The sequence below is a fragment of the Netta rufina genome, assembly GCF_964035555.1.
Source record: "Netta rufina genome assembly, chromosome: 8".
NCBI classification, from domain to species: domain Eukaryota; kingdom Metazoa; phylum Chordata; class Aves; order Anseriformes; family Anatidae; genus Netta; species Netta rufina.
The window spans coordinates 44,084-188,262 of NC_140131.1; the positions used below are offsets into that span (position 1 = coordinate 44,084).

The window sequence follows — 144,179 nt, forward strand, 5'->3', positions numbered from 1 at the left end:
GACTAGAAATGAACACTTGAGAAACAATACAGGTTCATCAATTGACATCAGTAAAAAATGATAGATGTCAAAAACCAAGCACTTACAGGTACTACGTGATGCTCACTAATTTAAAACACTTCCATGTAAAATAAAACTTACCTGTCCCGCATGTGACTCAGAACCCGGTCTACAGCCAAATCCTCCATCAAAGTTCATACAGGACAAAACAAATTCTACTGCTTTCCCCACGTCAATAGTATCCAGTTTTCCCTGCAAGTCACAAAGCCGACTAATACATTGTATGTTCAGCCAGGCTGATCAACAGAAACTTCAGCTATACACCAATAATAAAACATTGTACTTGTTCATGTGATGATTTAGGACTTACCAGAAGTGCAAGAGTTGCTGCAGCACAGAAGGAGAACCTTGTATCTATTTCTCCTAAAATACAGAAGTTCAGAATGACATTTTTATGACTAACAACAGTACTTTTAAAATCACCATGGAAAATATGGAACAAATATGCAAACAGCAACACAGATCGACCAAAATGTCCCCATACTCTTTCCTTTTACAACCCTTGATTATTTCCTCAATTTACAAAGTGCATGTTACAAGTCAAATGATCTGTTCACTGCACAGAACAGCAAACAAATTCTCTGTTGCCCTACTGGATAATGGCAGAGCAATGAACTCAAAAAGAAAAAAGACAACTCTTGATTTGCCTTCTACATTTCATGCTCTCTGATCCTTATGTAGGCATCATTTTTGTTATTAGATCAAAAGTGACTAGAACTTCAAATTTTCTTTAACATACTTACACCTGGAAGTAAAACCAAAAAGTCACACCTATTGCTGAGAAAGTCTGTAATAATATATCTCTCCTAAAACACACAGTGGAAAATTAGTATTTTAAGTCACTACTTAAAACGTAATCCAGGCACAAACGTTTAACAAATGCCCTTTTTGTTGTTGTCAAACTGGTACGGGAGTTTCTTAAATCTACAAACTAGTAAAATGAATCCACACTGTTCTGTACTACATCAGGTATCACACTTCTTCAGTTGTAACTGCATTTTCTGAACAAACCCACTGTGCATTCCACAAATTTGATTCAGTACTTTAACCAGAAGGAGGCAGCAAACTACAATAGGTTTTAACACAGAGCCTAACAGCTAAGTTTACAGTAGCACAGATATACTACTGTGATATTAGCTGATGAATTTTACTAGAACAGTAACAAATGATATGCAACCTATTATTACAACTTAAGCTTTCCACAGGAATAAGTATTTTTAAAGCAATTAAATGATTATGCTACAGCTTAAAAGTTACCAGCTTTGTTCATAAGTAACTTATGTGCAGAAACAAGAAAAGGAGGCTTTTTTCATCATTCTTATGTGGTGAAAAATGTACGACAGATAAAGGTCATAAGTGAGTTATGAAATAGCAGGCATAAAATATTCCTTAGGGAACGGTGTATCCGATGTATGAAAGTACTGTCAGTTAGAAGTGCCCAAATGTTTTCTACTTTAACAGCTGGAAAAAAAAAATATATATATATATTTTTTAATATGAATGAAACTCAAGTGTAGAATCCTTCAGAAATGAATAAAACAAGACTTCATTCTTCACAAAACCTCCTCTTTCATAACTCAGGAAATAAGTGTTCAAGCAAAAACATCATCCAAGATCACTTAAGTTCATAGACTTACACATGTCAACCTAGCTGCTTAATTTTAAAGATCTAAAAATTACCCCATTTATCTCCAGCAAATGATCCATCTTCTTTTTGCAGGTTCTGTATATATTCAACAATTTTATTTACATCAACGACATGGAGACTATCATATAAGATAAGAATCTGGAAAGAAAGCCACAGTAAAAATCAAAGAGAAGCAAAGGTTTGTCGAACGTGTTTATTAAAAACAGTTTCTGGACTTGTAACAGACTTAAACTAACTGATTATAAATAATATTTGCTAAGATTTATTAAAATTAGATTTGATGCTCTGCAGTTCATCTATCACTAGCAAAAAACTTCTGAAATTAAAATATAGACAATTCAAGCTGAACTCCATGCTTTGTAACTTTCTAGCTTCCAGCTCACCCTTTTGAAGCATAACCAGGTTTATTTGTTTTTGTTAGCGTTATGTAAGACAACAGATTTATTTGATTATAGGTGAAATGTGTGATGGGATAACACCTTAGACTTCTAAGCATGCAGTTTGTGCAACGCTGCTATTCATACATATGCAATTTAAACAGCCAGTAATATCACTTACAGCCAAAGCCTGCTAGCAGAGATTAATTTCTAATAGTTAGCTTGGTTTTGTTGTCTTTTTTTTTTTTTTAAAAAAAAAAAGTCCTACATTCAAATTTTAAATGTAATAGCAAATTGTAACAAATCAATAAAAAATATGAACAATATGAAGAGACAAACTGCACAATTAATATATTCTGGAGGAAAAATAAAGTTCATACTAGGAAATACAAAGATCTCTGCGCTAGCATTGATTTGAGCCAGTAAACCACACCATTTTGAGCAGAAAAAACACAAAACACTATGTAACTCCATCAGAAAATCTAATACCCTAGCATGCTCCCTGAAAACGAAATCTGAACACATTACCACTCATTGTGATCAAAGGAAGACATGGTGTGACCCTTTAAATATTCTGGATGTATAGATAGCACTAAACGGTGTTTATGAACTGAGAATATGCATGCTCATTGCAACATGCTGGTTATGCGTAAAAATTTCAAACCAGGCATTTGTAATTTTCAACTCTTCATGTCAAGAGGTGCATTATTATCAAAATACCTCCTAGTAATATCAGGTATTAATCTAAGAACTATACTTCTCTAACACAAACATAAACAACCTCAAAATGTACCCCCTTCTCCATATATCTTCACAGAACCGTAAAATATCCTGAGTTGGAAGGGACCCGTAAGGATCATCAAGTCCAACTCCTGGCACCACACAGGTCTACCCAAAAATTCAGACCATATGACTGAGCACAGTACAAACACTTCTTAAACTCCGACAGGCTTGGTGCCATGACTACATCCCTTGGTAGGCTGTTCCAGTGTACGACAACCCTCAGTGAAGAGCCTCTTCCTGATACCCAGCCTGAAACTCCTCTGTCACAGCTTGACACCATTCCCTTGGGTCCTATCACTGGTGACTAGAGAATAGATTAGCACCTGCCCCTCCACTCCCCCTCGTGAGGAAGCTGTAGACCTCAATGAGGTCTCCCCTCAGCCTCCTCTTTTCCAGGAGGAACAGGCCAAGTGACCTCAGCCACTCCTCATAGATCTTCCCCTCCAGGCCCTTCACCATCTTAGTAGCAGCCCTATTAGCCTTATCTTATTAGGCTTTGTGAAAGGAATTTGATCGGAGAGTTTGGAAAAGCTCAAAGGCCGTAGCCTAAAGAAACTCTAGTTTCCTGGGTCTCAGAGTAATTCTAGAGCTAAAGTGGTGATAAACATCAACTTTAGATCAGATAATACATGCCAACAATCATCACTGACCCAAGAACACGTTTTTCTGTCCTACCTATGGGTTTCAAATCAAACACCATAGAACCCAAAACATTTTCTTCTTAAAACAGGATGTTTTAATAATGTAAACCAGGTAAATAGTGTTAACTTACTTGTAACACTATATAAATATCTCTTCACTGAGACTAGACTAGAGGTATACTGCACAAGCAAACCAGCAATTGTTTACAAGCGTTTGCATCTCTACATACTATTTCCGCTGCAGCTTACATAAGAAGGAAAAAAGACTAGATGGTGAGAAATTAAATCTACAATGGAGACTGCTATGGTGAAAAAAGATTGACAATATTTTTTTTCCTCAAGGAAGGGGCACGCATCAAATACAACGTGTAGCGGACTGCTATGACATTTTAGCTATACAGAAAAAAAGCAGATTTGAAGAACACAGGGAGAACTAGCTACTATAACATGTCATTTGCATAGTACTAAAATGTAAACACGCTAGTTATACACCTTTATGTAAAACACATTTGTGTAATATTACCTAATTATGTTGTAATATGTAGCAACTGTACGTATTATACATGTATATGTATGTATACACGCAACAGTAAGAGACACTTTTGAGCATGTATATATATATATAAATAATTACTCTGGCCATACACATCTTTCACACCTCAATATACTCTATTGAGAGCTTATAAAATCCAAAATTAATTAAAACTTATAGCTAAGAAATATTTCAAGATGACTGTTACAAAATTTTTCAAGAATGCAAAGTCACCAGTAAATGAACATTACCATCACAACTTCATCAAATCTGACAATTTTTAAAGAAGTGACACAGCTAAATCCTAAAATTTTGTTCATTATACTTTTTTAAAATAAGGTACTGAAATAGTTTTTGCCATTAATATCAAATAGCACCTGGCTCCTAAATCTGCCATCATTAAAATTATTAATTACAAATAGTTGTTTCTACAGTTACCCTGTTACTTTTACCTGGACAGCACTCAGGGTATACAGAAGATGAGGATCGTGACCTATGCTGGCGCTTATTCCACCACATTCATGTTGACAAGATTTGATGAAATCCAGAATTTCTTCTTTGTTCATTCGGTGCAGCTGTCCCATGAGATCCATGGCTGTCAGCCCCCAGTAAACACCACTCATCCTCAAATACTCCGACATACAGTACTCCTAAGAAGTGCTTTATTTTAGTTCTTAATCAGATAAGTACATCATCAAAATAGGAAATGAAATGAAAGTACATTTAACATTTACAGTTTATAATAGGCTAAATATTTTCCATCCCATAAAAAACTTCGTATGTAGCAAGCCCCCATACTCCATATATTAGGTATGTTTGTGCATATACTTCATTCTCCTCCTTCCCTAGATTTTCTAGTTTATGGCCATCAAGCTAAATGCCAAGTTAAAACACATCCAAGTAGTAAGCCACCAGTTCACTTCAGATCATGCATTATTCTCTTGGCATCCATGCTACCACTCAAGTCACCACCCAACAAGTCTCAAAAATAATAAATCTATCATTTAATGAAACTCCCTGACAAGTGCCACTACCTGAACCTTCACTAGAAATTGACTTTTTACCTAAACATTGGTTACATCACCTATACTACCTGTCAGCATTACTTTTTTCGTGCAGTTTTTTTTAGGTGGCATGTATAACTACAGGAACGACATTAAGGTATTCTGTGGACAATAAAGATAGTTGTAATTTTTCTTTCTCCCAAACATATGCAGTTATTGACATTTTTCACCAAATGGAATCCAATTCCCGTGGGTTGCATCCAATGACTGACACCTACAGAAGTGATGCTAGTTGAAGTGTTCATCAAGCCCAGTCAGCACAAAGCCGTGTTGTACTAAGACTCAGTACACTGTCCTACGAAGCAGACACATGCAAATATACATATACTCCTTGTGCATTCTAAAGGAAAAAGGAGCAACAAGTAGTACACTTCCAAGGTCTCAGAGTAATTCTAGAGCTAAATCAATAATCTTCACATTTATGCTCAGATAATACATGCCAAAACTCATCACAGACCTGGGAAAATCAATAAAGTGTTTTTCCTCTTACACTTTGGATCGCAGGGCAATAAACAATTGGCACGTGAATACACATTTAATCCATACTCAAAACGAGTAAATAAGGGTGATTACTACTGTTAATAAAACCACAACTGTGCTAAAACAAATTGGTACCTACATAATCATCTTTCTTTGTCCCATACGAAGCTATGTAGTCTGCATGTTTCTCCCAAAGTAATGTGCTCGGGGCATCAGGTTTTATTACAACATCCTTCTGCGGTGTCCCCTTTAGAAAGTACCAACAAAGGGTCAGTTGTATGGCCAGTTCAAGACATTATAGCATCTCTTGACGTTTAGGTATAGCTTAGTCAATTGGTAGCAGAAAGAAATACTTCCTGGTGTACTTTGAGCATGGGGTTGATCCCATCTCACTACTGTCACTTCTCCATCCAGCTAAATCCTTCCTAGAGGAAGGGGGCTAACAGGTTTTTTTAAATAACGCTAAGAAAAGCCGTTAGTTTACCAGCGATAAACTCAACGCGCAAAACGAGCCCTTCACCACGCGCCGGAAGGGCGCCGCGCCCCTAAGGCGATTCCCAGGCCCGACGCAGGCTCCGAGAGCCCTCAGCGCCGGGCCGCCGCTCGGGGCAGCCCTGCCGCGCTCGGCGCCGGGCCATCACCGGGCCCGCCTCGGGCGGGCGCCAGGCGCGCTCCCGGCCCGCGACACCCCCGGACTCGGAGCGGTGAGCGCCAACGGCGCCGGCCCCGAGGCCCGCAAGGCCGCTCGCCCGCGCCGGCCCCGCGGTAATGCCGAGCAGAGGCGCTGCCAGAAAGCCGCGCGCGCCACCCCAAGGGCGCCACCACCCTCGACGCGGGCTCGCTCGCCGCCGCGCCGCGCCCGACACCCACCATGCTCGCTGTCCGCGCCGGAAAGGGCGCTGCACTGCGGGGCGGGGCATCAAGTATGGCCCGGCGAGGCCCCCCTGTAGCTGCCCGCGAGCTGCCGCCCGGGCCGCGCGCCAACGGCCCCGCGCGCCCGGGCCGAGGCCGCGCCAGGGGTACGGCAGGGCGCCGCCGCTTTGGGGCCGGGCGCGCGGAGACCCTCAGCTGCCCGAGCCTAGCGCGGCCGCTCCCGGCGGGGCGGCGGCCGTTCCAGTCCCCGCGGTGGGCGGGCAGGGCCGCGGCGAGGACCCGCGGGCGGGGCGGGGCGGGGTGGGGTGGGGCGGTTGCCTGGTGCCGGTGCCGAGGCCGGTGCCGAGGCCGGCTCTCGCTACGGTCGGCTGAGGCAGCCGGATTTGGCGTCTGAGCGGTGGCGTTCGGGCTCGCTGCAGCCAAAGGTTATCTTGAAGTCAACGCTGGGCGTAAATCTGCAGCGTGGTAATTCCAACCGCGCACTTTCTTGCGTCGAGGTAAACACAGCAAGTGTTTAGAAATAACTTCGGTTTCCGTCTGGCACCTCGGTTCTACGGAAAAGCAAATGCGAGAATTGGGTTACCACAGGACAGGTATAGGAAACGTTCATTCATTCAAAAAACAAACGAACAAACAAACCTTTGCTTCATAATTAAAACTGATATGACCATGCTGTTAATTACAACTGCACCAAAAGAGGAGTGGGCAGCAGTCTGAGGGAGGTGATTGTCCCCTCTACTCTTATGTTGATTTAGATTAGATTTAGATTACAGGTTAAGAGGAAATTCTTCCCTTAGAGGGTGGTGAGGCACTGGCACAGGTTGCCCAGAGAGGTTGTGGATACCCCATCCCTGGAGGTGTTCAAGACCAAATTGGATGAGGCCCTGAGCAACCTGATCTACTAGGTGGCATCCCTTCCTATGGCAGGGGGGTTGGAATTACATGATCTTTAAGGTTCCTTCCCACCTGAGCCATTCTATGTTTGATTTGAAGGCACGTGTGGGAGACAAAACCATATCGGGCTGCAACAGCATTTTGAGACCATCCAAGAAAAATTATGTATAATGCTTAACCAGGATGCTACATTGTTAATCTTCCTGTGGTAAATAGGATGCTGATTTATAATGCTTAAAAATTATTTAAGGAATTAATTTCCCAGGAAGCCTACCTGAGAAATAAGCAATGCAAAACTCATACCTGTGGACAACAATTGTATCGTGTAGCACTAAATTCAGGTAACGGATGAAAGACCACACTGAAGCAAGAACATTTTGGTGAGAAATTGCAAATGAATTGACAGAACTGTTGGGGTTTCAAGGCACTTCTGGAGATCATCTAGTGCAGCCCTTATGCTTGCTTAAGCAGGGTCACCTAGAGCAGGACCACGTCCAGTTGAGTTTTGAGTATTTCCGCAGGTGGAGATTCCACAACACTTCTGCGCAACTTTCTGCCAGTGTTTAACCACCCTCACTGTTTAATAATGTTTTCTTCTGTAACATTTACAAATACAGTTTAATTCCCATTTGAGTTGAAATTCTGCTTATACAAACCTTGTATTTCTCTTAAACTCCTACATCTCCACTTGAAAGGGAAATAAAAAGTATTAATTTTTGGTGAGTGAATTAGGATGGTTTTCCAGGTACTATTTACTATTTCCTTACTGAATGTGTCTGATTAAATATTCCTTGACTTTCTACAGATGTTACTGTTTCTTTACAAACCAAAATGGGCTAAGCTGTGAGTAGACATTAAAAAAAAAAAAAAAAAAAAAAAAAAAAAACGTTTAGACAGAATCACAGAATTACTAGGTTGGAAGAGACCTCAAGATCATCAAGTCCAACCTCTGACCTAATGCTAACAATCCCCACTAAACCATATCCCTAAGCTCTACATCTAAACGTCTTTTGAAGACTTCCAGGGATGGTGACTCCACCACTTCCCTGGGCAGCCCATTCCAATGTCTAACAACCCTTTCGGTAAAGAAGTTCTTCCTAAGATCCAACCTAAAACTCCCCTGGCGCAACTTGAGCCCATTCCCCCTCGTCCTGTCACCAGGCACGTGGGAGAACAGACCAACCCCCACCTTGCTACAGCCTCCTTTAAGGTACCTGTAGAGAGCGATAAGGTCGCCCCTGAGCCTCCTCTTCTCCAGGCTGAACAAGCCCAGCTCCCTCAGCCGCTCCTCGTAGGACTTGTTCTCCAGGCCCCTCACCAGCTTTGTCACCCTTCTCTGGACTCTCTAGCACCTCCATGTCCTTCTTGTAGCGAGGGGCCCAAAACTGAACACAGCACTCGAGGTGCGGCCTCACCAGAGCCGAGTACAGGGGGACGATCACCTCCCTAGCCCTGCTGGTCACACTGTTTCTTACGCAAGCCAGGATGCTGTTGGCCTTCTTGGCCACCTGAGCACACTGCTGGCTCATATTCAGCCGACTATCAACCATCACTCCCAGGTCCTTCTCTGCCTGGCAGCTCTCCAACCACTCATCTCCCAGCCTGTAGCTCTGCTTGGGGTTATTGCACCCCAGGTGGAGGACCCGGCACTTGGCCTTGTTGAACTTCATGCAGTTGACCTCAGCCCATCGGTGCAGCCTATCCAGATCCTCCTGCAGAGCTTTCCTACCCTCGAGCAGATCGACACACGCACCTAACTTGGTGTCATAAACACCAAGGAACATTTAGAAACATGTGTTTAGGAAAGAAACATTTAGAAACATGTGTTTAGGAACATTCTACAACGTAGCAGTTATACTTGCATGCGTTATTGGTTCCTCTGTCATTCTTCGTAAGTGTTTTTTCTGCTGCTGCTCATTTCCTGCAGTGATTACTTGTATTTGCTGAAATAAAATATGTAGACCATTAATTCATCTTTTTTTAAGTGCACAGACTGTAGCTTAAAGGAGGTGAGAAAAAGTTGAACTTTCTCCTAGGGAATTTGCTTCAATAGCAGTTTGAACTCTTGTTCATCCATAAGCTAACTCTTCCCATAATAAGGCACACTTCAAATCTGCTACAGCCAAGACCACCTACAGTGGGAATATTTCATTTACTAAAATGGGTTTAAAGTGAAACATATCAGTGATTTACTCAGAAATTATGAAAAACACATTTCCCCATAACCTTTTGATTGTGCTCTTTGTTTAATAAGACATTCGCATGCAAACTTTTTAAATAAAGTTTTCTGACAATAGTAACAGATAATTTCAAGATTCCACAGTTCCACAGCTACTGTGAGATTAATATGGGACAAGTTGCACAAAATGGTAAAAATGTACCACTTTAATTTTTTTGACTACTTGTAAGAATTTTCGTAAGAGTCCTTTGGAAGAAATAGTTACAAAGTCTCCTTCTGCAGTTCTTTGCACCAGCCTCATTTTTCCTACACTGAATAACTTTGTATTATCAGTAAATACTATCACTTCACTGTTGACCTCCTTTTCCAGATTATTTGTAGATATTCCAAATAGCAAAGACCAAAAAGAAAAGCCATGCTGCTCACTTTTCCCTACAAAACCTGATGATTTTTCAAATTCACTTTGGAAGTTCAAGCATTTTCTATCAACCAAGCATCCCTTGTTCACACATTCATTCGCTGCCTCAGCAAACTCCAATTATTTTATGAGGTATGACTTCCTTTGACAGAAACCCTTCTCTAGCACATCCACATCACATTTATCTGTGTCCAATATTTCTGTGCTTCATACTTGCACTTAATTTGTGTGGTTTATCAGGCTTACTAGTACATATTTTTTCCAGATCTCTCTTGGAGGCCCTTTAAAGCAATGGTGTCCAACTTGCCCCTTGTAAGTTTTCATTTAATAACCAAATGATTCTGCACTGCAGTAGTCCAGCTATTTCACCCTTAAGTTTCCCTAGAATTTGTGGCTGAATAAATGTGATCTTCACAATTGCTCCTTTTGTCTCTTTGCTCCTTAACCTTGTTAATTTAATTTTTCATAGAAGATAAAAGACTCTGATGAGTCTTGAAAAAAAGACTCCTACAGACAGTTCCCCATTTTCTTTTTCAGATAATATAAATGCAAAATAGAGAATCATTTAACATTTTTTCATGGTTACTCATACATTTAAGCACTGCCAAAGTACTGCTGTAGTGTGCCTAATCTAAACAGGAAAACTGTCCTTGAATAAACTCTTAAATTGCTCCAGTCTGTGTCAGAGACTAGATCAAAATATGACCTGCAATTTCTCTGCCTAATCAGTTGACGCAGCACATGACGGGAACATTAGGCAGCTGTAATCATGGTAGAAAATCTGCTTATAAATTGGTAAATCACAATGATTTAGCAATCATCCTGATTACATCCACACCTACTAACATTTGTACGTGTTAACTTTCCTAATGATTAAATTTGGATTGTTAGTATGCAACCATTTTATGTAGAATCCGTAATTACCCATGTAAATCTTATCTAATGCCTTTTGTTTGTTTTATTTTACAGATTAAAGAGAATGTTTACTTACCACAGATTTCTGGTGTGTATGAATTCATAAGACCAAGTTCACAAGCCCATTTTATGAGTGGGAGAGGATACTGAAGTAGGAAAAATTACCTTCCAGTTCAGCACAGTTAACATTTTAAATTTTATTCAGATTAAGATAAAAATGTATTTTCCCTGTACTGTATGATAGATTCATCTCTCCAGTTTTGTCGCATTGTGCAGCAACAGGAATAGTGTCCTCCACAACAATTTTATTATGAGCAGCAGCTTGAAACTCTTTCTGCTTGTAAGTTCTATTAAATTAAAAAAAAAAAAAAAAAAAAAAAAAAAACGGTCAAAATTCCATATTATCTTTAATTTTGCCAGTTGCCAGACGATGAGAAAAGAGAAAAGCCTCAGTTCCTTCCAGGGCAATTCCAGGGCAATCCAAACCACCACTTCCGGGACCAAAAAACAAACAAACAAACAAACAAACAAAAAATTCAAGTTGGTTACAAAGTCAAGAGGCTATAATGCATCTCAACATAGGGAAAAAAAGGATTTTCAGAAAATCCTAAAAACATCTGTAAAGTTAAAAGAAGAAATGCAGGAAGACCACTGCTAGGCATAGAAGGAGAAGCTATGACATAACTGAACGCTAAACTGCTAAGTGATTTTGTTAATAGTTCAGGACTGCGTTTTCCAGTAGGCAACACATTATTCATTTGGAGTTTTCATGAACCACAGCCATTGAAAAATGGTATCTTGCTTTACTCGAGTTGTGTCACTACTATCACTGTTACACGGAAGACGACAAAACAAGAAACAAGAAAGACCTTGTTGCTTCAGAATTTTATACCTTATATAGAAAAAGACAAGATGATGTTGAAAAAAAACAGACAGATAATTGTATTCACTTTTTTTTTTCTTTTTTTTTTTTAAGGAACAGCCCTTGATACAGTCAAACATAGCTTTGTCATCAGATATTTTTGTCTAAACTAGAAAAAGTACTGATTTCAAAATAGTGCTAAAGGTGATATGTCTATGTGAAAGATGCTGTCAACTTTACAATAGAGAACATACATCTGTTGTTTTTTCCTGCCAGAGTCGTATGCAAGGTTAACACTGAAGGTTACTCTGAAAAAAATCATCACTCCCCCCACAAATAGAAATATGAATTGGACAGGTGGGACTCATACTTGGAGTGGCACAAGTGACCAAGTGACAAAGGATCAGTTTTTAACATGTAAGATTTGGGTGACGATCTATTATTCTGTCAACTTTCCCATTGTTTGACTCAGTGGGACATTTAGATTCAATGACAAGTTTACTAGTGACACTCAAATGCAACTACCACAGCATTTCCTTGGTTTAGTACATAAGCTCTGTCACAATCAGAAATGTGACCATTAAAGTGACAAGATCACCACTGGAATAACCTCCTGTCCGGAAAAAGGGCATGACAGAACATGCAAGTGAAGCAATCACTTGCATGTCATACATGCAAGTGAAGCAATCTTTATTACCTTAATGTCAAAAGAACTACTGAAGTTGTTCACAAAGCTGTACATCACAGAAAAAGATAGGACAATAAAGTAAGGTCACTAACCTTGATTCTCCATCACATAACTCAGGACAAAAAAAATAAGAGTTGTCAAAAACAGTTTGTTGCTGGGGTAATATGTCAGGAAGCTGGACTTGAAATACCAATCTCCTATGGTACGCATTAACTGTCTGTGGGCTTCCCCTTCCTAAAGCATTTTGTTTGATCTGTGAAACACTCAACTGTCTTGAGATGGAGCTTTATTCCATAAATGACACTGTCATGGAAACACTTTTGACATTTAGGCTGTGTCACCCTGGGGCTAGGCCACACTTGTTGATGGTGAGCTCTGGGTGAGGACCCTTCAACTTTTACCTAATTCACAAATGACTCTGGAAATGAGGAAACCAGAAAAAAAGGCCAGCGTAGAAACTAAACAAGGTACTACCTGAGTTTTGAATCATTTTTACTTTCTAGTTTGAAACTAGGAGGTTACTGGTGGTTCAGTAACTTCTCTGTATAAGCAGTATTTTTACTCTATAGGGGAATGTCAGTACTTCAGAAAAGCAACTTTTATATACCGCACATATAAAAGAATAGCATAGGTAGAACAGCTAAGCACGTTTAAAGAAATGCATTGTATAAAATGTTCTAACTGTAAACCCTGACAATTTGAAGCTGTCTCCGCCATGTAAGTGGGAAGCAGAGGGTACCAGACCTACACATATTTTTCTAAACACTTCACAGCATGCCTTTTGGTGCACGGAGAGTCTCAGGGCTGTGCAACAACTCAGCTAAAGAATAAAGCATGGGAGACCATGAAGGCTGTAAACAGATGGATCAAAATGCAGAGGCAGGAAAAACAGAACTGAGCGCGGATTTCCTCACGGCCAGGAGTGGGCAGTGACGGCCGGCAGCGAGACGGTCGAGGAGGGAGCGTGGCTCTGCCCTTGGCCCCGCCGAAGGCGCTCCTGTCCCACGGCCCCTCGCCCTCCAGCGCCGCCGCGGCGTGCGGCCCTTCCCAGCCAGCAGCGCCCGGTCCCGTCTCGCCCTCCCTGGGACCCGCATCCCGTGGCCGCCCGGCCCGGCCCGGCCCAGACCGACCGCTCTCCCGAGCGGCTCTGAACGCCGGCATCCCGGGAAGAGTGGCCGAGCGGCCGGGGAAGCTCCCGGCGATGCCTGGCGGGGCGGGACTCTCGGAGAGCGGGTGCCAGCGCCGCGCCGGCCGAGACCCGGGTGCGGAAGGTCCGCGGGCTCGGGGCCGGAGCCGGGGCCGGGGCCGCCTCGCCGCGGTGCTCCCCTCGGCAAGCCCGCAGTGTCCCCGCCTGGAGCGTCGGGTGGGGGCTTGCAGGCTGTTGGCGGTCCGGGCCGCGGCGGAGGTCGGCGGGGAGAGGGAGGCGAGGGCGCAGCGGTTTGTACGCGCCCGGCCGTGGTCGCTGAGGCCCTCCTGCCAGCTGTGGCGTTTACCTACGGTATGGCGTGTTCCATCGCCTTCCAACGCCTGCGAAGTGCGGTGGCCTGATGGCGAGAGAGAGCCCATTTGCTCTCTGTATACCGAGTCTCCTGGGCTGTTTCCAGCCACCTACATCTTAGCCCTGTTACCAGAAAAGTCCTTGTGGCCGATTTATAGTATTTTTGCCCCTCAGGGACCCATAACTTTATATTTTAGATATGTACCAGACACTTGGGCATGACTGGGACTGGGGCATGGGTTTTGCTCAGCCTCAGCTCCTGTCTGTCACAATTTTCAGTTCTGTGCACAAACCACAGCATGTACCTGGGACTGGTCTCATTCCAATAACTTACCGACTCCTTATTAAAGAAGAACAAAGTCTACTGGCTTAGCTAGGCTTTTAAAACTTGAGTTTAGTACAAACATGAACTTTAACACATTTGAGATGTGGTAGTGATGTGTATATCATGTTGATAGCCATGTAAAATGTGTTTATGAATGCTGTCAGTTCTGGCTGTATGTTGAAACAAAAGCACTGATTTTGTAAATTAACTGCAATGTATAAAATACAGTCTTTTGAACATTATTGCTTCACTGCAATAAATCAATGTTACCTAGGGTTTTATTAAAATAATGCTTTCAAGAGAGAAGTAGCTTCTTTGATGTCTCTGTGAATGACCTTGTTTGGAATATATATATATAAATTTAATTACTCTAATATAAGACACTTCTCTGGGAGCTGTATTTTGGATAATGCTTTATTTTGCAAAACAGCTCAAAGTAAGGTGACCCAAATATTTTTAGCACTGTTATTGTCTTGGTATGTTTGATTCTTGACGTCTTGTCTTGTTACTGACAGTTACAACTTTTGAATTGGTACTTATTACAGTAAAATCACTTCAGTAGGAAGCAAGCCGTGTAAGAGTGTTTTGTTTGTTTGTTTGTTTGTTTGTTTGTTTTCATGGATATCAACTAATGAAACAGGGGGTGGTTGCAATGTTGCATAGCATTTATCCTGGCACAATTCCAGGTCTTTACTGGATGGAGTCGTGTCAGTAGTGTCAACTTAGTGCACAGACTACTGATTTTTCATTCCAATATCAGTGGATTTTTTCCCTGTACTTTAAGGGTAATTGAGGAAATGTCATAGGCATAATTTTTAACTTTTTGCTACCTGGGTGCTTCATAAATATTTGTTATGTACTTCCTGTTTTAAATCTAGTTTAAAGTACACTGTACCATTGGATTGTGTGTCTATGGGGCTTTTAAATACCTGTGTTCTGTGCTCCTTTTTGTATATAGGGTTCTGTTCCATACGTCATGTTTCTGACTGTGGTGTGTAGAATTAAATACCAAACAATACACTTTCTATTCATATATTGCATATATGTTATTTATATGGTTTCTGTATTCCATTAACTTGGTATGCCGTAGATGGTTTATCATTACAACAGCCCCGTGGTATAAGGAAACATATTCAACCGATTTTAAAAAACAATAATTTTGGTAAACAGCACGTCTTTTACTATGGGTATTCTAAATAAAATTACACACAAAACAAAATTCTAAAGGTGGGTAGATGGCTTCAGAATCTATATTAAAAACTAATGTCATAGGAAATATATACTGTCATAGGTGTTAAGCAACTCTGGCTGCCTGAGTCAGGTACCTGAACACCTGTAAGGATGTTACACTAAATGTATTTACTAGCTGCAGGATGGTATTTAAATTCTATAGTGCTCAGAATTGAGACATTATTTCTAGGTGCCTTCTAGATTAGGATCCACAACCCTTCATTAAGTAAATAATGTTGTCTGCACTGAGGTTAAAAGACAGCTTGGAATGGGGTTGAAAACATTCCTAAGTCTGAGAGACTGACTAAATCAGTACACTGAAGGAATGTTTACATTAGGATCATAGAATAGCAGAACGGTTTGTGTTGGAAGGGACCTTAAAGACCATCTGGTTCTAACCCCCCTGCCATGGAACCTCCCACTAGATCAGGTTGGATGGGGTTTTTGCACAGCCTGGTCTTGAATACTTCTAGGGATGGGGCATCCACAGCTTCTCTGGGTGACCTCTTCCAGTGCCTCACCACCTTCATGGTGAGGAATTTCTTTTTATATTTAACTGAACCTACTTTTTTTTTTTTTTTTTTTTTAAGTTGAAAACCATTACCCCTTGTCCTGTCACTACCATCCCTGATAGTCTCTCCTCATCATTTCTGTAGGCCCCCTTTAAATGCTGAACGGCTGCTATAAGGTCTACTTGGAGCTTTCTCTTTAGGCTAAATAACCTCAACATTCTCAGCCTTTCTTCACAGGAGATTCGTTCTGCATTAGGAGTCTCCTTTGTTAGGAAATAATGTGGACTAATGCTTTTGGATTTATAGGGTAAAATAGTGAGATTCAAGTCCTACTAAGCATTTGGGAGGGTTTTTGCTTTGGGCTGCACTGAATACCCCCTAGGGAGGGTCTGGAGCTCATCAAATGCACTCCTGGAGCATGTCCAGCTAGTTTAATCCAAAGTTCAGTTAATGTGCTTTGAAATGTCTTTGTGAACCGCGAACTAGGGGAGTTCGCCCGGCCGCTCAGCACGGGCCGCCCGGACAGCTCCGCCGGGGGCCGCGGGCGGGAGGCGCTTCCCCCGGCCGCTCCGGGGCCGGCGAGGCCAAGGCCGAGGCAGGAGCGGCTTCAGAACGGCCCAGTTCCTACCAGCGGCAAAACCTCCAGGCTACGGGCACGGGCCAGGAAAGGGGGAGCCTTCTCCGCCTTGACTGCGGCACGGGCGCCTGCCGCGCCCGCCGCAGCCGAGCGGAGCCGATCCTGCTGCTGCTGCCCGTCACGTTCCGCGGGGCAGAGCGCTCCTCCCGGCAGCGCCAGGCGGCGAGGGAGAGCTCGCGGGCCTCGGCAGGGACAGCGCCCGCTGCCACCGGCTGCCCGAGTCGCCGCCGGGGCCGGGCGCAGGCGGGGCTGGCGAGGGGCGGCGGGCAGGCAGCCGGCTGCGGGCCGTCCTGCGGCCCCCACGCCTGCCCTCGGCGCCCCCCCTCCGCCCGCCGCCCCCACCACGGCTCGGGCACCGCCCCCGCGGGCTCGGCGCAGGCGTCGGCCGTGGAGCCGGCGGGACGGGTGGGCCGGCGCGGGGCGCGGGCGGAGCGGGAGGCTGCCCGGCCGCTGCCTCCTCTCATGCCTTCACGGCAACAAAGAGCGCGCTGAGCGGCGGACGCAGGCGCCGGGCTGCCGGTTGCGCTGCCAGCGCGGAGGGCGCCGGGAGACGATGGCGAGGAAGGGGGAAGCCTCCGCGCCTCCCTACGGTAAGCGCCCGGGCACGGGGGAGAGACGGAGCGGGCGCTCGTGCGAAGAGAGCCGGATCCCGTGCCACCCTCCGGCCTATTTACGGAGCGGATCCATCGTGCAGCCAGCGGCGAGAGTTGGTTTCCCTGGGCAGATGCTGGGGACGTGCGTGGGGGTCATGCGGGCCCCGGGCAGCCGGAGCCCCCGAAGGCGCCGGTGCAGCTCTCTGCCGGCGCTGCGGCTCGCCCGGCTGGAAGAAGGCGGGACGGCTGGGCTCGGGGAGGGGAGCCGGCGGGCGCAGAGATGGGGGCGGGCAGGGCGAGAACCTCCTCCTCCCCTTCCTGCAGCAGAGCAGGTGCTGTGCGGCCGCTTTGTCCGCGCCCACCGGAGAAGGCCGTCCTGGGAAGGAGGAGGCTGCAGCTCACGCCCTGCCGAGGGCCCGCGGGCAGGCCGGCGGGCGGCAGGTGCGGCGCTCTCGGAAGGGCCCGGCCGGTGGGCGCGCGGCGCCCGGCTCGTGGGAGCGGGGGCCGCGGGCCCTGGTGGGCCGTGGTACCGGGACCTGGCGGCGGGAGCCCGTTGCGCTGGTGGCCCCGGTAGGGCGGGTTCCGGTGTTTTGGGCTGGGGACTGGGAGCGCTGCGGCCGTAGCAGAGGTACCCGGACTAAGCAAGCTCCGTGCCCTCAGTGGATCCTGCCAGCCCGCGCGTAGGAGAAGGTCACCGGGGGCAGAACTTCATCGCAGTGCTTGAGCCGTGCTCTAATTGCTCTTTGGAAGCTAATGCGTTTGCCACAGAGGAGGCTGGTTTTGCAAAGCTTCTTAGCCTGTTTGAAAGCGTCGCTACAAAACCGATTTCCTTTTGCAAATATACGTGAGATTTTGATAGCCAAAAAAAAAAAAAAAAAATCTGCAGAATGTGCAAACCCCCTTAGAAACAAGGCTTGTTTTCTGTGGGTCCCAAAGGCTGACTGTAATTGCCTGCAGTATAAAAGTGGGCAACAATGGCTTGATAAAACAGTCTTTGCCTTGATATCACCGGCATGTTGTGTGGCATGTGTACTACTCGGAAAACTCAATTTTATAGTTCATCTCTGTGGTCTGAACTGCGATCTGGCTAAAAAGGAATATTCATAGTTTGGCTTCCTCATTCTTTGGACCTGATGGACAAAGCTGGTTAGTTTTACAAATTTAGTAAAATATGTTGTATGCAAAATAAAAATCTTGATCCCTCTCAATAGTAGACTCTACTATAATGGTGGTGATTTTGTTGATTATCAAACTGTCCAAAATAGGGAAAAAAAAGGAAAAAAATAAAAGAAAAAAAATCTTTATGTAATTAAAGTGATCCAGAAAGAAATTAGAATATTTCTAACCAATCTGGTGGTCTTCTGTGATGGAGTTGAGTGCATCAGTTGACAAGGGAAGACTGACTGATCTCACCTACACGGAATTCTGTAAGGCCTTTGACATGGTCCTACATGACGTCCTGGTCTCACATGACATCCTGGTCTACAAATTGGAGAGAGATGGATTTGATGGGTGGACCATTCAGTGGATAAGGAATTGGCTTGAAGGTCATACCCAGAGGGTGGTGGTCAATGATGCTATGTCCAGGTGGAAGCTGGTGACGAGTGATGTCCCTCAGGGGTCCATCCTGGGACCAGTACTGGCTAATATGCTTACCAACAACATAGGCAATGGGGTTGAGTGCACCCTCAGCAAGTTTGCAGATGACACTAGACTAATTGGTACAGTCAATATAACAGAAGGAAGGGAAGCCATCCAAAGGGACCTGGATGAGCTCGGGAAGTGGGCCTAAGTGAGCCTAGTGAGGTTCAACAAGGCTAAGTGCAGGGTGCTGCACCCGGATCAGGGCAATCCCAGACATGAGTACAGACTGGGAGTAGAACTCATTGAGAGCAGCCCTGAAGAGAAAGACTTGGGGGTTCTGATGGACAATAAGCTTGACATGAGCCAGCAGTGCATGCTTGCAGCCCAGAAGGCCAACTGCATCCTGGGCTTCAGCATCAGAGGAGTGGGCAGCAGTCTGAGGGAGGTGATTGTCCCCTCTACTCTTATGTTGCGAGGCCTCACTTGGAGTGCTGCATCCAGGTCTGGGGCCTCCAGCACAAGAAAGATGTGGAGCTGCTAGAATGGGGCCGGAGGAGGGCCGCAAAGATGATCAGAGGGCTGGAGCCCCTCTCCTATGAAGAAGGGCTGAGAGAGCTGGGGCTGTTCAGTCTGGGGAAGAGAAGGCCCTGGGCAAGAAGAGAAGGCATGTTATTGCAACTTTTCATTCCCTGAAGGGGTCTTATAAAAAATACGGAGAGCAACTTTTTAGTCAGTCAGATAATGACAGGACAAGAGGGAATGGTTTTAAACTAAAAGAGGGGAGATTTAGATTACAGGTTAGGAGGAAATTCTTCCCTTAGAGGGTGGTGAGGCACTGGCACAGGTTGCCCAGAGAGGTTGTGGATACCCCATCCCTGGAGGTGTTCAAGACCAAATTGGATGAGGCCCTGAGCAACCTGATCTACTAGGTGGCATCCCTTCCTATGGCAGGGGGGTTGGAATTACGTGGTCTTTTAATGTCCCTTTTAACCCGAGCTGTTCTATGATTTAGCTAATGTACTTCTTAAATATCTGCACACTTAGAGCCTCCCTATGAGGAACTACTTTCCTATAATTTCTCTTACCAGTGCAACCAATACTTGAGTCTATAATTGGAATTACTAGTTGTTGCTGTGAAGTGATCATGTCAAGGTTTTTTTTTTTTTTTTTTTTCACTAAAAAAAATATTTAATTTCCCTATTGAGGAAGGTCCTTCTGTTTCTCTTGGAAGACCTTTTCATGACCTAAGAAAATTTCTATCAAGATACGTTATTTGTGGTGGGTTGGCCTGCATTTTTAATTTCTTAATTTTATCCAACTACACATATATAGTTTGTGGGTAGGAGGACATCTTCAGTCTAAGGAGAATGGGCTATACTGTGGGACCTTTCGGCTGTGATACTGCTACAGATAGTCTCCTTATCCCCTTCTGGTAAATTGTCATATATCATTATATGCAATTCATTTCACCTTCTGGTGTTCAAATATCATATTAATGGGTGACGTTCATATTAAAGCTGAAAACTGATTCAAAGCTTCATTCAGATTTCAACTTGATCTAGTGGGAGGTGTTCCTGCCCATGGCAGAAGGTTGGAATTTGATAAGCTTTAATGTCCCTTTTAATCCAAAACATTCTGTGATTCTATGTCTCTAAGATTTTTATATACCCAGCAGTGCTAGAAGTAGGTGAAACTCAGATCCAGATGATTCAAACCTTTAATTCTCTGATATAAATTTGGACCACTTCATCTAGGCTTTGCAGTGCGTGTTTTAGGTCCTTTTTCTGTTGTTATGGGGTCTCCAGTGCTAAGCCTTTGTCCCATCTCTTGTCATGCCATGCCAAAATTCTGTATTACTGTACTGTCTTGTGTCTCTACTTCTCAAGGCCTCTGCTGTCATACCAGGCCTTTATTTCTTTGCACTACATCGTTACGTATTGGGGGCCTACAAGAAAGCTGGAGAGGGACTCTTTTATCAGGGAGTGTATTGATAGGACAAGAAGTAACGTTTTTAAACTAAAAGAGGGTAGATATAGATTAGATATGAGGAAGACATTATTTCCTATGGGGGTGGTGAGACACTGGAACAAGCTATCCAGAGAAGCTGTGGAAGCCCTATCACTGGAAGTGCTCAGGGCCAGGTTGGATGGGGCTTTGAGCATCCTGGTCTGGTGGGAGGTGTCCTTGCCCATGACAGGGGGGTTGGAACTAGATGATCTTTCAGGTCCCTTCCAACACGAACCATTCTGTGCTTGTTAGAGTCATAAATATCTCGTTCTGCACAGAGGAGTTAGTTTTTGTTATTATCTGTATAAAGCCCTGGCTGTCTCATACAACGATAAGAAAAAATAAAACAAATTAGCCATCAGAAGAAAAAATGCTGTTGCAGTTAAATCAAGTGAAAGCAAACCAGAAGGTGATTAAGTTCTAACAAAACAAGCCACACATTCATTCTTCTGTCTCAAGCCTTGCAAACTAGCATTGCCAGTGCTGTATTACAAGACTATAATCTGTGATTTGATATGAACGTAGAACCTTCTTTTCATCCACTTACATGTAAATTGAAAAGATAGTGTGATAGTGCTTTTACTCTTATCACTGGATTTGCCTACGTGGGAAAGTGGAGGGGAAAGAGAAAGTAAGGCACCTGTGGAATAATTAATAGTAAACTTTAACATCCTGTATTGATACACTCATTCTGAAGTAAGATGTTACTCCAAACCTGTATAACAGTATGTAGAATAAGAGCACACTCAAGTGGCCAGTCTAAAATAGTTATTACATTTCAATTCACATCCTGTGTTACTCTGAATTAATTTACCTAATTAGACTAGGGTTGTGAGATACTGTATGAAATGTTTCAGTTTTGTAGAATACAATAAAACATGACAGAGCAATGAATGACATGTTAGAGTAGCAAAAGGTACCTTCAGTATAACTAAAATAGCAAAAGGTTATCTATCTTCAATGTAATGTGAACAAACCTCCAAGATTAGGAGGGTTCAGTAGGGAAAACTGCTTGTTGTGAAACTACAGGTGACAGTAAAAATTGAGTAGTCTGAAAGTAAGGAGAGATCTTCTGCAATGAACTTCCAGTTTTAATACAGCTATTCTGTAGAGGGAAACTTGTGTCAGCTTATACTAGAGATCTCCTAAATACTCACTTTTTTGTGTGTGTTTTCAAGAAATAAATTTAAGGACATTTAGAAACAATATTTATCACCAGCTTTGAAAAATAAAAATAAACCTATTTTCAAGATATGGCTAAGGGCTACCTTTGATATATTTTCCTGAGAATTTACCATTTTCTGTCTTCCTTGTTTTAATTTTTGGGTTGTCAATTTTTTGGGATAGGAAAGCTCTTGTGTTACACAAGTGTTCTGTTGCATAAGAACTATTGGAAACAAAATGATAAACAATGTTGTCAAAATAAATGATAAAATCAACTGACAACTCCTAAAAAAGGGTCACTATGCTGTTGTATGCACAGTCATCTAATATCCAGATGTCAGCATTTAGTAATAACTCTGAATTTGTATAGAACTACATTGTTCTTACAGTATTATCTGAGAAAGGTTAGACTTGGAGGAAGTCTTGTTCTAGCTTCCAAAAGATAAAAACAATCTTACTGCTTAAAATGTAACTTTTTGTGTGTGTGTGTGTGTGTGTGTGTGTGTGTGTATCAAAAAGCAAGCCTATATTTTAGTGACGGAAAAAATGAAACTTCTACATGTATAAACTACGTGCTCATGAAATATTCCAGTTAATATGACAGTTTTTTACATGCTGGTACTTCTTAGGAGCAGTTAGAAGGAAAGACCCTTTTCTTGTCTGCTTATCTACATAACTTAGTCCAGGAAAAGAATGATAGCTGCAACAAGTTTATTTTCAGATATGAATCTGAATTTGTACAAATTTAATGTGCATAACCTTTTGAAGTTCTTCTTTACTAGTCCACTTCTCAGGGTTTTCCTGTTTTTTCCAGTTTCCATTAGTTAATTGATCTGATTTCATTCATGTCAGACAACTGGATATGTTCTGTGTCACTGGAAGACATACCTGGTGGTAGGCACTGGATTTTGGCAGCTGAATGTCACGGGTTATTCTGTAGACCCTGCAGTGAATCCCTACTAGGTAAATGATTATCACTTGGATGTGAAAATGTTTTTTTTTTTACCGTGTATTTGCTCCTGAAGTGCAAAAGTACATAACATTCGTGGTTGCTTAACTGTATTTACTATTGTTTTTCCTGTTGCTCTAGTGCCTGGCTCAGAGGCAGTCAGATTTACAAAATCTGCCTCTGTGAGTATATAATGACGTTTTTCCATAGCATCTGGAGGTTGTGACAAGGATAGACTATGTTTGTATCAGCTTAATGCATTAATACAGAGCCATCTAGCAGGATAACATAAATTGGCTTAGAACTATTAAAGCACTTAAACATAAGATCCTGTGTATGACATTAGGAACAAGGTGTATGATGACAAACATCTCTGCATTGTTTAATACAATGAAGATAAACACGTGCCCAAATTTGTTAACTGTTTCTTTTACAGTGACAGCTAAGCAAGACATAATGGCTGTGCATTGTACAAGTACATTGCACTTAAGCTTGGACAACAAGGTTTTTGCATTTACTCTTTTCCTGCTGAACTTATGCTGGTTCATTAGGGACTTTGAAGATGTTTCAGTCACGGGTAGAGGAAACAGATGACAATTACAATAGCCCTTCAAAGTTCCTTACGACTTTATTTTCTCTGATCACTTACCTGGGAGGTGGTCCAGTCTGAGCAAATTTGAGAGCCAGAACCTCTGATGAAAGACAGCATTTATGTGGGATGCTTCTATCCGTGCTACCTTCTTCAGTGTCTGTAGAAGCTCCTGGTCAGGACACAGAAGACTGCATTTAGCACTGCTGCAATATTCATTGCTTAAAAATTCATCCCTTATTGCCTCTTGGATGGAGAAGATTAGTAGACAAGACGGGAGATCTAGTCCACAGTACTAGATGGACTGTGCTGACGTTAATGAACAAATGGGATATCATTCAGGGTGGTATCATACAGAGTGCATAAACTCTATGAGGATAGCGGGAAAGCAGTAACAAGCATAATAAATAATTACTGGGAAAAAAAAAATATGTTTATTATAAAACAAGGATTTACTTTTGTTAGGATGATAGGAAATAAGTGCCTGGCAGCCATTAGAGTTACATGCATGTCTTAGATATTTAAGTCATCTTAGGCAACAAATCCTCAAATTAACTGAGTGTAATTTCAAACCAAAGACCTCTGCAACTTAAACTTTCTTAATGCTTTTGCTTTATTTTTTTTTTCAATATGGTTCAGTCTGAATTTGTTCATACCAAGCTTTTATGATCTTGGAATTTTATAAAGGTACAAATACATATATAAATAAATAAGGTATAAAAATAGAAGTATGGTTATAAACATATGTCTTTATGCCTGTTATTCTGAATAATAGAACTGCAATCCTTACAAAACATCAGATATGGTTTTTTCATACCACATTAAGCTGCTATGGCACTCTACAGCAGCTGGACTGCTGCAAGCATCCACAAACAAAGGCAGCCAGGAGAAATTCTCCCTGGATACTCCAATACAGCTTGCTGCTGATGTAGAAATTCACTTCTGTTCCCATACAAATTCTAAGGAGTTCTTGTGGGCAAGGATGGGATGCTACTTACTGTCATTAGCAACTCAGGGGAGGCCACACTGCAATATTTGGTCATCTCCAACCTTGATCCACATAAGTGAAGTCATCCTTTCTGTCCTAGATTGTGCTGAAGAAAGCTACAACAAGTAACTGTACTCTTTGAGTATACTCTGAGCAGTTACTGTAAAGTCAGAGCTGTTTTGAATGTACTAAAACCTGAAACCATGCCTTTGAAAACCTCAGGCAGTTGCCAGGACATGGAAGTTTGGCCTGAAGAAGTCATCTCCCTGAAAATGACCGATGACTAAAGCTCTCAAAAGATGTTCAGTGGGTTACTTCTCTAGCAGAAGGTACCAAGCTTGTATCTATTTCTTAAACCAGGAGCTAGATAATACTGTTAAAGTATATGGTTTGGTATGTGACTCTGACATAGTAAAGGTGGAAATGTGTTTATGCCTTAGGAGCATGTGTCTCCAGAAAGAGGAGCTCTAGCAGATGAGCTGGCCAAAATTCTCCTTGTCTCTTCTGCATAGCATGTAATATATAGAAGAAAGCAAGTATCTTTTTCAGGTTAACACCTTCCTTCTGGGCCAATTGCACACAGAGCATCTAGACTTGTACAAGCTGATGTGCCATGAAATCTGGTAGCTGAATTAGTGTTCTTCATAATCATTATACTTTGACATAAGTGAATATGCTAAATAATAGCTCTGGTACTTATTATTTAATATGTTTTGTACTGGGTGTTACAGTAAAATTATTATTTTTTTATCACTTGTATTTTTCTATGAGAGAATTTCTTGGATGTGATCTGAATGTTAAAAAGCAGCTGACTAACAGTGTGGAAAAATACACTGTTTATTTTTAGACTTTTTTCCCCAGCAGAATGATAAATAGTTTCATTGCCATTGCTTTGCTGTAGCATACAAAAGGCAACGAGCTGTGTCTGTGAATACCCCTCTCTGTTGGTTTCAGTACAATGCAATATCTGTGCTAGCATCTAAACAACTGCTATAAACAGTAAAATGATAAAAGTGCTATCTCCCTGTGAGCAATACTCTTGAACTGTAGTAATATTTATCCCCCATTAGCAATTTGAAGGTTTGATGGGAATTTGTGAGATAATAAAATGTTTAGATATATACATTTATATATATGTATTCAGGAAAATATGTAGGTAATATATACATATGTATATGTCCTTGCTAACATTTTTCTGGCATCTATCCAGGTTCATGGGAATTGAGAACTAAACTGAGACAAAACATCAATACAGAATTAATAAAGCCACAAATACAGTGTGATTTGAAAAACAAGTAAAGTAATACGCATATACATTGCATTTCTGTTTATGTAGTTCAGGCCAAGTAGACGCTTGCTAATTTATTCTGATAGGCTCTTCACAAATGATAACAGGAATGTAAGACTAGTCTAACGTCTTTCCACAAGCTTGAGGCTAGCCACCGTATTAGAACGCCAAACTGAGGGAGAACGTCCATCTCAGCATCTGTCCTGGAGCTTATTTGTAGAGAGTAAAAAAAAAACAGCTACTGAAAACTGTTGGCTTTTTCTTCTTATCCCCTTGCATTGAAAGATTTCCTTTTCAACAAGTAGAATCAAAAAATATGTAGGTAGTGAAGTGGTGCTTTGGGATACTGAAAAACAAAACAGAAAGCTAAATCAATGAAAGTTACTTAAGAACAAACACAATTCTGCAACAAATGAACCTCTAACTGGGCATAGCAAACAAACAAATAAAACCGGTAGAATTCTGGGCCAGGAGTTATCACTGAAGCTGTGTAGTATACCTGGAAACGTGCCTTTGCATGTGGAAGGAAATAAACCATGCAGCTGCCAAGAGGCCCAAACTTCCAATTCACTACAGCTTTTAGGGCTTTAGGGCTCAACACAGATTTACCAACACTGTAAAAACTCTGTTCCCATATAGATTGAAAAAGAGAAATAGTTTAGAAAATAGGTGCTTCATCTTATGATTCTGATTCTGATAAAGAGACTAGGAAAATGTAAGCTAACACCTTATTCTCATAGCTATTTTTGTCTCCAAAAACAATTGTCAAGCTTTTTCTAATCTGTACATTACCATCTGGACTTCGGCTATTTTCTTGTGGTTTAGGAAAATAATAATATATATTAATTATAATAAATATTAATAATTTAATACTATTTAATAATAGATTATTTGATTACTAATGGTTAATACGAATACTAATGGTTAATACAACTCATTGATAATAAATATTACTACATAAGTGCTAATAAATATTAACATTAAATAATAGATGATAGTATATATCTATTTAACAATCAGATTATCTTTCCCAACTAGATATGTTACACTTTCAGATACTTCTCACATGTTTTAGAAAAAACAGAACTTAAAACTGAATCAACCAGTTTTTGCTATCATCTAGGAAATTGAGAAATTCAAAAGAGAAGAATTTGAGTTGAAGATAATAGTAAAACAAAAAAGTAAAGATCATACAGTAACTCAATAATACAACATTGTTGTAGAAAGGAAAGGGTACCCTTCTGTTCCTAAAAATAAAGAACTCGGGAAGGTTACTCCACAAAGCCTGATAATATAAATTGTGAAAACAGTGTATTCTTCCAAAAAATAAGGATATCTTCCCACAAAAAATTCCCGTTTCTTCAACAGAAACTTTCATTTTCCTTTAAAAAGATTTAAAATGTTCTGCTGCAGAATTAGAGATAGCAATACATATATATGTCAGTGCATCAAATGTTTCTTCTTTAGGTGATGCATCTGTGAAGAAAGAGTTTGACTAAAGACAGATATATATATTTTTTTTCCAATTTATGAGTGAGCTGTTAGTAATGATCTGTAACCTGATCATAATTGTTCTTTGTTTATATGAGATGCTGTCTCTTTAAATATTATATACTCATTATACAACTGTGTTGCAAATAGGAATGAAATTAAAGCTGTAGACCCAAACCATTGAAACATTTTCATGTGTGAATATAGTGGTTTATATATGTTTGTGTGGCAGAACTGAGACCATTGCTGTTACTGTACTAATATTATGCATATAGTAATGTTAGATTATCATAATAACATCTAGCACTATATCAGATTTTCTTTACACTAGGACAAGATTCCAGTGAATTTAGATTTGTCTTTGGTCAGTGCTTCAAACTGTGTATGTGCTGCTTAAAAGTTTGCACAATTAAAAGTAGCACTTTTAAAATTTGACACTTCTGAAAAGAATATTATTTCAGGCAAAATTAAGAATGCAGACTTGTGTTAATGTACAACATGCTGTAGATAAATGACTTCCCTGTGCTTCTCATTATAGATTTAACAAATAGAGCTCATGGTATTGCTGTATTGCACTACACAGTAATATGACGTTTTCTTTTGCAAATAATGATGAATAAGTATTAAATATATTTTATCATAGATAATCATTAAATACCACCAAATTATCATTACTTCGCATAACTTCTCTCGGAGGAAGAACTGTTTCTTGGTTTTGTTGTTGCCACTTCCCAGGTGCAGGACCCAGCACTTGTTCTTGTTAAACTTCATGCGGTTGGTGATTGCCCAGCTCTCCAATCTGTCCAGATCTTTCTGCAATGCCTTTCCACCCTCAAAAGAGTCAACAGCTCCTCCCAGTTTAATATCATCAGCAAATTTGTGCAAAACACCTAGACCTACATCCAAATAATTTATAAAAACAACAGTACAGTACAATTTCAACAGTACACATCTGACCTAGAGCAAAATAAACATGAGTGCAAGACTAGGAATTCGATGTTTCCTTTTGTGTTACATTTGCATTGTATGTCACCATCAGAACTCTAATTTTTTAAAAGGTAACTGTTGGTGACCTCACTATAATTATATTTAGAATACAAGATTTCTACCAGTATGAATTTGTACTTGACATCCAGCTATGAGTTCTCTGTAATGTACAATTTTCCCTGCAGTGAAAACTGCCATTTACTTTTGGCAGAACTTTGCTAGTGATAAACGTTAACAGCAAGTTGTTGGAGGTGATATTATTCATTTGCAGGTAGAAAGCACATTGCAGCAGATTTTCTATAGAGCTGAAACCTATTTGCACATCTTTTCCAAATCTTCTGTTGAATTTTAAATCTATAAACATGTTGGCTGGGAGAAAATCTTCCTGTAAAAGCACTAAGTATGACTAATGTTGCCATGGACTATCACGTTGGTTAGCATGTTAGGTTGACCTTGGCTAGCCATCAGGTGCCCTCCACACGGATCTCTCACTCTCCCTCCTCCACAGGACAGGGAGAAAATACCATGAAACATCTTGTGGGTTGAGATAAGGACAAGGAGATCACTCACCAAATACAAACACAGACAAAACAGACTCAGTGTGGAAAAGATTAGTTTATTGACAATAAATAACAGTAAAGCAGTGAGAACTGAAAGAAAACTAAAACCTCCTTTCTCTCTATCCTCATCCTTCAGTTTCCTCTCCCTGAGCTGTGCAGGGGAATGGGAGGTGCAGTCAGTCCATAACACTTTGTCATCTGCTGCACCTTCATCATCAGTCTCTGCCCCTGCTTCACATGGGGTCCCTCCCATGAGATGCCATCCTCCCCAAACTGATCTTGCGTGGGCTTCCAACAGGCAGCAATTCTTCAAGAATTCTTCAAGAATTCTTCAGAATTCTTCAAGAAATTCTTCAAGAATTGCTCCAATATGGGTACGTACCATGGGGTCCATCCATCAGGAGCAAACTGCTTCAACCCAGATCCCCCATGGGTGGCAGCTCCCCCCAGATCCCTTGCTCCTGTGTGAGCTCCTCTCTGTGGGCTGCAGTGTGAAAATCTGCTCCACTGTGGTGCCCATGGGCTGCAGGGGGACAGCCTGCTCCACCATAGGCCTCTCCATAGGCTGCAGGGAAACTTCAGCTTGGGAGCACCTGGAGCACCTCCTGCCCTCCTTCTGCAGTGACCTTGGTGTCGCTGACCCTGCGGACACAAGGCTGTTTCTCAGTCCTCTCTTCCAGCTCCTGTTATGCAGCAGTTTTACCCCATTCTTAAGTCTTCCGTCCCAGAGGCACAACCAGCATTGCTCATTTGCTTGGCTTTGGTCAGCAGTGGGTCCCTCTGGGACTTCTCTAACATGGGGCAACTTCTGGACTTCTCACAGAGGCCACCCTTGCAGCCCCCCCTTGCTACCAAAACTTTGCCACATAAACCCAATACAGTTATAGAAAATATCAGGAACCATTTAATAGACAAGGGAAGCCTCTTGTTTTCATTCAGTTTGCTTTTAGTAAGTTGTATGTTGCTCAAGACATAAAACTTGTAGACTGTATAAGGAGAAGCTCATACTTCAGGAATATAATAAGACCATTTTTCCAGTCACTTTCTTAAACAACTAATGCACTCATAATAATTGTAAATGCAACTGTATGGATACAGCCAGTATCTCCTGACAAAGTATCAGAGGTATCAAATGTCTCAATACCTAACGTTCAGAACTCTTTTTGGTTCGATTTGTTTATTTCTGGTGATGGACTGTGAAAAACAATTGCACTAGTTCAAACACTGGACATATGAGTAGGGTGGAATGTGAACTATGGGTTTTGCTTGAATTCTGTAGTGAGTAGGAAGTTTTCAAAGGGAAAAAAATCCAGACAAAGAAGTGAAGAAAGTACCTTTTTTTTTTTTTGTTCCCTCTTGAATCTGAATACTGGCTTTTATTCTTAATGTGAAAACACAGAATTGTTTTGCTGTTCCAACAGAAACTGGGTAATGACTAAAGTAGGGATTAGCAGGGTAGGGAACAAAATCATAGTGAGAGAGACAGAGACTATATCTTGATGTAAAATAATTGACAAACAGGACTGATAAGTATTGACTTCCATACTTGATAACCATTGCTATCAAACAATATCAGACAATTTATTTTGTCTGTTAGTAAGAAGAAATTGTTGTGGTTTAGGTAACATTTTTTTTCTTCAAACAAGTTCATTATTACGTTTCTTAAAGCATTCATGGTATTTGTATTATCATCTTAAACTTCATTTTGCTGATACCTGCTCATTATCTACATGGTTCTGTCAAGAAATCAAGTGGGTCTTATTCTATTTCTTTGTAGGCATTCAGGAATTATTTAATTAGCCTTTTCTCTGAAAATCAAAGCCAAGTAATAATGCATTATAACTACTAAGTACTCATCTGTACTATTTTCTAGGGTTATAGTTTTATTCATTTGGGTTCAGTTGATGGGAATGTACTCTTCAGTTAGAGAGTACTTGAGTGCGTCTATTTTCTTTAGCAGGAATTAATAGTTAAGATTAAGTCATGTTATAGCTTGTCAAGAATTTACAGAATTGCTATGCTTTAGATTCACTATTTTAGTCCATAGATGGATTTTGGAATAGCTTGTTCCATTTCTCAGCTGTCAAAATGAAGACAGTCATTGAAGAAAGTCATTGACAAATGAAGAAAGTCATTGACAGTCAATGAAGACAGTCAACCAACAGATTGGTTGCCAGGAAGCAGGATGGGAGTGTTATGTTCTCAGTATTAAGATACAGATTGTATAGCAACTGATTATTGAGTCTGGTCATCTGTAAATGGGTCCTGAAATGTTCATTGTTGAAGAGAAACACATTTACACAAAAACTGAAGTGAAAGACTACCGCATTACTACTACATTAACACCAGTGAAATCAAATATTCAAAAGATAGAAAGTACCGGAGTTAAGGTTTCCTTCGTATTCCAAAAGTATCACCCTAATACATATGCACAGTTATATAGTCTTTCATTACATGATTGCATGCTGTCTGTTGAGCATGCGAAATACAGTATTTTCCTTCTAAAGGTTTGGGGATGTTCTGGGATACAAACAGATGTATCCTTGACATAATACTTATTTCCTGGAAATTTTAAACTTCAATGATGATGAGTGCTACAGATTTACAAAGAAAATACATTTCAATGTGAATAAAATGATATTTTTTTCAGATCTTTCTTGGAAATGTTTGGATAGTTTAGCTAGAGATTTTCCTGAAAGTCTTGGTGGGAGGAACCAAACTGGCATACCAAATTCTAACTGGTCAAGCTGAAAATGTTTAAAATATGTTTAAAATGGTAAGTAACTGGAAGCCAGAGCCTATAGTGAGAACTAGGGAATGACAAGGTCGAGTCCCTTTGGGTTAGGATCGGCAGGGCCAACAAGGCTAGCGTCCTGGTCAGGGTCTGTTATAGACCGCTGAACCAGGATGAGGAGATGGATGAGGAGTTCTACAGGCAGCTGACAAAAGTTGCGAAATCTTCAGCGCTTGTTCTCGTGGGGGACTTCAACTTCCCTGACATATCCTGGAAGCACAACACAGCCCAGAGAAAGCAGTTTAGGAGGTTTCTGGAGAGCGTGGAAGATAGCTTCCTGACGCAGCTGGTTAGTGAACCTACCAGGGGTGGCGCCCCGCTAGACCTTCTCTTCACAAACAGAGAAGGACTGGTGGAGGATGTGATTGTCGGGAGCTGTCTTGGGCAGAGTGACCATGAAATGGTGGAGTTCTCTATTCTTGGCGAGGCCAGGAAGGGGACCAGTAAAACCGCTGTATTGGATTTCCGGAGGGCTGACTTTGTGCTGCTGAGGACACTGGTTGGTAGAGTCCCTTGGGAGGCGGTTCTGAAGGGCAGAGGAGTCCAGGAAGGCTGGGCGCTCTTCGAGACGGAAATCTTAATGGCGCAGGAACTCTCTGTCCCCACGTACCCAAAGATGAGCTGGTGGGGAAGAAGACCAGCCTGGCTGAACAGAGAATTGTGGCTTGAGCTTAGGAGAAAAAAGAGGGTTTATAATCTTTGGAAAAGTGGGCAGGCCACTAGGGAGGACTATAAGGATGTTGCGAGGCTGTGCAGGGACAAAATTAGAAAGGCCAAACCTCATCTGGAGCTCAATCTGGCTACTGCCATTAAAGATAACAAAAAATGTTTTTCTAAATAAATCAACACAAAAAGGAGGACTAGGGAGAATCTCCATCCTTTACTGGATGCGGGGGAAACTTAGTTACAAGAGATGAGGAAAAGGTGGAGGTGCTTAATGCCTTCTTCGCCTCAGTCTTTAGCAGCAATACCGGTTGTTCTCTGGATACCCAGTACCCTGAGCTGGTGGAAGGGGATGGGGAGCAGGATGTGGCCCTCACTATCCACAAAGAAATGGTTGGTGACCTGGTACGGCACTTGGATGTGCACAAGTCGATGGGGCCAGATGGGATCCACCCAAGGGTACTGAGAGAACTGGCAGAGGAGCTGGCCAAGCCACTTACCATCATTTATCAACAGTCCTGGCAATTGGGGGAGGTCCCAGTTGACTGGCGGCTAGCAAACATGACGCCCATCTACAAGAAGGGCCGGAGGACTGACCTGGGAAACTACAGGCCTGTCAGTTGGACCTCAGTGCCAGGGAAGCTCATGGAGCAGATTATCTTGAGAGTCATCACGCAGCACTTGCAGGGCAAGCAGCTGATCAGGCCCAGTCAGCATGGGTTTATGAAAGGCAGGTCCTGCTTGACGAACCTGATCTCCTTCTATGACAAAGTGACGTGCTGGGTGGTTGAGGGAAAGGCTGTGGATGTGGTCTACCTTGACTTCAGCAAGGCTTTTGACACCGTTTCCCACAGCATTCTCCTCAAGAAACTGGCTGCTCTTGCCTTGGACTGGCGCACGCTTCATTGGGTTAGAAACTGGCTGGATAGCCGGGCCCAAAGAGTCGTGGTAAATGGAGTCAAATCCAGTTGGAGGCCAGTCACTAGTGGTGTTCCCCAGGGCTCGGTGCTGGGGCCGGTCCTCTTTAATGTCTTCATCGATGATCTGGACAAGGGCATTGAGTGCACCCTCAGTGGGTTTGCAGATGACACCAAGCTATGCACGTGTGTCGATCTGCTCGAGGGTAGGAAGGCTCTGCAGGAGGATCTGGATAGGCTGCACCGATGGGCTGAGGTCAATTGCATGAAGTTCAACAAGGCCAAGTGCCGGGTCCTCCACCTGGGGTGCAATAACCCCAAGCAGAGCTACAGGCTGGGAGATGAGTGGTTGGAGAGCTGCCAGGCAGAGAAGGACCTGGGAGTGATGGTTGATAGTCGGCTGAATATGAGCCAGCAGTGTGCTCAGGTGGCCAAGAAGGCCAACAGCATCCTGGCTTGCATAAGAAACAGTGTGACCAGCAGGGCTAGGGAGGTGATCGTCCCCCTGTACTCGGCTCTGGTGAGGCCGCACCTCGAGTGCTGTGTTCAGTTTTGGGCCCCTCACTACAAGAAGGACATCGAGGTGCTTGAGCGGGTCCAGAGAAGGGCGACGAAGCTGGTGAGGGGCCTGGAGAACAAGTCCTACGAGGAGCGGCTGAGGGAGCTGGGCTTGTTCAGCCTGGAGAAGAGGAGGCTCAGGGGCGACCTTATCGCTCTCTACAGGTACCTCAAAGGAGGCTGTAGCGAGGTGGGGGTTGGCCTGTTCTCCCACGTGCCTGGTGACAGGACAAGGGGGAATGGGCTCAAGTTGCGCCAGGGCAGTTTTAGGTTGGATCTTAGGAAGAACTTCTTTACCAAAAGGGTTATCATAGAATCATAGAATCATAGAATATCCTGAGTTGGAAGGGACCCTTAAGGATCATCAAGTCCAACTCTTGACACCGCACAGGTCTACCCAAAAGTTCAGACCATGTGACTAAGTGCACAGTCCAATCTCTTCTTAAATTCAGACAGGCTCGGTGCAGTGACCACTTCCCTGGGGAGCCTGTTCCAGTGTGCAACCACCCTCTCTGTGAAGAACCCCCTCCTGATGTCAAGCCTAAATTTCCCCTGCCTCAGCTTAACCCCGTTCCCGCGGGTCCTGTCAGACATTGGAATGGGCTGCCCAGGGAAGTGGTGGAGTCACCATCCCTGGAAGTCTTTAAAAGACGTTTAGATGTAGAGCTTAGGGATATGGTTTAGTAGGGACTGTTAGTGTTAGGTCAGAGGTTGGACTTGATGATCTTGAGGTCTCTTCTAACTTAGAAATTCTGTGATTCTGTGATTCTGTAACTATATTAACCATATTTTTGTCTTTTCACAATGTGTAATGGCACATAAATGACCTCTAAGTCATCAAACACAGTGGTTTGAAATTAGGGAATTTATAATGGTGAGAGTGTTCTGATGCTAATTAGCTCTAGTGTGAACGCTTACACTGGAGGTCAGCTGTTCTGAGTTTTGTCATCTGTTAATGGAAAACACTACAGATTGTGAAATGGCTGATGAATCTACCAACTTTCCATTGTCTCACAAGAGATGAATGTGTATTACTTGAGTAATCTTCTGTGTAGATAATGCTCTTCTGATTCAGACTTGTAGAATCCCATGTGACCAATCAACAGACCCCAACAGTTGAAGACGTTTCAGAGAAGATGGGCAAGAGTGAACTCAGGGAAGAACAAAAAGAATGAGCATAACTTGTCACTAGAAAAGCTGATCTTGCCTCAACAAAGAGGACTCTGGGGTAACCTTTGTTTTTGATATACAGTGGGTCACAGAGTTGTTTAAGTGGTCTTTTCTGAGATAAATCATAGACAGTAATATCTTTCTGAGCTAGCCAGACCAGCATGCAACGTGGGAAAATGTATATGTGTCTCAGCCCATTATCAAGTATAAAAACTGACCACCCAACAAAAAGAGATTTGAAGAAACCATCATGCTGACTGCTCCTGATGATTTTCTTGTTCTTCATGTGTCTGGGAATGTTTTCCAAGATTAGCTACTCCAGCCACTTTTTTTTTTTTTTTTATACATGAACTATCAGTTTCATCCTTAGTTTTCTTCCTAAATTCGACACATGCATTTTCACACAGTTCTTACTGAATTCAATATGATACGAAGTTAGAATTGTCCCTTTTAATATTATGGTACCTCTGCTGTAGTACTTTTTCATATTGCTTTTAAAAAAGTCTGTATTATTGCATTTTTCTTATCAGTTTATTAGATTACAGAGAATATTATAAATAATTTTGCTGAGTTTCTGTTCTACCATGGTTATGGTTCTTAACACAGCTTCATGGAGGAACAAAATGATGGCATGTAGAATCAATCATTTTTTCTTTTAAGCTCTTCAGGGCATGGATTCTGCTTGCATATCTATTTTTGCAATCATAGAATAGTTTGGGTTGGAAAGGACCTAAAAGATTATCTAGTTCCAACTCACCTGCCATGGGCAGGGATACTTTCCACTAGACCAGATTGCTCAAAGCCTCATCCAACCTGGCCTTGAACACTTCCAGGGATGGGGTACCCACAGCTTCTCTGGGCAACCTGTCCCAGTGCCTCAAGCACCTCCAGTGTGATCTCTATCAAATGTCGAACACTGCTTTTGAAATGATCATTTTAGCTATTAAAAATCTTTATTAGTTTTCACATGTTGAATTATACATAGATATATGAATAACCATCATTTAGTTTATTCTAACTTGTGTTCCCACGAAGGCTTTTCTTGGTTCTATATCTGTCTTTCTGACTGCACCAGTTGATGCTCAGTGGTGGGCTCTCCAAACTAGTTTTTAGGCCACTGTTTTTCTCCTTGAAGTCTTTTTCCCTAAGATCGATGACATCATGAACCATTTTTACTCAGTGGACGCCAAAATACGGAACGCAACTTTTTAGACCCAGATTAACTTTTGAGTAGAGTTTCACTTATGCTATGAAAAAACTGTCATTGATATCAGTGAACTTCAGACTTCTTTTCTTCCCATTTTCTCCTCTGTAGTGCAAATTAAAATTGCAGTAATAAATAATAAATGCCTGAATATCTCAAGTAGGCCAGTTTGCCACTATGATGTTCAAAAAAAGGTAGATCAACCAGAAATCTGTAAGTATCTGCTTTGTATCAGTAAAATAGTGACAGGACCACTGTACTCTTGTAGGTAGTTGATAAATTTGGAATCGTTTGTCAAGCACTCAAAGAGTCAAATAAAGGTTATAGAAATTTCATATGAAAATTAGAAGGTCAGTATGGATTTAAGATATCATGGTAAATCAGGTTTGAGACTCTGACAAAAGTCATGAATTTGGAATAACAGGTAATTGTATGCTAAAAGGAAAGCGTATACTTAAATTAAACCCATTCCTAAATGCTTTCTTGAGTTCAGCTATAATTAAGAGGATAGAAGAAATATTTCCTCAGATGGAATATGAATATCACAGTATAACTATTATGAGTTGCACTTACATTTACACTGAGAGGCCTGATCAAGTTTAAGTAGGTAACATTAATTCTAACATTTATTAACCTTTTAGATCTTTTAGCATTAACTGTGTGTATTTTCAGGGGCTGCTGTAGCCTTTAGCTTACATGGTTTGTGCTATTGATGCATGTCTACCCATGTAATGTATAAATATTAACCAAAAAAAGATATTTTTTTTGTTAGTAGTAATTCTTATTTTATCTGTCGCTCCAGATACAACCAGATGGACATATTGGAGTCAGCCATTTCTTAGAACCTGAGGCATCTGACTGAGGCAACAAGTGACAAGTGACTATTATTTAACATGTCTTTTTTACTTTGATAAATGACTGACCTTCTTAAAGGAGAGTTGTGTTTTACAATAAAGTTTCTATCAGGAATGTGCCCAGGGACTTCAGATCTAGACTAGAGATCACTGGCATTGTAAGTTCACATAAAGGAGATTTTGCTAAATTCTAAGTTTAATACCTGTAAAAAAACCCTAAGCTATATTAAAGCAAATATCTAATTTCAGCATTATTTTATGTGTCTTTATTAGCTGGATGTGAATGAACATAAATGATAGAGAAAAAAAAAAAAAGAGAAAAAGAAATCAGGTACAAATACAATAGTAAAGGATTATAGTTGCCATAGAATATGTGCTATCTTGAGCTACTTTACAGTATTACAACAGATTTTTTCTTTGTTTCTCTTTATTTGTTGTAGTTGTAACTGAAATAGTGTTTGACTACATGTGGGTTTTGGAAATAGAAAACAAATTCTGCAATACTATAGTCCCGGTGGAAAAAAAAAAAAAAAAAAAAAAAGGAAAAAAAAAGAGAATTTTGTGGAGTATGTATTCATTTTCTTTAAAAACAAGCCAAACCCCTAGAATATATTTTGGGGGCAGTAATTTACCTGGGAACTGGATAGAAGTATGAACTTCTTCCAGTTACCTTCAGAGTTACTTTCCCGATCAAATGGTTCCAGAATCAGGCCCCAGATACTGTATATTTCCCCTAACACAATGGCAATGAGAAGTTTGCATCATAATGATTTCTGAAGCAAATCTGTTCAGTGAAACACAAAGGATGTAGGAGTATGTCTATGTATTTCTGTCATCATCAGCCCATAAAGTGTATCCATTAATCTCCAGACTTGCTTACATGGCTGCCATACATCACCTGAGTTGCTATTATTCATGCTTGCATGCACCTGTTTCCTCATTTCCTGGAACAGCTCTGTGAGGCCTTGCAGTGAAAGTTGAGCCAGCTGCTAACCAAACCTGTTTGTTTTGAGGTACTTCTCACTCTGATCAAACCTGGCTGTTACTTCCCATGGACCTGCAAGAACACTACCATTAGCACAAGGAAAGAGATCTGGAGCGGGGTGGCTAGGGTGCAAGACCAACCTCTTGAGTCCTGCTTCTTAAGTCAATTATCTCTCAACCTGTTCTTAAGTCAGTTATGTCTCAGATCAGAAACTGAGCCTCTCCCAGCAAACATATGTATATGATTGCTGTCTTAACAGAACAGTCCTTTCTGGTAGAAAGGAAGTGTTTTGTCTGCTAGCTAAGTGTAGGTTATGCAAGTGTTGCCATGTATCATGCGATGATACATGGATACATGTCACCTTGGAGTGTTAAAATCTTGCATATCAGAATCACAGTGAAGAAAATCTCTCCAATTACATTATTTAATTGTTAATAATTAACAAAAATTACTTAACTATGCATATGTGTATGCACACAGACACATGGAAACAAAATAGGTAAAATACAATCATTATAAAATTGCTAGTAGTAGTTTTTGTTGTTTTTGTTTTTCTTTGCAGATTTGGAATATTTAGTGAGAGCTAAGAATAAATTTTAATTAATGTATTTCACATATATAGTATAGATATAGTAGTATCTTTCTCTTTGATTACTTTTTTTTTTTTTTTTTTAAGAGATTAGTGGATAAATAGAATACTAATGAAAAAAGTTTGCTATAATTACATACTGTAAAATCTTCCCTTCACACACTGACATTTTAGCGATGCAATACCTTTTGTTACTCTCAACCAGAGGATTATCAAAATTAATGCTACAGTGTGGTGGTCAGCATAGAAGGCAAATTCAGATTGCAGGCTATGAAATTTATGTTGGTGTGCAGTTCCCTCAAGATCTCAAGAGGTACAAAGCTATTCTGTAAGCTCAATTCTAATTTAATCATGGTAGTTAGAGGCCATGGAAAGAGTGCTAGGACCTGCCCTTTCTGCAAGTAAATATGTCTTCACAGCACTTTGTAAGTGTACCAGTGGGAAAGACAAAGTATAATTCTTCATTGCACCAGTAATAGAGTTACTGGCCACAGAAGCCTACCTTACTTCTATAAACTTTAATGTAGTGAAGTGTGTTAGAAGCATCTTCATTGCTGAATATTAGCTGTGTGATGATCAGAACCAGCATTTATGTTTGACATACTGCCCAGCTTTTGGATCCTTCTCTTCTTAAGATGTTACTAAAGCCCATGCTACCATTCCTGTAACAGAAATGGACCTTGGGTTGGGTTAGCATTGAAGAACCTTTCTTTTGAACAGCATGTTGTTTAGATGGTACAACGTATTGTAGAAATGGTACTGCATGACTTATCTTGTCTAATCACATTTTCACTAATTCTACATACCTTATGGTTGATCCACGTGTAATAAATAATTCTTAATATTGGATTTTACTTCTTTAATCATTCCAGTCTAGACTGAGCATTCAGGACTGATTTATTTATGCCACTGTGTCCATGAATTTACATTCAGATGTTTTCATTCTAAACTGGTATGCCAATAGCATGAGAAAACAGAATCATAGAATCATTTAGGCTGGAGAAGACCCTTAAAATCATAAAATCCAGCCATCACCTGTCATTACCAAATCCACCACTAAACTCCATCCCTAAGTGCTACATCTACATGTCTTTTAAATACCTTTAGGGATGGCAACTCCACCACTGCCCTGGGTGGCCCATTCCAATGCCCAACCACCCTTTCTGTGAAGAAATTCTTCCTGACATCCAATCTAAACCTCCCTTGGGGCAAGTTGAGGCCTTTTTCTTGTGTCCTATCCTTTGTCATCTGAGAAAAGACTCTGACACCCACCTCACTACAACCTCCTACCAAGTTGTAGATAGCGATGTGGTCCCCCCTCAGCCTCCTTTTCTCAAGACTAAGTAATCCTAGTTGCCTCTGCTGATCCTAATATGTCTTGTTTTCTAGTCCATTCATCAGCTTCATTGTACCTAATATACCTAATACCTACATGTACTTAATTGCCTCATTGAATCCATTAAAACCAGTTATAATAAATTGAGTTTTGTATATTTTGCTGTTGAAACTGAAGGTGGAATGTGAGCTAGCTCTAGGTGCTTTATAAAGTAACTTGACACCTGTATCTGGAGAGGGAGATTATTTTTATAAGGACTTCTATCAAAATGCACAGCACTCTGTGTAGAGGGTTGGGGGTACATCTCTGCAGCATGTGATTGCAAGTCAGCCTATGTTCGGGTTAAAGACTCACCAATTGGTACTTCAGTAGACTAGCTAACATGCAGTTTTTCAGACTTTATCCTCTTACATTCAAAATCATTCAAATACTTTTCCACTCATTATTCAAATCATAATTATTATTTATTGTAGCACCTAATAATTAGTTGTATGGAGACATTATTTTCCGCTTCGTTGTAACTATCTCATTAATCATGTATGTTGGAAATACTGAGAAATTACGTTTAAGAAAGAAAACCTTTAACTAATATTGTTTTACTTTAATAATTTTTAGTCTTATTACCTAGGAATAGAAGCTGGCTCAATGGATGCAGACCAACTTGGCATAATTTATGCATTTAAGGGTCTACAGGGACAGAAAAATCAGTAGTTACAATTGCTGCCTTTTGTCTAAGAACACATTTGGCTTTGTTTAAACTCAAGCTTTTGATTCCAGAAGAATTTTTATAAAGACAAAATAGAGAAAATAGTGGAAGTCTGTTCTTTATTAATAAGCAGAAAAAACTTGGAACAAAGGGTCACTTTTGACCATTTCTGAGCAACTGCAAGTGATTATTTGCTCAAATAAATTCTTAAATTGAATCTGCCTGTGTTATCATTTTGTGAATGCCTTCACTGTTCCAGATACATAGAGCCATTGTTAGCACTGTTAAGACTACAGAACACATCCTACAGTAAATGACAGTAGTGTCAGAGATGAAGGCAAAAACAATGAAAATGTGGCTTTCCATTAAAATACTGGATCTAATTAACATAATCTTACAAACTCCACTTGTAACTACATATCTAATGGTTCAAAAACAACTATGGAGAGCTGGTGTTCTGTTCATTATACCAGACATTGTGCTGTCTGTAGATTTTGTTCAGAAAGGCAGACATTCATGATCGTCTTAAGTACAGTGTTATACAAATTTCAACAAAAGCAACAATAGCCATGAGACACCAAATCTCTATTTGAATATTTTTGTATATAATTATTTATTATTTAAAAAAAAAAAAAGAGAAAAGAGTACTGCTACAAGGTGTGTATATCTGTATAGAGAATAGAAAGGGAATTAGCACATGTCTAATGATAAGACTTTTTAATCTTATCAGTGAGTCATTCATTTTCTGGACAAATCTATTTTTGCCTAACATGGTAATTGGTCTAAAGCATAACCAGTTATTTTTGTGAACAGGAAATTATAGTCATTATCAAAGGTCAAAATGCACTGAAGTGCTAATTATTAAGTGGATTAGATTTTGTTAGTCCTAAAAGTGTATTGTGGAGCAGTATTACAAGTCTAATCTCTCCTTAACAATAAATTACAACTTGCTCTAGAGCTGAAGGTTGTTTTGGGGTCTTGGTTGTAATTGTGAACTCATCAGTAACTAAACATGCTCAACAGACACATTCCCAGAGGACTGCTGAAATGAAAGAGCAGTACACGTTTGTGTAAGGCCAGGAATAGAGTCACAAAGACATAAGGAGCAAGAAAAGGAAAAAAATGAAAAAAAGAAAAAAAAAGAGAGGTTAGCTGGCTTGAAAATTGGGACTTATGAAAACTTTCTTTCAAGACACACTTAAAATCTAAAACGTTAGAACCTTATCTTACAGCTTTTGTCTTCTGAGAGCTGGATATGTAATTATGACTGAAAAATGAAACAACAGTTACATTTCTGAATTATGGAACAAAATCACAGAATCACAGAATCACAGAATTTCTAGGTTGGAAGAGACCTCAAGATCATCAAGCCCAACCTCTGACCTAACACTAACAGTCCCTACTAAACCATATCCCTAAGCTCTACATCTAAACGTCTTTTAAAGACTTCCAGGGATGGTGACTCCACCACTTCCCTGGGCAGCCCATTCCAATGTCTGACAGGACCCGCGGGAACGGGGTTAAGCTGAGGCAGGGGAAATTTAGGCTTGACATCAGGAGGGGGTTCTTCACAGAGAGGGTGGTTGCACACTGGAACAGGCTCCCCAGGGAAGTGGTCACTGCACCGAGCCTGTCTGAATTTAAGAAGAGATTGGACTGTGCACTTAGTCACATGGTCTGAACTTTTGGGTAGACCTGTGCGGTGTCAAGAGTTGGACTTGATGATCCTTAAGGGTCCCTTCCAACTCAGGATATTCTATGATTCTATGATTCTATGATAACCCTTTCGGTAAAGAAGTTCTTCCTAAGATCCAACCTAAAACTGCCCTGGCGCAACTTGAGCCCATTCCCCCTTGTCCTGTCACCAGGCACGTGGGAGAACAGGCCAACCCCCACCTCGCTACAGCCTCCTTTGAGGTACCTGTAGAGAGCGATAAGGTCGCCCCTGAGCCTCCTCTTCTCCAGGCTGAACAAGCCCAGCTCCCTCAGCCGCTCCTCGTAGGACTTGTTCTCCAGGCCCCTCACCAGCTTCGTCGCCCTTCTCTGGACCCGCTCAAGCACCTCGATGTCCTTCTTGTAGTGAGGGGCCCAAAACTGAACACAGCACTCGAGGTGCGGCCTCACCAGAGCCGAGTACAGGGGGACGATCACCTCCCTAGCCCTGCTGGTCACACTGTTTCTTATGCAAGCCAGGATGCTGTTGGCCTTCTTGGCCACCTGAGCACACTGCTGGCTCATATTCAGCCGACTATCAACCATCACTCCCAGGTCCTTCTCTGCCTGGCAGCTCTCCAACCACTCATCTCCCAGCCTGTAGCTCTGCTTGGGGTTATTGCACCCCAGGTGGAGGACCCGGCACTTGGCCTTGTTGAACTTCATGCAATTGACCTCAGCCCATCGGTGCAGCCTATCCAGATCCTCCTGCAGAGCCTTCCTACCCTCGAGCAGATCGACACACGTGCATAGCTTGGTGTCATCTGCAAACCCACTGAGGGTGCACTCAATGCCCTCGTCCAGATCATCGATGAAGATATTAAAGAGGACATGAGATAAAATGAGACATGAATGATTTTTATTTATTTTTTTTAATGTGTTGCGCATTTTAACAACATTCATGATGTCTAATTTTCACAAAATGTTAGTTCACTGGACAAATACAGCTAGCCAAAAACAGGCAAGTGTTGGCTATTAGTTTATATCACTACTATTAGAAATGGCTGGTTATACAGAGGAGGACAGATCATCAAAACTATGCATTACTGTTTAGGCTCTGATTAGTGCAATTTCAGAATGGCTTTTGTGAATTAGACACTAGTTTATTCAGAAGGTTGTAGGTCTGACTGTATTCTTGCAAATTTAGCGAATGTGTTTTATACAAATGAAATAGTGGCAGATAGATGATGTACACATGGTCCAAAATAATCTAGCTTTTGTTTCCTTCATCTGACATTTTTCTATCTGAAATTGTATTTCCTTTCCCAGTAGAAACAGTAAAGTGGGGTAATTATTAAGGTAAAATATATAACGTAGATATTAATGTAATGTAATTATTATTAAGTAAAGGCTGTTGTAATATCCTCCTTCTGAGGTTATGAAAGCTATTTTCATGTAATTAAAGCGTTATTTTAAAGATGAATAGAAAAAGCCTCAGCTGGTATAGCATTTTACATCATAAGGTAAACTAGAAAAGGTTGTAATGATATGTAATGTTATAGTGCATTTAGGGCTAGAGAATCAGCTATGAGAAAAAAATCAGTCTAGTGTCTGTCTACCCGGATCAACTGGAATGAAGTAGCCTGGAAGCTGAAACCTCTGTTGTTTTCTGATCCTTGGTAGAAAGCATTTGATTCTTATTTCTAAACTTTTTTTTTTTTTTTTTTTCCAGTTAAAGCATCATTAAAGGCTTTATGTTTTAGATGCAGTGTTACTAAAACACGAGAGAGCATTTCAAGGCCAAATACCCTTCCTAGCTTGCTTAATTAATAAACATGTTGATAAAAGGAGATATTTACTGAAACAGTAACATAAAACAAAACGGTATGATATCAGCTTGCATTTTTCTACAGTTAAACCAGTCTTCTGTGCCCAATCTCACTTGGACAAAATGTCTTACAGAGTCACGGAATAGTTGAGGTTGGAAGGGACCTCTGGAGATTGTCTAGCTCAACTCCACTGCTTAAAGCTTGAACAGGTTACTCAGGGCTGTCCACAGCCAGCTTTTGAGCATCCACAAATTTCACAACTTCTCTGAGCAACCTGTTCCAGTGTTCAGTCACTGTAACAATAAAAAGGTTTTTCTTATGTTTCTTGTGTCTATGTTTGTGTTCATTGTCTCTTGTCCTTTTATTGGAACCACTGAGAAGAGTTTGTCTCTGTTTTCTTTACTCCTTCCCATCAAGCAATAAGATACCCTCTGAGCCTTTCCTTTTCAAGGCTAAACAGTATGACTTCTCTCAGCCCTTGCAACTGCTCTATCCTGTTTTGTGACGTAGTTAAATTTTGACTTCAGTGAGAACTTCGTTCACATACAGATTATGAAGTTAGGTCTGAGGTGAGCACGGAATGTGCTGAAGTACTCTTCACACACACTTGACTCGATTTTGGGAACATAATGATAGCTGTCTTTGCTTGGAAATTCCACGGAACTTGTAGCTGCAGTAGTTTCAGGACAAGAATGAAGAATGGAAGTTAGGAGGCAAAAGAACAAAGTTTCATCTCTACAGAAGAATTTGGGGGAACAGCTAAAAAGCACATTGAAATACAAACATTAATTAAGTCCTGGAGGTGATCCAAACTGCCTGCAAACACTTCCGATGTTTAGAGATATATTGTAAACCCCCAACCTGCTATCACTGTTCTCGATGGCCTGGCAGTATTGCAGATTAGTGATCAATTAAGTTATAGTATATTAAACGCCTAAATTTTCAAGCCTACTTTCTGTGGGTAGTAACATGACGACTGGCATATTTCAAAACCTGCCCAGTATCCCATGGTGTCATTCATATCAGAAGAATGTGAGATATGGACCTTTGAAATGTGATCACATCAGGCTAGTCAAATGGGCAACATGTCAATTGTACAAGTGCTACCTCAGGGAAAATGTTGTCATATTCATGGATGAACTGATGTACTAGGTATACGATGTGTTGTCATTCAGTCTGTCTTGTGGCTATGAACTGGAGAACATCATACTTCTTTAGATATTTGACTAATTAGGACAATGCTATAACATTGTTTGAAGTTTTGCATTTTTTATGCCTAACATATTTCTTGATTTTGTTCCTACACTGGAAAAACTACACTGTCTGCATTCCCCGTTGGGCTGTCACTGACCTTAGGACTCCCAGGTGATTCTGTCCATGGTATGTATACATATAGTGCTTAGGGCCTGGGCTGCTTGGGAAGCAAAGGAGACTGTATGATGGGTAAAACTGGCACAGTAGTATGGCCCTTAAACAATTGTCTTTCATTCCCTCACCACCCCTCCAACTTCCCTCTTTTCCTCTCTTTTATCATGGCCTTCAGTAGGTGATACTTGTTTTGTGAGCAGTGCTGAATGCCCTCAGCTCCACTGTAGTCAGTGGCAGTCACTTTTTGAAACTTAGACTGAATCTGGGTGGAGAATTGTTACTTCTGGTGTTTGCATGTGAAGACTTGCATCCTTGCAACTGTATAAAGAAAAGGACACGTAGGTGATGAGGTGGTCTGTTTATCTCCCCATCTGCCACCTCCTCTTCCCTCTGCACCCCTCAATTTTTCATGAGTCATGAACTGGTATCTGCAAGATTTTACAAAGTAGTACTGGATTCAAGTATCATTTGGCTTTCAACACTGCCTAGTTAATGAATACACCCTGCATGATTCTTGCCTCCCTAAGCAGTCCCTAAAACACGCAGTGGTGACTGTCCATGGACAAATGGCTGGGGTGTAGTGGTCAGGAGTGATAAAAATGAAATTCCAAAATACAAAATTAAAAAAAAAAAAAAAAAAAAAAAAAAAGATGTAGTGGAAAGCTGATGGACAACTATAGGAGGAAAGGAGCATGGGAATCTGGAAATGAAGTGCAAGAACTGTGTGGGAGTGGTTAGAAAATGTAGGAGACATTTCAACTAATGTCATTTGTTCTGCTGTTGAACCACAACTTTTTTTTTTTCCTTATGTGTTAATCTTTCTGAAAATTCCAGAGAGGGAATGAATTTATGCTAGTCTAATGCAGTAGCAAATGTATAGCACAGTGAAGAGTCATTCCCTTCGCTGTAGCTTATTTAAGAATGTATTGGACTGTACATTAATAAAAATTTGCCTGTTCTGGTTTTTATTGCTCATTTCTGCAGTTCTGATTTTGTAAGTTGAAAAAAAAAATGTTAAAAACATTTTGCTTAGAAATCTGGATGAGTTACTGTTGTCATATGGTAGAGGAAATGTTTTTTCATTACTGTTAATAGTTTTCCCCTTACATTATTACTATCAGTGCAAGCCAAGCCACCAGTTAGATCTTTCTGAAGCTTTGTATTTTGAGAATTTCTAGTAAGAAGAATGATGAGTACTTTTGGCATCTACCATGAAAAAAATTACTGCTGTGTAATGGCTTTATAAGATTTTTTGTTGTTGTTGATGCTAAAACATTAAAAGGAAGGGGAAATATTTTTTTCTCTCTGAAAGAAATAACTTACTGTTTTGACTGTGTGTTAAGTATCAGGTATTGGAGTAGGGGAAGGATTCTTGGGTTCTCATAGCACTATGAGCTACCTGAATGTATACGTAATTGCATTTTCTGACACAGTGACACTTGCAGCTGTGTAGAGTGCTTTTCCCACTTAAGGGAATGTCTTCCATCCCACTGTTCTGCAGCGTGGGACTCAAGTTAGAACTCTTGCATCCTGAGTGGGAGGAGTGCGTTTGTACAGTAGGAGACAGACACCATCATCTCTTTTGGCATTTGCGTACTTAGGGAAAGAATGCCTTGTTTGTCTATGATAGAAACGCCAGCAAAAGAGTCGCTGTGGATTTTGCTCAGAAATACCCAATACCCCTATGGAGGATTGAGCTGAAAATGTGCTTATTTATTCAGGGTTTTTCTGTTAGCTAGTTGGTCATTGTGTGCTTCAGTATGCTGGATACCTCTGCCTTGTTCTCAGACCTCTGTTTCAAATTAGATGGCGTGACACCGAGCTGTGGATTCCACTGCTAGAGCCCGGAGTCCCTGAATTTAATGACCTAATATTGGCATTTCTTATTATTTTACACCCTCCCCCACCCCCTCAGCTTCTCCTTGTACCATTTTGTTCAACCTAAATAAATGTTTCATATGTGAAGGCAATTTTTTAACTTATTTTCAGATTTCTACTACATTGATTTATAATACTCAAGCTACTAGCGTTCATATGCGTCTGTGGCTATATGAAGAAACAAGCAAGGGGTCTCTCCTGTTGTTCAGGGTCTCCAACAAAAAGACAGATGCATAATCTACCCTACCATGTAAGATAGGATCAAGACATTAAAACTCTAGTACAATTATTTAATGCAGTGATATTGCTAACTCACATTTCATTGTGTGGCATCCTTTCACCAGGACTTTTCCGTGATTTTTAATTATTTGAACATATCTATTTACTCCACTAGGGGGAAGCAACACGCACAAGTAGAGCCCAACAGCTTTCTAAAAAAATACTCTTAAAAAGCCGTGCTTATTCTAGCCACATGCACATGTAATTGTTGACCAACGCCAAGGAAGAAACCTGAAGATACTAATAGTTATTTAAACAGGAGTAGCATTTTATCAGAGTTGAGTAATATATTACTGGCAAACTGACATGTTAGTATTTAGCAGTGTCTGTTGTCTGTTCAGGGCCTTCTGTTACTGTATTATAATGTTATAATGAGATTAACTGAAGTAGCCTTTGACAGAGGTGCAAATGAGTAGGAGAACAGTAGAACCACAGAGCTGTAGTCATTTGCTTTTTTTTGCTCCCTGCTCTCTCTCCCCCTTGTGTTTGTTTGTTTGTTTGTTTTTTTGTTTTGGCATTTCCCTAACAGCAAAGTAGCAGGAAGCCTAGCCTTGGGAGGTAGTTCAGCATGAGAATACAACCCATGGTTAATATTTTAGAAAAGATCAATTACATCCTTACCATACTCTGTTACTGATACTGGTTATGCTAAATATCTCATTTGGTAAACATTAGAACATTGCTGTGATGTTTTATAATAGCAAAATTGGCTGTCTGCATATCACATGCATATTTTGTGAACTATAATATAAGATCATTAGATTTTGTCAATGTGTAGTATGTGGTTGAAAAAATTTATGTTTGCTATTTCAGCATGTAGTCCATTCCTGATTTGTAAAATTAATATAGGAATGAGTATATAACAGTATGCATTTCACTTTATAGAATTTACAATTGGTGTTTTAATCATATTTCACAGAAAGTGGAAATTTCGCACTGGTCAGGATCACCACATTGGGATTCTGCTTGCTTGTAACTAAAAGAAGAGCTGGCTAGCTCATTAAGAAAAAAGGTTTTGGTTTTACATAGTGAATATAATGCCTTGTATTTCATTTTAGTATATACGCATTACAGTATCTAAAACAACAATGCTAAGACTTTCTAGCTCTAACTCATCTGTTCTACACTCCTGTGCTATGCAGAAATATGAAATGTATATTCCATTAAGAAAATAATTCAGTGAATGATGACACCTTCTACAGATATGGTTGACAACAATGAATATGCAGCAAACAGTTTATATTTTAGACTAAGATGTGGCAGAGTAAATCTTTTTTTTTAAATCTCCTTGCATGACTTGTACTTTGGGGGAGCTAGTCATGTGTATAGAGGAGGAAAGATTGGGTCAGCTGTGAAATGTAAGGAGTATTTTCTGTTACAACAGCACAGGCTCCAAAAGCACAATAATTGATGGCAGTGTGATACCTTATCCTTGGTTAGCAAATCATCGGCATATTGCACAGAAAGCTGAATATGGTGCTTGCAGAAGTAACATTCAGACATTTTATTCCATGCCACGTTTCAGTTCTCTCTGAGATCTACCAATGTAACAGTTTGAAAACACTGATTTAAAACATGCAGTTTAATTATAGCTGCCTAGCCAAAAGTTAAAGTGTACTGTTAAGAGCATTATCCAAATGCCTGTTGAACACTGATAGGCATGGAATATCAACCATATCTCTAGGAAGCCTGTTCCGGTGTCTGAGCACCCTCATGGTAAAGAAATTTTCGTAATGCCCAGTCTGAACCTCCGCATTGCATTTTGTGCTGTTCCCATGCATCCTGCCATCAGTTTCCAGAGAACAGAGTTCAGCACCTCCCTCTCCACTCCCCTCAGGGAGCTGCAGAGAGTAATGAAGCTGCCTTTTGGCCTTCTTTTCTCCAGAGTAGACAAGGCAAGTGTCCTCAAGGCAAGTCTGTCATCATAGGACATGCTTTTCTGCCCTGTGACCAGCTCTGTTTCCCTCTGCTGGATGGTTTCAAGGACCTTGGCATCCTTTTTATGTTGCTGAGCCCAGAACTGCATGCAGTATTCAAGGTGAGGCCACACTAATGCTAAATGTAGCAGGAGAATCACTTCTTGACCAGCTGGCAGTGCTGTGTTTAATGCACCACAAAATGCAGTTTGCACTCCTGGCTGCCAGTGCACACTGCTGGCTCATGTTGTTGAACCAGTATTGGTTCACAACCAAAATGTTGCTAGAAGAGGTAGCTGCAAAATGCCCCAATGCTAATAGATGTAGAATAAGGTAGAATTAGTTTCTGTGAAATTTCTGAAGTTTCATCAGTGAAAAAGAAATGTATTAATATGAATTATCTTTGTTATGAGATGCATAGGGCTGCAATCTATACACAAATGCCTGATGTCTACCCATAAAGGCAAAAATACAGCAGAGACACCTAATCACTCTCTCTGTTTCTCATTTGCATTTGCTGTGGTATTAATTACCATAGCTAGTATACTTCTCAAACTGATAGAAATAGAAACCTCGTCCATTGATGGCTGAAATTGACATTCACTATAGAAATACTTGCAGTCAAATAATGGGCTATGATTATCCGACAGACAAAAAAAGTTCGAGCAGGAAGAAAAAAAAAAAAAAAAAAAAAGAGAGATTTTAGCTGTTACAAAAAGTCAAAATCCGAAAATTTATTTATGTGACATTTTATAAGTGGTGTCCAAGTGCAGACACTTCCCTTTCTATGTACATAGTGTAGGATAATAAGAGCTAGTAAGAGTCATTCCTCTTTAATCACACTATCAGACTGGCTTGAAGTAGGTGGGCAAGGCACTGAGTCATATCTTTCTACTTAAGGAAATGCCTCCCTCCTTTGTGAATTTCCATTGTGATCGGAGAACTCTGTGACAATCAGCTTTACTTTAAATTGTATTTAAATAGTATTTTTGTGTATTTGTGCTTGCTGGGGAGAACGTGCCACCAACACAGGAGAACACAGTTAATATCTCACACAGACAACCTGCTAAAGTGATCATGAATGGGGATGAAGAAAACTACTATGGAAAACATGGTAATTTATGTGCTTTCTTAGAAAACAATTCATAAGGGCCTGATCTAAATCTCATTTAATTCAACTGGGTTATTTCTATAAACTTTAATAGACTGGGATACAGCCCCAAATGTTTGTTTTTATAACTTCCTCAATTATTAGCAATATCCTTATTTTTTCCAGCATAACATTTGAAAGTTTATTTAAATTGCAGATCAAAGGTAGACAGCATATATTTGCCAATTTTTATTTAAGACAGGTAATTATTAGTCTTTTTTTAATTATTAAATTAATGCAGTGATAAACTGCAATGTTTAATTCAATTTGCTGTTTGGAGTCAGAATTGGTAGATCAAATATCCTGTGAAATATTTATATTAATGGCATTATAATTCAAAATGCAAAAGTATCCTATTAAGCAGCCCTGAAATAGATCTGCCTCGTCTGCGAAGACTATAATCTCAGTTTTTAATACTAGCAAAAAAATTACAGTAGTTATGCCACATCACTGCTTTCTTTCCTTACACCTTCCAAACTCCTGAAGCTTGGAATTTGCTTTCTAAATGTGATCTTTGGGCTTTTATAGTTAAGGAAGTGATTTACTTTTACCAGGAGATACCTATTAATAACATAAAATAAATGTTATTTTATTATCTTATGTTATTATTATTATTATATTATGTTATGTAATTTTAAAATAAGATAAAATAATTTATCCCACCCCCTGAAGAATCTTCTCCATTTTTAAAAGAACGATATTAAAAAAAAAAAAAAAGTAAGGGATTTGATTCCTAATTTGGAAAAAATGAGAATGAAGCAAACAACATATTGATTTATTTATTATTATTATTTTGCATGAAAGTATATTCCCAGTTTCTATGTTTAAATCCAAGATTTAAAGTTTCTGCATTTAAATCCCAGTTCCTGCACCTGGGGCACAACAACCTCTAGCAGTGCTACAGAATGGGAGATGAGTGGTTAGAAAGCTGCCTGGGAGAGAAGGACCTGGGAGTATTGGTTGATAGTCAGCTGAATATGAGCCAGCAGTGTGCTCAGGTGGCCAAGAAGGCCAACAGCATCCTGGCTTGTATAAGAAACAGTGTGACCAGCAGGGCTAGGGAAGTGATCGTCCCCCTGTACTCGGCTCTGGTGAGGCCGTACCTCGAGTACTGTGTTCAGTTTTGGGCCCCTCGCTACAAGAAGGACATCAAGGTGCTTGAGAGTCCAGAGAAGGGCGACAAAGCTGGTGAAGGGTCTGGAGAACAACTCTCATGAGGAGCAGGTGAAGGAGCTGGGGTTGTTCAGCCTGGAAGAGGCTCAGGGGTGACCTTATGACTCTATGTATTTACCTTAAAGGAGGCTGTAGTGAGGTGGGGGTTGGTCTATTCTTCCACGTGCCTGGTAACAGGTCGAGTGGGAATGGGCTAAAGTTGTGCCAGGGCAGGTTTAGAGGGCAGGTTTAGGTTGGATATTAGGAAGAACTTCTTTACTGAAAGGGTTGTTAGACACTGGAATGGGCTGCCCAGGGAAGTGGTTGAGTCACCATCCCTGGAGGTCTTTAAAAGACATTTAGATGTAGAGCTTAGTGATATGGTTTAGTGGAGGACTGGTTAGTGTTAGGTCAGAGGTTGGACTCGGTGATTTTGAAGGTCTCTTCCAACCTAGATGATTCTGTGATTCTGCTTATGTTTTGGTAAGGAATATTCCAGTGATGTTACAGACTACTTTGGTCAGTGAATTTTAATGTACTTGAGAATTTGCGTATAGTTACTCTTTCCTGTGTAAACTGCCACATTCTTTAATGGATTTATGTCAAGAGTTGCATTACAGAGGGGCACAGTTTAAGTATCATTGCACAGCAATGTGCCATGATAAACATAGTGACTTCTGACAATGAAAAACAGTTCTTGGAAGAAGTTTGCCTTGCTGCAATAATTATACTGCTGTTAGTGAATAATACTATGTTACAGCATCCCTCTGCTTTCTTGATGGACAAGAAAGTTTCCATTTGAATCACAGCTCATTATCAGGAATGCTTTGTCTGTTTTTATTTTCTTGCCTATGAATTAGAGATACTAGTTTTTATTGTATCAGTATTGTGAAGTTCACCTACACTTGAATATGTTCCACAAATATATACATCTTTTGACATGGATTTTCTTGTTTCCGTTTCAGAATCAGGTATGATATAAATAACAAAACTTGAACTAGTTACAATGTTAGACACTCTGTTAGTAATGATTTTATTACAGTGAGAAGGACACTGGAATAAACATGTATCTTGCCCAACTTGTTATGTTATAAAACCATTCTATTTAATGGAGACATTCTGGAAAATCAGGAGATTGATTTGTCAACAGGCTTTCAACAGCACCGACTGACTGGAGAAACATCTATAAGCAAAATAAAAGTATGGGTTTCCCCGCTGAAAGCCTATCATATTTTTAAAATCTAGCTTGTTCCAATGCCAAGAGGATCAGGTATCTATCTGAAAAGTAAATAATATGTAACACATTAGAAAAGATGAAGTACGTTCAAATAGATTTGTGATGTGCTAGGTCTTGGCTGGCTGTAATCATAATTACAGCAATGTGGGGCTGGATGTATCTCAAGAGATCCATTTGGCCATCTTCGTGCTGACACATGGTACATTTTGCTATTCTGTTCCCAATGGGTGTTTGTCTAATCTGTTCTTAAAGCTTATGGTGAGGAAAATCAGAAGTATGCTTGAAAACCTATTCCAGTATTTAACTGCCTGTGTGCTCTGAAAGGTTTCTTAATGCCTAATCTAAACCATCTTTGCTATAAATGAAGTTGTTTCCTCCTCTTTCTCTGATAGAGGAAGCTGAAAATAAATGATCACTGTAATTTTTATACAGTATTTGAGGACCATTGTTTTGTCCTCTCTCCCTTAATCACAGTCATTGAAGTTTACATTCATTTACTTCTTTTTGTAAACTTCTTAGTATCTTGCTTTTCAGTCAGTCCTTCTACTCTTTCCAGTTTGTTTGTATCTTTTGAAATTCTAGTGCCGTGTTCTAGATACAGTTTTTCAGCTGAGGTCTTACATGTCCCAAGCAGAAGGAACAATGACTTCACCAGTCATGATCACCCTTCTTCAATCAGTTGTGCAATTTTTTTTTACAAAGGCATTGCTTTACTGACTCATTCTCTCTTTGTAGTCTGCCATAATTGTTTAGGGTTGTTCTTATTGATGTTGTTAAAGGCAATTATTCTATATGGATTTGTAACCTGAGTTTGTCTTTATAACTTCCTTCGGTTTATGAAAATCACACTGAATTGTTAAAATGTTTATCAAAATAATTTTGATTCTGTCTCCGGAAGCATTTTAACACTTGTCACCTGCACGATTTCTAAGTGTTCATTCTATTTTTTTTTGTTGTTGTTCAAATTGTTACGGAAATTATAATAGCCCTGGAAAACAGGTTGCTCCAGTAGTGAGGTTGTGCTAGCTACTGACACTCAAGAGTGAGATTTTGGAGTCAGTGAATGGTTTGGTAAGTGTTTGCCCTCAAAAGCAAACAGATTGTAAGAAAGAATTATTGGGAATGAACTGAGATCAAATGAGAAAAATCATTATATATTTTATAAATAACAGCCAATGTGTACTGTGAATATCCTGTGCAGTTCTGGTCTTTCCTTTTCCAGTGATATATAGTAGCACTGAAAAAGGTCCAGAAAAAGAATATCAACATGACCAAAAGTGTGGAACAACTTATGTATGAGAAACAGCTAAACAGACTAGGACTCTTGACTCTGGAGGACAGATTAATAAAGAGGAATATAGTAAGAACCTGTAAAATTATCAGTAGCATACTATGCTACAGGTATGAGCTGACTGATGGCAAGCTTAAAACAAACAAAAGGAGATAGTACTTCAATATTTCATTAATCTGTAATAGGGCATTGCAGATTCTGAAAGTGTGTGTGAGTTAAAGAGATTTATGAGATAAAAAGAAATTCACCAACAACTACTAAATACAAAGTCTGTTCAGAGTCTTTGGTTCAGAAAAGTGCTGAGTTGCAAATCTCTATAATCTTAGAGAGAATTTTAGGGAAATACCACTGTTAGTCTTGATTTTGCATTTCTCCTCAGGTGTTCACTATGGCCCCTTGAAAAATACAGGTCATAGGTTTGATGGAACTTGTGATCTGGTGTTGGTGTTCTTACAGGTTAAACTTGGGTCCTATATGAGCTATGTACAAAGGCTCACTTCAGTATGCCTTATGCCTAGAATTTATCAGTAGGAAGTATTATAACAGATTCTGAATTGTTCTGTAGAGAAGTTATTTTTTATATGCTTAATTTGTAGAAAACGTTATATGAATAGATTCTTGAAAATACAGGCTTTGGCCCAGCATAAGCTATTGTGTGGAACATTTGCTTTCTGGAGCGTGGTGGATTTCCATTGTCACTGAGTAACAGAATAACTTAAATCATCCACTCTCCAGCATTTCTGTCATACTTGGCTCCTCCAAAGTTTTAGCTTTCCCAATCTCTTTGTTAAAATGTATTTGTTTTAGAAGCTTGGTGAGGTGGAGCTGAACAGCTCAGATAAAGAGCAAATAGAATTGCAAGATCTGCTTTGTTTGTTGTGCTGGTCTGCCAGTATTTTGATAAGGTTTTCTGATATAAACCAAGAACAAAGTCTAGAGTTAGTAAGTAAATTTTGCTTCTAATAAGTTTCTGAATTCTTCTCTAATTGAACAAAAACAAGTATTTTGTTGGTGGACTAGGAAAAGTTTAGGCTGGTAACAACACCCTTTAACACTAATTGTATTCTGAAGAAGAGATCCTTAAGTAGGCAGCGAGACGGTACTAAGCCATTTGTATTGTAGCAATGATATCCTAATGAAGAAGTGATTTTTCACTGCACATAATTTGGTTTGGTAAATCCTTATAATTATTGAACTTCAAAATACCCTGGAAGTCTGAATAGCTTTAAAATCATGGTCTTTTAAATGAGGTAGAATCATAGAATCATTAAGTTTGGAAAAGACGTCCAAGGTCATCTAGCCCAGCTGTCCCCCTGCTACCAATGTCACCCACTAGACCATGTCCCTAAGCACCACGTCCAACCTTTCCTTGAACACCCGCAGGGACAGCAACTCCACCACCTCCCTGGGCAACCTCTTCCAATGCCTAACCACTCTTTCTGAGAAGAAATTTCTCTTAATTTCTAACCTGAACCTCCCCTAGAGTGATTTGAGGCCATACCCTCTTATCCTATCGCTAGTTATCTGCGAGAAGAGGACGACCCCCAGGTCCCCACAACTTCCTTTCAGTAGCCAATGTACAGCAAATGTTTTTGAAACTAGAACATTGCTAGTAATTAAAAACTAAAACGGCAGATGGTGTTACTCCATGCAGGGCAATTTTTTCATCTCTCAGGATCTGTGAGTAAAGACAACCAAGTAATCTGCTTAAACTCCAACCCACAACAAAAGAAGGAACTTGAAAAGGAAAATTTAAACTCTGCCATAAATTTTTGTTATTATTTCAGAAGTGAAATCACACTGTAAGCCTTTGTATTCAAGTCCACATTTGAAACACAGATTGGAGCTAGTATTTTGTAGTTTCTCAGTAAGGTTTGCTTATTTGTAGAGAGGATCAATTGGAACTATGCTAACCGGGATAGCCATCCATAGAAATTTATCACAATTGATTCCTTTCATCTGTAAACTCAGGCTAGATGCTACCACCTGTTTCTAGGAAGGTCCTGACTTGACCGTCTTGTCAAATATGACCTTCTGAGGTTCATACAAAGCAACAAACATATTCAGGAACGTATGCGTTTCTTCCCCAGGATGTTCAACACCAAGAGCTTGTAGCAAACAAATGTTATTTGTTGAAGCTACTGAATGTAATATTTCTTGATCAAAATAGCAGTACAGAATACAATACGTTATAGTAATGTTGGGAAGTGTCCTGTTTTCAGCTAGGATAGAGTTAATTTTCCTCCTAGTAGCTGGTAGGGTGGTGTGTTTTGGCTTAGGAGAAGAGTGCTGATAACATGCTGATATTTTAATTGTTGCAGAGCAGTGCTTACACCAAGCCAAGGACATTTCAGCTTCTCACTCTGTCCTGCCAGCAGGCAGGCTGGGGGTGCAGCAGGAGCTGGGAGGGGACAGACCCAGGACAGCTGACCCAAACTGACCAAAGGGGTATTCCATCCCATCTGATGTCATGCTAAAAAATATATAGGGGTGGCTAGCCAGGACTGGGGGGCTGGCTGCTCAGGCATAGACTGGGCATTGGTCAGCAGGTGGTGAGCAACTACATTGTGCATCGCTCGTTTCGTACACATTATTAGTAGTAGTACTATTATCATTATTATTATTATTATTTTTCTATCTTAATAAACTGTCCCTGTCTCAACCCACAGGCTTCATTTTCCTGTTTCTCTCCCCCATCCCAGAGAGGGGGGAGGGAGGGTGAGCAAACGGCTGTGTAGTGCTTAGTTGCCGGCTGGGTTAAACCACAACAGCAAGATGCTGGACAACAAAAAATCTGATCCATCTTCCTGTATTACTTATAACCACAGAATCATTGAGGTGATTGGGAGGTCTCTAGTCTGACATCCTGCTCAGAGCAGAGTCAGCACTGAATTTCTGCAATCTCCAGCCTGATTCTTGTCATCTGGTAAGCCCAATGCAACAAGGGCAAACCTGTGATGCTGGTATCTAAAATAAAGTCCCGTAACCAAAGAAGTAGGAAGTAAGAATAACTGCAAAAGTGGAAATATAATGCAGAATCATAGAAGAATATAATGCAGAATCATAGAAGAGACATTTAAGATCATCTAGTTCTTAAGTACAGAAGTGACTCCAGACTGTCATTAGATTTTTAGAGAAAAATCAGAAGGGCGTAGCCTGCAGCTCCAGAGAGGTAGGTTCATTTACTTGCTGCCAAACACACTTTGTGTGCAGCTGTGAGATACAACTGTTGTCTCTCAAATATCAGCAATTTTATATTGTGAACTCTTTGCATAGGTGTAGTGATAGGATGTACATTGGAAATAATTATGTGGTAAATGAGAGGCCCTCATTTTTTTATGCCAGAAGAAAATAAGCTTTGATCTTCTCTACCAAAATTAGGTAATCATATTGGTGAATTACTGATAATGCTGACATGAAATTATTTTAACAGAATTGAGTAAATAGGAATATATAGAAGACGTTCTTCAAAGACTGCTATTAACTCCCCCCTCTATGTAAGTTTTATTTTTAATAAGGACATGCTTTTATGTTGTTTTATTTTAAATGCAGGTGAACCAAGGAAATTTGACCCAAAGTTCAGAGGACCTATTCATAACAGGTAAATATCTTAAGTCATTCTTTTTTCATTCAGTTGGGTTTGTGGTGAACAGAGCATAAACATTTAATTTACAAAACTTGTGAAATTGATTCTGCAGTTCTTTTTAATCCAGAAGACTATCCTTACCACACTTAAGCAATATTATATGTATGCTTTTAGTTCTTTCAACCTAAATGCCAATTCTGTATGCTTTGTGTTGTCTAGTACCTGCTGTCTTAACTTGAGCTGATGTAAGCAGAACTGTTAGTTATCAAATACTACTAAGCCTGCAGGAACTGGTGGCGCAATCTGTATCTGTGCAGTCTGTGGTGTTGTTATATTCTGTGGTCCCTTGGCTGGATAATGCAGTCTGTCTTGTTTCCATATAGTATGGGACTGGAAACCAGACATACTCTATTCTTCAGTTTGCAGCTGGTTTTCCTGCACAGAGGGATGAAACTCTGTGATCATATGCCAGGACAGATTAACATTTTTACTGTTATTGTATTCTGATCTAGTGAAAGGTGTCCCTGCCAATGTCACAGGGGTTGGAACTAGATGATTTTTAGAGGTCCCAAACCATTGACATTTTCTGCAATTTCAGAGATATATATGTGGTATTCTACCATTTCATCACTTTCTACCATTCCAAAGCAGCTTTTAAAAAACAAAATCACATAAAACCGTCCCATAACTGATATGCCACATTTATTCAGTGCCTATCATAAATTCCCCGGTGAGATGATATTACTGGAAACGCTACAAAATAGGTCAGTTCCCTATACAGTGAGGGTATGACCTCATTGTACAGTAGACCATAAGGCAGTGATTCCTAAATTGGTACATACTAAGCTTACATTGCAACGAGGTGCATCTGGGTTTAGATTCAACATATTGTTTTTGCAAGACACTCAAAAGACTTACCTGACTGTGTAGGGTCATCAGTGCAGAACTGTGCAGTAGACATGTAGCACTGTAGACATACCCTTTAAGTAGTTTGTCTTTTTAAGACAATGAATGTTTGTTTGTTTTTTTTTAATTTCTTTTTTTTTTTCCAGTTACTGAGATGAAGTGATTAACAAATGACAATCTTTTGAGCAAATAAGGATTAGCTAATTCCTGTGAACAAAATGCCTTCTCAGAATATATTCCTAAGAGTTCAACAGGAGAAAAGTAGGATTTTGCCCTGAATTTGCTCCTGACTTTGGGACTTCCCACTTTTCTGTAGGAGGAGAGAAACTGATGTCATTTAACCCTGGCAGGCAGATAAACACCACACAGCTGTTCAGTCACTCCTCCAGTGGTATGGGGGAGAGCAGTGGAAAGGTATGAGTGCAAGAACTCATAGTTTAAGATAAAGACAGTTTACTAAGTAATGCAGAAGTCGTGCACACAAGCAAAGCAAAACAAGGAATTCAATCACTACTTATCAGCAGACAAGTGTTCAGCCAATTCCAGGAAAGCAGGGCTCATCATCTGTAGCGGTTTCTTGGAAAGACAAATGCAACCACTATGAACGTCCCCTCCTTCTCTTTCTTTCCTGCCAGCTTCTATTGCTGAGCACAGTGTCATATAGTATAGGATATCCCTCTGGTCACTTGGGATTGCCAATCACAGAATCATAGAATCATTAATGTTGGAAAAGACCTTCAAGATAATCTGGTTCAACCGTGACCTTACTACCAATGTCACCCACTAAACCATGTCCCTAACTGCCATGTCCAACCTTTCCTTGAACACCTCCAGGGGTCGTTATGCCACTACTTCCCTGGGCAACCCATTCCAATGCCTGACTACTCTTTCTGAAAATGTCTCATGTTTTCTAACCTAAACCTTCCCTGGCACAACTTGAGGCCATTCCTTCTAGTCCTATCACGAGTTACCTGTGAGAAGAGGCTGACCCCCAGCTGGAGATGTATTCCTTCCTCACACCAGATCTATGATCAGTTTAACTGAAATCATATGAGACAGAAAAGATTTGTGAAAGCAATAGCTGGCATCACAAAAATATCTAGCACAACATGTTTGAAGTCTAACCTGTCTTTAATTCATCAAAGGCAGAAATTTACTCCAAACCAACTTGCGCTGCCCCCAGGGGTTCGCTGGTAGGAACTGAATATGTTTGCCACCTCTCAGTTTCTGAATGTACGAATACTTGCCTCATTTCACAGCCCTAAAATAGTCTCTCTCTCTCTCCCCTTCCCTTCTATCCCACCACTTCACTCACTGAAAGTGAGCTGCTTGAGTGTTAAAAGGGACTAAAGATTTGCATATTGTATCTAGTAAAATAAGTAATTACTTTTTATGAGCAACAATTAGTCTGTATGACTAATGAGTCTCTATGTTTCAAAATTCTCTGAAGCTACCCAATAAAGTATTTATTTATTTATTTATTTATTTCAGTATTTAGTTAACAGTGATACTTGGCCACAGGGAGTTTTACTAGGACCTATACAGGAGTTTGTGTCGTACAAAGAACAGAAAATCCTGTCTTTTGGTAAAGTGTTTATGGGTACTTACTCATTGTGGGGTATACAAAACTATAAAGTAAGATTAGCACAAGTAGATGTAATCTTTAATTGTATTTAGTTATCATAAAATGAGACCTCTGAGAATTACACTAGAAGAGGCTCCTGAGATTATAGGAGTTGTAATTGAAGTATTTATGGTGGCATATTTCTCCTTAGACATATTTTATTAAATCTTGTATCTCTTATAAACTGCTCTGATGCCAAGCTTCAACACAGTGTCTGAACAGACTTGGACAATGAACAGCATTTCTGTCTTTAAGTAATTGTCCTTCATTAGATTACTGTCATACTAACCTTGAATCTGTACCAGCTTTGCCTCACTAAAAATTTATTTCAGTGATTTGTTAAAACTGTATCTCTCTAAAGAAACGAACAGGAGTTTTCATTCCTTTTCCACACCTGAAAACACTTTTCAAGATCTCCAGTTGTTTAAAAGTTCATCTTCTTTATGCTAAAGAATAACGGTTGTTCATAAAAGGAAACGTAGACTGGAAAATGGAAAGAACCATAGCCACTAAAAATTACTGTTTGTCATTGGAGTTTGCATTCTGAGATTTCTTACTTGCAGTCTTCAGCTCTCATCCACTTGGCTCCTTACGTAGACTCTCAAGCAGAACTAAATATTGCTCAGTTTATGAAGACACTCTTTAACATGAAGAACACATTAGACTTCCTGAAGTGATTATTGCTCACTCTTATATCAAGAAAAAAAAAACAAGATACAGCTTTGATCAGGTCAGAACAGAAGCAGCTTATTGCTACAGCTGTAGGAGAGAGTAGAGAGCAACACTGAAGTCTTCTGCCTATGCGAACTCTGCCCAGGCAAGGCAGCTACAGATTTTACGTACCTTTAGGTTATACAACCTGCTCTTGACCAAAACTGTGTCAGATAAACAGAATATTGTAAGTAACAGTGATTGAAATACTTCAGATGAGTAAGGTCAAGACAGTACATCCTTCTACAAATAATTTACTCCTTTGTTAATGAAATTGTGCTGACTGGTGAGACCATTAGTTGCAAATATTTTTTAGCTAGTGAGGCCTGCAAAGACCTATGAAGCATGTGCTGCCACACGTCTTCAGAAGTAAAAACTTGTGAAGTTAGCTTGTGAAAGAGAAAATTGGTCACTGTAACTGGAGACCTCAAAATTTGTTGTCTCTGTAAATGCATACTTGCCCTTCTCCTACCTGCTTAAGTGTTCATGTTTCATATAAATTACATCTCTAGAATGACTCTGATCAGGGTCAGATGCTGGAAAAAAATGATTGTAGTGATCCATATCTCCACTCCTCTGCCTGAATGAGCTTGATATGTAGACCAAAAAATTAAAAACAGCAATTGAATTGAATGCTGACTTCTCAGTTTTCAGACTGGAGAATGTGTTTTTTAGCTTGTCTGCAAATAGAGGTATGGCACTCCAAAAGATGTTATCTATTTATTTATCTATCTATCTATTTATTTATTTATTTATTGTAGAGAATGTTTTGGTTGCACTAAATGAGGTCAAACAACCAAGTCAGAAAAGTCAGAAATTTGTGCAGAGATCAGGGTAGGTAGTTAGATACTGGCTTTTTTTTTTTCCACTTTTTTGTTATTTTCCCAATCATAACCTATTTATAATGCAGGTAAGCTGTGCTGGATCATCATCTCAACATATTGTTTATAATACCTGATACCAGAATTGATCTCACGTTTTCAATGTTTTAACATACCATTTGTTTTAAGAACGTTTAAGCCTGTTCTTCCATATGTTTTTATTTCTGTCTACAATTCAAAAGACATATATATTTATTTGATGGTCTTGCAGTGAAAGCAGGACCTTACACCTCACATGTGATTTTGTGAGTAAGACTTCAGAAAATAGTAAGTGCAGATGCAAACATACTTATGTAGTATATTACGATGTGAGAATACCCTATGGCACTCATTGTTTTCAAAGGGTCGTATTAGACACCTTATTTTTTAAAAAGTGTTCCCTTCTGTCCCTAGGCATTGTACAGACATTATTTGCTGTGTAATCTTCATAGTCGTCATTCTGGGTTACATTGCATTAGGAATTGTGGGTAAGTAAAAACAGGTATAGTATGTAGTAGTGCTTTCTCATACCCAGGAGAAGCAGCTTTGTGAACATCAGTACTTTTAACTGACATGTCCCTTTTGCTTATATCTACATAAAGCATTCAGTTCAATAAGTAATACCTTGCTTAGAAGCAAATCATGAATTTACATTAGAAGCAAATCATGAATTAACACTCAGTGTCTGTTGTAATTAGGGAGACACTCAAATCCACATATTTATGATAAAAAATTAAAAATGAAGTATATTCAAGAAAAATGACATTGATAATTTTGGTAACATAAAGTAACTGTGGTGGAAAAAGCCTTTCATTTGTCATTAAGCTGAAAGCAAAAGATAGAGATAAACACTTTAGTTTTCAGAGGCTTTTTGTTCTGCAGATTACCAAAAGAACCTATACGAGCAGTGAATGGGGAAGTAAAAGAGGTAACTTCATTTACTATGAGATCCAGAGTTGTTTGCATATTAAGATATTCATTAGTAATACCCATTTTATTTTGTGTGAGAGAATTGTATAAATGCCTGTATGTGAAAACACAAATAATATTGTGAAAGTGTACTTGCTGTGTGTCTGCATGCTTTGCTGAACTCTAATTTATTTCAAAATAAGAGGTCATCTTCAGTACAACTCATTAGTCATGAATTGAGCCTTATGTCTTATTACAGAAACAATAAAAAGTACATTTCTGTATTTTCTTGTGTGAAGACCCTTCTGGATTCCTATTAAATTTACCTTGAGGAATAAGCAATAAATAAATGTAGCTTTATCACACAGCTGCTGTGACTGAAAATCTGAATCCAATTTTGCTCTCAACGTTGTATATAGCACATAGGTTTTAGCTGTATGCACATCTGTTTAACAATGGAGTAGAATTTGTTTAGGTATATGTTTCAAGAAGAGTTAAATGTAGTCTAAGTAAAAGGTAGTTAAATCTCCTTGAAAGATGAAACATGATAATTTTTGATACTGGTCTTTCTTGGTCCTGCTTCAATGATGGCTGCTGTTAAATGACTTTACTGAATAGAAATATTTATTCCAGGATTTACTCTTTGTTTCATTCTGTTAATTTCACAGATGAGCTAATAGTGCCAATTTAACAATGTAATTTTATTTCCTATGGGACTGGCTTAACACTACATACATATTTCTGAGACCTTGGGTTTATCTGGGTGATATTTTACAGAAGTTAGCGTCTTAATTGATGATGATTTTGATTCAGAAAGATATACATAAAAGGCAACAAATAAGTTCTATTGGAAACGAGCCTCATGTTCCAAAGGACAGATTAATTTGAAGTAATTGCTTTTGTTGTATTGCTCAAAAGGATGTTTATACAACTTCAATGTATTCAGCATGGATTTACAAATTCTGCATCATGTGTGCCACTACCTGCTTCAAAGCATTACTAAATTGCTTGTGTTAAAAATCTGTTAGAACAATTTCTCAATTTTCAGGTTAGGTTCTGCACACATTAAAACATTAAAAAATACATTTAAGAGAAGCAAATTAATAATGTGAAAGACTGCTCTTTTGAAAGTACACAGTAGAGGGAATGAAGCAGATAGTATAAACAGATTTGTGGTTATTTTTTAAGTATCAAAAGATGCCACTGTTCTAATCACGTTTTTTCCTTGACAGGGAGCTTTCCATCCTTTACAACCAACAACATAGCCCTAGAGCACAGAAAAAGAGGAGTACACCTGATAGACATTCAGATTGACAGGCAATAGGTATTTTTGATACTGTCCATGTGTGTTGGCTCCACATCAGTAAAAGCGCTGACATAACTGCAAACCTCCTGACAACGAAATGGTGCTATCATAGAATGTCATGCTGCTGCTCTGGGGGTTGGCTCAACTGTGTAATATGGTTCAGCTGTTCTTTAATTTTCTTTTTTCATCTCATTTTTGTTTGTGCCAGCACTCAGACCACAGCCTTATGACTATTAGAATGTGCTCAGAAAAAAAATCTGAATGAGTGGATTCTGTTTTATTTAGTGCTTGATAGTGGGTCACCAATAGTACAGCAAAACACACAAAACATGCTGCTCTGTCAAACTAGTTCTTATAATAGCCTTCTTCCCTCAGTCAGAATTGTTGAATTAGATACTTATTCTGCACTGCTTATGCCAGAAAAAAAAAATTGTGTATTTATGACATGGATTTTTTTCACTCAGTTTGCAAAAAAAAGTGGCAGAGAAATGTTTATTAATCTTGATGTTTAAGGCCTGGCACAGCCAGTGAAAGAAGCACATATTTTCTCTTCTGGTCATCTCCCTTCTCCTTCTGCTGCTGAGTTAATCAAATGCTAAATGTTTATGTTGTAAAGCGGACTAATTCTTTTTTGTTTCACTTTGGAATTTAGCTGAGAAGCGTCTTCCTCTGTTGACCCAGCAGCTGATTCCAGTGGTGGAATTTCATAAAGAAAAGTGTGCTCAATCTATCTTTTAAATCAAATTAGTTTAGATATTGTTTTAGTAAAAACATGACTGAATCCTCAGGCATACAGGACAGCTACTGCCAAGCAAGAGAAGTTTTAGAGAATTTGGTAATGGCAAAGCAGGAACAGTCTGTACAGAAATTCTATTGAGAAGTGAGTAGTATGCTCCATCATTTATATTCTACTATTTTCTATTAGTAATTGAGAAATACACTGAAAACGATGAGTGATGAAACCTGAGACCAAGGATTGACACAAACCCTGTGAAAAAGAGACTTTTGAAAGATTTCAGCAGAGCTTCTGTTACAACTGAAGAGTGAGAGGATGATACACTGCCCTGCTAATTTAATGAGCAGAGTTTTATTCCTGATGGCTATATTAGTCCATTGAAACAGACTGAAGGAAGTAAGCCTGAATCACATTGACCTTTCTGATGGAAAGATCCTTAGGAAAAGATTGCTGTGTACATAAGCAATACACTGAGACACCAAACAATTACTTTACATTGCTTATCTCCTTTTTCCCAAGTTTGTCTGAGGAATTAAAAATAATTCCAGGTTTAAAATGCTACCTTAGTAAGGGGTATTATTGGCTGTAGCAGCTACTTCCAAATTATATGTACAAAGGATCTTTAAGTCTTGCTACTAAATTCTCATCAGTACTTTGGAACTGGCATGGTGGGGTATATCTCCACTGGTTCCTGTTTCATAAAGTGTCAAATAAAATAATAATTTAAAACACTAATTTTTAGCCTAGGAAAACACTGATGTAGAAGAGTCATTTAACATCATACAAATAAGGCCTGAAAGGCTTTTCAGATCTGTATAGGAGCTTGATTCATTTGAGCTCAGATTTTTAAGTTTATGAAAAGTAAGGTCTTACTAAAGTATAAGGAAACACTACTTATTGTCTGAATCACAATGGAAGAAAGTGTACATGGCATAACTAACAGACAACAGTGCAATCACCAGAGAGCTATGTGATGTCATGCATACATATGTGTAATTGAGTTTTCAGTTGCCTACAGGTGAGAGCTGATAGTTCATGTCTCCTGAATGTTCCCATTAGCTAGTGTTAATGAAATAAGTAAGTGGGGTTTAACAAAGAAAAAAAATAAATGGGGTTTAACACCAGTGAAGCACTTCAGCTTTCTGTGAGCATCAGAATACCACAGTTAATCTGAAATGCGATCAGTCTGGAAGTTCAGAAGTTGGTTGTTACCAGGCAACAAATTTTAAAATTCCAGAACACAAGCAAAATGAGATATGTTAAAATAAACTAGGGGATTTATTTTGGTAATTTAAAACCATACAAGGTGAAAAGTAACATTACAGATTCTCTTTTGGTGGACGTTATTATAACTATTTGCAAAAGTCAAAAAAACTATGTTGCGTATCTGTTCCAAACATTCCGTTAGATTTGTAATTTGCTGCTCTGAGATCTTGTATAGGTTCTGTCTCTACTGCACATATAATAATTGTTATAATAAGCACTATTATTCTCACCAAAGTGACCTTGAGGAAAATGACAGTTTCACAGTTGGCTAAATTTAATGCCACAAAGTGGAGAGAAAATGGTGTAATTACAGAGAAGCAAATTCAAGGTAGTATACATAGGTCAAAACCTAAAGTTTGGCTTCTGGCATTCAGTAATGTATTGCACAAGAGAGGGAAAGCTGGGACTGAAAACTTCGTAATAACTGCAATCTTTTACACATAATACAGACACAAGGAAATGGTTGTTAAGAGGATTTTTTTAGTGTTCTCTAGCAACCTGATTTTAGTGTGTTAGCTCAGGGTACTGATAAGGAATTATATTCTGGAACTATAGTTTACTTTCAGATGATGCTTTAGAAAAATGAAATTTCTGTGACTTAAAGGCAGATCAGCAATTGGTAGTCAGTAGTTCAAAGACTAGTCATTGGCTAGTCATTAAGGAAGCTTTTTTTGTTTTGTTCTGTTTTTATTTATTTATTTTTTCGCTAGGAAATCTACAAATCAATACTCTTCAGAGGCAATCAACAAAAATTAAAATGATACATGAGAGGTGACATTTTCATGCTAGTAAATTTCAACTACTATCAAGTTATTGCTATACACTTTACTGTAATGTTAAAAGATATATGTGTATTTGCAGCTTGGGTGCATGGTGATCCTAGGAAAGTGATTTATCCAACTGACAGCTATGGGCAGTTCTGTGGTCAAAAAGACACCTTCAATGAGTGAGTACTAAATCCAAATACCTATCTTTATGACTTATGCACTACGAACAAAAAGTGAGGTTTCAAATCCTCTCTGTGCAATTGGTTCTTGTGCAAAGCTGAAGAGACAACTACACTTGATTTCCTCTTATTGTATTTATTCCAAATAAAATTCATAAATAGATTAATCCTTCGGTGCAAATCTAGACACGAGTTATTACTGCAGTGCAGTTGTTCTCATTCAAAGAATATTTTTGGTAAAGTATAATTATAGCTGATTGCATCACTGATTGCATTGAAAGTGACTAGCTGGCTCAGCTTCTGGCTGTGAAGTTTAGGATATTTAATAACCATTTGAGAAATTCTTCTGTCCACATTTGGATAAATGTAGTCCTTAAAGCATTGTAGCCAGGTTCTCAGTTTCTCTCAATAAGCTCCAAATACCATAAAAGAACATATGGTAAAGGTCTTGTTTTCTGCTACTGCTTATCTGGGGATAGTGGAGAGCAGAATGTGTGGTCAGGCAGCTGTAGCCATACCTTTCTTGGAGATACCAGCCAAACAGCTCTGTTTAATTGTCTCAATTTCCTAATCTCTTAGCTTTGAAATTACAAGAATTAAATTTATTAGTTAATATCAACAGAGTATTTCTGCATGAAAACAGCTGCTCAGGAAAGAAGGATATCACATTATTGTTTCCTCTGAAAATCTAAAACTTTTTTATGAAACAAAATTTAAGAGTTTTGTTTCTTTTTTAAAAAAAGAGGCTGATGAAGGGACTGCTCAAAGGCTAATGCAAAAGTGGGGGGAGCAGTAGAGAGGAAGTGGAAGCAGGAGAGAGAAGAAGAGCTAGTACTTTGTATCCTCTCAAGCTCTTTTTAGAGAGGAAACACAAATGCTAGGGACTGTAAGAGGACAAGACCTGTTGCACTCTCTGACTAAGATTCTTTCTAACAGTTGTTGGCGAGTGACCAGAAGAGTCCTCTTCCTCTATGAAGAGAAAGAACTAGGAGCAAAAGTGTTCCCCTTCTTCTGTTCTTTGCTCTGTCTTTGCCCCCTCTCTGGTCCATGGGAAGCAGCAGCAGCTAAATAGGTTTGGTGGTCTGGGGCATACAGCACCCATGCACTGTGTGTGATATATAGCCAGATTTAATTCTGATTACCCATTCTCATTGCCTCTTTCTTTTTGTTATTCAAGTCTTCAATTATTTCTTACACCATGATTTCCAGTCTGTATTTTATTTGCCACATGGAGGAGTTCTTTATAAAAAATTAAGCCAAAAGTTACACAATATAATTTACTAGAAAAGGAGGAGTGTTATGACAATATTAGTATTAGGGCCTGCCAGGAGGCTCCTCTGAACAAGTCCCTCTGGTTCCCAAAAGTGGAGGTGTGGGATGTGCTTATCAGTCCTTTATGGATACCATAAGAAGTGAGAAAGACTAACCCATAACTATGGTTTTCCAAAGTCCCTGCAGGCTTAATCTGTGATCTCTGAATTGCGAAGTGATGACAGTCTCTGTGATTTGAATTTTTTGCTTGGAACAAGCATCCCCAGCAATCTCACTGAGCAGTAGAAAAGAGGAGCCGATAAGCCAACACTCACAGTTTGTGAAAAAAGAAAAAAAAGGAAAAAAAAAAGAAAAAAAGAGCCGAACTCTAATGAATTCCATGTATTCAAGTTAATTCTACTTTGTATAGAATCTTTGTGTGGAACTTTATCATTAGAGTATCTTTTAGGCCTCTTCATACTCCACTGTAAACCATCCATTAATCTTCATGGAATCTGTAAGCTTGTTTTGCCTTCTACAGAGCATAGTGTAAACATGGAATACAATAGTGTTTCACTGTAATGGACACAGACCTAGTTTTCAGTGGCTGTTTCCTTTTGTTACCTATATGCTTAATCTTTGTTTTCTGCCGGTAATATCAGCAAGTGGGCTAACACATCTGAAAAAAAAAAAAAAAAAAAAAAAGATTTCATTAATGGCTTAGAGAAGTTTACAGACTGTAAATACTCACAAGAAACTATCGGAGAAAAATGACATTTCAGTCCAAAATTTTATTATTTTGATTTGAAGAAACATAAACTAGTGAATTGTATTTGCTAATGTGCATGTTTTGTTAAACAGCACATAATAGAACACACTGCACTAAAAACAAGTTACGCATCTAAAATGTCAGGCAGTTGACCTAATCTCAGTTTTAAAAGGAGCTTGAATGTATGATTGCTATATGTACAAAACTTGCTATATAATGGCTTTGTAGACATAACCATATTCAGCAGCTCGCTGTATATGTCCTAGAATGGGGATTACCCCAAAAGCACTTCATTATTAATATATCCATCCTATTCCCAGGGCAGAGCTCTTTCTCTGTTGCATTGCCTTGGTTTGCATCAGTGGTGGCTCAGACAGTGTTGTATTGTGTTTTCTTGCACATCACAGGCTACAGGGGAGTATATGCATTACTAGCCAGACCACTTATCCTCAGGGTACTCATCCTCCCGACCTGGAAGTCTGGGAGCATAAGAAGCAGAAGCCCCCTGCAAAGTTCAGGTGGAAACAGTTAGAGACATGGACTGTCACAAGTCCATGGGACCAGATGGGATCCACCCAAGGGAGACGAGGAAGTTGGTGGATATGATTGCTGGGCTGCTTTACATCATCTATCAGTGATCTTGGTCATCCGGAGAGGTCCTGGATGACTGGAGACTTGCTAATGTGACGCCCATCTATAAGAAGGGTCATCAGGAGGACCCAGGGAACTACAGGCCTGTCAGCCTGACCTTGGAGCCAGAAAAGGTGACAGAACAGGTCATCTTGAATGCAATCATGCAATGTATGCGGGAACACTGAGGGATCAGGCCCAGCCAGGATGGGTTCATGAAAGGCAAGTCCTTTGAGTACTGTGTTCAGTTTTGGGCCTCTCACTACAAGAAAGACATCGAGGCCCTGTGGAGTCACCAGTTTTCAATAAATCCAAACTGAGGTGACAGCTACCTCAAGGCCTCAGTTTCCAGAAATTGTCAAGTGTGGGGATTGTGGGGTGCAAAACCTTCAGGCTGTCCTTTATATCAAAAAAAAGGTTTATGAGCATTGTTTTGAGATTCTACAATCATTCCGTTTCCTGGCTATCTGCTTTCAGTATCCAACCATAAAAGCTTTTGATTGATTTTGGTGCCACCTTCTGCTCAGCAAAGTAATCAACTTTCACAATGTAATGTTTTTAATATGCAGTTTCATTGATTTTGGTGCCACCTTCTGCTCAGCAATATAATCAGCTTTTACAATGTAACATTTCTAATATGCAGTACATACACAATATATTCAGTACAAGCAAAGGAACCACAGAGTTTTGCAGAGGTGTTTTACCAAACAGTCTTTCCCTTTTTAGAGGCAGAACTGCAGACACCTTCTAACTCTTATAGTACCTAGGGTTGTTTCAGCTTAAACTCCTGACTGTGGAAAAACTGTTCAAAATTAAAATTCTTTATTAAAAAAAGATTCTGGTTTAAAAGAACATTCAGTATCTGTTTGGGATTTGTCTTTTGTCTTGTGTTTGCAATATGTGCATTCTGAATAAAGGAATTAAAATACTAATTTATGCTATAAATTTTGGTGTGGTAGTATGTGTAAGCACCCATATTTATAAAATTAATTATCTTGTATTCTCTTTATAGGAACAAGACCATTCTGTTTTACTTTAACATTCTGAAATGTGCCAGCCCAGTAGTGTTAATAAACCTACAGTGCCCTACAACACAGGTGAGTGAAATACAGAGCTAAGATATTTTCCCTGCCTCTTAGTCATGGTGCTTAGGAACTAGACATACATTTGTATGGATTTTAAAATTGCTTTTCATGTTCTGTGAAACAGTATATGATTGTTTTACAGATGACATGTATAGCATACAGTATCTGTCACCTGTGATGGTCAGAAGAAAATAAATAGGAATGTACAAGATTGGCTATTTTGGATCAGCATTGAATAAAAGTCTGTCTAGCTGGATAAAGTGACTTGTTATTCATAAATTTATCACAGGCAGCTGTTCAGTAGTAGTAAGTGTATGCAAAAAATAATTTTGATTAACATCAAGGATTTTCCAAACTGGATGTGTACAAGAAAATGTACATATCCCCAGTGAGAGCAGTTTCTGGGTATAGTTAGATCTTATGGTGCTTTCAAAATTGAAAAAAGATTATTTTTGGCTAATGCCACAGTACTCTGTTAACTGTGCTGCAAATTACTGTGAAGCTGTGAAATAATCCCTGTCACTGACCTCATGTGGGTTAAAATTGTTCTTCTGATCTTTTTAAAATTAGACGATTTTATTGACCTGTTTTGCTGAGCAATTGAAGGGTCCAGAGGGCAAGATGTATGAGGAACAGCAGAAATTACTTGGATTGTTCATCCTGGAGAAGAAAAGACTTAGGAGAGGCCTCATGGCAGCCTGCAGCTCTCTCACAAGGCGAGCAGAGAGACAGGCATTGATCTCTGCTCTCTGGTGACGTGCGATAGGACCCGAGGGGACAGTCTGGAGCTGGGACATGGGAGGGTCAGGCTGGGTGGTAGGAGACGGTTCTTTACTAAGAAGGTGGTCAGGTACTGAAACAGGCTTGCTGGGGAAGTGGTCATGGCACTGAGCCTGCCAGTTCAAGAAGCGTTTGGTCAGTGCTCTCAGAAATGTGCTCTGATTTTTTGGGTGGTTCTTTGGGGACTCAGGATTTGGTCTGGGTGATCCTTGTGGGTGCCTTCCAACTTGGGATATTCTGTGATTCTATGTTTCAATAATTCAATTGTACAAACAGTTATATCGGTTCATTTTGGAAAGCAACAAATTATGTCGTGGGATTAAGTTGGGAGTTAGGAGCAGGACTGCTCTGATCCACCCTTGCTGCCAAAGTAATTGTAGCGTATAAATGAACTAGGTGATAGAATTTGGTCTCAGTCAGCTTGACAACATTCAGAGAAATCCAGTGCTACTTTGGATGAGAGCTGTTAGATAGTAACCAATTTACATATGGTAATTATCTTTTTATTTCACTGTCGTTTTGAAGTGGTTAAATTCCAGCTTGTCCTTACTCCTGATCCTAGTCCTTGCTAGATCTTTCTGGCCCATCAGTTAGTGTGACTGTATGGACTATTTAAAACAGCTGAAGAGATGGGTATCTCCAGGAAGGGAGAGCAAGAACCCTCTTAACACTATTCAGGTGCTGACAGAGTGGAAATTTTATCATCATCAAATTTGTTTCAGGATTCCCCACCTACCCACAATCAGACACCAGCATTATTACCCTGCAGCCTTTGGACTCTTCTGTTACTGGAACAATTCAGGCTGTCTAGAAATACTGAGTCATTATGTGGGAATTGGCTAGTACTGTGGTCAAGTTGTTGGTGGTTGTGAGTCAAGAAAGGTGGAATACTTCTTGAAACGGAGTTTGGGGGAGGGAAGATAGTTACTATGTTTATTTTCAGACATATATCTCCAAAGCTGAGAATGTTCTTGATTGCTGTTTGGTGCTGCAGAGGTTTAATACCCTGGTATTTTGCGAAAATGCTGAAGAAACTTTTCTTTGATAATACCTCTTCTGAACTGCAGAGATCTTTCATTCCTGTCCCTTTCTCATCAAATAGTTCAGGATAAAAACAAACAAACAAAAACAAACAAACAAACAAAACAAACAAGAACTGACATGGGAAGAGCTTCAGTTCTAGAGTAAGACTGGATTTACAAACTGTTATTACAGTTCACTGGACCCACAAACAACATATTTCATTGCCTGTTTCATAGGTGGGAAACTGAGATTATGGTAAAGTGTATACTCATAGTCACCTGTTGGCCCAACAAGGAAAAAGCTCTTCTTTCTTTGCTCCTTGCCTTCTGGGTAGTCCACAGGACCATAGTACTCATCAAGAAAGATCCTCTTACAGCATCTAGCCTCTAGCCTGTTCCAAGGATTAGCCTGTTAATCTAAGGATTAACCCAAGATCTTTTCCCAATATTCCTTTAGATGAACTGTATGTGGCAGAATGCCCTTGAGGTGAAATATAACTGCAAACGGCATCTCTCTGGTACTTGGGTAGCAAAGCTTTGCAAAGGGTGTTTGGACAGCACAGCTTTGGAAACAGAGAACAGCCTTCTGGAAAAGGCTGAAATTTCCTAAGAAGATGGACTTCAAACTGGCTTACAGCAATAAGCAACACTGAAGAGGTCAGCATAGCTGTACACTTGCATGATTCTAGTGACCAGGAAAGCCTTTAGAGCCTGTGTTCTAGGGCAGCTGCTTCTCCATTACCTAATCAGAATCTCTTGAGTGGATACATTCATCAAACCCCAGCCTTCCCTAAGTTTCGCATATAAATCCTATTTATACTGGCTGTACCTGCTGCACTGTGAATTTCATTCCTGAAATGTTAACCTCACTTGCTTTGTAATTAGAGATTTGTCATTAGTCAGTCATAAAATGTTACCTTTATTTGAGTGATACACACCTAATTGAATGTTATCTGTGGAGATGTATTAGACTGAAGAAATTGTGTAGAAGGGTAGTTTAGTTTCAGCTGCATGAGACCTTTTTTTTTTTTAAAAAAAAAAAAAAAAAAAAAGTGAAGTTCTTCTTATAAATGTAATGGAAAGAAATGCCATTTATCCTGTGAAAATAGCTGCTGCACCACCTGGCTCATATAACCAATTATTATAGAAGGTCTAAAAAAGGTTATGAAGATGCTGAGGGGCCTAGAGAACAAGACAGATGAGGAGCAGCTGTGGTCCCTTGGTTGGCTCAGCCTAGAGGGGAGGAGGCTGAGGGGAGGCCTCATGCAGAGGGGCAGGTACTGATCTCTGTTCTCTGGTTACAGTGACAGGAGCCAAGGGAACAGCAAGGAACTGTGACAGGGGAGGGTCAGGCTAGGTGTTAGGAAAAGGTTCTTTACTGAGGGGGTGGTTTGGGTGCTGGAACAGGCTCCCCAGGGCAGTGGTCACAACACTGAGCCTGGTGAAGTTCAAGAAGCATTTGGACAATGCTGTCACACAGGGTCTGATTTTGGGGTGCTCCTGTATGGAGCCAGGAGTTGGATTCAGTGATCCTTGTGGGTCCCTTCCAACTCAGAATATTCTGATTCAATGATTCTATATATGCTACTACTGATGGCAGCAGAGGAGGGCCCCCAATTTTTTCCTTGTGCTCAAACAGAAATTTTGTTTTGATTAGACTTAAAGCTCTGTGTATGTACCAGAATGTGTAGAACCTAAGAAGATATGGAGAGCAGCTTGATATGCCAGATATGAGGAGAGACTTTGAAATGTATTCTATCAAACAGTTTTAGAATTATTCATCTGGAGATTCAAAAGCAAAACTCGTGTGCCTTCCTATATACTACAGTATTGCTTCAGACAATTGCATAAAACTGTGCACTTTTATAGGTGACCTTTTTCTTTCTTTTTAATTACATTGACTTTTATTACCTTTCTCTGCTCCCAGTGCATCTTTACTCATTTTTTTTTCTTTTCTTGTAGCTTTGTGTCTCAAAGTGCCCAGACAGGTTTGCAACCTATATTGATGTTCAGGCTTCCTACAGATATAAACCAGATCAGTGGAATTACTTTAAGCAGTTCTGCAAACCTGGTTTTAACAATCCTCGCAAGGTGTGTATGTATACAAAGGTGATGGAATACATTTTTTTCTTCAAGCAATATGTAATACACATGATTTTACTGGGCTACATCAGAGCTTTGAATTATTTATGTTTCACCATATAAGGAGTTGTCCTGTATATATGGTTTGATACTGATTTAATCAAGGCTTAAGTATTGTATGCATACGAAATTCCCCACTCTTTCAGTGAATACTGTTTGCTTGCAAGAATATTTGCAGCTACCTGTGTAGGTGCAGTACTGTGGCAAGGAAGTCTCCAGTAGTTAGGTACTCCACAGCAGTAGAGAATATGTCTCAGCCGAGTTCTTAAGGCTGCTACATCATCTACAGCTGCATAGTCAATATTTTTTAGCTAGGAAAATTTAATCTATCCTTCATATAACTGATTTTGCACTGAAGCGTATTGCAGTATTTCTTCTGTCTTTAAAAAAACCTTGTGAATCAACAAAATTGTGTTAGCTTTTTACTCTACTTTAAGAGAAAAAGTGAAGAGGAGGCAAGGAACAACTGCCCAGTCACCTCAGACCTAGATAAAGATACAAAATGAGCAGGTCTTTTCTTTTTTTTTGTCACCAGAAAAGGCAAGGAAAATAGTCTTTTCCCAAATCACACTGACAGTTTAGATTTTCACATCATGAATGTGTATTGCAGCTCCACCAGTCAAGTTCAGGGAGGAAGCTACAAAACCCAGTTTGGGACATTTTCTCAGACTGGGTGAGAAATGAAAAGCATTTAGTTATTCTGTTATGTATTCAGCATTCCTATTTTTCCTCTTTTAGTCTGTTGCTCAAGTTCTACGTGATGAAGATTGTCCTTCGATGATCATTCCAAGCAGGCCTTGTGAGTGGTTCTACTTCTTACACACATCTTAGCAGAGTATTAGCGTTCACATTAAAGCACAACTCTGATCTGAAAAGTAGTCTGTGGCAAGCTCCCTAAGAGCTGTCTGTTATCTGATAGCGACTACATGTATTATTCAATCTTAAACAGCTTGAAAGTATAAAGATTTTTATTTTTTTTTCTAACTGCTGTCTGTGAACATTCAGCATGTGATCAGGTCAAGATGAGCTCTTTTTTGTTCATGAATCGTCACTAATAGAAAAAGATTTACAGTTCAAATTGTGTCTTTTAAAATATGTGAGCAAGCAACCCCACTGGCATCAAGAAAGTATCATGAATGTAAGAAGGATCATATGGCCAGCTATTAAAGTTCAAATGATACTTGAGCACAATTACAATGCGGCACAATTATTTGTTATGATGCTGGCTCTGCATGGCATACAGATCAGTAACGGAGGAGCCAAAAGGTGTTTTGGTCACTCTGGTCAGCAGGTATTTCTGAGTAGATAACCACAGATCTCAGAGTAGATCTCAGCTACAGAAGTGTAATATCAAGAGTATCTGCCACTGACCCAGAAACTCATGCAAATAAGAAATTGCTGTTTATTTTTCCATGCTTTAAAGTAGGCATCATGTAAATTGGGGGCAGGTTATCAACAAGAGGAAACATGGATTCTCTTTAATAAAAATAAGAATTTTTATTGAAACTGATGTGCTCACCCAAAAGGCAGAAAATTAATTTGCAAAGCTATTAGCTTCTTTTAGATGACAATAGGGGGCAAACATTACAGGAGAGGCATGTTACTTAATTATATCCTCACAATAATTGGTAGAATAGATAGTCTAGACTGAATATTGAACTCTGGCATCAGTTTATATTAGAACTAAATAAAGAAAGCACAGAATTCTTATATAAAGTTCAAGTTCAGCTGTGTAGGAGGAGTGACCCGCTCTTCCTTTCAAAAATGAAAACCAGGACTTCTTGCACCAAAGACCAAGGCACATAAAGAAAGTATGTAGCCATCTCTCCTTTTCTCTCTTTTACAATCACCACCTAGTTTGTCTTTTCTATTTTCTCCTCTCCAAGGATATCTAGTGATAATATCTGGTACAGCAGGTCATCTGGCATATGAAGCACTGATGCTTGCTGCTATGTCTTGGTTTGGGTGCTAGTACCATTTGTGACCAGTTATGCTGAGTCTGTCCCCAGGGGCTGGTTTGATTATTGCTGTGTAAATGACATATTTGAGAAGCGGCAGTTTTTGTAAGCTGCCTAGATACTGGCAAAGAGAAAGTTCTGTATTTATTACAAATTCTTAAAGTGCTACAGATATTGTTACTGTTATTTAGTAGCACATAGCATTGCCGGTTGAAAGTTATGCTCCCATCATACCTGAACTTATACAAACATAGGACAAAAAGCCCCAGAGCATAAAAACATTATCTTGAATATAATGGTTCTTCTAATATTTGTCAAATGCAATGTGTCAATAGATCATGAAGTGTAAAACAATTGACTATGAATCTGAAATGATTTAAATATGTTAGAATTTGTTGCAAAAAACAGGTGATGAAAGTGGAGCTCATCATGAAATGTAATGTGCATCCTTTGCTTTGATATTCTGAATAGTTCTTAAGAGATGCTTCCCAGACTTTTCAACAAAGAATGGCGTGCTAACTGTGGCAAATCAGACTACGTTCAGAGATGGAAGAGGGAAAACAAGAAATGTAACTGATCTCAGGGAAGCTGCAAAGTAGGTTTTACTGTTCTTTACGTCTAATTTGCTGCATTATAAGATTGTAAAATAATTTAGGAATTGAAAAAATAATTGGAATCTGTTGTAGCAAATGGCTGAAGGTAACCTGGCAAGATCTACTAGTAAATGGTCTCTATGCCTGGGCACCTGCATAGTTCTAGTAAGGGAAACCATCATTGTGTTATAAAAAATGAGCAGGGAGCTAAAAGTTTTAGTTTGATTGTCTCAAAGTGATTGGTTTTCAGTTTTTAAGTCATTTTTCTTGTTTTTCCTAACAAAAATTAGTGTTAAAGAAAGCTAAAGAAGGCATAAAATTAAACCCTCTTTGTCTTGGCTATTCCTTCCAATGATGGTTTTTACTATGGGCATTTCACCTCTTAAGGGTGCCCCCAGTTTTTAATAATATGTCTAATGGTCAAAAAGTGATGTACTGGTAACACCTCCCTTGCAGATGGAAAGCTAGCACTTCCAATCCTGGGTATTAACCAGGATGAGAAAAAAATACCGAACAGCTGAACTTTTCCAGCTTCTGTGAGTCCTCATCCTGTCTGAAGAACAGGGGTACCTCTTCATGCCTCTCAATCCAAAACTGCCAAACTCTAGCACCTTACCAACCCTGATAACACCCACACCTGTAAAGTTCCCTTCTTCTGGCATGTACAACCACGTTGTCTAGTCTTACCAAATCTTTAATTTCCTTTTAGGAAAACATGAATGTGGCTAAGCACTTTGTGAGATAGGAAAACAATTCCATAAATTCAACCTTTATCTTCACTGCACTCTTTTCTGCTTCTCTGCTATTAGCAGTCCTGGAGTCACAACTGTGTGGCTTGTAGCACACTGCAGATCTTAGTAATACATGATTTTCTTGTGACATAATAAGCAATTATGGTGATAAAGTTGGTGATAATCAGCACTCATAGAGCTTTTCTAGTAAAGCTCTATCAGGAACAGTATAGACTTTTTAATGCATTTTTTTTTATTTATTGAGGATTCTTAACTTCAGAAGAATTTTCTTTGGCATGATTCTGATTGATGTTGGCGTAGTTAGAGAAATGAAGCAGGAGAATAGTAATATGATCTTACTAGCAATATTTCAAATTCTTTCACTGGGCCTATTTGTTGTTAAAATAAATTCTGCTTTTTTACCCAAAACAACCTTTTTTTTGGTTTATCTTTTCTCAGCGGCATCAATAATGTCTTGGATGCACGATCAGTTGGAATGAAAATTTTTGAAGACTATGCCATTTCTTGGTATTGGATACTAATGTAAGTTTTTAATGGGAATTTGTAATTCTTCCAAACACCCTTTGGACTGTACAGGAAATGAAAAAATATGGATCATGTATGTGTTTGTTACCAATCCTACTTTTAAACTCAAGGAGCAACTGTAACTTCCTGTCATCACATGATGGTAATGTTATGATTTCATACATGAGGTAAGAATAGCACAGCATATATACATAGAATGTCAATTGATGTGGAGTAGGTTTTAATATCCTATGAGGAAAAGTGGGAGGTGGTATGTTGCAGGACCCATCTGTGTGGTAACTCCAAAACTGAAACTCTTACAGACTTTCAAACCAATTTGAAGTGTCTAAGTGTCATTGGCATTTATATAAAACACAATTTCTAAATTCATACTGCCAATTCAATGTATAGTTAAATCTATTATAAATCTGCTAGCCCCAATTAAGTGGGCAAAGCAATGTCAAGAACAAGAAGTATGGAATAAAATTAACTTTGTCTTGCAATTAATACTCACTAATCACCAATCAATAAAAATACAGCACTGAAACAGAAGTAGTGGTGAGCTACTTCTACTACTTCAAGCTTCAGTTTAAGGCAAACTGTCTGTTGAGGACAGTTGTTACCATGCTCTCAGTTTTGGTGTTACTAGGACTCATGTATATCTAAAGAGATTTAAGCAGGGTACTGTCAGTACTTGCACAGGTAGCCTACTGCTTTCAAGAATAGAACCATAAGCTCCAAAACTACAACTTGTTTTGAGGAACATGTTCTGAGTTTTAAACAAGCCATTCGCCACAAGCCATTTCACACTAGGGAGACTTTAGGGGCAAGGATGTAACGCTAGCTTACAAAGACTTAAAATATAAGGTGATTTCTTGTCCCTCTGCCCATCTGGCTTAGTTGGCCCCAAACATCTCAGCGTTTTTGACTCTATGATCAGGCTGTCCCACATCCTGTCTTTGGTAACTGGCTAATAATACTGGGAACATTCAGAAGGGAAGTTATCAAACACAGGCAAGAGATTTTAAATTTTTATGAGTATGTACTCAATACAAAATTCTGATACAACACCTACAAAAATTCTGAAAAATTAAATGTTCTCTAAATCATCTAAGCTGGATTTTTGTTGAAGGGGAATTACTATTCACATTGCTTTAGAATGCCTCACCTAAAAGTAAAAAGACTTTTTACAGTTGTTTTTTCCTTTTTGACTTGCCTTCTGGGAGTGTAATGAGAATAAATATTTCCCTAGTGCAGACTTGAGAAAAAGAAAACAGTCTGTAGATATGTTTCATAGGGGTTCCATTAATAGATCATATAAGTCAGCTCTTACAAGTTTCTTTTTATGCATCACAATATCCTGATCATTCCCTGTTGTGATGGGTAAGTAGTCACTGTTTTTCTTCCTAACCTTAATTATCTTTGTTTAGGAAAGCTCCTAGAATGTCACTTTATTAAAAGTGTTCCTTTCCAAGTAGGGATTTTTAATGGAAGACAAAAAACAGTAACGTCCTCCCACACAGGTAGTCCTCTACTTCAACTTTCTATGCTGTAGACTACACCATGTCCTGAAAAAGGCAGTGAGTTGTTCAGCTGGTGTAAATGACTAAAAAGTCATTTTTGGTGCTAGTCCCATTCAGCTGAGCTGAGAACCTAGTGTATACAAACATTTTTGGCTGTGCCCTGTGAGATCATCATATCTAAGCTACTGGTTTCTAATAGCAGATGATATCCAAGAGGATGTATTTCATAACAAAGATTTTGAAATACAGTTTTAAAAATCATTCTCATGTGACACAAAGTGACCTTCACTTGGAGTAACAGGCATGGAAGAAAGGGAAGATTCTCACACTTTTTCCCCCCATGTTTCTGTCTCCTATCTCTCCAGTGGGTTGTTCATTGCAATGATTGTGAGTCTGCTCTTCCTTGTGCTGTTGAGGTTCACAGCTGGGGTTCTCTTCTGGATTTTCATCTTTGGTGTGATTGGAATTATAGGTTATGGTAGGTATAATCTTCTAGTTTCTGAGGCTATTTTTCCTTATTGCTTAAATCTGAACAAGGAAAATCAGTAATTATATCAATTAAATGGTACAACTGAGATAAATAATGCTCAGTTTTGGACACAGTTTAGTGAGAAATGCTTAAATGACAGTGAAACGTAGTAAGAATTCATCTGTGCTGACACTTAGCACCAGATATAGTAACCTGAATTATTTACCTATGGTATGCTTAATGTATATGCATTTGCACTGATATTTCTTTTTGTACATGTGATTTTATAATTGACTAATTTCTTGGTAATGCATTTTTGATTTTTGTTTACTGACATGTTGAGGACATAATACTTGGCTTGTAAAAATATTTTTAAAACTAATTTTAAATATTAAATATATATATATTTAAAAACTTGTCTTTGCGCTCTTCAGAAGCACACTTTTTGTGTTAATTGCTTCTTAAAAGGCATCTGGCATTGTTACTGGGAGTATGATCATCTCAAAGGCATACCTGGATCTGACCTCACTGTTTACGATATCGGATTCCAGACAGACTTCAGAGTGTACCTACAATTGAGGCAAACATGGCTAGCATTTAGTAAGTGCCCTTTAAAACCTGTATCAATTAATGGATATTCAGGAGAATCAATCACTGTCTTTTTGCAGTGTTTGCCTTGTTAAAACTCCTTCAAACATGTCATTCAGACAGGTAAGAATTCTTTTTTTTGTATTGTGCAAAATACCTGGTTTTAGAAAGGATAGTAGTGTATTTGGAAAGGGAAATACTGCAATCACACTGGTGATGGCAGTGAATAATGATTCTGGGAGAGACACAGAAATTAGATTAATAACTATGCACATCTTTGTGGAACTCCTTATGATCAGATCACTGCTTTTTTTTGGAGGCTGCACTTAGACTGTGGAACGACCCTTCACAAATTTCATCATCTTTATTTTCAAGAGTGCTTCATTGCCTTCTCTTACAGGGTCATACACATCTGTTTTTAAAATAAAATTCTACTGGAAGAAGAAAGCGTGCACATTCCTCCCCAGGAAAGGAGGGGCAGAAGAGAGAACAAATATGTGGCAAATATTAATTGCACTGCAGTTACTACTCTATTAGAAGGCACATGAACAGTATAACTGGGATGGTGAATGGGACATAGCCTAGATAAAAACTGTTATCTGAATTAATAGAACAGTATATTGCTTAAATCTCCTTTCTTTGCTTTGTGTTTTTGTTGGATCATTGAGCTTGCGAGACATTTTCCTATGTACTGTTGAGGCAAATCTTTTTAGTATTCTATCTCTAGAGGGCCTTTTGACTGTATTATGTTTTTCCTTGTAAGTCTCCAGTCTCTTCTGCTTCCTGATTCTTAGCAGCCAATGTGTAGTTTATCTAGAGGTCAGTGTCACTTTCAGACATAAACTGAGGTACTCAGGAACTGTCCAAATGATTTGTCCAAAATCACCCAGCAAACCAGTTAAATATCCTTGATGAAAATATAAGTCCTCTCAGTCCTAGTCTAGAACTCATCATGTTTCATTTTTTCACAAGGGAAGAAATCACACTAACTTGACTGAAATGAAATGAGACCAACTTTAAAGAAAACTCATTATGTTTTCCTTCATGAGGAACTTCATCAAAATAGGTGCTAAAGTGCATGTTACAAAAACTTTGTTCAGAACAAAATCTGTGGCTCTGAGCATCACAGTGGTTACTTGCCACCTACAGTTCTGATGGCCAGGAATGCTGATAATATTTGTAATCATGTTTTAAGAGTATCTGTGTATATCTCTGTCTGGGAGATATAAAATTTTTCGGGGAGATAAAAAAAAAAAAATGCATGAGAGAAACACACTCTTCATGAGAGTTAACTCATCATCTCCTTTTTATTTTATTTACTGTATTTAGACACTACAAATTAGCTGCAGTTAAGTATTAACATGGAAAATGCTTGTTTATGAAAAATATGGTTTGTTATGGGTAAGCTGTATTTAAGGGCAAATGGTACGGTCATATTTCCGTGCATGATTATCTTTGCCTGAGAATGCTATCTTCCATTTTTCATCTAAAATTACAAATGCTGATGTCAGGGTCTTATACATTCTAATTCCCTGCATGTAGAATTGCCCTACACTGGCACTTACAAAATTGTGAAATAGAATTGAAGATTTGCAGCTGCAGTGAATGAGAGGGAGAACTGCTGTAGCAGAGCATCTAGTGGAGTTCATGAGCAATAGTGTAAAATGCAAGGCAGGAAAAAAAGCAATTTACAATTCTTGATAAATTATTATTTTTTTTTATTTACAGTGATAATACTTTGTGTTGTTGAGGTCATAATAATACTGATGCTGATCTTCCTAAGGAATAGGATTCGGATTGCTATTGCACTGTTGAAGGAAGGTAGTAGGTATGTTTGTCTGATCTTAAAATACTTTTAACTTTATTAAACGATCTCTAGGGTATATTCTTCCTGAGTTTCATCTTGCACTACAAAGAGCAGAAAGCTGAGAGTAAAAGCACAACACTGGGTATGTTGAGAACATTAGGCAGTATGTGGAATGCTGGTTCTCTCTTAAAGAGGTTGTATTTGTAAGAGTTTTCTGTTTTGCAATAAGAAATTTCTTAGCTCTCAGTTTCATGCCTTAAGAGCACATATACAGCTAGTGGTACCATGTATCCTGAGTGCAAACAGGTGTATCAGCTGAAATGTTAAATGCAGTACATTATAATAGGAGGAGCCTGGGGACCTATTGCTGCCAACTTCGCTCTGTAACTGGACTGTCTCCAAAATGACATACAGGTGGTGGAGTTTTGGTGCTTTTTTTTTTTTTTTTTTTCAGTGATTTTTATTTAGAAAAGACTGTCTTCTTCTGTCTCCAATCCATAGAACCAGAAAACCACAGAATATCCTGAGTTAGAAGGGACCCACAAGGATCACTGAGTCCAGCTCTTGGCTTCACACAGTGCAGACATGCATAAATCTGCAGAGAGAAAAGGAGGCTTCCATTACCAGACATTGCAAAACAGCTCAGTCCAAGATACTTCTTTTCAGCTCTGAGCAAATAGGAAATCAGAGCATGTTTTTTTTTGTTGTTGTTGGTTTTTTTTGTTTTTTTTTTTGTTGTTGTTGTTTTTTTAACCTGAAGGCTTAGGAGACCTCTTCATTTTATTTTTCCTGAAATCATTACAGACTTTGCAGTAGTTCCTATGTTATACAGTGCCAATCATAGAATTGAGGAGGGACCCTCAAGGATCATCAAGTCCAATTCCTGGGTCCCCAAAGGACCTCCCTAAATAAATAAATAAATACACACATAAATAAATAAATCAGTTCAGATCGTGTGTCTGAGAGCATTGTCCAAACTCTTTTTGAACTCCGTCAGGCTTGGCACTGTGACCACTTCCCTGGGGATATGCTTAGTTATTCTTAAAACTAGGTTTGTAACAAAGGGAAAAAGGACTTGAAAGATCAGGCCCTTGAATTTCATTTCAAATAGGCAAAGGTCTGATTGGCAACTACTGAAAGCATCTTCCTTAGCAGTAGAGCTCTGTCGTTAGAGTACATTGACTTAACTCTGAGTTTACCTATGTGCACTTGCTTACAATTTTCTGCCATCTCCCTTGGCACTGTGGTCTTCAGGAATCAGGATCTGGGATTTTTATGACAGGATTAACAAATACTGAATTTCTGTATGCAGTCAGATATTGATTTCTTATGCTACTATGCAATTAGGGCATAGCAGTTAAACTGGACAGCACTAAACTATGTACTTTAATTCTTGTTCATTAAAACCTGGGAACACTTTCAATACCCTGCAACATTTTTGGTTTGTAGTCTTGACAGGTAGGAGGATTTCAGAAATTTTATAAACTTCCTGCTGAGAAGTAGTAACATTCTATAGTTTTTCAGCAGCATAGAATGGTCACTTGAAGATGATATTTTTATACTCGTGAATACAGATGAGGTGAAACAGGCCTTACAGAGGGATCTTGACTAATTAGAGGGCTGAACAATCACCATCAGTATGAAGTTTAACAAGAGCAAGTGCGGGATTCTGCACCTGAGAGGGGGCAACCCTGGCTGTATGTACAGACTGGGGGACAAGAGGTTGGATAACAGCCCCAGGGAAAGGGATGTGGGGGTTCTGGTTGATGTCAAGTTGAATATGAGTCAGCAGTGCACACTGGCAGCCAAAAGAGTCGAGTGTATCCTGGGCTGCATTATGCACAGTTGAGCTAGCTGGTTAAGGGGAGTGCTTGTCCTGCTCTACTCAGCATTGGTGCAGCCCTCACCTTGAATACTGTATACAGTTTTGTGCACCACGATTTAAGAAGGACATAAGATGTTATGAGAGAACATCCCAAGGAGGGCTACAAAGATGGTGAAGGGTCTAGTGGGCAAGGTGTGAGGAGCAGCTGAGGCCCCTGGTGTGTTCATCCCAGAGCAGAGCAGGCTGAGCAGAGGCCTCGTTGTGACCTGCTGTTCCCTCATGAGGGGAGTGGAAAAACGGGCACTGAGCTCTGCTCTCTGGGGACGGCGACAGGACCTGAGGGAACAGCGTGGAGCTTGGACAGGGGAGGGTCAGGGTAGGTGTTAGGAAAAGATTCTTCACTGAGAGGGCGGTTAGGCACTGGAACAGGCTCCCCAGGGACCCCTTGGTCATGGCAGCGAGCCTGGTGAAGTTCAAGAAGTGTTTGGACAATGCTCTCAGACACAGGGTCTGATATTTGGGTGTTCCTGTATGGAGCCAGGAGTTGGACTCAATGATCTTTGTGGGTCTCTTCAACTCAGGATATTCTGTGATTCTAAGAAACACTATTTAATTACTGTAAGCCTAAGAGACCATGCTCTGTATTCAGGAAGATGAAAAATAAGTTGCTAATGACTGGAAATCAAGTTATGTTTCTCAATACTGTTTAACTATTCTTTTAAAAATGTTGCAATTATAATACAAATAATTGACTCGAAATCCAAAGTTAGAAACAATTAACAGTCAGTTTGCTGGAGTAACAGCCTGTGGTTTTAGTAGCAGCAAACAGGCCTATTAAAAGCTGAACACTGCTAATATGTTGTGATTATTTCTCAGAAAGCATAAAAGCTATGTCCTCCTTTGTGACTCTTAATGTACTTTTACATGCATAGACTAGGATGGAATTTGACATGTTCAGGATCTTAACATCTTGATTGCATGTGACAGTTCCCTTGTATTCCCCACATTCACTCACCCCCTACATTTACTTACAAGTTTAGCAGCAGAAGCTGAATAAGTTTGTCTCCTTTTGTATTTTGGAAACTGCTTCTTATAAAGCAAATGGCATCAGAAGTACCACAAGTTATAAGAGGAAAAACCGTGAGCAATAGTAAGAGATGAAAAAGCTTGTGATAAGCTTATGGGGTCACTGGAAAGAAAACTTAGACAAGTGGGAAGAGGTACGTGAGTGTAAAGGTAACCAACCTGTAAGCTTCAGTGAACAAAAAACATGCACTCCACCATCACATCCAGTGAGATACCAAGCTAAAGGTATTAGCCTGTGAGACACCATGGTACCCAGAGGAACAGTCCCTGGTGGAGTAGCAATTAGTATGCTTAAGTTCCTGCTCACTATTTACATTCTAGCCACAAAAAGTACTAGTAGACTGTTGCCCTCTAAAACATCAGACGATGTACAGAGGGGTTCCTTAAGCTGTAAACACTGCAAGGCTTATTATTCTTTCTGATTTCCAACAGCCAAACACCAGCACCACTCATTTATGGCACATACAAGAATGGTGTTTTTACCCTGCTGAGCAGCTGAACTCCACCACATCCACTTCCTCACTCCCTCTCCTCAGAGAAAAAAGGGGAGAAAATGTGATGGGAAGGGCTCAAGGGTTGAGATAAGGACAGGGAGATCACTCACCAATTATTTTCACAGGAAAAAGATTAAGCATAGGGAGATTAATATAATTTTTTGCCTATCACTACTGGACTAGAACAGTAAGAAACTAAAAGCAAACTAAAAACACCTTCCCCTCCATCCACCCTCTTCTACCTCTTTCCCCTGAACAACACAGGGGAACAGGGACTACAGTCAATCCCTAATGTTTCATCTCTGCCACTCCTTCACAGTCACTCTCTGCCCCAGCTCCAGCATAGGGTCCCTCCCATGGGATGCCATCCTTCCCAAACTGATCCTGTGTGGCTTTTCACAGATAGCAGCTCTTCAAGAACTGCGCCAATATGGGTCTGTACCACAGGGTTCATCCATCAAGAACTAACTGTTTCAACATGGGTGGCAGCTCCTGTCAGAGTATGGGCTCATGTATGGGCTCCTCTGCACAGGCTGCAGCTCCAGCCCAGAGCCTGCTCCTGCAGGGGCTCTCCATGGGCTGCAGCCTTCTTGAGGCCACATCCACCTGCTCCGCCATGGGCTCCTCCATGGACTGCTGCGTGGAGATCTGCTCCATGTGGGACCCATGGGCTGCAGGTGAACAGCTTGCTCCACCAAGGACCTCTCCACAGGCCACAGGGGAACTTCTGCTCAGGTGCCTGAGCACTTCCTTCCTCTCCTTCTTCACTGACCTTGGTGTCTGCAGGGCTGTTGCTCAGTCCTTGCTTTCCCAGCTGCAATTGCTCAGCAGTTTTTTCCTTTCTTAAATATGCTCTCACAGAGGTGCAATCAACGTTGCTTATTGGCTCAACTCTGGTCAGCGGCAGGTCCCTTTTGGTGCATAACATCGGGCAGCTTCTGGACTCTTCTCACAGAGGCCATGCCTGCAGCCCTCCTGCTACCAAGCCCTTACCACGTAAACTCAGCATGAGGAAAGTCACAGTCATGGGAAGGTGTCGGAATGTCCTGGAATTCTGAAGAGAAGTTCAGTGCTTTTACCCAAACTAAATAATACTTAAGACAGGAAAGGAACAATGGGAACAATATCCCAAAATACAAAGCAGTAAGGGGTAATTTCAGGCTATGTAGGGGCTGAAGGGAGAGCATAGGATCTGATCAGAGTGGGACATGGAAATAAAGGATAATGTCTGCAGCAATCGGCAAGCAGATGTGATTGAAATGGGTTTATGACCAGGAAAGAGCAGGATCTGTGAAGCAGTAATGGAGGAGGAGAAAGTAGAAGACAGGCTCAAACATGGCAAATAAGTGAAGTCATCTGTACTGCTGCCAATAGAGTGGTAGAAATATCGAAGTGAAGATATATGAAGGCAGTACCTGCAGTGTTTTGAGATCCCAGCACTAGATTATGCTACCATTATCAACAAGTAGTTCAAAGTAAAAAGGATGATGTTAGAAGCTGATAAAAAGCTTTTTTTTTGCTTATCTTGTTATAGCTTACGTGACGTTTTCTTTCTTTCATAGGGCTATTGGCTATATAATGTCTACATTGTTCTACCCAATTGTCACCTTCATACTCATTGCAATTTGCATTTCCTACTGGGCTGTGACAGCTGTGTATCCTTCTGTCTGTATACATCTCTGGAGAACAGTCTTCTGCTCTGCAAGAAAAAAATCATTCTCTGTGATATCACCTTAACCAAACCCATGTCAACAGGGCTATTTGGTCACTTAGCACGTGCTCCACTGATGCAGGATTGTTCCTCACTGCACATTTGGGACTGATGTACAAATCAGACAGTAGACTTAATTTCATTAAAAAGAACTGGACTAAAATTCTTGCCAAGGCATAGAGGATCATGCAAGGCCTTAGTACACTACATAAGGTGTATGTAGTGTACTACAGGTGAAAAAAAGGTGAAAAAAAGCCCTCAGCAAAGAGGAAATATGGCCATTAATGTGCTGCGTGCTCTATAGGCCCAATGTTAATGGTCTCTTAGCTGGGGAGGCTGCTGGTGTTTTTTGTTCAGAAAAGTATAGGAAAGGAATGAGAATATATAATGCATTTAGTCCTCTCTAAACTGCAGAACAGCAATAACTGTTTGCTCCTGGAACAGCAAGGGTTTGGCAAGAAATCAGAGAGGGAGAAAATTGCTTTTTTAAAACATTTTTTTTCTTCTTTCACGTGCTAAGAATGCCAGATTTTGCTGTTCAGGACAATGTTAATTTATTCTTCTGCTCTGTGTCTACTTCCACAAAAGTATGAACCATCAAAGACACACTGTATAATCTGCCTTACCATAAGTAGGTGTGCAAGAGAGATTAACACAACCTTCAAGGTTATTCTCCTTGCCCATTCTGGCCAGGAATTATCATAGTTCAGGATTGGAGTTTGCCTTAGTTCTCTGAGTAATGAGAATATTGCATCATACCTGTCAGCCCTTCATGTACATATCTGCACAGCAAAAGCAATTTTTCTGTTATCTGCACATATTCTTTAGAGCTAGTGGTTCCCCACTTCAGAGTCTTAAGTTGCTCAAAGCCTACAGTTGTGTGATTCCTCCTTAAAACATTTAATTAAGGTTTTTAGCTACATCAGGAGAACCTGTGTATAAAGTAATGGCTAATCAAACACTGTGCAAGTATGCAAACCTGACTTGTGACCCAGAGGTAAGTGTAACTAATATTTACTTTTATTTATTTATTTATTATTTATAATAAATGTTATACTAATTGCATTTCTTAATTCCTATTAGATGCAATGCTAGTAGAAAACATGCTTATTTTAAATAATGTTTCCTCATGTTAAATCTGCAAATAGTTCTTCAGGTTAACACTTCTTTGTTCAAAGCAATTTACAGATATAAACTATTTTTTCTTCTAAACTGTCTCATGAGACAGGTAGGTATTAATAGTTTACAGGGTGAGGGAGGGAGACACAGAAAAACAGATTTTTTTGATAGGTGTTCTCAAATTTGCGAGGCTTCTATTTCATTGTCCTTTGTTCATTTTAATTCAAATGTGGTAATTTACCAAGATGCAGATTTTCAAATGAATAGTATATATATTTTTTAAGCTGAACAGGTTTTCCTTAATGAAACTGAAGCATATTAGGGCCACAAAGATGATCCTAGGGCTGGAACACCTCTTCTATGTAGAAAGACTGAGAGAGCTGGGTGTGTTCAGCATGGAGAAGTGAAGGGTCCAGGCACACCTTTTTGTGACCGTTCAGTACTTAAAGGGGTCTTAGGAAGAGGGTGGAGAAGAACTCTTTACTTGGGTAGATAATGATAGGACAAGGGGGAATGGTCTTAAACTAAAAGAGAATAGATACAGATTAGACATTTGGAGGAAATTCTTCACTGTAAGGGTAGTGAGGCACTGGCACAGGTTGCCAAGAGAAGTTGTGGATGCCCCATCCTTGGAGGTGTTCAATGCCAGGTTGGATGAGACCTTGGCCAACCCGATATAGTGGGTGGCATACCTGCCTATGGCAGGGGAGGCTGGAGTTAGATGATCTTTAAGATCCTTTCCAACCCAAGCCATTCTGTGATTCTATGCTGCTATATTCTATGATTCTATATTTGTCTTAAAAGTAGATTTCTGAAATTCATGTTCCATTTTTGTTGGTTTCAGACGTGGTGAACAGGTCTGTTTGCTAACTCCTTAGTTTAAAGTTAAGCACCTGAATAAGACATTAATATAACCCCCTAAATATGTAAACAGGTTGCATACTGTTGGAGTGCAGTGTTGAATAAGCTAATGAAACATCAAACAGAATTATGTGATTTTTATTAAGTCACTAAATTTCAGAGACTTTCTACATGGAATTTGTTGCTTATCATTCTGGTTTCTGTTTTTCTTTCCATACAGACTTTTAACACAACCAACGTTACCAAATTATGTCCAGGTGCTCAGTGTACTTTTGCATTTTATGGAGGAGAAAGTCTGTATCATAAGTACATCTTCATCTTTCAGTTAGCTAATGCCTTTGTTTTTCTCTGGCTGGTAAACTTTGCAATTGCACTGGGTCAGTGTACCCTTGCTGGTGCCTTTGCCTCTTATTACTGGGCCTCTCGAAAACCAGCTGATATTCCACTGTGGCCACTCTTCTCTTCCTTTGGACGGGCAATAAGGTAAGACCATGAAGCTGGATGTAATCCTTGTTATGTGTTCAACAAGTGCTGTTTTTACAATTTGGTAAGCCAAATGGAGAATATCAAATGAAAATGTTTAGTCAGGAAAATGTAATTTCTAGGGGAATACCAAATCCATTAGCCCAGTAGAGGCAAGGCAGCTGCAGCTTGATGTCCCTCAGTTCAACCAGTTACAAGGCAGAGCAGGTATTCCCAGTAGGTGCAGACACCCAGACACATGTATACAACAAATATATACACAGCTGACCATGCAAATCAGCAGACTTGCACACAGAGCACTTGCACAAGCAGCACTAGCCCCAGTAACTTCATCCTGTTCCCTTCTGATCAGGACTCCTGACTGTTGAGGATGATGGTCTGTTAGTATATGTAATTCCCACTAATGGACTTCTATCCAATTGTATATATATATATATATAATATAAGGTGCATATACCACCAGTAGCCTGGCTCAGACACTTGAGCTATCCAGTAGCTGGCTCCTGGATCCCCTAATTCCCAAGTTGCTGGCAGCTGTCTATGTGACCCTGAGGCCCATGGCCCCACTCCAGTTGCTGTTACAGACTCCATCCTTCACGGACAGACACAAAGATACACAGACACAGAAACACACACACCCCTCTCTGTAACCCCCAGACATTATGGTCTCTCTGGAAGTTGTCTGGGACTCCTGGTTCCTCCTGTAGTCAGCCTCTCCAGGTGACTTTCTCTTAGAGACAGACACACAAACAGGTCTCAGTTAACATGCAGACCCAATGGTCTCTCCAGCAGTTGACCAGGACCCTCAGGTACCTTTGGCAGCCAACTCCTCCTGTGGTCTCACCTTTAGAGAGACACAAACATACTTAGCTCCCAAGCTACTTAAGCTACTCACTTGCTAATCAACCTTAATATCCACTAGCAATCACACTCACATACTATTACTTGCTTCAGGTGCTGGCATCACAGCTCCACTGGCCCTCTGATGTGTGGTCTGTGTCAAGCTGCTTGCACTTAAAAATCCATCCCCACACACATCCACACAGAAAAGAGTCCCTCACCCATGAAAACAGAAATGCGATTTAATAAGGTGGGTCAGACTGTGCTGATCAGGTGCAGTGCATGGCCACAGAAGGTGTACTAATGTGTAGCTGTTTACATGCAACATTTTATCCCCTTATTCCTCATTTTTTCCCACATTTATTCCTCCTCAAATTACAATGATTCCCCTCTTAACCTGCCTTTGATTCCTCCCCTAAATATCCCATAGTAAGTCTTGTGCTATCCCAAAATCTTCTAATTCTCTTCCCCTGTATCCCATAATTTGTCCAATATCCCTAGTCATTAACACTGCCCAGTCCAAAAAGTGCTCAAAGAATTCAATTCCATTGATTCATCTTGATGGTTTTCACATCTCGGCCATGGGGCTGATGGCTCTTCTGGGACAGGCCGTCTTTTGAGTGCATCGTTTGGGTTCCCCCACCTGACATTGTGCCCCTGTGCTTGTGGAGATGAGCCTTTCATGGGACAGTCCATCTCCTGTGATTGGCATGGGAGGAGCAAGGCAGTGCATTATTCAGGCTGCACACTCCACTATTTTTGCTGTGCTCCCCCCTCTCCATGCCCTAACCTAATGGTCATTAGAGGCCAGCAGGACCAGGGAGGATCATCCCCCTGTACTCTGCCCTGGTGAGACCACATCTCAAGTACTGTGTTCAGTTTTGGGCCCCTCACTACACGAAGGACATCAAGACCCTGGAATGTGTCCAGATAAGGGCTATGAAGCTGGTGAAGGGCCTGGGACACAAGTCTTATGAGGAGTACCTGAGGGAACTGGAGTTGTTTAGTTTGGAGAAGAAGAGGCTCAGGGGTGACATTATTGCTTTCTACAATTCCCTGAAAAAAAGTTGTGGGGAGCTGGGGATCAGCCTCTTCTCGCAGGTAACTAGTGATAGGACTGGAGGGAATGGCCTCAAGGTGCACTAAGGGAGGTTTAGGTTGGAAATTAGGAGACATTTCTCCTCAGAAAGAGTAGTCGGGCAAGAGTAGTTGGAATGCGTTGCCCAGGGAGGTGGTGGAGTCACTGTCCCTGGGGGGGTGTTCAAGGAAAGGTTGGACATGGTGCTTAGGGAAATGGTTTAGTGGGTGACATTGGTAGTAGGGTGATGGTTGGACCAGACGATCTTGAAGGTCTTTTCCAACCTTAATGATTCTATGATTATTAAACATTTGGTGCTTCCTGTCAACCTAAAGAAGGATGGCCTGATTCATGAAGTGCCTAGTTTACTAATAGCAATTAAGGAATAAACACTTTTAAAACATAGGTATAAGATTTACATAGTCATAATAATCTTTTGATACGTAAAGCCTATCTTGACATTATGAGATAATTGATTCACAATCTACCTTATAATTAGGCTCCTATAGTTATCTGCCATGGATACTCTGTCCAGTCTAGGATTGACTTTATTCTAGAATAGTTTATTTTCCAAAACTGCTCAAAGGGATTGAGTAAAAGTGAACAAATTGTAGTGATCTAAGTTGCACCACATGCTCTAAGCAACCTGAGATAAAGGAGTCATTACTACTTTGGCAGAGGAGTTGGACCCGATGATCTCTGGAGGTCCCTTCCAATCCCTACAATTCCGTGATTTTGTGATTACAGCTTAGCACAGGCTTTGTACTTACCTTTTCAGCTGATAGCTTGTGATGGTAGGGAATGTTTAGCAATGTCATTGTGATTAAGACATAAAGTATAACTAGAGGCAACTGCCGTGATGTCCTGGTTTCAGTTAGAACAGAATTAATTTTCTTCCTAGTAGCTGGTGGAATGCTGTGTTTTGGCTTAAGATGAGAAGAGTGCTGATAACACCCCGATGTTTTAATTGTTGCAGAGCAGTGCTTATACTAAACCAAGGACATCTCAGCTTCTTGCTCTGTCCTGCCAACAGGCAGGCTGGGGGTGCAGGAAGAGCTGGGAGGGGACAGACCCAGGACAGGTGACCCAAACTAGCCAAAGGGGTATTCCATACCATCTGACGTCATGCTAAACAATATATAGGGGTGGCTAGCTGGGGGAGGGGGCCGGACTGCTCGGGGTTAGGCTGGGCATCGGTCAGCAGGTGGTGAGCAATTGCATTGTGCATCACTTGTTTGTACATATTATTATTAGTAGTACTATTATCATCATTGTATTACTATTATTATTATTATTGTTATTATTATTTTCCTGTCTTATTAAACTGTCTTTATCTTAATTCACGGGCTTCACTTTCCATTTCTCTCCCCCGTCCCAGAGAGGGAGGGGGGAGGGTGAGCGAACGGCTGCGTGGTGTTTAGCTGCCAGCCGGGTTAAGCCACGACACGTGAATACAAGCCATTAAATAGCATTTAATTTGTTTCAGATACCATACAGGTTCACTGGCATTTGGAGCCTTAATTCTTGCAGTTGTCCAGCTTATTAGAGTAATACTGGAATACCTGGATCACAAACTGAAAGGTGAGATTTATGAATCTGCTCTAGCTTATTAAGAACTCCTTTTGTAAATGATTTCATGACTTTACCAAGATGTTATCTGAGCAATTAAAAGAGATAAATTCCACATTAGCACTAGCCATTTTAGTTCAATTCAAAATCAATGAATGTGTGCTGATTTACTCAAATTGAGTAAATTGGGAGTTTAATGCAGAATTCATTCAGGACATGAATATGACCTAACTGAAAGCTAGTGAGCTAAACAGGTTAGGAAAGAGAGTCCATAGAAGAAAGAAAATATTAGAACATAGAAGAAAAGAAATATTTCTGGTTTTGCCATAATGTAAGAATTTCTTCTGAATAGATTTCTTTGTTCTGAAGGCTGTTTGTGAATTCTATGATGTACTCTCTCCTTTTTTCAGGTACACAGAACTCCTTCACTAGATTTCTACTCTGCTGCCTCAAATGCTGTTTCTGGTGTTTGGAAAAATTCTTAAAATTTATAAACAGAAATGCCTACATCATGGTATGTGTTGTCTTTGCATGTGGTCTCCCCTGTCTGGGATGGCAGAATAACCTAGTTACTTCTAGTTGTTCAACAGCCAGCAGTACTAGAATATGCTGAATAAATAATGGCATTTATAGGCGTTTTCAGGAAATGCATGTGGTACTACCATGAAAAAGTAAGATTTTTTTTCCTTCTTCTAAGCTCAGCCTTTTCTTGACTGTCTTTTTCCATACTCCATACCTCACAAAGTAAGTGGAAAAGGATGGCATAACTGGTTAACATCCTCTCTGAATCAGTGGGTGAAATCCTGATTTCAACAAGAATGTTATCTTGTTTTTTATTGGATGTTGGACACTTCTTTGTGGTGGCAGGATTTGAATAAGGAAGTCAGAAGGCACGTGGTATCTGTATTTGCTCCTGGAAGTCAAAAGCACAAATTCTACTAGCAGCAGCAGTGATGTTACTCTGAAATAACCCTTGTTATTTCAGATTCCTGAAGACAAATTCCAGATTTTCACCTAAATAGACATACACAGATTTAACCCTAGGATGTTCTGACCTGAAACAATTTAAGTGATTGAAAATGACAGTCACAGATGTTATCTCAAAGGAAGTGGCAGTAATGAATCTATTATAAACCACTGTTCTAATAAAAGATATTTCAAATTAATGCTGTCTTGAAGAAGAAGTATTCTTTTTGAGTATCTTTTTTACAGTCGGCAAACTGACTGTACTAGAACCAGAAGAAGTTTTCTAGAATATCTTACCCTTGTGGACACTATTCCAGAAAGGAAAAATGTTTTTGTTCCTGTATAGCTTTAGCTGCTGTGCTTTATGCTGATGTAAATCTACTGACTTTGATACTGGTGTTGCTGATTTATTCTCAAGAACAGAGTCAGGTTTAAGTCAATATCTAAATGGGTCAACTCACTTTTGCTCTACAAGCACCTGTTCCTTTCCGCTGGCTATAAATCTTACATGGGTAACTAGCTAAGTGAGAAGAATCACTCAGCAAGTAGCATTTTTACTCTGCTTGGAAAACTAAGTACTGAATCTGCTGCCTGCAAGATCACAAGGGGTAGCATGCTCACAAACAGGTGATTTGGAGGGAAAAGATGGATGATACTCTGTTGCAGCTTGATGGGAAGCATCGATAGATAGCAGGTGATTGGGGGATTGTTCCTTTATGTTCATCTGAGTGTTCCATGGCCACAGATTAAAAAGAAGTATGCATTACATGTAACATGATTCTTAAATACAAAGAGGTATTCTGATTATTTAAAACACTTAACAACTACTATTGTTTTGCAGATTGCCATATATGGTAAAAACTTCTGCACCTCAGCAAAGGAGGCATTCTTTCTGCTCATGCGAAATGTGGTGAGGTAAGGGGCCATCTCTCAGTCCTTGGAAATGTCAGGATTCTCTGTATTGCATGCTGAAGACACAGCCTACTTCCTCTCCCAACCCTACTCCAATTATTAATGTAAGCTGGTTCTGTCCCATGACACGACCATCACTTCTAAAAGCCAGTGTGTAAGAGCAAGCTCTCTGGCACAGTAACCTTTACAAAGTTGATCTAATACAGCAGTTTTGTTTTGATTGCTTGTTTAAAATCCTAAGCACCCAATAGATTGTAATAGTGTCTCCAAGGAACTAATGGAGTCGCTGAGAGGAGATCTATGGGTATACAGCAATGCAATACTCATAATCTGTTGTTTGTGTTTCTTGAGTGTTTGTCCACTTGCTTTCTCTCAAAAAGGAAAACTGAAAGATCAAAGTCTATAGATTGTTCCAGAAAGCCTGGGGTGTTAAAATGTGGCAAGAAAGAAGAGGGACTCAAAAACAGTGTATTTAACATAACCAGATCTTCCCTGATGCTGGGAACTCCCCAGGTCTGTTTCCCCACTACCAAGACTGCTGCCAAACTCCCTGTTCTCACCAGTACTTGTTCTTGGCTGTTCCTGTAATACAGTGGGATCAAAAAAGAATGGGAGAAGAACTTGGGAGCAGGCCATATTGATGTCGTAGCAGACAATCTAAGCAAGAGTCACAGTAAAACAGGTTAGGTAGTTTATTTAGTGAAGAACTGGGAGGAGGAGAGGAATGGAAGGGGATGCTGAAAGACAGCAAAATGGAAACAATGCTTAAGAAAAAGGAGGAAAGGATTGGAGATGTGAGAATTGAGTACATATCAGAACAGTGCTGGCCACATTGTGTAGTGCTTGTGCAATATGAAAGAGAAGCTGCATTTGTTTCCTCTCAGAACCACTGCTTCACTGTCCCTTGTGCTTCTGCTCTAATCAGTAAAAGCAACAACTAAAATATAGGGATATAATTTTATGGTTTTGAATAGAAATTTTTTTATCTTGTGTATTTTGCTTCTATTGTTGAACTCTGACAGGCTAATTATGATTTGTTCTTTTTAATAGTTACAATGTTTATTTTTCACGGTAGTCAGTACTGTATACTGCAATCTGCATAGCATTCAGTGTAGTCATGAGACTGAGTATGCAAAGCTCATTTTCCATTCCATTATTTACCTAAAGTTTCTGGTAAGACAGGCTGGCAGGATTTCAGGCAGAAACTCCCTGCTGTTGCTTTCAGTGAAGGCTGCAGATTTACTGTCAATTTTTCTGTCTTCCTCCATTCATTCATCTGTGACTGTCCCTCTGCTTTGCAGCCTCCTACCTTCAGTGTTGTACCATATCTTAAGATAGTTCTGTAGATTTGGCATGATCTGGAGTGATGAAATGTGGCCAGATGGGACCAAGTGAAAAGAGGACATACCAGCAATCTACACAAAAATTGCTTTTTGTTATGGCGTGTACTTTGCCTCTTCTGGGCTGGTTTATCTGTGACCCAAAAGAAAGATTGAAATAAAGATACATTTTTATTTTTATTTTTATTTTTATTTTTATTTTTATTTTATCATCAAGAGCAATGAACAGTTTCCAAGTACTGTGGCAGTGTTGCTGCATTAAGGCCTAATTCAACAAAAGGCTCAGTGTTTTTTTTTGCCTCACAGCATTAGGTTATAACAAAGTCCATATCAGTGTTGCTCTTCTGCATTGTTATCCTATCAGTCTGTTAAATCAGCAGTAAACAGCTTCTTGGCCACATTTTGTCAATTACCCATAGTTGTAAGGAAAAAGAATACAAATGTCCGGTTTGTGATGGTTATATATCATTTGTCTTTTGCTAAACAGAGTCGCAGTTCTGGACAAAGTCACAGACTTTCTTTTATTCCTGGGGAAAATTCTCGTTGCTGGTGGTGTAGGTAAGCTAATAATTTTTTTTCCAAATTGTATGTTCTTATTTTCTGCTACCTACAAGTATGCCTCCCATATTCATATATGCTTAGTTAACAGTTGGAGGTTCTCCTTGGTCTGACTATTTGGGAAGCTGTTCCCATATCCAAAGATTTGCAAGATTGAACTGAAACAAATATATTTTTTCCCATTTTTTTCTCTGTATGGTCATAATAATATCAATTAGATGAAGAGGGTAGGATTAGATTACATATACGGAGGAAATTCTTTACTATGAGGGTGGTGAGGCACTGGGACAAGTAGCCCAGAGAAGTTGTGGATACCCCTTCTGTGGAAGTGTTCAAGGCCAGGCTGGATGGGGCTTTGAGCAATCTTGTTTAGTGGGAGGGTTTTAGTGTCCCTGCCCATGGCAGGGATGTTGGAACTAGAAGATCTTTAAAGTCCCTTCCAACCCAAACCATTCTATGATTCTGTGATTTCTGTAATTGCTTTTACTGTGTTTGCATGGGTTAGTAGCACAAGGACTTCTGCAGACAAAGCATCATAGCTGGATCAAATCAAATTCACATCCAGTAAGTCAGTCATAATCTGTTCTCCCTCCGTGAGAACTGAGCAAACTTGCACATGACATTCAGCTGGTACCAGACAGCACACATACAAGAGGAGATGGTACAGATCTGCAAGAGATGGGCCTGAAGCTCTGCTGTATAAAAGTCCATTCAAAAGAATGTCCAAGCTATAGGAATGAAATAGAATATTTCTAACATCTTCATAGAGTTTTCTTTGTTACCACAAAATATCAAAAAACATGTTTTGAAAATTTTGAAAATTGCTATGATAAAAAATAGATTTTTAAAAAATTTAAGCACTTTCAGAAATTCAAGTTGGCAGTATTTAATTACAGCTTTTCTAAAGTGTGACAGCAGTTTCAAAATATTGTTACACTAATATACATATTTTGTATTCTGTATACTTTAAAAAATAACTAATGAATGATATTTTTACTAGAAATGGAAAATTAATGCCAGGACCACATCTTTTTTTTTTTTTTTTTGTCATTACTGTTGTGTGACTTTCAAGATGGGGCAGCAAATTTGATTCGAAACATATTTTCTGAAATGCTAGCCATAAAATACTGAAATTCATTCATGTCTTCTTTCTCTTTAAGATGTAGTGGATTTAAATCTTTTTGTCTGTTTCTGTTTTAAATGCATTGTTCTCTTCTAAATTTATTATTCTGTTTATCAATAGCATTGTCATTTCTCTTTTTAATCTGAAATAGTTAAGTATTTCTTCAAGCAATGAAATCTAAAGCAGCAGGAATTTGCTCTCTTTCTTCCTTATTTTAGAAAAATCCACCTGGTGGTCTTAGTTATTATTCCATTCTATCGTCTTTTTCATCATTATTTATTAAATCCAGTAGAACGATGAAATAAACCAATTGATTAAAGTCATTTTGGGCCCATGGATATCTTTACAGTAATTGATTCATTTACATCTATCTCTCTCCTGTTCAGAATACAGATCCAGGAGATAGTATGGAGGAATAAATTGTTTACAAGCTCTTGTAAAAACCAGCCTTGGATCTACTGTCTGTTGTTTTTTTCTCATCCATTCTTTAGCTGTTAGAAAATCAGAGTAGCCCTAGGAATCACTAACCTTTTGTGCTTCTTGCAGGTGTTCTTGCATTCTTTTTCTTCACACAGAGAATACCAATCTTTGCACAGGAAGCACCAGCATTAAATTACTACTGGGTACCATTGTTGGTAAGACAACTGTCTAATCCTCTGAACACTGCAGGCAACCTGAGGTGCTCAGACGAGACAGGGCATGTTCTGGTAACAGCTCCTGTCATGCTCTCAGTGACATACTACCCACTGAAGTGAGGAGTGAACTGCTATACTCTACTCCTCTGGGTCCTTCAGGCAGAAGTATCACTGCAATGACTCTGCACCTTCAGAGAAATTAGTTTTCACATCTGCTTTGCTCAGACTTTCCAGATAGCAAAGGCTGGTGGTGAGGCACCAATGACAGGGGGGGATTATAATGAAAAAGGTCTGTGATGTGTGTCTTTCTCCTTGTAGCCCTCACAGACTCTGGAACAACTCCAGGATGAGTCATTCTTTAGAATAATATCTTGAAGGAGTTCAGAATGTTCTTGGCATATAATTTCTGTTGGAGTTGAAATGGCTCCAATTTGGCAGCTGAAAAACTGGTGGCTACTGCATGTTAGGATACAGCGTCTTGAACCTGTAATACCTTTTCACATCAGTAGTAACATCTGATAGAATTATGGAGCTGCAATTAATTCTACCAAAATTTGCTTAGCAGACTAGGCTTCTAATTTGTCTTAATACTGCCATATTGATGACAAACTAACATTTGGGGTTTTATTGTGCTTTGTTTTTTTTTTTGTAGACTGTCATTATTGGCTCCTACCTTGTTGCACACGGGTTCTTCAGCGTCTATGCAATGTGTGTCGATACGCTTTTCCTCTGCTTTTGTAAGTACTGAGTTTTGTTTCACTAATATCTGAAAGCATTCTGTGGCACTCTCAAAGGGACTACTGTTCAATTTTTCCAGTCAGAGAATACTAAAATCACAGAATCACAGAATCATCTTAAAAGAAATCAGTTGATCTCAAATTAGGATGTAATTATAAGAAGAGGATATACTTCTTACAGAACACATTCCATTTTCTAGACTTAGAGGATTAAAGAAATAAACATACTAATTTATGTGATGAAAGTCATTCTGGTAGGTCCAAGTGAAAGTTACGTGACAGTGACTGTTCTCACAACTGACAAATTATTACGTACTAAGGGAATACTGAAATAGTAACAGTCTTATCATATCCACAGCGATCACTGAGGTAAAATAAACATGATAACACTGATTCTCCTCTTACAGTAGCATATATTCCTCTGAATCATAACCATATTTAAACACTCACCTTCTTAACTCTGCTTCTCTAGGAACTAAAGTTAGGATAAATTCTGGAGATACCGGGGTGTCAATCACAGGAACAAAATCAGTCAGAAACATTTTTTTGGCATCCTAATATGCAGCTTTACCGCTATAAATAGAAAGAATAGCCTACTGTAGAGTATCTGTATTTCACTTCTTACCTCTCTGAAAATTTAGAAGTGTTCCCACCAAACAAAGCAAGGAATCATGATGATTTTTTCTAGTCTATAAGGTGGTTACATCAATTGCAAGGCAAGTGAGAAATCTGGACACGTGTGTTCATGTATTGCCATCTGTGCAGGATACTGACAATTATACTTAGGTGTTAAGAATAAAGATACAAATGGATTATGTTTGAGTGCTACAATGGCACCTGAGTCTCAGTCTTGACTTCTGTAGAGTTGTAGTAATGGCTGCATTTTCTGAAGGAATCAGAGCCAAATAATTCAGTCACATTGTTGATTTCACATCAATAGGTAGCTAAGCACCACTCCAATGGAGGACAGAGACAGGGGTGGAAAATATGATGAAAAAATATGATGAAAAGAAACTAATAAAATATGATGAAAAAAGCTAATGGGTTGAGGTAAGGACAGGGAGATCACTCACCAAGTACCGTCACAGGCAAAAACAGACTTGACTTGTGAAAGATGGAGTATATCATCACTTAATAACAGAGCAGAGCAGTAAGAATTAAAAGTGAAATAAAAGCATCTTCCTCCACCCCTCTCCTTCTTCCCTGGCTCAGCTTCACTATTCATTCTTCTACCTCTTCCCCCCAGGTGGTGCAGGAGAATGGGGAATGGGGATTGTGGTCAGGCTGAAATAATACTTTGTCATATACTGAACTGTCAAGGTGACTCTCTTCCCAGGCTCCAATGTGGAGTCCCTCCCATGGGATGCCAGCCTTCCCAAACTGATCCTGCATGGGCTTCCTACAAACAGCAGCTCTTCAAGAACTGCTCCAATATGGATCTATACTACAGGGTCCATCATTCAGGAGCAAACTGCTCCAACACAGCTCCCATGAGACCATCTGCTCCTATGTTGGCTCTCGCTGGGCCACAGCCTCCTTCAGACCAGATCCATTTGCTCCATCGTGAGTTCCTCCATGGGCTGCAGTGTGGAGATCTGCTCCGCCATGCACTGAAACAGGTTGCCCACAGAATCTGTGGATGCCTAGTCCCTGAAGTTGTTCAAGGTCAGGTTGAATGGGTCTCTGGGCAACCTGATCCAGTGGGTGGCATCCCTGCCCATGGCAGGGAGGGGTTGAAACTAGATGATCTTTAAGGTCCTTTAAAAAATAAAAAGGTCCCTTAAAAGTAGTTATGTGCCCATCTCATTATTTTAATTTCATATTCTGTTTTACTTCCCATGCTTCCGTTTTGTACTGGACAGTAGGAAATCCTATATGATATTGTGCACTCACGGCATCAGATTTTCAAACGAATTTCATCTTAATGAAGAAGGGTCCAATTTTAAAAAGTGCTTAAATCCAAGTTTCCCTTTAGGACAAAATGTCAGGCTGCTTTAGGAAAACTGGCCACCAGTGTGTAAATATGAGTGTTCCTGAAAATTTCCACTTATAATGCCAAAACAAAGAAATGGAGAATAAAAAGGATATATTGCTGTAATTTTAAAATGGTTAAATGTGTGTGTCTTTGCTTTGTGTAAAATAAATTCTGGCTTGAGAAAACAGAATTTTTTGGTGTCCTTCAGCAATTTAACGCTACAACTAAATTGCCTTGAGATTTTTTTTTAAATGTTGGTTCTTTTGCTGTCTCCCTTCAACTCTCTCTCTCTCTTGTGTGTGTGTTTGCATTTGTTTGCACTGCTGTTTGCTGCTTTGGCTGCTTTTGCTGTGTAAATTCAGGTGAAGACCTGGAAAGAAATGATGGATCTACAGCAAAACCCTACTTCATGTCAGCTAGCCTTCACCGAATTCTAGGGAAGAAGGAACTGAGCCCTAAGAAGGCAGTAGGATAACATACAGTAAACCTCAACATCAAAACAGTATCAATTTTAATCAAAATATGTATAAAAGGCACAAGTAAAAACAGTACATGATGCTTCTGGTTAATGGGTGATTCTTTTTTCCTTTTGCTTACATCTAAAAAAAAATCAGCAACATTGGTAATATTTAACTAATTTAAACACTTAAGCTTGTGAAACAAGGCCACGTTTTAGTTTATAGAGTGCCTATGAAAAGGAAAATGTAAATTTGAAGCTTTTCTAAGTCTATAATAATGTTTTCATAACTTTTGTAACACAAGTTGCTGCCTTAGATGACAGCAGTTTTGATAAGATTTCTTTTTATAAGTGTATATTTGTAAAAGATATTCAGGCAATTTTTTGAAAGCACTACAATGTAACCTAATTAGCCATAAAAAGATAGTTTGAGACTCTCTGGTTAACCAGGAGATGCTACTAAATTTGTAAATATGGTGCTATGATTGTATTTTTTTGTACATGCTGGTTTTCAGCTATTTAAACTGTGATTATACATGCATTAATGATGCCCTACACTGAAATATGTAGTAATATTTTAGTCATATCCATGACTATTTTAAGAAATGATAGTATCATGTAGTCCCACTGAAGGAAATTGGAGAAGACTACAGTTGGTACTGATTTAAGTGAAGTTTTCTATGAGTAGTACTTAAAAGATGATATAATTGAGAAATGGTCTTTTAGTGCTTAAAAAAGAGTGAATTGTGGTTCACAGAAAAGGGATTTCATCTGGTCCCAGGTAGTGAATGTATCATTTCTAGCTGTTGTGTAAGAGGGAGGTGCTTGTACTATCCCCTATCTTTAATCGAACTCTGATTATGTTCTACATTATGAAGACATTGAGCTGCACTGAAAGGAAAACCAAATTCAGACTTTTTTTTTTTTTTTTTTTTTTTTTTACTTGAAGGAAAGTCTTAGCTCTGTTATGTACACAAGGAACTTCATTGCATTTGCCCAGCTGACAAAGGCTTCTTAGTAGGCATTGCAATGACCATGTGGATTCTAAGAGCCAAGTGTGCTCTTTCTGCACACTTTTCTCTAAGCTTTCGGTGGCTCACTCAGTAAGATGTGAAGATAAGACATTGAACTTGAGTCTTACATGATACAGGATTAATTAGCTACCAAAAGATGCTCCAAAAGATTCAGTGCTCCAGAAGATTATTGGTTATTAGAACAAAATCTTTTCAAAAAAATCACATTAACATTCTGTTCAGGTCTATGAACCTCCCTTTAGTAGAACTATCACTGAGGTTAGTAACATCTTTGTTCATAGAATTAATCTTACGCTCTCTCTGAATACTTTTCGACTTTGTTACTGCCATGAGCTGAGCTGGAAATGTTCTAACTTAATCTCGTAACTACCCAAGGAAACGACTATATTCAGGTGTGCTCCTAGTTTTCATGGTTTCCCCAGTACTGAATAAGGTATTCCATAACAGTCCACTTACCAAGACTGTCATGTGGCATACTTCTCCTAAATCTATGACAGGAATTCAGCTGCTGGAAATAGTTTTCCAGCCCAAGGAGTCCTTTGGTGTCATAAAGAGAAAGGCAAATTCTTTTCCAGATTATTTGAATTCAAATTTCTGGGGAAATTTATCAACAATACACATTCCAAAATGATTTTGCTCCCTGACTTATGGCTCTGACTGTCCTTCATGCAACAGGTTTGAGGTTAAATTAATGTACAAATGATTACCACCCATCTTCTTGAAGTCATGGACATGATAGGATCTTGAAATCCTGTGAATGGAGGTAAAAGTGACAGGATGCTTCTATGCATTCTCTTATCCAGCTTCCACTGTATCTCTTTCCCCTGAAGCAGAAATGAGTGTTTCATTTTTGAACTTAAATAATGTAAACTAAAGACATAGTTTCAAACACAGCTAATGACTGTGGGAACCTTCAGTTTTTGAGAACCCCACTTGAGATACCATAAATTTACAGAAACGGCTGAGAAACATAGCTTCAGAAAATAGACTAGTGGTTTTCACTGACGTTATCATTCCTTTCTCATCACATGTGTGGCAATGAATATACAACCCCCCATTGTTCTAATCTTGTCTGAGAATTACATCAATAACTTTATGAGGCATGTGTCACCAGTCCATGATTAGATAAGCTGCTGGTCTGTGATTATGGTCCATGCACTAATTATTATCATTTTTGACCTACCATGTAATTAGTTTGCAGCTGAAGCGGCTGCATTAAGTGATCTATATTTCTCTACTGGACTCCAATGTCTTACTGGGATCTCAGCTGAAAAAGTGTATTTCTGAATACAGTATGCTTTTTTATCATATGAATGTAACCATAGAGTTTATTAGGAATAAAACATAAAAGAAATAGTGTACAGTTATTTAATTAGAAGACTTTTGTAACAAACCTATGCATTTACTAAAGGAATTTCTAAAAGTGAAAGTTTTAAATTGCATTATTATTTATATACAGTAAATATATGTGTGTGTATAAATTGTTCCACTCACTATTTTGTGAAAATTAATTATTTAGAATGTAAATGATCATCATTTATGAGAATAAAATTTAAAAGCCATTTTCTTAACGATATAGTTAAGAGAACTGTGAAAATACAAAGCAATACCATGCAAATTTTGTAATCAATAAACTGAGTAAATAAATCATAATAATTCAATAGTAAAATTGGCTTCTTAAAATAAAATGCTATTAATGAATTAAGTAGAAAATAATGCAAGTATTTACTTGGAAAAAAAAAAAGTTTTAAGACGAGGTTATAATAATGGTTCCTAACGAATCCTGTGGGACAGTGTCTGAAGACTTCCACCATGGGTACTAGTAGACTGGTGGCCATGTTTTTGGATTTGGACATTTACCTTTTTAGTATAAAATTTAGAATTCCATTCTTCACTTTAAAGTGGAACATGTGGCTACATACAACACAGTAAAGTATGTTATATAGTCTTTGATCCTCAGCCCATGGAAGTCAGTGATAAAATTTCTACAAGGCATGGGCCAGGCTTGTATAGTGAGGCTGGTTATTATTCTGTGTGTACAGTCCAGTAAGTGGCAAAATTTAAGGAACTGACAGCCTGGATCTCGTGGTCCTGTGGTTTGCAAGGGCCTCAGCAGGTGGTGGTGGGTCTTCTGTGGTCCTGCCCAGCTATTGACTAGGTGATTCTCCTCCTAGGGAAAGAGTTACAAAGACAGGATGGCTCTTCAGAAAGACCCTTTTACATTAATATTTATTTTTTTTTTTGTGGCTCTTGAACAAGCAGAATGTAGAAACCAAGAGACAGGAGAAAATACCCACTGTCAGATCCACGCAATCATGTTTGCTTTAGTTATGGTTTGATTCACTGTGTCTCCTTGTGACACATTAATGGACGGCTTTTATTTGCATGTATTATACCAAAGTTTTAATGTCAAGCCTTCAAATTTTGTAAAAAACAAACAAACAAAAACAAACAAAAACAAAAACAACAAAAATGCAACTCAAAAAAAAAAGTAAAGAAAAAAGTAAAATGGAATTATTTTTCATACTGAGGTTTTTTTTCCAAGTATTATTCAGCAGTTGATTATTGTGAATTGGGTGTTATAAGGATGCTGAATAGTCTTTCAAACATTACTATTTAAAAGTATGAAATATTTTGTTATTGCCTGTTCTGTAGTAGAACAGTAAACAGAATCGGCAGACACAATTTCAAGCTTATTTTGGAACAGTCAATAAGTAGTCTAAAGATTGGTTATCACAGAAGTGACTATGAGGAACAGACTGTCTTCTGTAATGTAGAATGTCTCCCTTTGACCAATTGCAGGTCTCTCAGCCTGGACAACTGTATCCTCTTTGACAAAGTGCCTTAACTGGCTATTATTTTACCTGGCTTATATTTTTAGGTCTATTCACATCACATAAACTACACAACAGAAAAGGCTAGCTAGAAAACACATGCTCTCTTTATTTGAATTTAACTGATAAAAAAAATTAATTGCAGAAAAAAATATGAGGCATATTTAGCCTGCATAATGCAGCATATGCAATTTTCCTGTTGCTGTCATCAGATCATGGAAGTATACTGTGTGGTCCTGGAGAAAGTATATGACAATTGTGGTGTTGCAAATAATTAATTAGAAACAATGTAAGACTGTTCCAGTTTTAGTAGTAGATTTTTTTATACCTTTAATTTATGGTATAATGAACTTCTGGGTATGGCCCATTCTGCTTTCAGTTACAATGATCTTACTCATTGTCCTTGTGTAACTGCAGGGAGAACTGGGCTATTGCTACTTAGACGAATAAAAAAGCTAGCAAATACTATCCTACTGTAATACATCTATTTGTATGTTCCCAAGCATAAAATTCATTCTCCATTTTAAGAATGATAATTTGTTGTTCTGGAAGCGTTTTATAAATTATTCCAAATTTTTTAACTTTTTATACAGGCGATTTTTGAGGTAATAAGTAATTTGTACTGTGCTGTAATCAAATAAGAAATATAAATGTTTCTTCGTGTATATGATTACTATTACTACTACTATTAAAATTTTTTGTTACAGAAAGTCCACAAGCATTTGTCCCACATATAGAGTTGTAAAATCACAAAAAGTCTATTTAAGGTTTAAGAAATGGAAGGGAGGTTACTGTGTGTTTCACTAATTAATGTGATTGTTAAGGTTATATTATTATCTTGCCAAAACCAAATTAACATGAGCACATGACAGTTTGAGCTCTAAAACCTGTTTGCTTCTGCTATGCAGAAATAGGAACCTATTGTTTAAATACCTTTGGTAACTAAAGCGTTTAATGTTTAATTTTGTTGTTACTCACTGTTTTACAGCTCTTGGGGATTGTTCTAATAAAGATTTAGATACAAAGCAGAGTACGCCTGTTTTATGAGAAGCGCTGTGCAAGGCAGGGCGCTGGTCCCGCTTCAGCCGCCAGCAGGGTATCACCAGCCCGCAGAGCAGCGGCGGGAGAGCCCGGCCCGGCCCGGCCCGGCGCGGCGCGGTGCGGCGCGGAGCGGAGCGGGGGGGAACGCCCCGGGCTGCGCTGCGAGCGCGTCGCGGGCAGCCGGAGGCGGGGGGGGGGGGGGCGGCCACAAGCGACCGGCGAAGCGGAGGCACCGCAGGGAGCGGCCTCGGGGCGCTGGGCACGCTCGGCGCTGCGGTGACTGCCTCTGAGGGTGGGAGTCGCGTCCTGCGGCGGGGGGAGGCCACACTCCGCTGCGCCTTAAGGCGTGGAAATTCTTAATGCTATTTGTAAAGGCTTGGGGGTCGTTTGTTCTGTTTATGATTTACATTTTTTTGAACCGCAGAAGAATAATACATGACTTTTTAGCTGTACCTGTTTTGAAATCTTGTTTTACCAGACAAGACAAAGTTTAAATCAGCCAAATTCACACCTTGTAATTTGATAGAACTCTTTTTTGGGGGGGGGTTAGCAGACTCACTGAAAGCCATGTTTTTCTGCTGTCATTGTGTGACATCCACAAAACTTTTATCATGTGCAATGGGTTGACTGAGCCCCTTAGCTTGCACAGGAAATACTGCCGTAGGTGTTGAAATCACAGATGTAGCTGTAGCAAGCCAGAAGTGCTAGTCTCACCAGTGGCCCAGTGCCACAAATAGGGGAAAAGGGGCAGTGTCTCTCTGCCTGCAGTACATTTTTCTGTCTGACGGGAAAAAAATGAAATAATGAAATGAAATGAAATGAAATGAAATGAAATGAAATGAAATAATAAAATGTAATAGCATTTCAGAGATGAGGATGGATTTCAGCAGAGGCAGCACAGCAGTACTGGAGCAGTTATTTGGAGCCAGGACAAAAGCAGAACTTGAGCTCAAGGTTAATAATTAAGGTATGGATGGTAAGTCATTCCATATGTGTGGAGTCTTTTCTGAGGATGCTTCTGGCCTTGAGCTATCAGTGCAATGAAATTGCAAGATGAAGTTTTTGAATTAGTACAAAAAAAGATATGATGACAACTGGGCATGGCTGTCATCTCATTCAGAGTGGCAACTGCTATGGTAGGAGACAGAGATGCCTCAGTGGAGAAAGCATGGCTATCTGTTTGGGATTCAGTGACTGAATGGCAAATAGATACATTCAGCAGATTCATGGGGTACACAAGAAGGTTTTATTTCAGAATTGCAGCATGTCATTTAAGGCTAAACAATCAATGTATTAGGCTTACACCGGAGGATGCTACTGCTTAGAGAAAGCTAAACGCTGTCATTTTAGTTGGTGGGTTTTTGTTGTGCAGTCGGCAATCTCGTTGACCAGTGGCCACAGCAGGAGAGCAGTGCTTCTTGTACAGCACAGCTTGCAGCAGCACTGCAATGTTTTGCTGTGCACGAGTCTCAAGATTTCTGTGCCTCAGGAAGTGGATGTTTACCAGTGACAGCTGCTGGAAAAGTAAAATTTAAGTGGTGACAAGGTAAATAGCATACAGAGAGGCAAATGGATCAGCCCTGCAAGTTTGGATGTGGTCAAGTTTATTCCCAACTAGGGACTGAAAGCATGGCATTGCTAGTCAGTCGAGGGAGGTGATTGTCCCGCTCTACTCTGTGCTGGTGCAGCCTCACCTCGAGTACTGTGCACAGTTCTGGGCATCACAGTACAAAAAGGACTTGAAACTGTTGGAGAGAAGGGCAACGAAGATGGTGAAGGGCCTAGAGGGGAAGTGGCTGAGGAGTGGCTGAGGTCACTTGGCCTGTTCAGCCTGGAAAAGAGGAGGCTGAGGGGAGACCTCATCGAGGTCTACAGCTTCCTCATGAGGAGGAGTGGAGGGACGGGTGCTGATCTATTCTCTTTAGTGACCAGTGATAGGACCCAAGGGAATGGTGTCAAGCTGAGGCAGGAGAGGTTCAGGCTGGGTATCATGGAGAGGTTCCTCATCAAGAGGGTGGTCACGCACTGGAACAACCTCCCCAGGGATGTAGTCACAGCACCAAGGCTGTCGGAGTTTAAGAAGCATTTGGACTGTGCTCTTAGTCATATGATCTGAATTTTTGTGTAGGCTTGTGTGGTACCAGGAGTTGGACTTGATGATCCTCCCTTCCAACTTGGGATATTCTATGATTCTATAAACTACATAATAGAACTGTAAAAACCATCTTCAAAAGGATACTAGTGTTTCCTGAACATGATTCAGCAACTGGGCTGACAAAGGCCACGTAACACCAAAGGAGGAGCAAGCCCTGCAGAGAAGAGTGACCTCCTTATTGCTTGGAAGAGCTAAAAGACACTTTTGCTTTACAGTAAATCTTCATGAAAGCATGCATATTATTTTTTTATTAACATTTTGATCAGATGCAAATATAGCAAATATATGTATATATATTCATTCCATGCTTTTTGTTCTGTAAAGCTTCAAGCTCACTTCTGACCATAGTGATAAATAACAACAACATCAATAATAGTAAAGCACTGTGTATGCTCAAGTACAACATCATCTTTTGGGTTCAGGTAATCATGTATAGCCACGCAGAATCTATCATAGTGAACTTGCCGAAAGATACGTTTGTAATATAAATGATATTGTAAGGGAATTTTGGAGAATAGAGGGCCTTTACTATGTGTCTCATATATACATAGTTATTTTAACTAAATCTGGATTTTTTTTAAAACTACCTCAGTATCTCCTTTTAACACACATGGTCTGTTGGAGCTGACTATACATATATTGTCCTTCAGAAAATGTCAGGCTTACTAACAAAATTGCTTTCTTACCTTCCTTAAAATGTGTTTTCAGACTGATGTTTTATATCTCACATGATTTTCTTACCATCCATATCACATTTAAATCTACCACTGGCTGCAGGCCATAGAAACTTTAAGCCACATCCAGATGAATTCAAAACGTAGCCTTGTTTTCTCTATTGTACCAGAATTCTGATTGCAACTCTTTCCCAGGGATCCTACATCTCTTTCAAGGTTTGTTCTTTCTAGCTGCTGTTATCCAAGGGGAGCCTCATACCACGTAAGCCTCCCTTGCAGGCATGGGGTGCAGTCTGATAACCCATGCTGCCACTTGGTGGGATGCAGCATGGCTGCTTGGTTTTGGTTGGTATGTCTGCCCTCACCCCTGGCAGGAGGGAGATGGGAGGAGACTCATCACTGCCCTCTTTGGCACTACGCATCCTAATTGTGCTGCAGTTGCACTGGACAGAGTAGAGATGCTGACTGACGAAATTTCTGCTGAAGAAAGAAATTACACCATAACCGACCTGTTATAGTGAAACAGACCCTCGTCATAAATATAGGATCAAAATGTTTCTGCTTTTGACTTGGCCAATGTGTCATGTGTACCACCTGTGATGTCTTTGCAGTTTGACTTTGCAGATGAACATTACTGTTAGTGCGTTTTATTCTAAGACCTGGCATGTTGCTCTGCAAATCCACACAGCTGCAGATGGCTTGGAGAGAGAAAGGAAGAGGCTGTTTTATACAGTGCTTCATAATGCAGTTTCTGGTTGCCATCATTTTCAACACATCTGACCAACTCAATTTCCTGTCTTGAATCAACTTTCTTTTCATTACTTCCCAAGTTCTTATTTCTCTTGGTTTGGCTGTGCTCTGTGGTTGATTTTAACTTTGCAGTCTGAAAGAGCCCAGATTTGCTATTTGGAAAAGAATCTAAGTAGTCTCAGGAGAAGGTTGTGCATTTAATTTGCTTCAAATGATAATTTTAAAAGATTTTTTTGTTTGTTTTTATTTTACTTTTTCCTTTTACATTTCATGCAATTTCATTTTCTTACAGAAATACCAAGTACTTGAATAGTACATACTGGTATGATTAAGCTCATGAGTGTTGTTTTGTGAGAATACTAACAACAATCCAAAAAAGTTTGATTTTATAATATAATCCTCAACTGTAGTGATTCTGGAGCTTTAGAAAAGTAGGTGTTACCTTTGTGAGTTTTATATTACTGGTTCTTTGTGTCCAGAAGTGGCAATTCTTTTTGAACTGAAGTCATGACAAGAAACTGGTAACTGCATGTTTGCAACCATTGTATGGAGTAGGTCTTATCATTTTAGTCTGCTACAAAGAAGCCTGTGCAGATTCCTGCAGACACACTGAAGATAAAAAAGAATATTGAAAGGTAAGGTTTCTACAGCTTTGACTATGTGTAACATAGAACCAAAATTACAAAATTTGTTATTTAAGTGAGTATTTTGGGAGAGTGGAATGAACTTTCCAGTAAAATATAAATAAGAGGAATTAGCCCCATGAAATAAGTAAATTCCTGTTGGAAACCTCACTGAATATGCTCAATGGAACCAAAGTCAGTAACTGTGGAGAGTAGTGTTGTGCTAGAACCGTGCATATTCATGACATGCAAAAAGCTGGATCAGCTCCTCATGACTCTATTTAAAAGTGCCTCTGATTTTGCATTGCACTGCTCAGCTTTCACAGACCTTTCTTCCATGGAAGTGAACTGTGGGGTGGAATCTGTCTCCGACTCCCTTAGCTTACCTTTGTAGAACCTACTCTGCAAATAGCTCTGTTACAAGATGATGTAATTTAATCTTAGTTTTAAGATGGAACAACTGCTTTTGTCTTGTCCTGAATTTTTACAGGTACTGTCTATGCTGCAGTTTCAGTGTGTGTGTGTTCCTTCCTCAGTGAGCATTCTGCATGAGAGAGACTGCAAATGCTTCTCAGTATAGTTTTGAGAACTGTTAATAGAATGATTGCAATAACAATTTTTTGTTTGTCAATGGTAAATTAAAGTTCGGTGGCTGTGTTACTGTAAAGAGGATAACTCTTCAGTCATTGCAGTGGCTGCAGTACTAAAGCTAGGGCATGGGAGACTCACCAAGAAGAGCAGAGAGAAAAAAAAACTGTTGGGAAAGGGATACCTTGCAGCTTCTTGGTCTTCTGTTTATGGAATCACTCAGCTCTCACATACCATTTAACACGAGTTCAAAATCTGTGTGGTCCACTAACTATGAATGCTCACATCTTAGCTGGTTCTGCTTAGTATCACATAACATGTATTTCCAATCAGAGTTCATTTAAATAAAAAGGTTATTTTTGTTTATTATCACATTAAGTTAGAGCTAATTTTATGTCACCCATAAGAAGTTCTTACTCAAAAACTTTTAAAAAAAAAGAAAAGCATGTGGCTGACAAAGTACTATTTATTTGCTTATAACTGCTTATTGTATTACATTTTAAGTGTCTGTGTACATAACATAGAAATGCTAGCATTTCTGCTTACTACGTCTGAAATTATTAAAAAAGGTGGCTGTTAGCTTTTCCTACATTCAACAAATTACAGTTTACATCCTATTTAAATAATATTTTTATGTTTAGTTTTCTTGGATAACTTGCTGACTGATAATCAAAAAATAAAATAAAATCACACATTTCCTTGTGTGACTTTTTAATGAAGTAGCTGTCTTTCAAACACAATGGCTTAATTTTCAAATTTGAAAGTGTAACTTTTTTATACACTGATGTACTCTTATTTGTTCTAGGTTTATCATATTTTGTTTATAGGAAGTTTGGAGCAAAAGACATATTTTTTTTTCCATGAGATAAACTTTGTAGAAAATATTGGTGCATTGTGTGATGTCAGCTGTTATAAGATACCATTCTTGGTGGTAGGAGGGATTGTTCCCATTGAGATGTAGGAGAGCTTTTTTAAAAAACAAACAAACAAACAAACAAATAACACAACAACAACAGCAAAAGCAAGACAGCACTGTCCAAAACAGATCTGATACATAGTAATGTACACCCCCAACAGGGAAATGTTTTTTATGAGATGTGGGGGGGAGAAACCCAGGGAGAGTTGTATAGAGAGGAATGTGTTGTTTTCAAGCAGGAAAAGAAGTTGTAAGATTTTGAGGTCTTTTCCCAGGACTACTGTTGCATTGCTGTATGTTTATTCATGTAGATGAAAAATAAATAAATAAATAAAAATTATGGGTTGTAGAAGGGAAAAGATGAGCTCCAGAAGGGAGAAAACTAACCAAAATAAAGGCTGAGAGAGCTGGGGCTGTTCAGCCTGGAGAAGGCTCCATGGTGACCTCATTGCAACTTTTTATAAGACTCCTTCAAGTACTGAAAAACACAGAGAGCAACTTTTTACTCAATCAGATAATGACAGAACAAGAGGGAATGGTTTTAAACTAAAAGAGGGGAGATTTAAATTAGAGGTTAGGAGGAAATTCTTCCCTCAAAAGGTGGTGAGGCACTGGCACAGGTTGCCCAGAGAAGCTGTGGATGCCTCATCCCTGGAGGTGTTCAGAACAAGCTGGATGAGGCCCTGAGCAACCTGATCTAGTGAGTGGCATCTCTGCCCATGGCAGGGGGGTTAGAACTAGGTGATCTTTAAGTCCCTTCTGACCCAAACCACTCTGTGAGTTTTTTCCCCCTGTCCTGCTGAGGAGGGGGAGTGAGAGAGTTGTGTGGTGGGTACCTGATGATCAGCCAAGATTAGCCCACCACAAGCCCTTGTGTGTGGCTAACACCACACTCCATACTCCCTGGAATTTATATGGCTGACCTAGACTCCCAGATAGCTGAATGCATGCATGATCTCCTTTATTCAGTGATGGGGAAAAGTATTATATTTCTGGATGTTGTGCTTACACATAGAGACGTATCTGAAAGAGGCTATAAATTATATTGACAGTATTGCAGCAGCTTATAAACAATTGAACTTCTAAGCCTGAGCTCAGAAAAAAGAGTTACTTCCTTTGTTATGAATATACTGTCAGGTACCTTGGACATTTATTTTCTGCAACAAATCTCTTAAGCAGCATGAGAGAACTAAGTAATATCAGGCAGTATAGCAGTATATTCAATGCTTTAGTCAAATAGAAAAAATGTCATGTATCTTACAAATTTCTTTGCTGAACTAGCCAAATACATACTTAGAAAAAAAAAAAAGTCCAAATGAAGAGGAAAGATGTCTGCACAGGTCTAAGAAACAACAAAATAATGTGAAACCAACTGAATGTTAGTGGTATCTATCAACACAAGTTTAAGTATATTTCAATATATAAATATTAATATATTTATCATAAAATAATATTTATTGTTTACATGTATTATTATATATTATAAAATATAAATATTATAAATAAAAATATACTTAATATATTTTATTTAATATTTTAATAAAGTATAAGACTTTTTTTTTTTTCCTTGTACTTAATTGTGCCTGTGTACTTCTAGCAGGAGAGGGATAAATTATTTCCTCTTAGATATACTAAGGCATTAGCTATGGAACAAAACCACTAAATAACATCATCCAGGAGAGCTTGCATTTTTAGCTCTAAAAAAGCTGGGATTTGTATATGCTATAAATACCTTATATTCTAGGTAATAACTCTGCTCCACTATAAGGACAGGATGCTGCAACACAGCAATGCAACACAAAATTAGCTGACTTTTAGCTTTCCTATTGCTTAGGAAACTCTAACATCCATCCATATGTTTTGTCCAAGATGATCTGTTCTATGGTAGTAGAGTGATAAGTCTCTCATAGCTGCTGGATGATGGCAGGACAGCTCAGTGAGCACCAGTTCTTGAGAAGTCTTCCATGTGACTGCAACCTCAATGTTTCAGCTTACTTCATGAAAGCAAATTAATGGCATTCCAGAAACAAGTTATTCAAGATATATTTGTCATAATCATTGAATATAGTGAAAACATGAGTTATATTGAGCTAAAGTTGTTGGAAAAAAGCCAAATCAACTACTGAAAAATCTTTTTGCAAGAGAGCAGTCTGGAGGCTACAGATAAAGAATGTCATTCTGCATTATTACTGGGTCTGATCCATGTCAAGAGAAGAGTCACTGGTACTAGACTAGTGGTTACAATGCAGCCCAGTCAGGTTGCACCAAGATTCCTGCATCTAGAAATATCAAAACACGTTGTATATTCTTGGTCAAAGCAGCCTCCTCTGTTGCTAGTTGTTCAGAAGACATAGCAAGAAACAATTAGAGTAGCTTTGCTGGCCTTACAAGGTGTGTTGTTTTCTAATTGAAATGCAGAACTTGAAACTAATTGAAAATAGAAATTAAAAATAAATGTTTGGGTGACAACACTTTACCAGAAACTGAGAGCACCATACCACTTTTTACACCTACAAGTAAGCAGGGATTTAATTCTGCTAGTCTTGTATCTGAAACATAAGTCAAACCAAACAAACATTAGCAAGATGATGTGATCTCTAGGTAGATAATGTAAAGCTTTCTAAAACCATAGGATACAATACATAGCATGACTCTTATTGATGCTGTATTTGGATTACTTTGAAAATAAATCTTGCACTATTATGACTGTTGAATGCAGCTTATAAAAGCAATATTAGTGGATAGACCAACCTACTAGCATTGTGCAAATGCTGGACTGGTGCAGAGTTCATTTTGTCACGTGACACATGAAATATTCAGTTCTTAGCTTAACTTGTATTCTATTCAAGGTTTCACATACTGTAGCCAATACTATTTCAAACAGAAGATGGATAGCTTTCAGAAAAAAAAAAAAAAAAAAAGAGAAAAATCACAACTCATACTTCAACATTTTAAATACCTTTTCATATGTCTAGTGATTTTCAGTTATGTCTCTTTTTATTGTTGATCCAACTCTGTGAGATGCAAATCTCTTGGGAAGTCTGTCAAATGTAAGTAATGCAGAAGTTTCTGCACTCAGAATGAGAAAAGTAGAAAAGGTGGGGGGTTAGGAGGGGAATGTAATCTCCATTCAAAGCAAACTAAGCATGCAAGGCTTATAGATATTACTACTATGAACAACCACATTATAGTTTGTCAATAGAAACGTTGGCTGAAACTATGTATGTTCAGGGATGAAGAAATATAATCACTTCAGCAACTTCTTTGGGAATACTTAGTTTCTTCCTCTTAAAGTTTTGCTGGAAAAGGATCCAGGTAAGTCTGGTGCTATCCCTGAAGGTTTTACAAATTGAAAAATCTCCTCTACTAAGAGATTTCCTCCCCTCCCCCCCCCCCCCCCCTTTTCCCTGGAATTGCTTTCATAAAAGATCACATTTAAAGCCATTTGATTGTGTGTTTAAGATTGTCTAAATCAGGATCAAGCGTGGAGTACAAAAATCACCATTCCTAAATAGTTAGAAAGATTATAGTTAGAAAGATTAAGTGTTGATGATGAGCCAGCTGGGGATAACATTGGACACTAGGATAGAGAGTGAATGCATATGAGAATTAAGAATTACTTTTCTCTTGGAAAATATTTGTGATGTGCAATTTATTTAAAATAGAGGGAAGGAAACATTTTATAGGGGTCATTTTAGCATATGTGGAAGAACTAAGAATGACTCATCAAGTCTTTAACTTAAGTTTATACAGCATATCAGCCTATAATAATGCTTTTCCCCACAAGAGAGTAAAAGCAGTTATCATACATTTGTATTGCAGTTATTACTAACAGACTTGTTGAAAAAAATCTGTAAACAATTTTAAAGTAACGGGTGGTTTTATAACAAATGTACACCTCCAGAGCTTGAGATTATGCTGTTCTAAGTAATCCTAAACATACCTGCTTTTTCAAATATGAAGGGCTGAAGAAAGCACAATCTAAGTACCTACAGCATTCCTGTTTCTTTTACCCTCCAGAAATGGAGGGCATGTTCTGGGCTCAGTATTTCCTAACTGGGAGAACATTAGTTACAACATGAGTTGTAACTGAGAAAAAGTGTCCTCTTATAACTTAACAGAAAAACTATTCTGCTTGAAGCAAGGATAGCTACATAAGGCAACAGAAGATTGTAACCAGCCTGATGGATTTGGGGGGGAGCAGTGGATATTGTCTTCCTAGACATTGGTAAGGCTTTTGACACTATCCACAAGATCCCTCTCGAGAAGCTGTTGAAGTATGGCCTGGATGAGCTTACAGCAAGGTGGATCAAAAAATCAAAAACAGGCTGAATGACTAAGCCCTGAAAGTATCAGTCAGTGGGGTGCAAAATCTAGCTGGAAGCCAGTAACAAGTCAAGTACCCCTGGTGTCAATGCTAGGTCAGCCCTGTTTAATATCTTAATGATCTGGATGATGTGGTAAAGTGCACCATCAGCAAGTTTGCAGAAAACATGAAACTAGGGGGAACGGCTGACTCACCAGAGGGTTGTGCTGCCATCCATAGATACCTTGACATGCTGGAGAGGTGGTCTGGCAAGAATCTCATGAAATTCTACAAGAAGTGAAAAGTTCTGCACCTGTGGAGGAACAACCCCAGCACCAGGACATGCTGGTAGCACCCAGCTGGAAAGCAGTTTGGCAGAAATGAACCTGGGAGGCCTGGTGGACACCAAGCTGAACATGAGCCCTAGCGTGCTCTTACTGTTAAGAAGGCTAACCGTGCTTTTGGTTGCATTAGACAAAGTATTGCCAGACAGTCAAGAGAGGTGATCTTGCCACTCTTCTTGGCATTAGTGAAGCCATACCTGGAGTGCTGTGTCCAGTTCTGGGTTCCACAGAGTTTCCTCCTTTGTTCCTTGGAAATCTTCAAAAGCTATCTGGAAGAGGTATGGGCAACTTGCTGAGGATCTTTGCTTAAACAAGGAGGTTGAAACAGATGGACCCAGAGGTGCCTCCAACCCCAGCTGTTCCATGATTCTGATTCTGTGAAGGTCACGCTTTAAAACTGATATTAGAATTGCATTCCATTACCATGTATTGAAGCCAGTTAAAAGTGCACTATTGCAATGGATACCCAAAACAGTACCTTGTTCTTTGATGTTCAACTTGAGAACATGTGAAAGACAGTTAAACTGATCATCATGTTTTGAGTAACTATTCACTGATTTTTTTTTTTTTAAAGGAAACAGGAGAGTTTAAAAAAATGTATAAGCATATATTTCAGTGTATATCAAGAAATTGAAAGCAGTTGTTTCCAGTTTTAATGCTGTACTATCTTTGTCTGTCCATAGATGTCACTATTCTGGAGAATCATCCAACCAGCTATGGATTTTAGAAACCAACCAAACCAGTGTTTTTTTCTCCTCCACTGAAATTAATGATAAATTATTTTAATTTTTCTAGTAAGCAAAGATTAAGGTGCTGTTAGTTCTCAAGTCTTTGTATGACAAACCAGTTGCTTTTTTGTTTTCTTAAATTCTAGAATGAACTGGGGTTAAAAGGTAACTAGCAACAACAATAATACACGGAATTAAATTCTTATGTTAAATTTTTGAACTTGTAAGATATTTCTGGTGCAGGTGCACAGATTATTTCCAATTAGTTGCCCAGGAAGTTCATATGAAACAGCTGGATATTTAGAGTTTAAGTGTACACTACTGTAATGAGAGCTGTGGTTGAAAATCAGCGGTGTGAAATAACACAACCCTTTAGCAGAGGCTGTCAGTGCTAAGGCAGCGGGCAGCAGGCCACATTCTTGCTCTGCACCAGCCTACAGCGCAACTAGAAGCATTTCTAGGTTGTTACTCAGCGCCACTACTGCAGCAAAGAATGGAAAAGATCACCTCAATTGTTACAGCAGGCTACATATGCACTTATACAAAAGACATAATGAACAGCTGTCATTTGAATTAAGGATAGAATCAAGTTCATCTGTCAGACTGGTCTGACTTTTGAGTCAGTAATAAGACTAAATGTGATGCAAGTTTAAAAAAAAAAAAAAAAAAGAAGGAAGAGGGAGACAAAAGTACAGATGCCTACAAAGTATTTCTGGAAACCACAACAATGTTATCCCTCAAACACCCATTTGACTATCCATACTTATAAAATCACTGTGTGTGTCCTAAGGAGCAATGGATTGCAAGATAAACACAAGGGGCCAAAAAGGCATACCACAAATCCAGAATTGAGCTGTAAAACGTCCTAGACATTGGAGAATATACAGAAATCACCAGTAACTTCAGAAAGGACAATTATTGATAAGTGACAACTATTAATAAGTTACCCACAGATGCAGAAAAATAATAAATAAAGGTAGAAGTGTAAGAAGATCAATTTGCCTAGACTTTAAGCAACTCTTCAACGTAGAAGGAATACAGAAAAACAGGTGATGGTTACCGTAATGCAAATATATAAAACAGCATGAACTTCTGGACAATGAGACAAAAAAACACTAGCAAATGTCATCAAGGGTAAAGAAAACAGTATTTGTACTTTTATTAATAAAGCAAGAGTAAAGCTGGTGTTGACTGGTTGCTCTGAGTTAAAACTCCTGTCAGTGAATACAGGAATGGCATGCTAGACCTTCTACTGCATCAGCTTTGACCAAAAAAAATAGTCTGTGAACAAGTTAGGGCCAATGCCAACAAAAACTCTCTCTCTTGAAGTTTCACTCTAAATGTTTTTGGGTAGACTGGACCTGCTGCACTTCATCCTGGGACTGTAGAGCTAGACAGAAACCTTTACAAATTACTAGCTCATTTTTAAGAGACACTCAGTGCTTAGATCTTAGGGAATGGGCAGAAGAAAGCCAGGGAATTCAACAACATATTTTAGTTTCAGTCTAATTATTTTATTTGAGAATTAGAAAATCTTAACCAGACTGACAGAATCAACAATACAAACAGCAAGACTATCAAGTTGGCCCAGAGTCCTTTTGGCAAGGGTAACAGCTGTGTGGGTGATCAAGATGCTGTACATGTCACATTCTGACATAGGCAAGATATAGAAATAACCTTGGGTAGAAAAGTTTGAAAGTAAGTAGCTGCAAGCAACTCAGATGATACCTTCTCCTATTTAAAAAATGGAATTACAGAAGAATCAGGCTCCAGTCAGTAATTTAGTTAATTATTTGGATGACAGTATAAATAGATTTAGTGAATTTTCTGACAACACAAAACAAGCAATACTGGGGAATGCAGAACTGTGATTCAGAATGATTGACAATTTAGAGAAATAGTAATAAAGAAGTGGGGTGAAATTCAGTATGGCAAAATATAAGCTGCTTACCTAGGCTGCAATAATCTATGGAGAATTGTAAACAGGAGACAAAATAAGAGCTGGTCACAAATAGAATGTGCAGTGTAGTGCTATTAGAAGAAAAGCAGTCATCATCCCGGAACACATAGCAATGAGCAATTTATATGCCCTAATCTTCCTGCTGAGCACCATTAAGGGCTTTGCTAAAACTGAGCTGTGCTTCAAGAAGATGGACAAAACCAGAACAGAATCAATTAGACAATTCACATATACAACTTAGTACGGAAAACTCAATGAATCAGACAAATCAGAAAAATATATATATTTTTATTTTTATTAATTTTAAGTGCCAGATTTCCTGATGGTTCTGTAAAAAATGTTAACATTGGAGACATTTAACAACAGTTTAGACAAAGTTCTCTATGACCAGTATTTGTTCATTGGACTGAAATGTAGACTAGAAAATATCCAAGAACTTCTCAGATTTGTCTGTGTTATGAAAAAAACATACTTCCACTGAGTAGACGGAGTTTCAAAGGATTTATATCCCAGTATTTAATTTAAATACTAAGTTTGAAATATCTCTGAAGGATCTTGAAGATTCTAGTGCAATAGATATTTCTGTATCCTGCTTCTGTACCCTGCAAACTGAACTACTAAATTCTAATAGCAAACGTCCTTTACAGATCTTGTGAAACTTGTACTGCATAGATTTTTTCATCTGTATTTTCCCCTCTTCCCACAACAGGTTGAATATAATGAATTTTAAGTTGTATTTTGCAGTGTAGTTACAGTTACTTGTCCTGACACACAGTAATATACGAGCCATCCCCAAGAACGTATTGGCTATGAAGGTGAGGGAAGGAAGGGAAAGAGGACTGGAAGTTGATAGCCAGTCTTCTCAGTACTTTCAAGACAGAGCTTTGATTTTGTTAGTGATATTTCTTCATTTGAGAACCTCTAGGTGCAGAAGACATTTTACATAATTAGTTCCATTTTGGATTTCTTTGCTAAGTTTCAGTGTAGTTTGTATGAAGTGCCATTCTACCTTGTAGGCTAAACAGTTTAGGATCAGAGGGATGAATGAGTTTTTCTGCAAAATAACCCAAGAAGTAGAGCACTAAGCACAGCTCTACATTATTTTCTGTTCAAGATATGTGACTTAGAAGTAATGTGTTAAAACCAATTTATTTTGTGAATTAGTTTATTTCATACAACATTGCTTTTCAATTTTAAGTCAAATACATTGAGCCTAAAAGACACTAAACATACTATTTTATACTCCTGCTGCAGCAATAGCCACATTCTTTTCCTGTAAATGCATCCCACAAATTTTCTCAGCCAAGCAGTGTGTTACTCTTTTAAAGCAGCAGGAAGCAGTAAGAACAGCTCCAGTGTCAGAGGAGTTCAGCAGCACATGCTATCAAAAATGCAAGTGAGCACACAACCAGCAGAAAAAAAGAAAAAGCATTCAAACTTGCAAGTCATGGTACAGCAACAGCTTCAGCTGAGAGCACCAGACTAAGACTCCTGGTTTTCCATACACCTTGTCTACTCCATGCAGGCTATTCAAGGCAGGCCAGCAGCACAGGTCTTATGTTCTCAAAGGCAATGCTCAAAGTCCAGATCCTCTCCTGGAACTTCCTATTTTCAACTCCACATTTCTCCAGCCTCACTTTCTAAATAGCTGCTCATCCATTCACAGTAGCCAAAGATATCTCCTGCTTCCTATTTTCACTGGGAAGTGAGGAAATTGCTCACTGTTTACTTTAATCCTACTCTAGCTGTGGAGCTAGACAGAATGGGATGTTTCATAAAGAGGTCTGTCCTTACTTTGTCTTAAGAAACCTGAAGCTGCTTACATCCTTCAAATTAGGAATTACTTTTTTTTAAAGAAAGAGATTATGTGTGAGTCAAGCTGCATTATAAAAACATGACAATTGAGTAGTATTTTACATTACCAATTTGTATTAAGAACTAAATTAGCATCAGTTAACATTTAACTGAAAACCTTAGCAGTAAGGTCCTTACCCTAAGGTCCTGTCCTTACATATCAGACAAAAAAACAAGAACCTATCTGTCTACTGCTATGCATACAATTTTGTATCATGCAGATATATGGGGCTACCTTAGGTACTGAAAGTGATGCATTCAGGTCAATGTTCCACCCAGAGAATTTCAATGACACATTGGAAGAAAACAAAGTCAGTCAAGTTCTACAACACCCTGTGTCTTAAACATTGTTTGTGAGACATTGTGGCAGGGTATACTAGCCTAGAAAAAGCATTGTGCCAGTGCAAAGAGGTTACTTTTGCTACTCAGATTAACTTGAGCATCTGTGAGTAGCACTGCAAATAGTGCTGACATTTAATTTATGGAACATGAATAATTCAAAGCTTGGCATTGAAATTATGCTCTTAAAAGCCATCATCTTCCTGTGGTGGGAGAATATTACTTTTATTAACACATTGAAATGGTTTGACCAGAACAGTTATGAAATTTGACACATTAGAGATGCTAACTCAGTTGGAGAGGAAAAAAGGACACACACACACACCTTCAAAAGTATGATTTCCTTCTGATGCAAGCAGAGTTTAGGTGTGCAGATTGGATCTACCCGTCTTAAATCCTGGAAGGAAACTAGTCTGTGAAGACAAAAATCAGTTCAGTTCATGGTATACGCTAACCTTTAACCATCAAATCAGCATGTCAAAACATACTTTTCAATTAAGGCTTAGCACAGCAACTGTTAAACACAGCATACTTTCCAGCATTTGACAGAATTCCTATTTCTATTAGCATGCAGTTTGATACAGGTCAGTCAAAATACTGAACTAGATGTTACTTTAAAAATGCAGATGACTAATATGTAATACTTAAGTAATCTTCCTGCTTAGCAAAATTGGAAGGCAAAAACCCTGACAAAAATCAGAAACTGAACTAGTACAAATGTCAAATACTAAAGCGGATTTAAATTTAGTTCCTCCACTCACTAACTTCAGTCACAGTTAAAATCTGCCCGGTATATCCACAATTTCCCTCACACTGCAGGTGTGCACCTTCACCCTCAGGAGAAGCACTGCTGTGTATACTTACATTAAAGGAGTACTTATCTGAGGTGTTTCAAGACAAATTTAAACTCATTAGAAGGACTTTTAAAATCAGGTAAGGCAGATGAACACATCTGAAAGAGTCTGGTGCAGCCTAAGTATACCAGCATCCTTTTCTTAAAATATGAAGATTTAAGTTAAACGCTTCACAAATGATCACAGTGCAGCCATAAACACAGCAACATTTTTACTTAGCATGCTACAGCAGAAACTTTATTTAGTTCACGTTGAAAATATTTGCAACAAAATTTTTTGTAAACTCACAGAAATAAGCTTTAACATATAGGCTGTATACAACTCAAATACAGGTAATACTTTTAGCAATAACTTACAGATACAAACTAATGATAAACTACAATTTCACAAATAATTGTAAACATTTTGCACAATTGTCAGTCCTTTCTTTTAGGCAAAGTGCTCTTTTGATGACAAATAAATTAACAAATACATAACTAGAGTGGACTACTTCCAGACAATACAAAAAGGTGTTTAATAAGGCTTGTAAACAATGTAATATTTATTTATGCAGAATCCATAAAAGTGTCTTGCAGGCTAAATACATACTTACATACCTGGGCAGCAGAAGTGGTCTTGAAAATGCTTTATATGTTAAATAAAAAGTTAACATTAATATCTTTCCAATGATATTTTTCATATACAATAAATGACTTAAGATTACATCCTTAATAGCTTATATCCCTGACAGAAAGGAATTAGGTATGACTTATTGGCAGTTGTGTCATTGAATGGGGTAGCAAAGGCTGGAGTCCAAGAGCTGTAGGTGAATGAGCTACAAAGACAGAAAGATTTACTGGTCAACTTCATTGGAGGTAGAAAAAGATCATTAGCTAGTAAATTAGCTACTAAAACCCACTGGGTAAGTAACGGTTTACTAGTCCTCAACCAACTAAGCAAGCTTTGTTTTTCTAGCCAAGTCTGACACCAGGAGGCACCAGCTGGCATCACAGACACTTCCACCAACCCCGCACTTTGGGCCCAGTGTTCACACGCCTTCATCCACAGCCCACCTTACACCACAGTTTTTGAGAAGAATGAACTCAGGCCACACATGCAGCTCAGAGTCCAGTGCTTCCAAATCCTTCAGTCTCTCCTAATCATAAGTAGGAGACAAAGTTGACTTGCCAGGTCAAACACCACACAATCACAAACATTTTTGAAAACCAGATTCCTCCCACCTCCACTCCCCCACCCACTGTGCATCACTGTGAAGGAAGATGAAGTTTTTCAGTGCAGTTGCTGGATTTAGTACACATTCAATTCATGGGGTAAGAGTTGGGGGCTGGATAGTGAACAGTTTTCACTTAAATTAAGTATGGGGGAAAATACACCACAGATACTTTAAAGTGTTTGACTTCTCATTACTAACATTCACAGTTTGGAGGAAGTACAAGAAGTGGTCTTCACACACAGATTTTCAGCTGCACTATTACAGTGAAGGACTATTGCTAGAAGTGGCACACTTCTTAATGAGGCACAGACAGCAAATACAGTTTTGAGATATTCTATAAAGAATACTAGAAATGAGAAATCAGTAAGCTTCTTTAACTGATGCTTGGTAAACTGTTCTCACTACAGTCAATAATGATTTTACTTGGATATGGAAAGTTGTTGTACCTACCATCCATATAACTATGTAGAGCAGTTAACATAGTCCCATCTTGGGGTACATACGCTGAGTACGCCATTTCTTCTAACATGGGTGGAGACAGCCTGGAGGGCTGAACTGCTGTGACAGGAGCAGTAGATGAATGATTAGGACTAACATGTTTCTTATGGCGTGCTCTACAATTTTGAAACCACACCTGAAAAGGGGGGAAAAATTTACATCATGTTGATCAATTGCATTCTGCTTTGACATGAACTTGATAAAAAAAAAAAAAAAACACACTCAGATCAGTTAGTTAATTTGGCCTTCAGCATAACACTGAAATATTTCTTCTTCCAAAAGAAGAAATATCCACTCTAAGACCGCATGGTGCCTTAAGCACATGCAGAAAAGTTAGGAAAGCTTCTGCAGCAACCAGTAGCCTGCAGAGGCAGAGAACAGGCACTGGGAGGGGCTGCATGGTTCCTGAGGCAAGCGCCTGGCTGGACTGAGGAGCAACACCCACAACAGCCCAGCAGCACAGTTTAGACTGCTGCCCCCAGACACACAACTGGACAGATCTGTCTGCGCCTGAACACTGTTGGCCGCAGAACAGATTTTCACAGGATGCCAGTTTTACTTTTTCATGCTGAGAAGCAAGCAAGCTTCAACTTTTTTAAAAGCTTAATCACAGCTACCTGATACCTCGCTTCTACAGAAGCGCTGTCAGTCTTCTGAGCTAGGTTGAGACAAGGGAACCGCAAGTTTCTTTTTATTTACAACAAAATTTATAAATTATATCATATGTAAAAATATTTGTATGCAAAAAGAGCATGAATATAATGATTGTTGAGAGGCATCTTCAAGCAAAGTAAGAATCTAAGTTTGTGTTTCTCACAGTTTTGAATTGTTTAGGCATATATTTCAACTCTGCTCTCTATACCACTAGATACTTAAATCACTAGATCCTTAATCCTCATGTCTGTGTTACATATCACAAGCCATTTTCAAGAAGTGCAGCTCTTAAAAACAGACTACTGAAATCACAATTTTATATTTAGAAAAAGCTTAGTGCCAATTTATATACTATTTAAGCTAAGGAGTTTCTTCCTGGAAGATAAATAATCCTCCACACAAAACACAAGAGGACTACAGCAAATCATCCAAATCAGCACTTTGGTTCTAGACCTACTCCTGACTAAGGAAGTTGTCCAAAGTTATATTAAAACCACCAGATTAGATTTTTTAAAATCTCACAATAACTACATTCCTATTGTTGATTTATCATCAACCATTCCCAATGGATGAGTATCAGATTGCTAGTCAAGTAATTTAGCACAGTCACCTGTATAACACGCCTGCTCAGGCCTGTTCTTTCTGCCAGTTTCTGAAGTGTTTGTGCATCTGGATTGTTGTCCTGAGCAAACTGTGCTTGCATAACCTGAAAAGGAAAGATAAGAGATTACAAGTTTTTATTTTTGTGCAGTCTTGAGAGTGACGTTATAGACTCTTCTCAGACTATTACCCTCCTCCTTCAATGCTTTCAGGAAACTGCTTTAACCACTAGTCTCCAGACAGTCCCCAGTACATTAGGAAAACAAAAAAATCTGCAAAAAAACAAATCCAAAATATAAGCCCCTTTTTCTGTTTATCTGAATCAAGACATTTTTGAGAAATGAAAGAAATGAATTCTGCTTGGAAATAGCCAAACATAGACAAAGTGTTCTGTTGTGATTGCATGAGAAAATCCACTGTAGAGTGATTCAAACATGCTTGATAAAGAAAACATCTTAAGCATCAGACCACAGTGCACAGCATAAGGAAGGAATGAGCTTTGACTGGCCTTCCTGAACTTGTCAATCACTATTGGCATCTTGTATTATATGGAGCAACTCAATCCTCTTTTCAGCTACATGGAGGATGCAGGCAACTTGGAAGCTCTTTGTGCCTCGTTTACTTTTCACTAATGAGAGACACACACGCTCCACCCTGACTGACCTGCACTATGCAACTGTTTTGTTGGATTCTTCTTTTTAATGAAGACTGAAGAGAATACTTGTCATTATGATATCAGCTACAATTTTTGAGGAAGGACGAAGCAGAGATGTCAACCTGGCCTGCATCCTAAACAACTTTGAAGCCTGTAAGAGTTTACCTTATTTAAGGAAGTAAGACTTAGATTTCTGTGGGATTTCTTCAGCAACTTAGTAAACTAGTTTCTCATTTCTGTATCTTGTCCCTTGACGGTCTGCATATTTTGCCTATTTCAAGGATTCAGACTACTACTCTTCATGTTCAGAAGTGTTGGAACTATTTACTTTCCAACTGAATTCCATACAAAGACAAAGAGCACAGATACCCTTCTGAACACGGAGTACTTCACAAAGCACACTATTATACGCTGCCACTCTGACAACGGCTCTTTCCTCTGATACTTCTCTTAGTGGAAATCAAGTCTTATATCAAGGAAAGGTACAGAGACTGAGGCACTGAACAGACAGCAAGTGTCTTAAAACAAGAAGCCTGACGAGATCACACATCCACTGAAGTAGGTAACAATCTATTTAAAACAGGAAAAGAGAACATGAAAGTTTCATTGATGTCAAACCAGGAGGAGCCCCGAATACAGTTTCTGCTCAATTAGTTGGAACTATTTCCCATTCAGTTGGTGCTGGAAAAGACAGACCCCCTTCTCCAGAAGTTCAAGCTTAACATCCTTGCCTTATGCCATTTTCAGGTTTTTTTATGCCCTTGTCTCCAGTCATGGGTGAAATAGCAAACCAAGCTTTGAACAGCCACGTCTTGTTATACAGTGCTGCTTAAATGATGCACATTATTATATCTCTGCTTAGTTTCCCTCAACTGTTTTTACCATGGACAAGAGGAGTACAGGCTGACAAGATAGAACTTAAACTGAGACACCAAAAAAAAAAATAATAAATAAATAAATTAATTAAAAAAATGGTAGTGTAGTGGCAGTGTGCATCCAGAAACTTGCTGAATATATGTTATAAACTGAATGTGGGGATGTGTAGCTAGAATTAGGGAGAATGCTGTAGCTTCTTTCCCACTACAGGTTGAAGCCTCTAAGTCTGGTCTCACTACTACCCTTTTCACAGGGAGCTGGTCATGGCCCTGGTCATGGTGTTTTTCTAATTTAGTGAGCTGGTGATCCAGAGGGAGAAATTACTCATATTTGAGGCAGTCCAGAGCTAACTCTTGCCAAGATAGCAACAATAAAAAGCCTTGAAAGCAGAGCAGACGCAGGCAGTCCCCATCCCTCCCCCTTCAGGGCAGGCTTGACCCTACAAGGAGTTTTTATTTGATACTTTCAGACTTCCTAGGCTCCCACTTCCCTTTCATCTTGACAATGGAAAGGAATATAACTAGTGGTTGAGCTAGTACAATGGGATATTGAAAAAATGTGTTTCAATAATGCATGATCAAGAACAAATTAGACAGTAAGAGAACTGCTGCCAAGAACTTTAAATACACTTTTCCTGTATTTTACTCCATCCAGTTCTGTGAAAAAGTCCCCTGTTCCCCCCACTCCCCCCAAAAAAAAGAAAAAAAAAATGCAGCATTAAATACCAAAGCTAGGCTCTTGAAACATGACACCAAGACTACAGAGCTTAGTATGTTTTAACAAGCAGCAGCAAAGCTCAAAAGATACTTTGAGAATTAGCATGCCTGTGAAGCATTTTGTAAAGGCTGAGAGAAGGGGAAGAGAAGGAAGAAGAGCAAGGATGAGTCCCTATTGATAGTCTATCTTGCTAGTGCATATAAATATAGCCAAGACTGTAATGTGATCTAAAAAGCAAGTATTGACATGAATTAGATGCTGAATTATGCTTTAGATGAAACAACGGTGATAAGAAATGACAACTACTGCTCATCTTCTTTATAAACCAAAGAGAAACAAGAAAAATTTAATTGACAAGAGTTGAGCTGTGTTCACATGAATATCAGTAGGAATCCAGAATACTTACCCATTTTGAGAACACACACTTTTACAGTCTTTATTGTACACAACAAAATCCAGGCTTCCTGCCTCTTAATGTCTTTAAGTCATACAGTACCCATCTCTAGCATAACTCTTGATGCTACGTAATTCTAAAAATATTCTCCATTATGTGTAGTGATGTAAATGTCTGATCAAATAGATGTAAACCAAGCAATCAAAAAATCAACCTTTTTGTTTCCACTCTGCAGGATTACCAGCTGCCCTCAGGGGAGAAAAAAAAAAAAAAAAAAAAAAGCTTGAAGGATAACTATTTCATATGAAACCATTGAAACTGACAAACTATTCCAGAAACATGCTCCGTCTTGATAGTTTATGAAATAGTTTAAAGCGTACAAACCTCTCTCTCCCCCCCCCCACCCCTCACATCTGTCTTCCTATCAGTTCAGGAGTTATGTCCTGCATAAATCTGAAATACTCAAGTTTTTAGCACTGCATTTACCTGGAGTTGATCTGCTGTGAAGCTGGTCCGAGCTCTTTTTGCTGGCTTTGGATGATTAACATCTTGTTCTGTTAGCAATGCTCCTTCCACATTAATCCCATTACCTGAAGCATTAAAAAGAAAACAATGCTGTTGTATCCTAAGCATTCAAATTATGTTGTTCATAAATCAGACTGTCCTCCAACAGTAACTAACAGTAGCTCACCAGCTGAATTCCATCTTGAAAAAAAATTGTTTTGCTTAAAGTTAAATTGATCTGGCACCATCACCCATAACACCCAAATAAACTCCCTTGCAAAAAATGGAAGGGATAGAACCCACATGACATTTTATCAGTGAGACGTGCTTTACTTTCTCTTCCTTGGGATAAAAAACAAGTTACACAAACTTAAAATAAAAAGAAAAAAATAACTTTTATACATCAAATAATTTGCACATTATTTTAATTCAAGAACCTGTGCTTCCAGCCTTTGTAAAGCTAGATAATTACCTCTTTTAATAAGGAAGATGAAGTAAAACCCAACAATTTAATTAAAAATAAGCCACAAACAGTTCTTAAAAGCTGGATGTTACCATTTTCAACTTCTCTTTTCAGATTGTCCAACATGCAGTCATAATGTACTCTACAAAGGACTTTCTCTTCGACCAAAGCAAATTCCTCTCCAGTAGAAAGTTGTCTTTTGCAGGAGAAGCAGGCAAAACACGCCAAGTGATATACATTTCCTTTAGCCCTCCGGACCCAGTCAGTAGAATGAATGTGCCTCCCACAGCGGGAACAGCGGGTGCCATACCGCCTGCAAATAACAAAGGCCAACAGAAGGCTAAAATCTCAGACACTAACCATCTTGGGCAAAACAGTCACCCCAGGAGTGTCAGTGTCTATGTGATGTGGAAGTTCAGCTGAGATCCACACCAAGTACATTGACCACACAAAACTAGGAGGACTACATAACTGCATTTTAACTGCAACAAAATCAGCAAGTCTGTATGTGCAATTTTAAGGCAAGATTACTACTGAACTACAGAAGTTAATGATTTTCTTAAGGCAAAGAGCAAAACTTCTGAACTATAAAACAAATTCAAAATTCATCTTTCCTTTTACAAAAGCAATCTCTTTCAAAAGCTGTCAGTGGCAGATAAAAACAGCAGACCTCACATTCAAAATCCTCCCATTTATTCAAATATATTTCACATTACCGTAGTGGTAGTCCAAATAATTTAGCTGTATCATCCTTCACTAATCATTTTGACCCTTTTAGCAAAAGGGGGACAACCTACATCTCCAGAGTAATTTCCTTAATTACCATCATGTTTATGATTTTTCATCCTTAAAAGAAATTCAAATATGGACAAATATTTACATCGCTACTGTAGAATATTGCTCTTTCAAGAGAAAACTAGCAACCAGGATATGTTGAATTATGTATAAGCATTCTGAAAAAAAAGTCTGCAAAGATTTTAAGTCCCATAAAATGTATTTTGTTCTTCCAAATGCCTGCAGTACTCAACCTGCTCCCTCCCTCCATGTCAAAACTGACTAGCTGACCATAATCCATTCACTACACAGGTAAGAATCCCATAAATATTTTGGTATGGGGAAGTACTAGTGGTAACACCAAAATTAACAGCAATTTTTTTTTCCTGCTTACTGAACTGAACATTTGATATCTTAAGTACTGGGGCCAGAAAGTCTTTTAATGCTAGCCAGAGTTAATAATATTCTTCCTTACATGATCAGAAATTAATCTTGAAGAGCATTTCACATTTAAATCAAATTGATCATAGAAAGGTATAACCGCTGCAACCATCTTAAAGATTTAGAGATTTATTTTGGGTTGTTTTAGTATTTCCATGGGATATCCTATGTCTTATACCAGTGAGAGTGATAGTCCAAACAGAAAGTCATCTCAACTCTACCTTGTATTCTCAATCGCCCTTAGGTAATGCTATGATAGATTTACATGTTTACACAATTTTTACATTGCACTTGATAGATTTACAACTTTATTTTGATAGGGACTTTGACTAACATTTCCACCCTCTGTGCGTACAGAGGTAAATTATTCTATAAATGCAGTAGCTAGGCATAACTTAAAGGAAAAAAAAAAAAAAAAGGACTTGGTACGTAGGTACATTAGGCAGACTAGGGGTTTCCCAAATCCCTCTACAACACAAACAAACAAAAGACCAACTCAGTAGTTCAATTACTTAAACTGGCAACAAGAAAAAAAAATCATATAAAGATAGTCTAAACACACATTTTAGTTACAGACAAAGCAAAACCTGACAAGCAAGTGTGATATTTTATCTAACAAAATTATATTGCTACATGATATACCTGAAATAATCAAGTTTGCAGAAGATATCTTTATCTTTGATGTAACAGCTGGTATGCCTTCCTAGAGACGTTCTGCAGACACTGCATGAGAGACAGCGCACATGCCAGCAGAGGTCGTTTACCTGCAAGAACACCAAAAGAAAGATGCCTTTCAGTTTGTAAATACAAAACACTAATAGTAGTGGCAGAAGGCCTTTTTTTCTTTTTTCATACAAACAGAAAAGACTATAAACAACACATACTGTGATTCACAGAAAATTTATCTTCAAGGCAAAACTGCCTATAGAACTGCATACATATTAGGGGTTAATGAATTTGACAAAGGTCTTCAGAAAATGCTTTCATGGCTTTGTAATTAAAAGCACAGGAAGAGGAAGCAAGAGATTCAAGTTCTACACAGGTATTTTGTGACCAGTTCTGTTCTCACAGTATTACAGTAACAGAGCAAGTTTTGGCCTCACATGACCTTACTGCTAACTTACATGCTCCTACTTCCCAGTCAGCAGAAACTCCTGCTTAACAAAGAACAAACTTTGCAAAGTGATTTGAAATTTTAAAATGAAACTACCGAAGCAAAACAGAAACAACATGGTTTGTCAAGTAGAAACACACCATGAAACACACCATATCATCAATTGTCAATTTCTGATAAAGCTAAGTTAGGGAATAGATTGAAGAGCTTCAAGACATCAGCAGTTTTTTTATAGCAAATTCAACAATTGTTTAAGATGTAATGCCCGCAGTGAAATTAGTTATAGTCATGGAAAGCAGTAGCCAATCGGGAGTTTTGAAAAGCCATGTATAAGTTATGTGGAATTTTCATTTCTTCATTCTTATAAAGAAAATTCTTTGTCATGAACATGTTGTGCATTACACACCAGCTTATAACTTGATTTAAAAACCTAAGACTCCCACTGACCACAGAAGTTAAGTAGTAGGTGTTTATATAATTCTAGATTTTATAGGAGAAATTACATAAAGCAAGCAACCAGCAAGTTAAGATATACGAATTTTTATTTTTAAGTGTCCCGTGTCCATTTCTCATCCTATAGCAAACATTAAGAACTTCAGCCCATATACTGTGAATGGCAAAACAGCAGATTTGAGATAATCCAGGATGTTCCTTTCATAAAAATGCTGCCAGACAAGCCACAGAGAAAGAGAAAGTAAGGTATCAAATCTTACAGATCAGGCTGGAAAAGCCTATTTCAGCCATTCTTGAGGTTTTAATATTACATCTTGGAGCTGCTCAATGCTCCCTCAAGATTTATTCTTGTTGGCAGCCATATTTTCATAGACTGACAAATTTACACCACAGTATAATGTGAAACTGTTGATAACAGCTGTCACCAAATTGAGCCTCACAACTATTCTTTAAAATGGATGCACTGCAGACAGACACAGGACAGCAGCTTTTGGGCCAGACCAAGCCCACCCAGTGCTTCTGCACACAAAGACTTGCCAGGCGACGCCCACTACAGCCCACACCAGGACCCCTAGAGAAGGCAACGGGATCCCATGCACAGCCAGGCTGCTGGCACACAGCTCCGTGCAGCATCAGCGGTGCAAGGCACAAGCTGACATCCCACAAGACAAAGCTCGTTGCACTGACTGCTCTTGAGAGGCTAATGCTCTTCCATAGAAGAAATCAGTAGCTTTGTTACATGCCCAGGTTGATGTCATCCTTCTACCTTCTTATTTGTTAATTTATAGGGCTGAAATTAGAATACACGCTGCTGCTGATCAGCAAGATTACCAGGCTCCCACCACAGATTTCTTTTACCACCTATACAGAAGGGAATAATGTTTGAAGTCTAAATAATCATTTAGAAATCTTTCTCTCCAAGCCACACTATCCCAATTTTTCAGACAGAAGACAGTGATGTAAACAGTGATATAAATGACCTACCTAAATATCACTGGAGTTAATGATGACAGAACCAATTTCTGTCAGCTCTGCTCCCAGTTCCACAGCACACTTCATGTGCAAAACCAGCCTACTGCAACGGTGACTGGGGTTTACTAGCACAAATGATATACAGCTTTCCTGAACTGCAACAACCTTGTTTTAAATGAATGCCAACCCGACATACACGTTCCTTTGACCTTCTTATCACCACTGAGATCTAAAGCAAATGATCTAAACAGATTATTTTAATGTTTTCAGTGGTGCTATCAACTTTCTCTTTGCAGGATACATGACTTCGTTTAAAGCTTCACCTATTACAATCAAGTGACTGAAAGAAGAATTTTCTAATCTCACTTTTGAAAGTGGAGAGGCAAGACTCTGATCCAGGAAAACTAATGGCTCTAATCCTAGAGGAAAATAGCCACCTCCCAACTGCCTTAAATTTTATACTTAGAGACCACCACGTTTTCGATTTTAAATAATCTTGCTCAGTCCTGAATGCTAAGACTAGCAAAACTGCTCTGCAATCACACGGATTTCCTTCTTCTACAGATATTAGTAGAACACGTTTTAGAGGAATAGCTCACTTCCACGCTTCTGAATAGGTACTTTTTGCCTTTAGATTCATGGCATCTCACTAAAAAAAAATAAAAATATTATAAAATAGCTAATAAAAAATGGGTCGTGCTACCACTGCTTAATCAGGAGCATAAAGCACAACCAGAAACTTAACCATGTACTGAACAGTGTTCTTTCACGCTCCTCATAGAGAACGTGAGAAAAAGCAGCCCCAAAACAGAAAACTGTTATCAAAACATAAATACCACTTCAGCTTTCCTGAAAGGCCCAAACCTCACAGACGCGTGCAGTTAGTGCAGTTAGCTTCATAGCATTAAGTGCCGTTTCTGCAGTAGTTCTACTCACATCTGCAAGCCGAAGGGCATACCGTCTCGGCTGCAGCGAAAATAACGTGCTAAACGTTACGGATACTAACTGCCAAAGTACCAGCGACGAAGGGAAGCGGTTCGGAGACAAGCGAGAGAAGGGGGGCATGTTTCCTTAGAGCTCGTTTATCCGCTCGCAGCGCTGTCGCGTTTTCTCGTTGAGCTCGGTTTCCGAGGATCTTCATGTGTGCCGGGAGCCAGCACGGCTTCGAGGCGCCGGACGCCGCTGCCGCGCCAGGCTCCGCCGTCCCGAGCGCCGCCCGCCGCGGCCCGGTCGAGCTTCCCCCCGCACCGCCCGGGGGCGGACGCCGTGCTCCCCCCGGCCGAGGGCGGCCGGGCATGGGGCTTCGCCCGGCCCCCGCGGCCACGGCCCCGTGCCGACGGAGGGGCGGCGCGGGTCTCGGTATAGACGCTGCAGTCTCAGGTCAGGCCGGAACCCCGCCCGAAGGGCAGGGTCCGGCGGGCGCTCTTACCTTCAGCAGATATTTGTCCACGATCTCCAGGCCGCAGCTGCTGCACACGCACTTGTTGGGGGCGCAGCCGGAGCCCGAGGCCATGGACCGTGGCGAAGAGGAGGGCGACAGCGCGGCGGAGGAAGAGCAGGAGTCCTCGTCGGCCGCCGCGGGGCTCGCCTACGGGGGAGCGCACGGGAGACCGCTGTCAGCGCTGGCGGCAGCCAGTCTCGCCCGGCAGAGGCGGGGAGCTCCGGCCGTCCCGGCCCGCACGTATGCGAGCACCTGCAGGGCCCGACCGGAGCCTCTCCGCTGATGGTCGCGGCGGCAGCCAGTGCTTCTCCGCCAAGCAGGCGCAGCCGGCGGTCCCGGGACCCCCAGACTTGAGCGGGGAGAGGCGGAACCCGCCAGCCGGCACGGGGCTCCCTCCTGGGACCCGCCCCGCACCGGGCACCGGCGCCGCGCTCGCTTCCGTGCAGCCCCTGCCGGGCGACCGCCGCCCGCTCCCTCTGTGCCGCCGCCCCGCTCACCTTCTCCGAGGGGCCGCCGAGCGCAGGAAGATCCTTGTCATCCAGCCTGCACACGAACATCGGGTCGCTCTTCCAATACATGGCACTACCCTACCGCATACCAGCTCCGCGGCGGGGGCGCGATGAGGCTGCTCCGGGGACCCTGCTCCGGGTCTCTGCTCTCAGCGCCTGCAGGAAAAAAAGTTTTGTTTTCAAGGGGGTGGACCCTGCCGCGCGGGGACCTGCCTTCCGCGGGCTCGCTGGCCTCACCTCCTGCGCAAAACCCGCCTTCTGAACAGAGCGAGATCGTTATCTGCACCAGAGAGCCCGCGCCAGGTTTTGTTCAGCCAGCCAAAAAATAAGAAAAAAGAAAAAGAAAAAACACCAGAGGACACCCCCGCCCCTCCCGTTTCTCTTCAGTGTTTGCTACGGCTTCTCTCTCCCTCCAGTCTAAACGAAGATTCGAGTTACATCTCTCTCCGTATTAGCTAAGAAAAACGCGACAGAAAGGCTACGTGTGAACGGGAAAGGTTTTTCCGTCCTGCTGAAACCTAAAGCCCGATCGCATTCCTATAGCTTAGAGAGACTCACAACTCCTAACTCTGTTTTGCTGTTTCTACACTTCTCTGCGCTTCCAAGATCCCTTTACAAAACCTTTCTCAATAAGCTAAAGAGAGAACATCTGAGCTGGCCAAAGGCTGTAGCATTACTCCGGTTCTGAAATTAAGCCTCAAAGATCACGGATGTTGCTAATTAACATCCGTGTCTTTGTTCACGCTGTGGACAGAGGCTTCTAGGAGCCGGCTGTTCACATCTCTCCGGAGAACTAGAACATTTTTCTTAGCGGAGGGGGTTACTTGTATGCTTTTTCCGCGTACACATTCCCCACAGAGAGTGTGTGTGTGTGTGTGTGTGTGTGTGTGTGTGTGTGTGTGTGTGTGTGTATGTGTATGTGTGTGTGTCGTGTCGTCCCCCTCCCCGCCCCCCCCAAACCAAATACTGCTAGCATACTCGGGACGTTTCAGGGGAATAAAGCAACAGCTTGTCCATCGCAGGTGAGGTAAATAATCGGGGTATCTGCTTCTCTGCACGTACTTAACTAGACAGGTGTTTTTAATTAAAATTCTCGTTATGTTTCCACCCTTTTCTCCCTCTCTTTTTGTTTTTGCTCTGACGATAGATGTGAGACATTTTGTGACGTTTCCATAAATCAAGCTGAGAAAGTTGCCCGGACGGTTAGAAATACTGAGTTCGATAAAATAGAATTCTGCTTTTGAAACGTTTTAGGAAAGGACTAACCCCATAATACTTGCTCTTCCCCCCACCCCCCGAAATTTTTGTTTCAAATTCTAGGCCCCGAATCTGTACGACTGTAGTTGACTGCGTGGCGGCGCCGAGCCTTAGTGAATCCGGTATGTCCCTAGTAAGTCTCTCGTTTGCCCAGCGCTAAAACTGATCTAACCCTAGACCGAGTCTCGCTTAAATTTAGTCTTAGGATCCCTAACAGCTGCTGCCACAACAAAGTCTTTCAGACTGGCAGGCAAGTAGCGCTCTTTTCTGACTACGACGAGGTTCAGGATGGCGCGACGGAAGCCAGCCCAGTCGCAGGGGCGGCGGAGCCGGCTGTCTCGGCCGGGGCTGAGCGCGGGCGCGCAGCCTCCGCTACGCCGGGAGCGGGGCGCCGCGGGCCGGCCGCAGGCGCGCTCCGTTCCCGCTCCCCGCCCCGGGCACGCCGAGCGGGAGGGTCCGACGCGCCCGTCGGGTCCCCGAGTGTCCTCGCTGGCGAACGGGGGACCCTGTCAGTCCCGGGACGCCCCGGCCCGGCCCTCCTCGCTCGTCTGGAAACTGCTTACGGGCGTCTCCCCGTGGGGCTCGGGCTGCTGCCCATGCCGTCCCCCAGCCCGGGCCGCCGTGCTCCCGTCGCGCCGACCGGATGGCGCGGTGTGGGGCGGGGGGATCTCGAGGGCCCGCGCCGCCGCGATGTGACCGGCACAGCACCGCAGGGCGACGTCCGGGGACCCCGGCTGCCGGAAGCTTTCCTCTTCCCCGGGAATCGCCGCTGCGAATCGGAATCGGGGCGCGCAGCGGAGCTGCCCGGTCCCAGCCCGGGAGCCGCTCACAGTGGTTTCATCTCGGGACTCCCGCAAGGCCCCCTCCGCTCCCCGTCCGCGGCGGGACGACCTGGGCTGCCGCTGGCCGAGTGCTGTGGAGACGAGTGCCTCGCGGGCTCCGGCCGGGAGACGCGCTCGCCCGCGTCGGGCTCGGCCCGCAGCCGCAGTCAGGACGGAGCCCGCGGGGACCCGCTCTCTGCGGCTCTCTCCGTCCGTGACCATCAGAGGTACGGCATTAGAGCTATCGTCTGTTCTAGACGGCGCGACAGAAAACGATCGTCTGGTCTGGGGGCATCCAAAGAAATGTGCCGTGGAGGAAACGGGATAGAGAGGCCTGGGTAGTGCCGGCGTGCAACCCCGAGACCTGCCCCGCTGCAGGGCCAGAGCAGCGCCGTTTATTGCGCGTCGGTCCTTTCCCCGCGCTATTTCAGAGTGCTTGTGCGCGTTTCGCGGACGGCTGAATATTAGATTTCGATAAAATAACACCTTTTCTGTATGCGTACACCTTTTCTCCAAGACAAATATAGCAGTTGGAGACAACAAAATCAATACGGGCGTTGTTCCCCGCGGGAATAGCAAACGTGCAGCGGTAATTCATAAATCGTGTGTCTGGAGGAAAAACAGAGTGTACGGAAGATTTCTCAGTGTTTCTTGTTTTCGGTGCCTGGCTCCGCCAGGCGACGAGCGGGCGATGGGGAAAGCCGCGGATGCACTGGCGGCCCCCCCGCCCAGCTCCCTGCGGCAGCCCCCCGCCCACATCCTCGGTCCCTTCCGCTGCCGCGGACCCGCCGCTCCCGCGCTGGGGTGCAGGGCTCGGGGGGCTCGCCCAGGACCGCCCCGAGGGCTGCGCGGAGCCGCGGGCCGAATCCTCCGTCCCGAGGCCGGCTGGGTCGGCGGCCCCGGCGGCCCTGGCGGCGCAGGAGCCACGGGGGGACAGCAGGATAACGCGCCTTGCGGAGACAGGTAGCGGAGCTTGGGTATTGCTATGGCTGGGGGTGCTTCGCAAGAAGGGAATGTATTTGCCGAGCTTGTTGGAGAGAAGAGTTCTTTCCGAGAAGAGGTCAGAAATGCTAGTGTGTACATGGGGATGGACGCGGACAGCGCATGGGCTTGGCTATCCGGACTCCACCCGTGCTTCTCCTGTACGCTTTTGTCCCCTACCTTTCAAAAGTCCAGTCTAAACTTCACCATTTAACAGTTACGCGCCCTCGCTATTTTAGTGAATATTCCTAGCACAGCATCGTTTCTGAGAAGATGAAAGCCCGTAGATACACAGAGTTTAGTGAATCGCCAGCTTCTGCGCGCCCTCGTCTCCCTGGTGCTCCATGCACATCGGAGGGAGGCACGGCTCGGATGGTGCTTCAATCGCGCCGCTCAGCGCCCCGCGGGCCCCACGCGTGGGAACCAGCTGAAGCGCCGCAGGGGCGGCAGGTTCGTCGACGGGCTGTCAGCAGGGAGAGACGGGACAGGAAGGGAACTTGCCGGGGACAGACAGTCCGTCGCGGCTGGGCCGGGCGGGGCGGCCCCAGCCTTGTCCTGTCGAGGCTGCGAGCGGAGCCGAGCGCTGGACAGCGCTGGGAGGGAGCGCGGGCTTCTGTGCGCGGATCGAGAAGGAGCGGAGGACTCCCACGGGACTCTCCGACGGGGGGACTGCGCCTGTTTCTGATTCCTCTCTCTCACAAGTAATGCGAGGATGTGTGTGGGGGAGAGTGCTAATCAGTTACACGCAGGAGAGATCTCTTAAATATCTGACAGCAAGGCGCAGCACGAAGAAAATGCTGAACGCGGAGAATAAGGGTGGTTTTAACGAGAGGGTATGGGCACATGGGCTTCTTAATCTCAGACTGCACCGTAGCGCAGATGCTGGATGTTTCTCTCTGAAGGGCGCTCTAGCGAAACTTCCTCTCCCGCGAAAAAGTCGGGCTGCTGAGAAATTAAAAATGGCATCGTGGTCAGTTTACGAAAAGCGGGCGCTGAAACTAAGCTGCGGTAAAGCTGGGCCGCCCATCCCCAGTAGTCCCGTCGCGCACGGTCCGTGCTCGCCGCCGGGGCGATACCTCCCTGCGGCTGCCTCAGCACCGTCCCCTGCCCCGGGGGTCCCCGAAAACGACGGCGGGCGGCGAACCCGCGCTCCTCCAACTACGCCTCTGCTAAAGATGTGCTGGAGGAGGTGCCGGCCGGGGGCGCGGAGGCTCGCGGGACACGGCGGGACAAGCGTTCCGCTCGCGGCGTTTCGCACGGCTTGCGAGGGAGCGACTGTGCCCCGGTAGCGCAGCTGCGACCGCGCCGCCCTCCCCGCGGCCCGCCTCTGCCCAGCCTGGCGGCGGCACCGCTCCGCGCTGCCTCGCCTCCCCCAGCGGGCCGGGCGCTGTCCCGGCGGAACCCCGCCGGTCGCGGCCTCCCCGCCACCTGCCCCGAGCCTGTCCTGCGCTGGCAGGGCCCCGCTGGAGCGGCAATGAGGTTCCGCAGCCCGCCCGACGGCTGTGTGCCCTCATCTCGCAGTCTCACCTCCCCGTTCGTTTATGGACCTCCAGATCTCTCCGTGCTCCCGGAGGGAGGCTCGGGCGAGGCAAGGAGGAGGGACTGCGCGTTCTGCTCTGGCTCTGTGCGGTTTGCTCCTTGTGCAACCGAGGGGCCATGTGGTCACTTCATTTGCCAGCAGCTGTCTGGCAGGAGAGACAGATCGGAGAGGAGAGCCTGACAGCTATGCGGGACAAAGTTCACTTCCATGCACGCTCCCCTCTCCTGTCTCAGCCATCCTCTTATACGTACTTTGATACTTGCACACCTGCCAGTATCCAGAGGTTTTCCATCTGTAGACCACAGCCCCCTGGGTTGCGGGGGCCTCTGAGTGCTGCAGCAGACAGGCAGTGGAATCAAGCCAGCATGCTCGGGCTTGCTCTTTGTGAGTTTGCATCCCCACTGGCTCCAGCCATTGGTGAAAGCTGCAGGGTTTGGACTAGTCCTGAATTCTTGCTTCTGGGCTGGTTTAGTGAGGGGTAAACCAGCCCAGTCTCTTAACAATACCTTGTTTTCCAAATCTAAATCTGTGTAATGCACTTTTATTGGGCCAGACTCTCTGTCTTCAGTTTGTGGGTCCAGTATCTTCTGAAGCTGTACACATGTGGCTTTTGCTCATGACTGTTCCAGTGTGGAGCTCTGTGTTGCTTAGTTGGGAATGACCAAGTCAGTCAGAGGGAAATGTCTCTGTGTCCTAATCGGATATGTGAGCTGGTGGTTCTTGTGCCAATGTCCGAAACTTGATGCAAAGTTTTTTCTTCCTCACTTCCTCCCTTTCTTCCCTTTCTTCCATTTTCTTTTATTTTCTTTCCCCTGTAGAAACATGGAGGCAGGGGAGGCAAAGAGCAAGAAGGGAGGTAGTGGGATGCAGCTCTGCATCGTTTTAGAGAAGTGGCCCTTGCACTGCAGAAGTAAGTGTAGGGAGTCGTTCTGGCACCCCAGAGTGTAACTGCAATAATTTTGCCTCATTTACTTAGGTCTCACTATTGTGTATTTGATTTCCACACCATGAACAGACTACCTGGATGAAACCTATGCATGTTCAAATTAGGTGTTGCACCTATGCATTCTTGAAATTGCAGTGAAAACCTTTATCTATAAGCTGACCTTTTAAGCATCCGTGCTAATTGTGTCATGCTGTCATTCATTTAGGGAAAGTGCCAGGGACAGAGGAAATTGGAACAGTGATCACTTTATGTAAAAGAGCTCTTTGCCCTTAGCATGCTGTAGGGCAGAACCTAAATGGAAACCATCGTTGGCTGTCTATGAATACACAGCTACAAAACTTACTGCCTGTTTTCGGTTGTAAGGATGTCCTGTTTTCTACAAGCGTAGAAAATCTATGCTGAAGAGCCTGAAAGGTACCCCTAAGCTATCACATCTACCCGCTTAATTCCTTTCACTTCTGTTTATGTAATGAATAAACACTGCTCTCTGGCAGGAGACCTGGGCCGTCAAATGGAAACGCGTGTGCCGAGGGGCGGAGGGGGCCCGCCGGAGCTTCTCGGCTACCTCGGTCGCCGCCGGTGAGGACAGAGCCCCTTTCTTCTCCCTCACCCCTCTGCGAGGGAGAGGCCGCGCGGCAGCTACCCCTGCTCCGGGCTTCTGCGACACGTCCGAGGGGCAAAGGCAGCAGGAGGGCTGCGGGGGCCGGCCACGGGTCACCCCGACGCCGCCCGTCGCCTCGGCTCCCCGCTACCGTGGCCACCGAGGGGCGACCGGGGCAGGGCGCCCCGGCGGGTCCCCGCAGCGAAGCCCAGGAGGGCGGTCTGCGCCTGGGCGCTGGTTTTGGGGCGCGCCAGGGCCCCAGGTGGGTGCTGTGGAAACAGCGAACCCTCCGGCTGGCTCCGAGCCGTCTTGCGCTCCACGCTTCGCGAAGGGCCGCAGCTCCGCCCCGGCGGGAGCGCGGGCAGCGTGTGCGCGGTGCTGCACGCATCCTGCCATACACCCCCGGCCCCGCACGGCTCCGGTCCCTCCGCGGAGCCCCCGCCTCCGCTTTCCGTGATGAGGGTCGGTGCCCTTGCGGGACGCGAGCGTGGGGCTCGGCGGCGGCGCTCCGCCGGGCGCGGTCGGGATGCCGCTGCCCTCGGCTTCCGTCGGGATGAGGTGTGTGTTCCCCGGGCCGGGTGCCCGCCGTGCTTTCGCGCGAATTGACAGCAGCTGCCAAGAGTGCCGGCTGGAGGGAAACAGCGGAGGTGGCAAACAAAAATATTTGAAGATGAGGCTACTGAAGGGAACCTTCCTACGCACTCCGAGGTGGAGCAATCGTACATGGGGTACGGGGCGCTGCGGGACTGCCCTGGGACTCCGCCGGGCTCAGGGCCGGGCCTCCGGGTGCACCGCGGCTCCGGGAGCGGCTCGGCGGGCGGCTGGCCCCCAATGGGGTACGGCCGATTTCGAGCCGGTACGGCCGGCAGGGTCTGGCGCACACCTTTCCTCCGTTTGCCTCGCTGGTAATGGCTTCCTGAGAGAAGGGAGATTTAGCGTTGGCATAGTATCTCGGGGCAAATACAAATTACAGAAAGCAAATAGGGTCAGCACCAAATGCCAGCGGACCTGCTTGCATGAACTGACTTGTAGAGTAGGCAGCTGCCTTTGTCTTTCACAGGACCCTCTTCTTCATTTTGAGTCATGCCTCTGAATGCCAAGCGCAACTCAGCCTGGGGCAGGCAAAGGAAGTTAGTTACCTGTTTTAACGAACGAAAACTTTCCTCCCCCACAAGAGAGCAAATGCTTTTCAGAGAAAAATCGTATTTGCTGTCTTGGGATCAAATCCCACCTCTTTCCCATGTCCAAGGTCACAGTACAAGTTAAGCAGGGTGAATAGTATGATCCTCAGTCCCATCTTCTCATCCATGTATCATGCACTGAGCCAAAACAGAACCTTTAAAATGTACTTGCTTTTGTTTGAAATTTATTCATCGATTTCTAAGTGGCTAATTATTCACAGATTTCGTGATTTTATTATTATTATTGTTATTTATTTTTTTTTCAGAGCTCAGCTGCAGACATTCATGGGACTTTTGCCTCAAGTAGTACTCAGCTTGGTGAAAATCAGGATTCAAAGACACTAATATTCTGACACTAATACTTAAGTCTCTCAAACTAGCCATGGATAGACATTTTGGCTGCTATATAGAACTTTGAATGACTTTGTCTGCTGCAGGATTAAGGCAGTAACACAGAGAATATTACAGTGAATGTCTCGTTGCACACTCTGGTGGGACTTCCTTTCAGCCTGTCAGTACAAAGGACTGTTCTTTGTGATGCGAATTAACAGACAGATTCACTCTATTTCAAGATGTAAACTCTATTTCAAAGCTTTCCCCAGCTAATTTATGACTTTACACATTGATACAATGTTCAGCATATGTGTATTAAAATGAAAATATCTGTTAAAAACAGCACATTTGGGACTCCCTATCCAGAGACATTTTGTTTGCTAAGTAGACAATTTGGGAAGGAA

The 144,179-nt window shown here is 40.4% G+C and overlaps 3 protein-coding genes across 3 annotated transcripts in view; 1 reads left to right on the forward strand and 2 right to left on the reverse strand.

Moving 5' to 3' along the window:
• The window catches only part of RABGGTB (Rab geranylgeranyltransferase subunit beta), an 11,636-nt gene extending 5,167 nt beyond the window's left edge, over positions 1-6,469 (reverse strand). Inside the window, exons 1-6 of the mRNA XM_084290782.1 lie at positions 6,456-6,469; positions 5,725-5,832; positions 4,494-4,691; positions 1,741-1,846; positions 371-423; positions 142-252 (exon numbers count right to left, since the gene is read on the reverse strand). Coding sequence (XP_084146908.1) covers positions 142-252; positions 371-423; positions 1,741-1,846; positions 4,494-4,691; positions 5,725-5,832; positions 6,456-6,458 — 579 coding nt within the window. The 5' untranslated portion in view covers positions 6,459-6,469. The remainder of the gene's footprint in view (positions 1-141; positions 253-370; positions 424-1,740; positions 1,847-4,493; positions 4,692-5,724; positions 5,833-6,455) is intronic.
• Positions 6,470-17,157: 10,688 nt separating this feature from the next.
• SLC44A5 (solute carrier family 44 member 5) lies at positions 17,158-102,876 on the forward strand. Its single transcript, XM_084291088.1, has 22 exons — positions 17,158-17,206; positions 57,898-57,946; positions 62,447-62,520; positions 67,111-67,195; positions 70,858-70,942; positions 74,695-74,823; positions 75,613-75,673; positions 77,304-77,427; positions 78,616-78,699; positions 80,570-80,682; positions 81,142-81,273; positions 82,990-83,089; positions 88,036-88,128; positions 89,094-89,181; positions 90,385-90,647; positions 94,052-94,146; positions 94,545-94,648; positions 95,942-96,015; positions 97,840-97,910; positions 99,580-99,668; positions 100,321-100,405; positions 102,743-102,876. The coding sequence occupies exons 1-22, from the start codon at positions 17,170-17,172 to the stop codon at positions 102,853-102,855; spliced, it is 2,148 nt and encodes a 715-aa protein (XP_084147214.1). The 5' UTR covers positions 17,158-17,169; the 3' UTR covers positions 102,856-102,876.
• A 21,698-nt stretch (positions 102,877-124,574) lies between these two features.
• Positions 124,575-136,184, reverse strand: LHX8 (LIM homeobox 8; the record flags this gene model as incomplete). Its single annotated transcript, XM_084291284.1, has 8 exons — positions 124,575-124,651; positions 125,501-125,684; positions 126,813-126,908; positions 129,931-130,034; positions 130,504-130,724; positions 132,269-132,390; positions 135,595-135,753; positions 136,104-136,184. 8 exons carry the CDS (start codon positions 136,182-136,184, stop codon positions 124,575-124,577), a joined length of 1,044 nt encoding a protein of 347 aa, XP_084147410.1.
• Between the last annotated feature and the right edge of the window lie 7,995 nt (positions 136,185-144,179).

Coding starts and splice junctions, on each gene's coding strand:
- SLC44A5 (XM_084291088.1), top strand. CDS start 17,170: ATGGCGAGGAAGGGGGAAGCCTCCGCGCCTCCCTACG. Junction 57,947..62,446: donor AGAGGACCTATTCATAACAG/GTAAATATCTTA, acceptor TTCTGTCCCTAG/GCATTGTACAGACATTATTT. Junction 67,196..70,857: donor CAAAAAGACACCTTCAATGA/GTGAGTACTAAA, acceptor TTCTCTTTATAG/GAACAAGACCATTCTGTTTT.